This window comes from Chionomys nivalis, chromosome 17, assembly GCF_950005125.1.
Source record: "Chionomys nivalis chromosome 17, mChiNiv1.1, whole genome shotgun sequence".
In the NCBI taxonomy this organism is placed as follows: Eukaryota; Metazoa; Chordata; class Mammalia; order Rodentia; family Cricetidae; genus Chionomys; species Chionomys nivalis.
In genome coordinates this window covers 38085710-38225545 of record NC_080102.1, presented here as the reverse complement: position 1 = coordinate 38225545, position 139836 = coordinate 38085710, and the positions used below count along the sequence as shown (strand labels likewise).

The window sequence follows — 139836 nt, the reverse complement described above, 5'->3', positions numbered from 1 at the left end:
GGAGACACATACAGAGGCTCCGCACTTCTGGTACTTCCCAGGTGAATGTAATGAAAATGAGGAAATCCCCAGGCTTCGGGGAAAGGGGAACTGGGAAGAAGAAGGGCCTGTGGGACAACTGAGGGTAAATGGAGCAGAGGTGGGGAGAGCACCAGGCTCTGCATGTAGTAGAGAACAAGTGTGTGTGTGTGTGTGTGTGTGTGTGTGTGTGTGTGTGTCTGTGTCTGTGTGTGTGTCTGTGTGTGTGTGTCTGTGTGTGTGTCTGTGTGCGTGTCTGTGTCTGTGTGTGTGTCTGTCTGTGTGTGTGTCTGTGTCTGTGTGTCTGTGTCTGTGTGTCTGTGTGTGTGTGTCTGTGTGTCTGTGTGTGTGTGTGTCTGTGTCTGTGTGTCTGTGTGCATGCACTCATATATGGGACCTGGTTCAAGTGAAGCACCAGCTCATATCCGTCTTTGGGCACTGCCCCATTGTCCGAGGGGGACCTGCTGCCTCAGAGGCCGTCAGTCCTATCTCTCCACATGATAATGCTTTAGGCCAAAGAGACCTAAGGAAAGGGAACAGTCCCAAACACCACACATCAGGGCCTCTCATTTGGATTCTCGTCACTTGATATCAGCAAATTCCTGGGCAGCTCTCAGACTACCCACCCTTCTGCAGTCTCAGAGTAAAGAAAAATAGACCTGTAATATGAATGTGACCCAACCCTCAGCCAGGCAATGAGACAGGACCCCAGGACAATGAGGATGTCACCCTGCCCATAACTACAGCCCGCCTGTGCAGTCACCTAAAGACCCAGGATGGACCAGCAGATGGCACTGACCTGGAGCCTGCTCTACATGGCCCTGCTGGCTCTCTGCTGGAAGCCTGGTGTGACAGAGGCACAAGGTAAGTCTGAAGGCCCGTTCCCTTTTCACCCCTCTTTTTAGTTGAGTCTGCTAGGAACCACACCCACCATATCCCCAGCGGCCCCCAGACCCCCAGCAGCTCCATCCACTGTATACAGCTCTGTCTTTCTTTCTCTCTTGTACCCTCCCTTTTCTCCCTCAGGACTTCCCTGGGTCCCTCTCTTCCCTATTCTTCATCTTTCTGCTCATCCTTGCCTGGTCCTGGGGCATCCAGCCCAATGGTATCCCTCTGCACCTACATTGCTCAATGTTGCCTCCAAAGCCCAGCCTCCAGTGAGCCAGCATCTTCTCTGCCCCTCCCCAGACTCCTACATCTCTGAGGACTTCAGATCCCCTAACCCTTCCTTCTGAGGCTCTGACCTAAGGCCCTCTCCTCATAGTAGGTCTAGCCCTCGTCTCTACTCAGAGGCCCTGTGGAATAGTCTAGAGTCTTCTGAGGCTGGAAGACTGTCCTCAGTGCCCCTTAGACCTCCTCTGTGACAATGTGGAAGTCATATTCCCTTTACCAAGCCCAGGTTCAGAAGTCAAGACTCAGATGATCAGGACCCTGGATAGGGAGGTGACAGCTACATGTCAGGCCCTGCTGTGTCTGTCCTGCCAAGTGACACCACAGAGAACAGAGCCAACCTGGGCGATGCTCTCAGTGAGGCCGGTGCAGCACAGGACACACAGTCACAGCTGAGAATCCGCTGGCATCTCATGTTCCTGGAGAAGAGGAATGTCCGCAACACAGCCCACCAGGCTCAGGGCCCTCCATCTATCTGCCCTCCTGGGTGGGCCTCAGCAGGAAGCTGGAGGTGCTCATGCTTAAAAGAGTTGTGGGATTCAGGGCCTCGTGGTGCACACATTTAACCCAGCACTCAGGAGACACAGGCAGGAGGATCTTCGTGAGTTCGAGGCCAGCCTGGTCTACATAGCAAGTTTTAGGACCATCCAGTTACACAGAAAGACCCTGCCCCCAAAATAAAAACAAAACAAAAAGCAAGCAAGCAAGCAAACAAACAAACAAAAAAGACAGTTGTGGGGATAGGGGACACCTGGAGGCGAGACTGTGACTCTCCTGCTTCTCCTTGTCAGACACCATCCCTCTGCAGACTCTAAGGTGCTACAATGACTACACCAGTCGCATCATCTGTAGCTGGGCCGACCTGGAGGATGCCCAGGGCCTCATTAACATGACCCTCTATCGCAAGCCGGGAAAGTGAGTACCACTGGGTCCACTGGTAATGAAGCCCAAGGACCTTGCTGCCACCAACAGCCCTCTTGCCCCTGTATCACCAATGATGTGCTCCCATCATCTCCAGTCACCTTATGTATGTGCCACCCAACACCTGTAGTGGTGTCTGCAGCACCAAGCCTCTCCTGCCCTGAACTCCTGTCCCCCTCTCTCCTCTGCTCCTACCACAGCCTCCTCTAAGGGGCTCAGTCCCTCATGCCTTTCCCATATTTCTTGTCTGAATGTACTCCCCTAGGTTGTGGCTGTCTCCAAGGAATCCAAACTGTACCTATCAGAAATACCCCAAGTCAAACGGCCAAGCCTGGGCCCTCATCTCCCAACCCTCCCAGGATGACCTTGTAGTTCATCTCCACTTGCCTCCCAGCCGCCACCCTCACCATTTCTAGTCCAATGCTAAAAGCCAAACTCTTCTCTTGCCTTCATCTTCACACCTCACTTCAGTTACTGGGAGGAACTGGTAGCGTGGCTAATGACTGAAAGGTTTTGCTTAAAATGTCTTCTAGCTCCTTCCCTGCTTCTCAGTGAACACTATTGAGTTTGTCTCTCAAGGAGGCGCAGGTCTGACCAGCTCAGACATCACCACCATCCAAACTACTTACAATCACCAGGACGGTGCCATGTTTTTATCCTGTCACTCTGTCTGTCCATCCTAAGTCCTTCCCTCACTCAGTAAATCCTTCGAATCTGCACTAAAACAAGTCCCCACTTCCCTCACTCATAAATTTCTGCATGCACACTATTAACAAACACACAGGGAAACCTGCATTCCTTGTGGCAGGACTCACGACTGTGTAGCCTGCAGCATGAAAGTCCATACTCAAGGGCAATTTGTTAGGTCTGGAAAGAACCGACAGACAATTGTTCAAACTAAAGATCCAGGGAAGGAGTTGTCAGATGCTTTGACATCACAAGTGTGGGACTTCTTTCTATAAGGACATGGGGAGAGGGCACTATTGGTCTCAGTTGGGCTCTAGGACAGTTAGCAAGCAGTCATAAGTTTCAGCATGATCTGAGTTTTAGACACACGTACTATGATGATGTAAAAGTGATTGGGTCATTGGCTGTCCTGGGTGCTGCCCATCCAAAGAGATATTACAAATCTGTAAGGTTTTTGTGTGTTTTGTACATGTGTTTCTCTGTCTGTCTCTGTTTCTCTCTCTCTCTCTCTCTCTCTCTCTCTCTCTGTGTGTGTGTGTGTGTGTGTGTGTGTTGTTCACTACCAGACACTTACCTTGGATCAATGCAGGCATGAAGACAGCGCTAATGAATGTTCACTGACAGGGACTATCCAGTGTCCTGCAGCCTCAGTGATGACCTAGTCTGGTCAGAGTGCCCGTCTGCCCACCGTTGTGTGCCCAGAAGATGTGTCATCGCCTACACAGGCTTCAGTATGACAGATGAAGACTACTACTCATTCCAACCAGATCGGGATGTGGGCATCCAGCTCGTCGTCCCATTGGCCCAGCATGGTGAGCAGCGGGGGTCCTGCCTAGGCAGGGGGTGCAAGAGTGGACAGGTTCCCGGAGGAGGGTTGGAGTGAGTGTCTCCCAGGTTGAGGGACCCTGACCTGGGGTTAGAACAGATGTGATATGACCACTCTGCCCGAGGTTCCCCCTGTCCTGGCTGCTTCAACTGCTTACCAAGCCTCAAACTCTCCTCTGTAGGAACAATGACTGTGACTCCTGTAGGACTTTCAGGTGACAGAGTCACTTTCAGGTGACTCTGGTGTTCCTTGTCTTGCCTCATGGCTGCAACACCTTGCTCTATGAATGAGGCTCCCAGACCCTCAGAAACCCCAAAGTGCCAGTGCTGGGCAGCAGGGATGGCCGTGACAGGTCACACTGCCATGCATTGTCCATGCATCTGATTCAGAGCCAGGCTCCTCACCACCCCCTCGGGACTAAGAGTGTTATGCATAGGGTCCACAGGACCTATGCTGTAGCATGGTCTTAGGTAGAGCCAGTGATCATCTGTGAGGTTTTCTTGAGAACTATAGCAAACATGTCGCCAGCATTTCAGACTAAAGGAGAAACTGAGGTTTGTATGGTTACTCTAAACCTGAGCAGGGTCTTGGGGGACACCGTGGGTCCTGTTTGCCCTCCAATATGGCTAGGTTGAGGCCTGTTGTCAAGTAAGTGCCTCTGGTATTTGAGAGAGTTCCTGCTCTGGGGGGCTTAGAGCTTAGGCTGAGGGTTTAGGAGACACAAAAGAGCAAGCTGCCACATTCAGGGAACAGAAGGCAAAAAGGGGGCGCTGACAATCAGGAAGGACTTCCCAGGAGGAACTTTGCCATGAGTCCTTGGTTTGGACAGAGCACACATTCAGAAGAATTCTTAGTCAGGAAACCACGTGTGCAAAGGCAGATCGCTGTGGCAGGTCTGGAGAGAGGGTGGCATGCTGGAAAACTTGGCCATGGTCATTGTCTACAAGGAACTTCAAGTTCTAAAGGCTGAACAATGACAGGGAGAACATGAGGAACAGGCAGCTGCAGCTCAAGCCCTTAAATAGGGAATGGGATGGGAAAAAGCTAACTTGCTCTGGTGTGAAAAGGCAGGGATAGGAGGTATACTAAACTTTGGCGAGACAAGAAGAGGGACATGGGTTCTGTCTGGGGACAGGAGTCCAAGAAAGTCACCTGGGGAGATGACACTTACACTGGGCAATGACAACAGGAGGCCCCTGAGCTGTGAGAGGGTGGGGAACAGAAGAGAGAGCAGAGGTGGCTCTCAGCGCCCTCTGCTGGAATGAAGGCCCAGTGCACAGCAGAGCAGGAGGAGGCCCCATTTAATTGAATGTTCAGGCCCTGGAAGGCACAATTGCTGTCAAATCTAGTCCCCAAGTTTTCAGGTCCCAGGCCTGAAGCTGCAGAGTAAGGGTCCTGAAGCTCTTTCTCGTGACCATCCGCTGATGGTGTGAGCACTGAACCTGGGCCCAAGTGGTACTCAGAAGGCCAGGCTGCCCTCAGGTGCTCAGCATGCAACCATAGAAACTCTCTGCTTCCTCCCCTACAGTGCAGCCCCCACCTCCTAAGGACATCCGCATCAGTCCCTCTGGGGATCACTTCCTGCTGAAGTGGAACTGGACCCTGGGAGATGCCCAGGACCCCTGGCTGTCACAGGAGGACATAGAGTTTGAGGTGGCTTACAAGAGGCTTCAGGACGCCTGGGAGGTAGGTCCCTGAGTCATCTGTGCCCAGCCTGGTGGGATGGCTGAGAAGGCTACTTCTTCAGCTCCTCTCTCCACAGGATGCTCCCAGACTCAACACCAGTGACTTGTGGGTCTCCCTGGCATCAAAGCTGTTTCTACCCAGCAATATTTATGTGGCCCGTGTGCGCACTCGGCTGTCCCCAGGCTCAAGTTTGTCTGGAAGGCCCAGCAGATGGAGCCCTGGGGTGCAATGGAACTCCCAGCCAGGTAATGGGGCCTGTGGGGAGTGCTCCTCATAGGAGCCCAGACACTGGAGATTTAGTCTACACCCGAGGCTCCAGCATCTGCCCAACGTTGCCATCGGCACATCCCACCAGCCCCCTGTCCCCAGTCCTCTATCTGGTCACTCCATTTCACACACCCTTAGCTTTATGGCCCCAACTGTGTCCTGTAATGGCAGAGACAGTCATGACGGCAACAGCAGCAGCAGCATAGGTCCTTGTGTTAACAATGCTGGACTGTAGGTAGGGTCACCTGTGTCCCTGTGTTCATGCTAACACTCAACATTCAAAACTGGTCCCCTCTTCCAAGATGGGGCAGAGGTATCTGGGTCTGTCCAGGCTGGGGGCACACAGAAGGCAGGCCAGGGCAGAGTTAGGCTGAGGTCCACAGCCAGGTCTCTATGAGTCACCTAGTGTCCCAACCTAGGGAATGAATGAGGGTGCAGTGGCTGAGGGGCAATGTGTTCCCACAGGGGACAAAGCCCAGCCTCAGAACCTGCAGTGCTTCTTCGATGGCATCCAGTCCCTCAGCTGCTCCTGGGAGGTGTGGAACCAGGTGGCCAGCTCTGTTTCCTTTGGGCTCTTTTACCGCCCCAGTCCGGCTGCTCCGTGAGTGTCGCCTCTCCATGCTGCCCCGAATCTTGCTATCCCCAGAGCTGTACCTCTCTGAGGTCTTAGCCTGACTCCCCTCCCCTGACCCTGTTCTCAGCTCTATTTTGCTTCCCCAGGGAGAAGGAATGCTCCCCGGTGGTGGAGGAGCTGCAGGACAGCCTCTGCTCCCGCTACCACTGCAATCTAACCGTGTCCAACCCCAGCGCACACAGCCAGTACGCAGTCTCTGTTAAGCTGCGGAAACAAGGGAAGTTCATCAAGAGCTCTGATCACAGTGAGTTTGCCATGCTCTGCATGGGTTCCCAGGGCTATAAGGCTATTGGGTCCATTGTATATCCCAAAAAAATATAGGAACGACTTCGGCACCTTTGTGTCTGTCACTTCCAAAGATTTTCAGACCAGTGAGTCACGGTGACACAATGAATACTCTGGAGTTAGAAATGTGTCTCATTAGGTAAGAGTGATTGATGAACAAGCATGAGGACCTGAGTTCAAATCCCAGCACCCACATAAAAGTTAGAGTGTGCTCATATGCACCTGGTAAGAGATGGGAGGATAGTTGGGGCTTTTTGGCTACTAACATGGATCCAGGGTCAGTGAGAGAATCTGTTTTGAGGGAATAGCACACAGAGAAAAGACAAAAAAGGCTCTCTATGACTTCTGTACGCCTATGTATAGGCACCCACACCCACACGTAGGCTTATGCAGCAGAGAAAGGGAAAGGCAGAGACAGAAAGAGACAGAGAGATGGGGAGAGAGAGGAACCAGGGATGTCACATCCCACTTGTACCTCATCTGCTCTGAGATGACACTCGTCACTACTCGAGAGTACCACTTGAAACTGCTCCTTCCTCCCCTTCTCCTTCACTCAACCACACACTTGCCCCTCCCTGGGACCGCCATCCTTAACTCTCCTCTCCTTCTGAGGCTTCCAGTCTTCTCCTCCAACTAATGTTCTCACTCCCAAACTCTGCTCTAGGTTTTACTTTGGTGCCAGGGAAGGAGTGTGTGCCAGCAGATGGCTTCCTTATAGATCCATGTCACACCTTCCCGGCACATGGCAAAGACCGTGAAACAAGGAAGGCTTTTCATCCTTCCAGTAATGCGTGCCACCTTCGGCAGACAATCTCTTACCACCTGAGTTCACACCCAACAGTTTCTCTTGCTGTCTACCTTCCAGGAAAAAGGATTCCTCTTGCTCAAGAGAGCCCTCCATGTGTTATCGTCATCCACGTTACTTCTGCTAAATTTCTCTAAAGTCTTCTGATGGGGAGAGAGAAGCCCAGAGTGACTGAGGGGCTTCATTTGAGTTTCCCAGCTCTCTGAGAATGTGCATCAGGGCTACATGAGAAAGCCTGAACACATAGTTATGTCTCAGCTTGTGGTCTGCTGGTCAAGTGTTCAGGGCTGTCTTTCATATTGGACTCAGTGTGGTGGGAAGACGGTCATCTGAGTATATCTGAAGGCTAATTCAGCTGGTGTGTGCCTGTATGGGAGGGACTTTTAGAATAACAAGGACTTACTAGCCCATCCTGGCTTCAGGCAACTCCCAGGGTTACTGAAGCAGCAGAGGGGAGTGGCTGACATAGGACAGTGGAGACACAAGCTCTTTACTGCTCAGTTTTTATATGTTCTCAATCAGGGGCTCAGTTTCCCCGTGTGTAAAATGGGGGAAGTTAGAGCACCTCGCAGGGCAAGTGGGAGAGCAGATAAATGGATTTCCCACAAAGTGCATGTGTTGCCTAGGAACTCAAACAGTCCATGTACCTAGACAAGGAGTCAGAGGTTGCTGAATTTTCCCCCTGTAATCTAACACTAGCAGAAGCACCAGGCTTTGGGCTACCTCATCACTGTGGCTTACCTCAGCCACTCCCCCAGGGACCAAGGAGGGACATTGCAGTTTGGTAATGTTGGGTGTTCATCTTAGAAACTTTTCTATTGTTGTGACATGACATCATAACCAAGGCACTACATAAAAGAGAGTGTTTCCTTTGGGTTAATGGTTTCAGAGGTCAAAGTTCATGATGGCAGAGCAGGGCGAGCTGGCACCAGGGGCAGAACCTGGAGCAGCACCTTCAGCACACCTTGTTTGTTTGGATGGTTGGTTAATTTTTCAAGACAGGGTTCCTCTGTGGAGCCCTAGCTATCAAGAACCTAGTTTTGTAGTCCAGGCTGGCCTCCAAATCAAGTAAATCTGTCTGCCTCTGTGTCCCCAGTGCTGGAACTAGAAGCGTGCACCACCATACATACATCTTAAACCAAAAGCTAGTGGCAGAGTGCACATCAAAGTCCTCCCACCCAGTGACACACCTGCTCCATCAAGGCTACACCTCCTAATCCTTCCCAAAGAGTTCCACCAACTGAAGACCAAGTATCCAAATATATGAGCCTATGGGGGCACATTCTCATTCAAACCCCACAGTGATGGAGGAGTTATTTATATTTAATAAAGAAACTGTCTTAGCCCATTTGATAGGCCAAACCTTAGGTGGGTGGAGTAAACAGAAGAGAATGCTGGGAGAAAAAAGCTGAGTCAGGAGTGGCCATGATTCTCCCACTCCAGACAGACGCAGGTTAAGATCTTCCCTGGTAAGCCAGCTCGTTGTGCTACACAGAATATTAGAAATGGGTTAGATCAATATGTAAGAGCTAGCCAATAAGAGGCTGGAACTAATGGGCCAGACAGTGATTAAAAAAATACAGTTTCCGTGTAATTATTTTGGGGCATAAGATAGCCATGTGGGCGGCTGGGTGCTGGGGACGCAGCCCTGCTGCTCATATTACAACACCACAGAGTTCTAAGGAGTCAAAATGACAGGGGATTGGGGAGATAGGTTCAGGAAGAGAGTAGCTAGGACCAGTTTGGTTATGGGGAACACACCATTGGAGAGAGGACACCTTGACATTCTCTGAAATTATCCCCCTGCAGTCCAGATGCATCCTCCCAGCCTCAAAGTGACCAAGGATGGAGACAGCTACAACCTGCGCTGGGAAACTAAGAAACTCTTGTATTCTCACATCCAACACAAATTCCAGGTCCAGTACAAGAAGAAGCTGGACAGCTGGGAGGTGAGGACCAGGACCCAGGGTTAGTGGGGGACAGGGAAGCAAGGAAAGAGAGGACACCAAAGGGACCTTTATTTCCTGGAGTCTACCACGACCTTAGTACCCACATGGTCAAAAGGCAAGAGTCGCATTTCTTGATGAAGGGTTCTGGCTCAGAGATGTGACATGACAGGTCCCATGACCAGCACTGCCCTTGAGCTGAGGAGGCAGAGACAGAGAGGGGCAGTAGATGTGCCTAGAATGAAGGTTTCAGTGATCACTAGGCCTGGGTGTATTTCCTCCCCGGAACCAGATCAGCCAATGTTGTTTGTAGCTGTTGAGGGCCAAGCTGGTGTTTCGGGTAGGTCCTGCCAAGCACACGTGCCATATGCAGAGCCTGGTACCTGCATGCAGAGTGGGGCTCCACGGACCCCAAAGCAAGACTTCTCAGAAAGGGAACAGGGGAACTGAGATGTAAGAGTGGGTCACCCCCACCTCCACCACCATCACCACCTCCTCCTCCACCACTACCTCCTCCTCCTCCCCCACCTCCACCACCACCTCCTCCTCCACCACCACTTCCACCTCCTCCTCCTCCACCACCTCCTCCTCCTCCCCCACCTCCACCACCACCTCCTCCTCCTCCCCCACCTCCACCACCACCTCCTCCTCCACCACCACCTCCACCACCACCTCCACCACCTTCACCACCACCATCACCACCTCCTCCTCCTCCACCACCACCACTTCCTCCACCTCCACCTCCTCCACCACCACCTCCTCCTCCACCACCTCCTCCTCCACCACCACCTCCACCACCTTCACCATCACCATCACCACCACCTCCTTCACCACCACCTTCACCACCACCATCACCACCACCATCACCACCACCTTCACCACCACCACCTCCACCACCACCACCTTCACCACCACCTTCACCACCACCTTCACCACCACCACCTTCACCACCACCTTCACCACCACTATCACCATCACCACCTCCACCACCACCACCACCATCACCATCACCACCTCCACCACCACCACCTCCACCACCACACTGTCTCATGGCCTAGGACCTGTACCAGTAAGATAATCCTGGGTCAGACAGATTTTAGGCCAAGGCAGCATACCAGATAAATTGGAGGTAAAGAGAGTCTGGGCTAGGAGAGTTGGCACCTGGGGCCCCCACAGTGGCTGGTCACAGTAGGCTCTGAACTGGGGTCCTGATCTGGACTAGAACTTCAACATACCTGTCATTGCAGGACAGCAAGACAGAGATCCTAGATCATGCCCATAGCATGTCCCTGCCACGGCTGGTGCCCTCCACTTCATACTCGGCCAGGGTGAGAGTCAAGCCCCTCCCTGAATACTATGGGATCTGGAGTGAGTGGAGTGAGGAGTGCACCTGGACCACCGACTGGGGTATGTCTCTTGGCCACCACACTCCTGGGACAGCCCCACTGCACAGGGCAAGGGAGGCCCCATTCTACCCTGGCCTCCCTCCTCCGTGACTGTCCCTGGGAAATGACAGCTGGTATATTGTACACTGAGAGTGGGGACTTGGGAGAGGAGTGGATCTGTCTCACTGTCCTCCTTCCTTTCCATTGGGGCTTAGACATCTTGGTTTCATTAGACTTTGTGGTAGCCATGATTAGTCAATCTGAGTTCTCGTTCCCATATCTGCAAAGCTATACTATCCATAGACCTACATGAGTGCCTAGTTTGGGAAGTTGGTGGGACCCATAGGTCCTGCCCATTTTCCTTCCCTTGACATTTGCAGTCAACCCTCACTCTCCCCATGGTGACCACCTGTGCAAAGCAAGATCCACAGAAGTTAGAGACTGGGAAGTGGCAGTGGTAGAGAGCATTCCTCATAGAGGACTTGTTGAAGGGGGAGTCGTGGGCTGACCGCCAGTTAGGCAGGAGGAGGATTGGAGTCATGGACTCAGGAGATAGACAGGAGAGACTTACAGAGCCCAGGTCAAGAAGGCTAGTGTCCTGACAGAAGGGACCCCTTTCTGGCCTACTTTCCATCTCCTCTGAAGCTCCCTGATCCCAGAGTTCATGCTCTGAGCTGCCTCCTTAAGAAAGTCTCCCCAGTTGGCCAGGCTCAGTCAGTCCCCTCTGGGTACTTCTGCTGCTGCTGAGGACAGAACTTCCCCACATTGAATACTGAGTTCAGACCCAAGGATTCTTCCCAAAATATCCAGCCTTCCTCACAGAGGCCTGGGAACCCTAGCTCCTCCCTTAGCCTGCATCCTGTGCCTCCCACCTAATGCTCCTTCTCCTTCTCATTGAACAAGTGATGCCCACATGGGGGATTGTCCTCATCCTGATCGTCCTCGTCCTGCTCCTGCTCCTGGCCCTCCGCTTTGGCTGTGCCTATGGGTGCAGGTAAGGGCAGTCTGTGCACAGAGGCAAGTGGGCACTGGGCCCCAGGGTCGTAGGGATGACACAGCCTGGCACTGTATGATTTCCACGCTGACACTCATCACCTGGCTTCAGTTTTCCCTCTATACCTGGGCACAGGAGTAGTTGACCCAGAGATCCCTGAAACCTTAATTGACACATCTTCCTGCTGTCTTCCAGGCTGTACAGAAAGTGGAAGGAGAAAATCCCCAACCCCAGCAAGAGCCTGCTGTTCCAGGTAGGAAGGCAGAGATGCTGTTCATCCCTGTCCCAATGCTGTCACAGTGGAGAAGGGTAGGAGATCCAGGAGGCGGGGCTAGCAGGAGGTGGATCTCTGAACTCCTTGGGTATCCTAAGGAACAGGAGTGCACAGATTACCTAGCACTGTTTGGTGCTACAGACAGAACCGAGAGCATTCCCTTGCAGAGGAAGCTCAGAAGGAGCTGCTCCTCCTGGGGATAGGGATGGAGCTGAGGGCCTCCAGGAAGGGACTTGAACCTAGCATAAGATGTTTCTGAGCTGGTGGAGAGCCAACTGCATCAAGGGTGCCTTCAGGTCACCGAGATAGGGGTCTAAGGAATGGAAAGTCATGGCTGCCAGCATCTCATGACACAATGGTCATGGACAGAAGAACCATGGAAGATGAAGCTGTGGTGAACAGTATGACCTGCTCCCTTCATGAGCTTCACATCTGAGGGAAATGACCATCCCCTGGATGCCTCTCTCTTTCTTGCTGTCAGAGGTCTGAGCTGAGCCTCACCATGGGGACACTCTTTCCATGTCTGAAGCTCATGGAAGACATCATACACAGATGCAATGCTCCACTGTCCCCTCCTTCCTGAGGTGCCACATTCACAGAAACAAATGCCCTTCCCCTTCTAGGATGGAGGAAAAGGACTCTGGTCTCCTAGCAGCACAGCAGCCTTTGCCACCAAGAACCTTACCCTCCAGGGGCCACAGAGAAACTTTTTCGCTGAGCTACAGGGGTGAGTGGTTCATTCAGACCCTTGGGTAGCCTGTGGGAGGATAGGCCTCCACTGTGCACACCAGCATAGCCTGGGGGTCTCTGAAGTGAATGTAGGGGATGACACCCACTGTAGCAAGTGCCACTCCAGGTAGACATGAGGAAGATCTTCCTCCTTCCCAAGTTAGGATGAGAGAGAGGGACCAGAGGTGGCATCCTTAAGTGGGAATCCTCTCCCTGCCAGGATGGCTATATAAGCCATGCCCTGCAGTGGCTTCGTGGGTGGCAAAAAGTGCATACCTGAGGGGTTCAACTTGTGCAATGAGGCTAAAGCCCTCCTGTTGGGGTGAATCAGTGGCCCTGTGGGTAGAAGGATGGAAGGCATCCATGGTACCCAAGAAGATATAAGTCCTACCCTGAACATAGTGGGCTGTGAGGAGCAGAAGCTAAGAGCAAAGTCTAGAGGAGGAATGTGAACTGAGCCCTGGGTACATGATCCTTTGGACACTAACATAAGCCCATGTTATTTGCTGGGTCTCACCACCACCACTTCTTCGTGCTCACTATGAGGTCTGGAGGGGTCAGGACCTCTGAAAAGGACGCCTGGCTGGGTATACATGATGTATCTAGGTTCCTTGTCTCTACCCTCACTGTTCCCACAGGATGTCACGTTCACATACGGTGGACAATGAAGTGTCACCTCTCACCATAGAGGTTCCTAAAATTGTTCAAGATTTACCATCTGGGCCTGACCCAACTCCAGTCACCTCATCAGAACCCATGGAACAGCTTTCCGATGGCCAGCGAGACCCACCAACCCATTTTGGCAAACCCGAGAGCCAGAAACCCAACTTTGACTTTAACGGTCCCTACCTGGGGCCTCCTAAAACTCACTCCCTGACTAATCTCCAAGGCCAACTGGTACCCCCAGAGATAAGTGGCAGTCTGAAGCCAGAACTGCCACACTCCCTGGAGTACCTGTGCCTGCCTCCCGGGGGACAAGTACAGCTGGTACCACTGTCCCAGGTGATGGGCAAGGGCCAGGCTGTGGATGCCGAGCATGAGTCTAGCCTGAAGACCACAGAGAGCCCTTCCATGGAACAGAGGGATAGCCCTTCATTAGACCTGAGGGTGGAGGAACAGGAGCCAAAGGACAATGCAGTGACTCTGTCCTTAAACTCTGGAGACACTGAGGACCCCGTGGTGACCTCTGGTTATGTCACTCCTGCAGATCTGGTGCTCACCCTGCCCACAGGGCCCCCGTCTACCTCTCTGGGCCCCTCTCTAGGGTTGCCCTCAGCTCAGGGTCCTAGTCTTTGCCTCACGCTGCCTGGGGTTCCTCCTGGAAACCCAGCTCTTCCACCCCCAGAACTTGATGACTATGTGGAGCTCCCTCCAAGCATAAGTCAGCCCCCCAAGATCCCTCTGGGAAATCCTGTCCCTTCTGTGCCAAGCAGCCCCGTAGGAAGCCCAGGAGAGCACAGAGAGGAGGTAGCCCCAATATCCCCACACCCCGAAGGCCTCCTTGTTCTTCAGCAGGTGGGTGACTACTGCTTTCTCCCTGGCGTGGTGCCTGGTTCCCTCTCACCACATAGCAAACCACCTTCTCCAGGCCTGTGTCCGGAGATGGTGGTCCTAGACCAGGATCTGTCTGTCAAAAAGCCTTCCTGCCAGCCCATGCCCCAGGTGCCAGCCATTCAGTTTTTCAAGTCCCTGAAGCATCAGGACTACCTGTCACTGCCCCCTTGGGACAGCAGCCAGCCTGGGAAGGTATGCTGAGTCCATGCCCTCCCAACCTCACCAGCAGCCCTGCTCCTCAGCCTGCGGATCTCAACCTGACATCTCCAAAGAACCCCAGAGGCTTCTTCCACAAGATGCACAGTCTTCTCTGCTCTCAGCCCTGACCTTAAGCAATACCCATCCCCCCTCTCTGTCTCTCTCTGTCTCTCTGTCTCTGTCTCTCTGTCTCTGTCTCTCTGTCTCTGTCTCTCTGTCTCTGTCTCTCTCTGTCTCTGTCTCTGTCTCTCTCTCTCTCTCTCTGTCTCTGTCTTTCTCTCCTGTTTCCTGGCTTTTATAGGATCTCCTTTCCTTTCCTTCCAATTTGTTGGAGTAGAGATGGGAACAGAGAGGCCTCTGAGGGTGAGGCCTGCATGGTCTGTTTAGGGTTTAAGGACTGCTATGGGTTGCTTGCCCCCTCAGGCACCAATAATGCAGCATGGTTCTGGTTCAGAGCAGGAGGTGGGTGGCTCAAGTGGATACCTTGGGGGTCAGACATGGAAAACAGGCAGGCTCATGTCACTCCAAGAATTGGTGTGGTTCTCTATGACAATCTGAGGCTCCTGGGAGCCCTGAGGTTCTTTCAGAGGGGACTGGGAACCCCCGTTATGTAGAGAAGTCGCTGATGTGGACAGTGCCGCCTAGTGGTCACAGCTGTGGCCAGGATGGAGGGATGAAAAGCAATGGGGAAGAATGGGCATTGAGAACCCCTGGTGCCAACTGCAGGAAAGCCAGGGTACGGATCCCTCGAAGGTGAAAAACATGGTGATCACACAGGACAGCACATCCAAAGACAGTCTGGACATCCGGGCTGCTCTCCCTCTGGAATGCTTGCATACCTGCTACCTGCGACTCTCACTGACCACAGATGTGGCCATGCTGTGGGATTGTGGTACTGGGAAATTGCAAGCTTGTCGACCCTCAGGGCACAATGGCATTACATCGTCCCATTCTCACTTACATCATTTGCTCCAGGTCTGTTCGCACATAGCTCTTGTATACGTCTTGAGTATCGGCTGTTTTTGTTGTTGCCGCAGAGGAGCTGAGTCCATGAACGATTTTGCCCCTCATACTGATATCTTTTTCAGATGAGACTGTTACAGCTCTCTCCATGACCCTTTGTGGGACAGACCCATCTCCGATAAATGTGCTCTGTCCTAGTTTTGTGCAGGAGGCACAATGATGCCCTAAGCATGTCTGCATTGCTGTGACACAGACTGCCGAGCTGAACCCCTATTTGGAGCCATATTTGCAGCAACCTTTGCAGCAAACGTGCATGTGCCTTCATTTATATTCTTTCTGGTTCTTTCTGTGTCTCAAGCCTTGCACGGGAGGTTTTGTGTCTTCTAGAACCCACACTCACACTGCAGAGGTCTGTCTTTGTATGTCCCGAGGACCTGGAGCCGGGGCACATCGTGTCGCTTCTTCACCCACCTGCTCTCCATCCCCGAATCTGAAAGGCCCTTCCGTGACTCATCAAGTCCTCAGGTGGACCTGGTCTGTCTCAGCATCTTATCTTGTGGCCTCACTCCCTAAATGACAGCCATGACTCCGCATGTTTGATTTTGACCCATGGCAGGCAGAGCAAGTGTTCCTTGGTCCCTGTTTATTGCAGCAATGAAAACCACTAACATCTTAAATGTGTTTCAGTGGCAATGTTCACAGTAGCTCTCAATACCTTCTAAAGCAGACCCTCTAGGGAAACAAGCAAGAAAGACTTTCATGTATTAAGACATTGACTCAAAATATTTTGCATTAAGAGTTATTGTAATAAAAATTTGTAGCATACCACACAAAGGTCTGTGTGTATTTTGTGTGTGTGTGTGTGTGTGTGTGTATTTTGTGTGTGTGTGTATGTGTTAGGGGAAAGGACACTTTGGACCTCTAGTGTATTGACAAGAAGACACTTTCATAGGGTGGGACATTCGGTCTTTGAGACATGGCAGTTAATTCCGTGACAGTTTCATCAAGCATAGAGTGGCATGGGGACAGGATAATGACGAGAGATCTGGCTATAGCCCACAGGGTAAGAAGCAGACAAGCTTCTGAGAAAAATCTCCATGGGAAGAAGGGAGAGGAGTTGAACATGAGCGTAAAAGATCAAAGACATGCTGGCACTTCCAAGTCACCTGGAACTCCATTTTAACTGGGGGGTCTCACACTCGCTCTCTGTTTACAAGCATGGAAAGCTAAGACCGACTGAACTGTCCATGGGAAGAGCTGAGAACAAAAGTCAGTTGATTCTTAACAGACCCGCTCAAGTGACTCCTGGAGTCACCACCTCTGTCAAGCCTGGTTTTGTACTGAGGTGGGGAAGTCAGAGCGGGAGCTGGCCCAGGTGGTTTGCACAGGTGTGAGACCAGGCAGAGAACAGGCAGGGCCAGGAGGCAGAGGTTCTGGTAGGCCAGATCTCTGAGAACATGGGGACATGATGTGGGAAATGGGGTTGTAGGAAACAGGTGGGGTGAGATGATGGTGACTTCACTGGGTACTGGTCAGAGGGTTGAGGGCTAGGAAGTTCCAACAGACATGGGCTGAAGATGGTAGAGAAAGGCTGAATGGCCATCATAATTAAAGAGTCATCATAAATCAGTAAGGACCCATAGAAAAATAAAAACATTGATCAAAAGTTTATCCTCACTATTAACAAGCTATATGAGAATTAAAATTGGACATGGTTTTTATTCGAAAGACTGGTAAATATTATGGGAGAAAATATTGATATCTAGAACTGGGAAAGGCATAAGATATAATAGCCTTATAATACTTTTTAAGTGGACTTTATGTTTTATAGTGGTTTTGTGTTCATTGCAAAATTTAGATCCATAGAGAACCCGTGGTCCCTCCTAGCCTCCCCAACACCAGCAGCCTGTATGAGAGTTATCTCAGTCCCCTTGAGCTGCTGTAACCAAAAATTAAATTTAAAAAATTGAGGAGCAGTAGAGTTGTTTATTGTGAATCTGGCGACAGGGAAATCCACAATAAGAGGCCATTGGAAGCTGGGCGGTGGTGACCAGTGCTCAGGAGGCAAAGGCAGGCAAGTCTCTGTGAGTTCAAGGCCAGCCTGGGCTACAGAGCAAGTTCCAGGACAGGCTCCAAAGCTACACAGAGAAAAAAACCCTGTCTCAAAAAAATAAAAATAAGAATAATAAAACAATAAATAAATAGACATTGGAGCCAAATGTGGCAGCCAGTGCTGCAATCTCAGTACTCAGGAGGCTGAGACAGGAGACTTGCCAAGAGTTTGAGGCCAGCCTGTGCTACATCGTGACTTCAAGACCAATCAGAACTACATAATGAATTTCATGTAAGCCTGGACTACAGAGCAAGATCCTACCTGCAGAAATACAGAATAGACATGTGAGACTCGGTTCCTGGCTAAAGCCACTTCCTCACAGGCCCTTCTCACTGCTTCCTCTTGTGGCAGAAAGGGTCAGGGAACCTCTTCGGGTCTCCTTTGTAAGGGCACCAATCTCTGCTGACGCTGACAGGGTTGAACGACTTTGTGAGCTCCTCATACCTGCCAAGGACATGCTCTGATGCCACCATGAGTTTTAGCAACAGTCTGCTCTGGGAGGCCGTAAATTCTAAGGCATGGCAACAGTAACATATTTGACAAGATTGAATCCATACATCACTGCCTCCCGGTGACAGAGGTTGACTTGGGAGTGTACACTTGGCATTTCACATTCTCTGGACTTGGACCCATGCCCCCCCCCCCACTACTGTGTCACACAGCTGGCACACAATAGGCAGGATCTGTTCTCTACTAGTTCAGCCCTCCTCCAGCTACTGCACCTTTAGATTCCCAGTCTCGCGTTCTCAGAACGGAAACACTAGGGATTCTGGAACTGCTGTCTTCGGACCAGTATCATCGGCGTCAGTGGGGATGATACACTAACAACTGTAGTGTCTCGAAAACCAAATATCCTGGCCTATAAAATCTGTCTTCTTAACAATGCACTTAGGGGCCCGAAATGTCCTCTCCCCTAACCTCCCCCCCCCCCGCCACGCCATTGTGTGACGTGTTACAAATATTTTATTACAATGTTCCCTCTTAATGCAAGGTATTTTTGAATCAATTGCTTGGTACAGGGAGATCGTTCTTGTTTGTTTCCCTAGAGGGTCTGCTTTAGAAGGTGTTGAGAGCTACTGTGAACATTGGATTGTGACTGCCCACAAAGGTGCGTCATCCCCTACTCAACCCACTGACAAGACAGTCTCCTCAGACACACCTGAAATCAAGTTTCCTAGATATTCCCAGTCCTGCCATGTTGACACCATCCATCCACTAAGGACAAAGATGGTTCTCAATATCCCCAGAGAGTGATGGGGGATCCCACCTGTGCACACCCACCAGCTGCAGGTGCCTTCTGAGCACAATGGCTGCATCTTCTCTCCTGCCTGCTAAGTCTGGCTCAAGAGCAACCTCACTGAGGAATGAGTCAGGCCTCTAAGGAAACGGGTGTGGGAAAACCTCTGCCACCTGGAGGAAGCCTCAGAACGGAATGGTCTGTCTCACAACTGCTTCCCTGTGAACATCTCGACAGACTGCATCCTCCCGTGCTTGGGGAGTGGAGAGGATTGTAAGTGACTTCAAGGACTTGGGCCCTTCTGGTTTTGAACTTGAACTCTGGTGTAGGGAAGATGTCCACTAAAAACCAAAGGCGTGGTGAAAATGAAGATAGGAAAGAGAATGCTAAAGGCATTTTTTTAAAATTTATTTATTATGTATACAACATTCCTTCCATGTATGCTTGCAGGCCAGAAGAGGGCAGCAGACCTCATTACAGATGGCTGTGAGCCACCATGTGGTTGCTGGGAATTGAACTCAGGACCTCTGGAAGAGCAGTCAGTGCTCTTAACCTCTGAGCCATCTCTCCAGCCCCCTAAAGGCATTTTTAAAACCATGTGTGGGCCCAGAGAGATGGTGTGGGGGTTAAGGAGTGCTTCCTGCTCTTGAAGGGGACCCACGTTTAGCTCCCACAACCACATCCAGTGACAGACAACTGCATGTAACTCCAGCTCCAAAGGTCTGACCTTCTTTTGACCTCCAGAGGCGCCAGCATTCACATGCACAAACCCACACTCACACACATATACACAGACACAGATACATACAAGCAAATGTTTTAGGTTAAGATGGTTTTTACAATTGCGTGTGTGCTCTGTTTTCTACAATAAAATATGTTGTTTGTAATCAGATTTTTATTTATTTGTTCTTTGAAACGGAGTCTCACTATACAGCCCTGGCTGTCCTGGAACTCACTGTGCAGTAGACCAGACTGGCCTTGAACTCACAGAGATTGGCCTGTGCGCCTCCCAAGTGCTAAGGTCAAAGATTACAAGTCACTATTCCTGGCTTGTAATCAGATTTTTAAAAGAAAGTTATTAAGCACACCTGTGATCCCAGCACTCGGGAGGCAGAAGCAGGTCGATTTCTGTGAGTTCGAGGCCAACCTGGTGGTCTACCGTTAGTTCCAGGACAAGCAGAGCTGTTACACAGAGAAACCTTATCTTGGGGTGGAGGTGTGCGGGGGGCGGGGAGAGAAAACATTGGTAGCTGAACGGATCGGATATTCTTCTCACGGACGGTTGCTTTGGGGAATCTCGAACTTTCAGGAAAAGAGAGGGTTCCAGAACACTGCATCCCCTTTACTGAGAAGCCAGTTTCCACCCACGAAGGTTTGAGCGGAGTGGTGCTGCCACCTAGAGGACGGCACCCCGAATTACTTCAACTCTGCGGAGTTAGCACCACCAGCTGCAAGCAATTGTCTGAAGCCTTGGAGTTTGAAGGCTCGGACTGGTAATCAAGACAAGAAAGAGCAACGCAGAATGAGTTGAGTTGGCTGTGGGTGCATCTGTGCCGAGCTTGGCTCCAAATGGGAATGCGGACCTCTAGTTCAAACATTGCCAAGAACTGCAAAACCTGAGCATTAAGCCTAGTGTGGGCAGATCTGAAGGTGGTGCGTTCTCTCACCCTGATTGCGCATAGTTAAAGATAGAACTCCATGTACTAAACCGCCCTTCTAACCACTGCACTTGACTAAAGAGGAAAGGTCGGGCTAGTGAAATGGCTTGGTGTGCAAGACACTCACCATGCAGGTCTGACAACCTGAGTTTCAAGATTCATGGTAGGAGAGCATTCACTCCCAAGAGTTGTACCCTGGCCTCCACAGGTGTGGCATGTTGTGTGTGCCGTGATACATGCTACCTGTCCTCATACACACAATAATAAACTCAGTTATATTAAGCCTGGCGTGGGCCCTTCTGAACATGAAGCCCTATGTGACCATGTAAGTACACACCAACAGAGCTGTCCTTCCTTGCACACTTATACTTTGGTGTAGGTCAGCAATGCTTCTCTCTATGTAAATGTCCAGATGTGTACAGGTATCTGTATAATTGTATACCCATGCTGCTGTGCACTGGTCTGTGCAAACACGTGTCTGTTTAGCAGCTTAGGTGATAACGCGTATGTCCACAGTGTGCGTGATGAAAAGAGCAGGTTTCAGTGCCCTGGAACACGGATCCTACATCTCTGACTGGGACAGCTGGGGAACAGCAAGACACAGAACCGCCTTTATCTGCACTCAGACAAGTGAGACTGTGGCATGGCCTCTAGCAGAATAAGGGTGTGTCTCCCAGCAAGCTCAGCTCCCATTACTCAGCCAGAGACAGACACACGAGCTGCTGGGGGATCAGCCTCTTGCTCTGGCGAACACCAGGCACAGGCCCCTGATGTCTTTCCCACCAACAGACAAGGGTTCCTGGTGAATTTTTCTCCCTCCGTCCCCCTCAGCTGGGTGAGCACCAGCTGCGGCTCAGCAGGCCACTCTCAAGACCTCAGAGCCACTCCTTTGTCATAGAACCAACGAGAACAGAATCACAGCTCCATGGCACCAGTGAATACAGGTGGCCTGGTCACATTTGTCACTGCAGTCCCTGCTCTCTCCCTCTAGAGCCCCACTCATCCTGTCAAAGATCCAGCCAATCAGAAGGGGACTCACTTCCTCCCTTTGGTCAGTAATACTGAATCAAAGAGCCAGGAAGTCACTGATTTTGTTCTGTCTCAATGGATCAATGGGTTTATCATGCTGAAGTCCCATGGCACAAGAATGATCTTGGCAGCTTGACTGGATCTAGAGTCACCATGGAAACAAACCTATGGGCATGTCTGTGAGAGATTATCTCGATTAGGTTTATCCCTGTGTAAAGAGCCACCCCAAATATGGGTGGTGCCATCCTATAGGCTGGGCTTCTGGGCTAAATAAAAGGAGACAGTGCACTGAGCATCAGCCCTCCTCTTTCCCTGCTTCCTGACTGTGGACGCACCGTGAACGCCACTGTGCTGCCAGGCCTTTCTGGTCATGCCTGACTGTGTCCCCTGGAACTGTGAGTCCACGTAAACCCTTCCTCTCATGTTGTCATTGTCAAACATTTTGCCCAAGCATCCAGACAAGTCGCTAACACAGTTCCTCTGACAGCTAAGGAATAAAGATTAGAGAGCAGTCACACTGCCAATCAGGGTGATGGGGTCTCCCTCTGCCTCATTCCCCCCAAAACAACAAAGGCACCTGAAGTCATCTGGGGGAGCCACGGATTCTCATGCTTTCCCATCTCCCTGCCTGTACTTGCAAGGGAGATCGCTTTCTTTAGCCCTTTTCTGTCTGGGAAGTCACCCCCTCTTGGTTCATTGGAACTATTTTATAAAATGAAATGCTGTCTGGTTCTAGAATTTTTAAAAAGCCAATTAGCATATTTAAATCCTGTCACGTTGCCCCCTGACAGTAATTGCTGTGCAAAATCTGCTCTCTCCTAAGAACTCACTTGCAGGTGGCTGGAGAGATGACTCAGAAGTTAAGAGCACTGGCTGCTCTTCCAGAGGTCCTGAGTTCAATTCCCAGCAACCACATGGTGGCTCCCAACCATCTGTAATAAGATCTGGTGTCCTCTTCTGTACTGCAGGACACATGAAGGAAGAAACCTATATACATAGTAAATAAAAATCTTTTTTAAAAAAACAACTCACTTGCAGCTCTTTGGCGCCCTCTACCTTCCATATTCCAGGGTGCTCCACAGAGCCCCATTGCCACCCAGGCATCCACACTGTCCCCATTGGGATGCTGAGTAGAACTGCCAGCATCAGAGAAGTGGCCCCTAAGAGCAGCTCCCATCCAGCCCTCCTAGTGGACGGCTGGGAGGTGTGCAGGTCCTGACTGCTTCCTGAGCCCCTCTGAGAGCTGGACAACACATCCTATCAGCTGTCCTCCCTCCGCCACTCCCCTCCCCACCAGCAACTCTGGAGACTGGCTAAACCCTTCATAGGAACCCTAGCCCCAGAGTCAGCTTGGAAGTGACCCGCCTTGGAGACTGTCCTCTGAGGCTGGTCTCAACTGGCTCTGGCCCCAGAAGCTAATCTGGAAAGGGGACTGTTTGCTCCCTTGCTTGTCTGATTCCTCTTTCGGGTATGGACAGAAGAGACTGTGAATGCTGGCTCAGCAGACTTATTCAGGGGCATTTCGTGTCCTTTGATGATGCCCACCATTATATCTGTGGTGTGTATAGAGGGCAGGGGGGTCTGCAGGAACCCACAGAATAGAGAGACCTCTTCATACTTGGAGACGTTAGAAGGGGCTGACTTCTGAGCGTAAAGCGGAGTGGGTCTCTGATTCTAGCAGATTGGTGAAGATGTTAAAAGCCATAATTTTAGAAGTTGTCTCTGTCATCCCACCCTACCTTAGAGCTGCTGGCTGCTAGCAGTCCAGGGGCATAGGGAGGGCACGAGATAGAACATAAGACATTGCTGATCCTCCACTCCCCAGGGCAGCCTCAGCAATCTACCAACTCCATGGTCAGCCTGCTGATGAAGGAGGGGTCAGGAGTAGACAATGAGTCTCCTGAAGACAAGGCTCTGTTCACAGCCATCCGGAGGTGCAATTTCAGACCCCATAGATGCCGGTCATCCCTTCCCTCGGCTTCTCTGCTTCTCCTGAAGCCTTTCTTCTTTTTTTCTTTTTTCCTTCCTTCCTTCCTTCCTTCCTTCCTTCCTTCCTTCCTTCCTTCCTTCTTTTCTTTCTTCTTTCTTGAATTCAAGAGCAATAGCATGTGGAAAACACAGAGGCTGCTATGCACTTCTCCATGACCTGCTCTGATTGGTCATTGCTCAACCCTTGCAGTGGAGGTTCCTGTGACCCCTTGACTGTCCTATGTACAGGAACCTGAGTTCTGTTGAGCCCCAGCCCTGGTCCAGCTCCACTCCCTACTCTCCAATAGTTGTTAGGAAAAACTAAAAGGTCACCAAGAAATAACACAAGGAAGTCCAGAGACCTGGATTCCAAACCAGGTACCTCCTCCCCCCCATCCCACATATCTGCACCTCTGGACCTCAGCAGTCCATGTCTCTCTATGTGTGTGTCTCAGTTTCCCCATTTGTTCATAGAGTATTTTTTACAACTTCCACCCTTTCCCCTTTTGTCTCTTAATGACTTTCCCATCATGGTCCATGATGCCCTGTATGCCTGGCACCCTAGCCATTGTCACTCTGGACAATTTTCCTTGTGGCCCAGCCTGGTTCTGACCCAAATCTCACCAAGCACATCTGCAGTGTCTCCTCTGTCAGCGGCTCGGAAGGATCTCTGGCACTTCCTTATCGAGACCAATTTAAGGACCCACCACAAACAAGAAGATCTCCATGTGAACTTCCTCCTCCGCACTCTGGACCAACATTCTAGAAGCCTCCTCCATGCCCAGCCTGAATTCCTGAGGAAACCACAGTTTGCACTTCAGTGGAGTGGGGTAGCTTGCTGGGCAAGGCATGGGCTTCAAGTTAGGCCACCTGGCTTGAATCCCAGCTCCAGTGCGTATTGTGTGTTAAAGGATAAAATTACATCCATTCAATTTTAAAATCTTAATGATCTTTGTATTTGCTCTTTCTTTTTTGTTTGTTTTGTCTTTTTTAATGACAGGGCCTTTGGACTTTTGATCCTCTTGCCTCCAAGTGCTGGGATTATAGACAGACACCTCCACAGACAGCTTTAAGATGTTTAGCACCGATTATATAACCACACTTCATTCCATCGAGCAGAACAAGTGTTCTGATGAGTGGACAGAACCAGCTGGGTTCATAGACCCAAAACAGCTTAGTAGGGAGGTCAAAACAAAATAAAAGCAGAGCGGTCCTCTCAAGATCTTTTTCATAAGGGGGGGATGGGAGAGAGAATAGCAAGGAAGTGCCTGGTGAGTACCAAGATGCCCCAGATTGCCTTTGCCGCAGACTGAGACAGAGTGACTGCATGTATGGGTGATCCTGCCGGGACCAGTGCAAGAATCTGGTCCCTAACAGTGGCTTTCTGTGATGTCTATCCAGTAGTGATCACAAAATTGATATGGAAGAAGGAACTGTACCATTACCAGAAACGTGGAGAGCCGAGAGGATGTGCCAACCCGGGCTGAGGTGACCTGAGATAAAAGGCAGGATACCAGCCAGCCGTGTCCTCTATGAGGAAATCCTCCAGGGCCTCTCTTGGTACATGGACATGACACAAATTATGATAATGACTTTGAATAACTTTTCACAACACTAATCAATGCCACCTGGTCCTTGTGCATGACACCAATCTCTATGAATTCCATCACACAGGGTGCTCACACAGAGAACCAAGAGTGCCGTCAGAAACAGCATCAGTGAGACCACCAAGGCCTCCTTTAGAATTGAAAAAAAAAAAAACTACTGTGTTTTATTTAGTGTATCAACACTACAGCTTTGCTCTCTCTGGAAAATAATAAGCCTGGCTCTTCTTCCTGTCTGGAGATGGAATCTTTAACTGAGATAGAGTCACAGGGAGTGTCACATTTGTTCCTTTAGGCCAGGATGGAAATCACTCGCTTGCTTTACAACAGCTCGGGACACTGTGCTGTCAGCCACCTTCCTTCAGAAGGCGCTCTGCCAGCCACCTCTCTCGTCAGATTGGCTCTGAAAGTGCTGAGCTAAATGCAGCGTGAAGGTGAATCCATACGTTGCTCTCCGATGCTCTCCGTTCTCCCTCCCTACTCATACAAGCACCCCCTTGAGCCGTCTCGGCCTTTGGATGGTGACCTTATTGGTGTATTCCGCCTTGTGGGACACATCCTACGGGTTGTCATTTGGTGTCATGGCACAAGGTGACCCGGTTCCGTGATGATGTGTGTAGAGGGGGTTTATTCCTTCCCACTGCCCTGGATCAGCCCGTTTACCCTCTGTCCAGCTGAAGGGCATTTGGGTGGTTGTCTTATGAATCAATGCCGTGGTGAGTACGTGGGGTGCTTCCCTCTGCGTGTGAACGGCTCAAAATCCCATGCAGAAATGGAATTTTGAGGCTGGGAGACAAAATTTCAGTTCTGCTAAATGTGCCCTTGTTCTTTGCTCATCTGTGAAGGTTAATCTTGTCTACCTGGTGGGGTTTGGGATGACCCCAGAAACCAATGTCTGGGCACGTCTGTGAGGGAGTATCTAGAGGGGATTAACTGAAGGAAGAGACCCGCCCTAATGTGGGCAGCGCATTCCATGGCCTGAGGTCCCAGACTGAGAACTTAAGCACCGGGGTTCAGAATTCTTGCTTCCTATGGCCGAAGTGTGACCAGCTGCCTCTCTCCTCCTGCCATGTCTCCCCTGCATGACACGCTGTCACCCTGGAACTGTGAGCCACATAAACCCTTACGTTTTGTCAGGTCTTTTGCTCGGCGACGAGACACCATGCTCTCCTCTACCCCTGCTTTTCGATTTATCTCATTTGATAAGCTGATTACTTTCCCCTGAATCTCAGATAACTCAGAATAATGAGCATGCCTTCACTTTTCTTTCCCGTGTTGTTTCTTCCGTCTTTAAAGACCCTGTATGTTTTGGCCAGATCATGAGTTCCTGGAGGGAGGGGCTGGGTGGACAGGGCCTCTTCAGGTACATGCTGTCTGCTGTCCCTTTCTCTCCTCCATGGAGCCCTTCTCTAAGCTTTATGAGCCACATCCATCTTCCCAAACATCCCTTGCTAGGGATTTATACTCAGCATGACATCCTGAATGCTGTGCCCCTTCTGGTCCAGCCCAGTGCACCGATGGGTTATATGTAGAACTAGCCAGGAAGAAGCCTGAGCCATCAGCCAAACGATTATAATATTAAGCCTTTGAATGATGATTTTAAAAGCAGCTTTGGGGACCAGCAGGTGGGAGAGACACTGGTCCAGCACGACCCGGTGAAACAGAGAAAAGTATCTGGCTGCATCAGCCTCTGCTACGACGTCTCCCATTTGACCATAAACCTCACCCCATCCCTTCTGCAGCTGTCACCACATTCCCCTCCATGACCCCACGTGGGTCTGCCTGGATGCACTTACGGATTCATCTCTGCCCAACAGACAGTTGCCATGGCTTACCTACCTGGTTAGGATGGATGTTCAGTCCACGTTGGTCAAGTGAGCAAATGAACTTCAGAGCCAGCTTGGTATAAATTGTCTGCAGAGTATGATGCCCTGAGGATAAGGACTACATTGTATATTGCTGTCCTCAATGGCACCTAACAGGAGTATGTCCATGGTGCCCGACACATTTGGTGATGTTGCAGTATGATTATCTGATGGAGATGAAGTACCCTTGGAGATGAGGATATGTTTTGGTTGGTAGAGTGCTTGCCTCAAATGCACAAATTGCCTGCCCACAATGCCAACACCAGGAGGTAAAAGCAAGTCTGGGACATGAGAGCATATCTAAGAGCAAGAGGAGGAGGAGAAAAGGAGGAAGAAAGGAGGAGGAGAAAAGAGGGAAAAAAAGAGGAAGAAAATATTTATTGTTATTGGTGGCAGTGGTTGCTGGGTTTTGGTCCCAGCGTTATCAGTATAGCCTTGCGTAATTTCCTTGGCTTCTCCACACCTTCCTCCTCTCTTTCTTGAAGAAATAACACTGAGGAAAGGCATTACAGAATGAGACTGTGTGTGGAAAGCCTGTGTCCTGAGCACATAATAACAATTCCTTAAAGATGGGGTCCGACTTTCCCAGCACCAAAGACAGACCTTGCAGGAACTAGGTACCCCAGAAAGAGGTTGAGCTGACCCTCGCGCCTTGCACACATTTAGCTCAGTAAATGTGGGGTGACGTTGGGTGTGCTTCCCTGAACTGTACCGCCTTCCAGGAGGCCTGACAACACTTTCCTGGTTTGAAGGGACTGAGGATGGAAGAGAGGAGCCCACAGTATGCCCCTTCTACCAGTGACCTTGACGTTCCTTTTGCTTTGGGTTTTCCCAAAGTGGGGTGCCTTACATGATAGATGTCCACTTTGGTAGTCTTCAAGGTGCCTCAATGTACAGTAGTATCTATGGTGTCTTCTCTCACAGCCTGACCTTGACCATGTGCTCTTGAACCAAGGCCATGGGGACATTAACCACCCAATGTAACACTAAACTATTGCACACTGTATAGGTCCTTCTTGGATCTTACATAGACACCAGTCACTATGCCTTAGAGAAGTCCAAGAAAATATGGAAAGTCCCCATAGAGAGAAGACAGGCAGAAATGACTGTGGTACCCACCTCAAGTGTGCTATCCAGCCACTTGTATCTAGACCAGTGGTTCTCAACCTTCCTAATGCTGCAACCCTTTAACACAGTTCCTCATGTTGTGGTGACCTCAACCATAAAATTTTCATTACTACTTCATAACTGTAATTTTGCTACAGTTATGAATTTTATAAATATTTGTATTTTCCAACAGTCTTAGGCAACCCCTGTGAAAGGGTCATTTGACAGTCCCCTACAAAGGGGTCACAATCCATATATTGAGAACCGCTGATCTAGACCATCTGGAGTATGTGTTTTAGCTTTGGTGCTGTAGTGTACATCTCACCATGGTACCCATCCTACCTGCAGTATTCATCACAGTACTGGTACACATCCAAGCTGTGGTATTTATCTCAGCTATGTTAACCATCTTTTTTTGGGTGGGGGGAGTTGAGACAGGATTTCTCTGTAGCTTTAGAGCCTGTCCAAGCCTGTCCTGGAAAGCTCTAGTAGACTAAGCTGGCCTTAAACTTGCAGAGATCCACCTGCCTCTTTCTCCCAAGTGCTGTGATTAAAGGTGTGTTAACCATCTTTATTGATATATTCATATTTAATAATTGAAGTAATCAGCCAAGCTGTGGTACCCATCCCAGTTACAATGCTCCTCTCAGCTGTGGAACTCTTCCCAACTATATAGTATTATACCATGTATGGTACCATCCCAGATGAAGTACCCATCCCATCCAGAGTATCCTTTCCATCTCCAGTACCCTTCCCAACAGTGGTATCATCTCAGATATGGTACCCATCCCACACTATCCTTTCCATCTGTGGTACCCTTCCAGATGTGGTACAGCCCATCCCATTCATAGCATCCTTTCTATCTGCAGTACCCTTCCCAACTGTGGTACCATCTCAGATGTGGTACTCATTCCATCCAGAGTATCCTTTCTATCTGCAGTACCCTTCCCAACTGTGGTACCATCTCAGATGTGGTACTCATTCCATCCAGAGTATCCTTTCTATCTGCAGTATCCTTTCCAACTGTGGTACCATCTCAGATGTGGCACCCATCAAGCTGTGACAATCAACTCAACAGTAGTACCCATCCCTACCGTGGTCCAGAACTGGGTGACTTCTGCGAGGTCCAGGAAGACTTAGACTGTCCTGAGGTGTCCGCAATTCCTCTGGTTCTCCAGAGTCTGTCAGGGTCATCTATGTGGCTTCCCGGCTCTTCATTCAGAATGTTGGGAATAACAAATGCTCTGCTGCATGCCCAGCTCAGAAAAGTGTTTACCAGGCAACATCTCACGCCTGGCCTTTGTTGTCTGTCTATCTCACTGGCCCGAACTGAGCCATGTGCCCATTTCTGAACCAATCACTCTGTACATAAGGGAGACCCATCAGATCTGCTCCTAGGTTAGATGACATGGCCATTCCACTGAAGTCTGCAGGTTCATGGGAGAGGAATAAAGACCTAGAGACAGTTGAAATTGGCCAGGGGCCACACGAAGGGTATAACCTAGCAATTTCCAGTAGAGGACCTGTTACCAGTTGAGCACCCTAGCTCAACTCTCCCAATTCTTCCTGAGGTCACAGAGGAAGCCATGAAGAGGGGGTCTCGGAAACCTAGCTGCTCAGAGTGTTTATCCTCCTCAGTTGTTCCTCCAACCCCATACATGGGTCCCCATCCCAGCGCAAAGAGAAGCAGCATGCAGGGGCAGGGCTCAGACCTGGGCCTGCCTTTCTTTATTGATAGAACTCTCCGCGAGCTTCCTTCCAATGTCCTTTCAACTACTTGCCCTTGGATCTGCCCTTTTCTCCGTATTTCTCTTCCAGTGCCTTCTGCAAGTTCATATTCATGGCATTTTTCCGGTGCCACCGTCCTGCAGGGATGAGGGGAGGGACCATTACAGGGGCCAGCAGCTTCCAGGAGGTCCAGGCCCACTCAGTGTCTTGTCACCCCAGCCCCAGGCCCCTGCCTCCTGCTCTGCACCTTGCAGACACTCACCCTGTCCAGGGAGGAGAGGACCGCCCCGCAGCCCGGCTTCCACTTACCTAGCTCGTCCGTCTTCCTGCCGTGCCAATGTTCTACATCTCTCACTGATTTCTCAATCACCTCTGGCGTGTAGGAAGCCTTCATGAGGCTCTTTGTCTCCTGGGGTGGCCCTGTAGACACCGTGGAGAAATCCCCGAGTCATTGAATGTACGGCATCCTATGCTGTATCTCAGTGTCAGTTTGCATGGAAGAGAGGGGAGTGAGAGGGTTTAACATGCCTCAGTGTTAAACTCTCTGAGTTTTGGATTATTTACCTACCCTAGGGGATACGGTCTTCTTTCAAGATTGGGAAGATTACGCTCGTCTTTTTTATTGTTTGTTTTTATTTTATGTGCATTGGTGTTTTGCCTGTATGCATGTCTGTGTAAGGGTGCCAGATTTCGGAGTTACGGTTATGAGCCGCCATGTGGGTGTTGGGGGCTGAACTCCCGTCCTCTGGAAGAACAGCTAGTGCTCTTAACCGCTGAACCATCTCATCTCTCCAGCCCATTTAAGCCCATCGCTTCCCACAGAGTCTCAGGACAGGGATAAAAGTAGATATATTGTCAAGCTCTAGCATGAATAGCCTTTAGCCCAGTTCCCGGGAGAATCCTTGTTCCCATCTGAACACACCAGAATAGTCCACTGTTTGCATGTTCATTGATGGTGTGGGTTCCTCGGCTCCCCCAAGAATCACCCTTTAGTTGAGCCTGTAGCTCTCCGGGATTTCTCTAGCTCAAAACTCCAAAATTTCCAAATTCCTCCCACAAGCTGGTCTCAGAATCCCGTTCTCAGGTTTAGTCAAAGCACGGAGCTCACATCTCTGGCACGAGTCACAGTGTCAACCAGTTTCTGGTCACTGTGCAAATGCCTGAGCCAAAGAACTGAAGGAAGCGAAGGGGTATTTTAGCCCGTGGTTCAAGGGTTTGGGAAGAGGGGAGCTCACATCATGGTAGCCAGGAAACAAGGAAGGTGCCACCCACATCCTGGGTAGACTTTCACCTTACCTCCACTCTCCTCTACCCTCCACCCACACCCCTCCACCCACAGCCCTCCACCCACATTCCTCAACCCTCCACCCACACTCCTCCACCCTCCATCCACAACCTTCCACCCACACCCCTCAACCCTCCACCCCTCCACCCTCCACTCTCCACCCACACCCCTCCACCCTCCACCCACATCCCTCAACCCTCCACCCCTCCACCCTCCACCCATACCCCTCCACCCTCCACCCACACCCCTCAACCCTCCACCCCTCCACCCTCCACCCACACCCCTCAACCCTCCACCCCTCCACTCTCCACCCACATCCCTCCACCCTGCACCCATACCCCTCCACCCTCCACCCACACCCCTCAACCCTCCACCCCTCCACCCTCCACCCACACCCCTCAACCCTTCACCCACACTTCTCCACCCTCCACCCCACACCCCTCCACTCTCCACCCCACACCCTGACACACACACTTAGTTTATATTTCTGGAAACTGCCTTCCAGACACACCGAGAGGCCAGCTTACTAATCTTCTAGACCTCAGTCCAATCAGTGTGACCACCAAGAGCAACACCTACCACACTAGGTCAGAGTTCCACACTGAGCCACACCCCCAACCTGCTGCGAGTGAAGATATCCAAGGAGCTAAGGATAATTCCAAACTGTTCCCTCCCGGGAACGCCCTCACTGAATCAGTCCTCCTAGGAAGCAGCTGAGACAACAGATCTATGGATTGATTGACTCCTGCTCACTGCTGGGGCACAGACTGACGCAGAGTGTTCAAAGTCACACAGCTGCAAAGTTAAAGAGCCCGGCCAGGGCAGCTCAACCTTTTGACTTTAAAACAGGCGGGCATTGCACGGAGAGAGAGAGGTGGGGAGAGAGAGAGGCAGGAAATTAATGACAGCCTTCGGTCGGCCTGAGAAGGCAGAGGACCTCTCTCACGCCTCCCGATGAGGATGTGTCTGCGATGCACCCTAAAATGTCAAAAATAACTAGAAAATGAAAACACCAAAAAAGAAAAAAAAATCTGACTGGGGAAAATAAGAAGAAAGCTTATTTTCTTAAAAGAAAAAGAAAAAAAAAACAAATAGAAAACACAAAGAAAGCATGGATTGACCCAAATTCACCAGCAACAGAAATAAAAACTGTTCTGGAGAACAGATTGCCAGGGTAAATAATTCCAGACCTGTATTATTTAAAGCATATATTTTAAAAAAGACCCAAGGAGAGGATAAATATGAAAGGCTAGAAAAAGATACATCAGACAAAATGTCAGCTGAGTACAAGCTGGCCCGGCTACAGCCATACCAGACAAAACAGCCTGTAAGTCAACAGCAGTAGGAGACACAAAAATAACGGGGGCTGGCACTATAGCTCAGCAGGTAGAGGCGCTTGCCACAAAGTCCATAACCTGACCGAGTTCAATCCCTGGCACTCATATGGTGAAAGCAGAGCTCAGACTCTTGCAAATTGCCCTCTGACCTCTACAGGCATGGCACAGTATGTGTGTGAGTCCCCTACCCCTTCTTACATGCACATTAAAAATAAAATCTTTTAAAAATTTATATAAATAACTATGTGAGTTAGCATCATGATTCTAAGCTTGCTTCATTGCGAGTATCTGAAGAGACATAGCAAGATCAAGAGAGAAATTGATGAACCTGTTACCATCAGGAAGGATTTAGAGGTTCACCTTTCACTAATTAATAGATCAAGCGAAGAGTAGTATTAAAGAATGACAGGGGGGCTGGAGAGATGGCTCAGTGGTTAAGAGCATTGCCTGCTCTTCCAAAGGTCCTGAGTTCAATTCCCGGCAACCACATGGTGGCTCACAACCATCTGTAATGAGGTCTGGTGCCCTCTTCTGGCCTACAGGCATATACACAAACTATTGTATACATAATAAATAAATAAATATTTATAAAAAAAAAAAAAAAGAATGACAGGATTCATGGAGAATCATTAACAGGCCTCTCCCTCTAGGCAAACACAAAGCCTCGAACCAAAAGACCAGCCGAAAGCTCCTGAGATCTGCAAATGCAGTTGTGGGCTGGTCTGTAAAGCAGCTCCCAGCAACATCCACAGACCCGCAAAGTTCCTGCAGGCTGCATTCTCTGACGATGATGCCGCCAAGCTAGAAATCACTCTGGAAAGCAAACTTGCAGGCTTAGGGTTTACAGTTGGCAAGGCTTACGTAACAGTGAGTTAGAGGTTTGGTCAAAGCCCCCAGTCCTGATGGCAACCAGGATCAAAGCGGCAACATGACAGTCCCTGGACAGAACTTGAAGGCAGGCCCTAGCATCATTTAAAAGGATTGCTTTGGCTTTTTAGATTCCCCGAGGCAGAGATGAAACCCTCTTCTCACCTCTCAGAATAAATCTAACTAGATGGGATTAGGGTTTGCTTTGGGAGCTCGTGCATTGCCTCAGAGTCTGGAGGACGGCCATAACAGAATAAAAATCTTCAGACTGAAATGAATCAGAGCCACGTGGGCCAGCTGTGTCTCCAGTGCGGAGAACCCCATGCTTCTGTATAGCAACCCGAGGCTGTAGAGAGATGTGCAACCCCAAGACCCCCAGGCTTGCAGAGGGTGGGTGCGCAGGCACCAATGGGAGAAGCACCAAGAACATCCCCAAACATCAGACTCCAGGGCAGGGGCGTGAGGTCACAGCAAAACTCACCACTGTGTTTGGTTTCAAACCCCTGCCACACCTCAGCCCGCAATAGCAAAGTCAAAGACTGCAGGACTTCGGGGGGCCTGCCCCCCTCTCCTCTTCATGAATCCTGGACCTGAGGGCTGAAGCAGTTGCCAGTCCAAGCCAAAGCCAAACCTAGACTCTGGTACTTTCCCCTGCTCTGGAGCCTCCATCTGTGGTAGCTACACAATTCCAGTTCACCTTGTGAGGGTGTGTGTGTGTGTGTGTGTGTGTGTGTGCACGCCCCTCCATGCTGCATAGCAAAAGTTATTCTGGAGACAGAACCTAGGGCCTCAAACATGCTGAGCAAATGCTTTGCCACTTGGCTACATCCCCAGCCCCAGGAAATATCATTTTAAATAGTTATCTTCTACAATAGGACGGTAATTTATGCCCCAAGCACTTGAGAAGCTGAGGTTAGGAGGGTCACCCTGAGTTCCGGGCCAGCCTGGGCTACATAGTGAGATTCTCACTCAGAACAAAAACAAAGAAAAAGAAATCCATTTGCGATAAGTGGCAAAATGAGATTTTCTTACCCCAAATTACAAAATACTGAAGGAAGATTTAAATGGAAGAATCTGTTTAGCACACTGATAAATTGGAAAATGAATTAGTACCACACTGACAATTGCCCCTGTGATGTGGGAGAGTCTTCTGTTTTGTGTTACTTTCATTGGTTAATAAAGAAACTGCCTTGGCCCTTTTGATAGGACAGAAAATTAGGTAGGCGGAGTAGACCGAACAGAATGCTGGGAGAAAGAAGCCGAGTCAGTCAGTCGCCATAACTCTCCTCTCCGAGATGGATGCAGGTTAAAAATATTCCCGGTAAGACACCACCTCGTGGTGCTACACTCATTAGAAATGGGTTAATCAAGATGTGAAAGCTAGCCAGTAAGAGGCTAGATGGGCCAAGCAGTGTTTAAAAGAATACAATTTCTGTGTAATTATTTTGGGTAAAGCTAGCAGGTGGCCGGGAGCCCTCCCGGGCGGCGGGAAATGGCCCACAGCTCCTACTACACCCCTGAATTGATTAACCGAGTCAATGTGCTCCAATCAAAAACCCAAAGAGCATTTTCCTGGAAATTGTCTAATTGATCCTCAAACAATCCTCACAATGAAGGGCCCAGAAACCCTCCAGAGCTGCCTGATTGCGGCTCTAAGTATATCCTGGCTTCCCAATATCACTACTGTAACACATTCCCCTACACCCAGTACCTTAGTGGGAGTGCTGGGGGCAAGAAGGTGTGTGTTCCCAGATACCTTACAATATTTCAGTGACCACAGTGGCATACTAGATGGGTGGCCAGATAGGAGAACCAATAGTCTAGGAATAGTAGGTAAAGATGCGCTAATTTGTTTATGCTGTGGAATATTTATTTCATCATGCAAAGATGTGTTGCATTTGTTTAACTACTGTACCTGTCTAAAACACCTGACTGTCTAATAAAGAGTTCAACAGCCAATAGCGAGGCAGAAAAGAGAAATAGGCAGGGACGCTAGACAGAATAAACAGAAGAGGGAGGAGCAGAAATGGAGAATAAGAGAATGATGTGGGGGAGGGGGCAGCTACACATCCAGCCACAAAATAAGAAGGAAAGAAAGAAAGGTATATATAATAGAAAAAGGTAAAATCCCAGAAACAAAAGGTAGACAGGATAATGTAAGAAAAGCTGGCTAAAACTAAACCAAGTGAAGGCCAGGCATTTGTAAGTGAGAATAAGTCTCCGTGTATTTATTTGAGAGCTGGGTACGGTCACCATAAGAGTAAAGAAAATTCAGCTACACCAGAGCTTTTTGCATGTGGAAACCTGAAGGCAGACATCTGGGGGGCGGGGCGGAGGAGGTGGGAAGGATGGGACTCTTGGAGAGATAAATACTCTACACAAAAGAATTAGAAAGGAATCCTTCTCACTGCCTACAGAAGTGGATTTGATGTGGATTAAGGGTTTAAAGCAAGCCTGAGAAAGCAGAAAGGATTAGATCCATGACTCAGCATAGCCTGTGCTCCCTTTCGCTCCTGCAGGAAGGCTCCTGTCTCCACAGCCAAGCAGCTTTCTTCAGACTGCTCAGGTAAACTGCTTTGAAATCAGCCCTAATCCTGCTCTCACACCCAAGTCCATTCCTTAGCCTGCTCTGCCTGATCTACTACCCCACCCATACACGAATGCCCAGGCTCCTGTGCCTAGGGCTGTGTGACCTGAGCCCTTCTGAGCTGTCACATGGCACACAGAGCCATCCAGATGTGCAGTGCACCAGCCTGGCAACTGGACCTGAAATGTCTTTCAAAGGCCAATGTTGAACGCTTAATGCCCAGTTTGGCACTAATAGCAGAAACCAAGGTAGGGCCTACTGGGAGACTTCAGGTCGCTGGGCAAGGGAGGAGGATCCCCAATGGGATAATGGGACCTGCCTTTTTTCCCTTTGTTTTCACTTGTCAGTCATGAGGTGAAGAGCTTTGCTCCATCACACACACCCTGCCATGCTGTTGTGCCTCACCACAGCCCCAAAAGGACAAGAAGCCAACTGATGGCAGCCTAGGTGACCTCCAAATGCCAACTGATCGTAGCCTAGGTGACCTCCGAAGACATAAACCATGAGAAAGATATCCTCTGTTTTTAGTTTAAGGGTTTTATTCTTGTCATCAAGACTAACCTGGAACTCACTAGGTAGTCTAGGCTGTCCTCAAACTCACAATAATCCCCCTGCCTCTGCCTCCTGAGTGCTAGGATTACAGACATGTACCACCACTAGTTAACCCTTTAATAAGTTGAGCATCTTGGGCATTCCTGTTACAATAACAAAAGGCTAATGAGCATACCAAGCCACCATCGTGGGTCCTCCTCCTGGACATTTATAGTCCTTCCTCACTGCTGTCCCCGTGTCTGCCCTACCAGGTCCCACAGCTCCCCGTGTCCTCCTCCACACGGCATTGGAGCTATCCTTCATTCAAGTTGAGTGAGCCCATTCCTCTGCCTCCCGTACTAGCTTAGTCTCCTACTCTACCTTGGAAAAGACTAATATCCATGACCCAGACTGCTTCCTATCTGGCTTCTCTATTCTGCCTCAATACAGCATACCTCACCACTGCCATCCACAAATGCCAAGGTGAATCCCCGTGGTGGGGCCTTGACATTGATACTGGCGGTCACGTGCTTAGAGTGCTGCGGGTCAAAACCCTCATTCTGGTGCCAGTCTCCCGGTACAGGCTACTCCCACCTAGTTGTAAGATACCATTTGTATGCCAGTCACCTTCAGGAAAACCCAACAATGGCCCCTTGTGAGCCTAGCTTTGCAAGCTGGCAGGAGCTGGTTCCTGCTCACCCTTGGCACACTTCCTCTGCCTAGGCTGGGTGAGGGGAACACAGACTCTTAAGAACAGTATTCTTTCATGCTCATGGTCACATTTTATAACATTGTAGGTAAAAACTTTTGGGTGACCAGTGTCAATGAGAAAAGGCAGAATTCCGGGCTCCAAAAGAGAGGGCAATTTGATCTGATCTGGCCTTCCTCCCCCTGCACCATCTCTTCCTCAAGCTCAAAGAAAAACCCAGAGAGGCTTCCAATGTGTGTCTGGTTCCTTGGGTGACAGGGACCCATGCCAGGGGAGAGAGGCCTGCCAGACCCTAGGAGCACTGGAGACAGCGGGAGGGAGGAGGGCCTATGAAAGTGAGCCCTTGACAGGGAAGCTGAGCAGAAAGGGTGTAGCGAGAAGCCCTGCATGCTCACTGTGTACCCCATCTCAGCAACTGAGGAAAGCCTGGGAATCCTCTTAGCCCTAGGAACCGTCCTTGTGAGTCCTACTTCTCTTCACACGACAGATCTTGAGCACTTGGCTGCAAGCCCAGCCATGACATAAAGTTCATGGCGCCCCAGAGCCAAACAGGATTAGACAGGCCAAATTATCCTTCTAGAAATGGCACCCCTCCAATTCACCTGTCTTTTCCTCCAGGTGATGCCACCACTAGGTTCCGGGGAAGACAAATGAATGGCCTGTTGCCCCAACCCCTGTACTGGAATCCTGCCCGTGGCAATAAGGGCCACTCTGGTTATCAACCTGGTTGCATAGGGAGGGCTCCTTGCTCATAGTCATCCCCAGCTAGGGAGTGGCCAACTGACCTTTAAACCCAAGAAAGCTGATATTGTCACTGTCACCAAAGGTGTCAGGTCAGGGGTACCTGGGCCTCCCCTTTGTAGGCTAGGGAACCACAGGTGTCCAGTGTGGGGGCCTCACTGCCAAGTGGGCTGCATCACCTGCAGTGAAGACACACCGGCCAGGGTCTAGCTGGTCCTGGATTCCTGTAGGGCATGCCAGCATGAAGGATGCCTTAGGTGCTTCTAAACTGAGTATCTGTGGAGCTATGCATTGGGGCCTTAAGGTCCAGGTAGGGTGGACACCCCAAAGGCCTTCTGCGCCCAATGTTCTCTGGACCGCGCATGCTCACGGTCCCACCCTGGCCTTTGTAATCTGACCTTGAAACAAGTTGGACCGCATGTGGTAGCCCAGGTCGTAGTAATCTGCGAAGATGGAGGAGATTTGCGCAGGGCTCTGGGTCCTGCTGGGCCATGAGCTTGACCTCTTCTGGCCCTCAAAGATTTCACCAATGGCCTTTCGAGCCTGAAGGAGGAGGCAAAGGAAAGAGACAAATGATGGGAAGGTAAGGACATGCCAGCTCCCCGCTCCCCTGCCTTCCCCACTGCAGGCTTAATCCCCAGGGCAAGCTCTGCACGCCCCCCATCCATTTCCTCCTCCCAGGCTTAAGTGATTCTACACATATCTCTTACTGTGTACACACACCATCAGGCAATGATTCTACACATATTGAGCTCTTACTGTGTACACCATCAGGCAGTGATTTTACACATATTGAGCTCTTACTGTGTACACCATCAGGTAGTGATTCTACACATATTGAACTCTTACTGTATACACCATCAGGCAGTGATTCTACACATATTGAACTCTTACTGTATACACCATCAGGAAGAGGGTCTTCATAGGGTGAGCCTGTCTCCGCCATTTTAGAAATGAGGAAACAGGACTTTAAAAGAGGAAACAGGACTTTAAAAGGCCAGACTTCCCCAGTTTACACAGCTTGCGGCTTACTATCAAGGCATCCCACAAGCCAAACTTCTTAGTTTACACTGAGACCAACTTCTTCCTCATATCAAGAAAGAAACTGAGGCCTAAAGGGACGAGTCTGGGCCTATGGGTCAGGAAACCTGACTATGAGCCCATTCTGACATAGAGCAGCTCTTGACTTCAGCAGGTCTTGGAACCTCTCTGGACCTCGGTTTCTCTGCTTGTAAAATCTGGGTGGAAGGCAAACCTGAGAGCCTGAAAGGAGCTTTTAGCTCAGACATTTGCCACTTCTATGGCACCGGGGACCTGTGTCCTGGAAGCTGCGGTGGACAGGCAAACAGTGGCTAAACAGAAATGGTGTCTTCCCAAGGCCAAGAGTGAACACAGCCATCTCCACTGGAACAAGTCTCTCCAAGTAAAAAGCACATTTAAGGCCATGACCCACCCCAGAGTGTCTGAAGGGTGGAGTTGTTATACCTTGAAATGACAAAAGAGGGCAAACCCAGGAGGGCCTTGACCCCATGTCTTTTATTGCACGGATCTACTGGCCTTGTGGCTCTGAGCAGATCACACACAATGCCTCTCCTGGTCCCAGCTACTCTCTGTTTAAAAGGAAGCAATAAGCTCTGCCCTGCTGACCACAGACTGCAGTTGTTGAAATGGTGACCTTAAAATAGGACTCAATACGAACAAAGAACGGGAGCTTATCCTTTGACTAAAACTGGCAGGTGAATCTAGTCTCAATTTTCAATTGATAAGTAATGGCTGTCTAGAATAATAGAGCAGGTGGGAAAGAGTGCCAGGATTGATTACTCATGCCTGCCATGAATAGGGCTAGACTTGTGGTATGCCTGCCATGGATTCATCAGCCTGAACGGTTTGGGTGCTTCATTCTGCAGATCTAGTACCTGAAGGCCAGAGACAGAAAGCAATTTAAGAAGAGTCACCTGGCCTGAGGAAATAGAGCCACTGGGGAAATAAGAGTCACAGGAATAGAGCCACAGAAATAGAGCCATGGTCCAAACCTGGGCCTATACTTGTTGGTCCCCTTAGGAGATGTGTTCAGATTGAAAATGTCTAACGCAAACAACAGATTTGTAATTGTAACGTCCGTAGCAGCCAGGGTTCTAGAATAGGCTCTAGATCCTCATCCACATGACTGGGTAGATGTGGCTGCCTTGCTTAGCTCCTCTTGCCTTGGACTTCGTGTGAAATGGAGGTAATACCTCTTGCCTCATAGTCGTCACGCACAAAGGCTTGAGACAGCACACGGCGCCTAATGCGTAGCAGGTCTCAGTAAACACCACTTCCTAACAGTTTAGGGACCGGTTCCAGGAATGGAATCTGAACTCACGAAGTCTCCATGCAACCCTCTCCCGCCGTCAGTCTCCCAGGTCCCTGCTCTTTACCTGTTCCTCAGAGATCAGATGGTCCACCACCTTGTTCCCAAACTTGTGGCGAATGTTCTCAGGAATGGCGCTGTCCTTCTGGCTCAGGGACACTGTCCGCTCTGGGGTCTCCCTGGATTCTCTCGAGTTGGATCTAGATGCCCCCTTCTTCAGATCCTCGGGCTGTGAGCCCATGGTCAGAGAAGTCCTGCTGGCAGGAGTTGGTGGCAGAGGCGGGACCTCCAGGTGGCCCTGGCCCAGGGGACTGCCTCGAGGGCTCTGGGAGAGCCCTGGCTGGTGCTTGAATGTGGAGCCCTCCAAGTTGCTATGGGCAGCTCTCCGGGAGTCCATGTCCTGCTGGCCCTCCTTGTTGTCTGGGTGGGTCCTTGTCAAAGTAGTTGTACCTGAGCAGGTGGGATGGGGGCGCGGGGAGAGACAGGAAGCCACAAGACAGGTGTGAGAAGCAGAAGCAGGAAAGGTGACAGAGAGGTCAGCGGAAGGAAAGCAGACAAAAGCCAGAGAGCCAGAGGCAGACAAGGGCATGGAGACAGAGAAAGGTCAGTGAGCAGACCTCCACACGACAGGGTTGACCCCATAGAGCTATGACCGTAGGGGCTGTGACCCAGGCCTGTCCAGCCTTAATTAGGCCTAAAAGCATGGCCTTTAAACAAGAGATCCGGCCTCTCTGTGCCTTGGTGTCCCCTGGCTCACTTTGGTAAGTTCCCTTTCTCACTGTGAACCCCAAGAAACCATTATATGAATCCAATAAGCATGGGGGTGGCAGAGGTGACTCTTGGCTTGGCCAAATTTCAGGACTGCAAAGTGCCAGAATGGGGTCCCAGCCTTGGTCTTTGCTCCCCAACACCTCCTCTGCCTTCTGTCCTAACCACCTCCCAGGATCTCAGGGACACTAATGGCTCCCTCTCTTATTTCCACTTGTATCACTTCAAAACTCCTGATGCCAGAAAGACTGCTAGCCTCATCCCGTGGACCTCCACTCCTGTCATCCCTGGCTCAGACAAGGGACTGCTGCCGCCCTCCCTGCACACCCCGAGACACCCCATCTCTCAGCCTCCCCCAGACTGGTCTACTCCATGCTGAGGCAGTCCCCCCCTTTTTTTGAAGTTTTTAACTTTTATTTTTATGTACACAGGTGTTCTGCCTGCATGTACATGTATGTTTACGCACCACATGCATACAGTGGGAGGCCTGAAGAAAGCGTTGGGTTCTCAGGTACTGGAGTCACAAACAGTTGTGAGCCACCATGCAGGTACTGGGAATCGAACCTGGGTCTTCTAGATGAGCAGCTATGGCTCTTAACTGCTGAGCCATCTCTCCACCACCCACCACTCCCCTTTCTTGAAAGTAAATCAGACCCTTTCTTCAAGTGTGTGTGTGTGTGTGTGTGTGTGTGCGCGCGCGGGCATGCACACACACGTACACACTCATGCACACATGCATGCACATGCACCCGCAAACACTTCCAAGCTGGTGGAGCCAGTTCTCTGCTCAACACCCAACACTGTCCACAGTCCACCCTCACAGCCCTGGGTTTTTCCTTTCTACCTCACTGTGAGTTCCACGACACCTTTCTCCTCCTAGATAAGGGGAGAGGATCTCACAGGTGAAGTCCACGTAGTGGGTCAGTCTCGGGCCTTGAACAATACCCCAAAGTGCCCAGAACATTGGAACCCTTTAGTAAGGGAGAATAAGTGACTGGCTGTAGTGTCAGACCACAAGAAACACCAGCACCTCGTCCAGGCCAAGAACCCGTCTTCTCTCATTCCCACTGCAAACCATGTGACAGCTGATGGCTCTGAATGGGGTTAACCAGGAGTGTTCTCTCTAAGTGATGTGTTCTAAGTGGCGGTGTGTCTGCCGGTACACCCGCTGTAGGCAAGTCCTCATGCCCCTCCCAGCCTGCCCCCATCCTCAGCCCCAGGAGCCAGCGGGAAATGTTTGGGTAGCTTCACCCTAAGTATTCTTGAAGAGTCTTTCAAGTCTACAACAGACAGCTTGTTTTGCTTTTGTGTATAAATGAAATCTGACTTCACGCTGCACTCTAACCGACTGTTTAAAAAGCCTCTCTGCACTACAGGGACCCAGTCCACTCCACAGAGAGGGAGGGCACGGCCCTTCCTTCTTCACACACCCTGGCTGCTACCCTACTGTTTGGCGGTAGGGCAGGCTGGTGCAAACATCAGACTTCACTGCTGTGACTCTCTTGCCCTGTTGTGAACCCCTCTTCTCCCCCAGGGAGAGGGCACAGAGAAAACTGGGCACTCTCTCCCCCTTTCTTCCAGCTTCCTCCTGCCTTTCTTGCTCCACTCTTTGTCCCTACCCCTTTATTACCCACAAAAGGCAAAGGGAGAAACTGTCTCCTGGAGCCAGATGGCCCTCCCAACCCCCTTCTGGGTTCTGAACAAAGCAGCAGGCAGCCAGGAGGTGGAACCTCCGGAGACAACTAAGGCTGCCAGAGTAGGAATCTAGGTGGAACACACAGCATGATACACAGAGACACAGCACCTGCTTGGTGGCTGAAGCTTCAACTGTCCCTAGGAAGACAAAGCCAATGCAGGGGTGAACTCCACCCACACCCCTCCCTGACCCAAGGTTCAGGGATGCTATGTCTCCAGCCTGCCCTCCTGGTTGCCTCATCTGCTGAGCCATTATGAAGTAACAATAACAACCTAGCTAGTCTTCTGCCACCCTTCAGGGTTAGTAGCACTTCAGACTTGGCTGTGTCCTGTGTTCTTGGACTCAGCAGAAATCCTTTTGTCCACTGTGTGACTTCCTACTATGTGTCTGGCAGTGAACCAGGCTCTGGAAAGGCAAGTGGAAAAAGAGCCAGCAAGTTTCTGAGCTCTAAGAGCAGAGTATTTGGATGGATGGGATGGATGGATGGATGGATGGATGGATGGATGGATGGATGGGATGGAATGGGTGGATGGATGGATGGATGGGATGGATGGATGGATGGATGGATGGGATGGAATGGGTGGATGGATGGATGGATGGGATGGATGGATGGATGGATGGGATGGAATGGGTGGATGGATGGATGGAATGGGTGGATGGATGGATGGATGGATGGATGGAATGGGTGGATGGATGAATGGGATGGATGGATGGATGGATGGATGGATGGTGTGGTAGTATGAATGTAATCGGCCTCTATAAACTCATAGGGAGTGACACTATGTAAGGAGTGGTTTTATTGAAGTCAGTACAGGCTTATTGGAGAAAGTGTGTTTCTGTGGAGGTGGACTTTGAGGTATCCTATGCTCAAGCTACACCCAGTGACATAGTTCACTCTCTGTTGCCTAAGCATGAATATGTAGAACTCTCAGGTCCTTCCCCAGCACCATGTCTGCATGCTTGCTGCCATGCCTTGCCATGAGGATAACTGAGTAAATCTCTGAAACTGTATACTATACCAACTAAATGTTTTCCTTTATAAGAGTTGTCGTGGGGCTGGAGAAATGGCTCAGCAGATAAGAGCACTGGGTACTCTTTCAGACATCTTGAGTTCAATTCCCAGCAACCACATTGTGGCTCACAGCCATCTATAGAGGGATTTGATATCCTCTTCCAGCATAAATGTGTACATGCAGACAGAGTATTCGATCAATCAATCAATCAATCAATCTCTAGGGACTGGAGAGACAGTGCAGCAGTTAAGAGCACTGGCTGTTCTCCCAGAGGATCCAGATTCAATTCCCAGCACCCACATGCACCTCTCAACTGTCTATAACTCCAGTTCCAGGTGATTGAAATCCTCACACACAAATGCACATAAAATAAAATTTTTTTAAAAAAGTTGCCATGATCATAGTGTCTTTACACAGCAATAAGAAATCCTGACTAAGACAGACGGAATGGATGGATGGATGGATGGATGGATGGATGGATGATTGATAGATGTGTGCATCTGACCTTTCTAAAATCTCGTTGCACCTCTGATCATTATCAGGTGGACAGAGTAAGCAAGCCCAGCTTTGTTTACTACCATGACCAAGGAAGGACCATGAGCAGAATTTTCTAACTCTGGCCTTTTTATCAAAATACCCATCATACTCACTGGAAAATACAGACTCTGGAGTCAGACTGCTCCAGGAAAGGCCCAGAACTCAAGGATTTAAAAATCTACCGAAATGACTGGGGTCACTGGGAAGCTTGAGGCAACTGAAGCTCCCAGTGCTCTCCCCCCATCCCTTACCCCCACACTCCCCCACTCCCCCCAACTCCACGCCCCCGCCCGTGTAATCACCATCTCCGGCTACCCTGGAGGAGCCTTCCCAGCACTGACCTGGCTCTGCAACACTTACATAAGACTCCTTTCCCCTTCCAGGCTGGCATCTTTGTCCCCAGTACCCAGAGCATAGATGCACATCCTCTCTGCCACCAACCCAGCCCATACGTTATCCTATGCTGGGCTCAGTCAGGCCTGATGTCCCCCAACCCTGACCAATGTTCTCAACAATTCTATCCTTCAGATGCATAAGAGTGGCTGCCAAGCTCTTCAGCAACCACATCTTAACCCCAAGAGATTGAAGACCCCGATCACATTACGTCAGTTTCCAGGCCTGGTCCTAAGCTCTTCCCTCTAGTTTTCTTCTGGTCTTAGAGTGTCCTGGGTCAGTTAGGCCATTCCATCTGGAGACCTCAGCAAGACTAAAGAAGACGAGGAAGGGAGTCCTCCACCCCCTCCCCCCACCCCAAGAAACCTGTCTTTGCCGGTAGTGTTCCCATCCTACCTGGCTTCTGGCCCAGCTCCATGGACTCTGGCTCTGAGACCCGCAATTTCTGAGCTTGACCCTGTAGACAAAGCAGAACACACTGAATGGTTTCAGGTGACATTTTCCATAAAGGATGACAGCTGAGAACTAATCGGAGAGGCCCCAGAGGTCCAGCCAGCCCTGAACAATCTCCCCATGCAGCAGCTGTCCTTGCTGTTTCAGCATCCAGCTCAGCTCAGGCCCCAGAACCACTTGCCAGTCACCAGATGCTCCGGCTAGCCAGGGCCACCACCTGGGCTTGCGTGGTCTTTCTCACATAACCGTGTCACTGGGATTCTCTTACTCTCTCCTGATCTCCTCCCACATCTTCCTCCTCTCCCACCAGCTCCAGGAGGCCCTGGCTGTGGGACCACTGTCTCAGTCCCCCCTCTGCCATTTATTTAAAACTGTCACATGGTTCTTCATGGATGGTCGGGTGAAGGATCTGTGATCCTGAGTTGCCTCTGTTCCTTCTGCATAGCCTCTGCATATCATAGCTTAAAACAGGCATCTTGGGGTGAGGGGAGCATGAAACCCAGGGATTCATGAATGCCTGGTTGAGCCTCACCCCAAGTTCATTTTACACATTAGCTGTTCACTGAAGGAGAGGGAAGTCCGCTAGGAGATCCTGGACCCAAGACCATCAGCCCTGCAATCTTTTTCTTGTTTATATTCCCTTATTTTGAGCACATGTTGAGTCGTCCCCCACGTTTCTACAAATGTAGTAATGTCAGTAATGAAGCCTGGCCTGACCTGATAGCTTCTTTAAACTCAGGGAAGGACAGAACAGAAGCAGCGAGAGCTGGAAGAGTGTGCTGGCTTCATTCCCCTCACTGTGATAAGACACCCTGACAAAAGCAATTGGGGAAAGAGGGTTTCGTTTAGCCCACAACACCAGCTACAGTCCATCCCAGCAGGAAAGAGTTGCGGTGGTAGGAACTTAAAACACCTACTCACATCCCACTCACAGTCCAGAGCAGAGAGAATGGAATGCTTGTGAGCATACTACTTGGCTGGCTCACTTTCTCCACTGTTATATAGCCCAGGACCCAAGCCTGGGGAATGGTGACGCCCACAGTGGGTTGTGTCCTCTCACATCAGTGAATGCAATCAAGACAATCTCCTACAGAAGTGCCCACAGGCCAACCTGAGCTAAAGAACCTCTCAGTGAGATTCTCTGCCCAGGTGATTCTAAAATTAACCATCAAAGGGATCCCCAAGAGCTGAATCAGAGAGACTCTATGTGTGTGTCTCCCCCCCATATATGTGTGAGTGCATATGAGTGTCTCGTAGGTGTGTGTGTGTGTATGTGTGTGTAACTGTCACCCAGCAAGCTGATTTGCTGGTAACCTCAAATCAGGTAGGAACCAGATCAATTTTATTCCCTTAAAAATTGTTAGTCAAAACTCCCTATTAATTTTGACTAAATTCTGTGGGGTCAAGGCTTAGAATGCATGAGGCCCTAGGCCAATTCTCTGCACCACAAAATAAAAATTAACATGTGATAATTGTGCCTTTTCTGATGTGACTCCCCCTAGGTTCACAGGCTGGCCAGTCCTCGAGTACAGACTGGACCTAGTGGCTTGTTTCTTGATCAAAATGACGTGATGAATCCTGGCTTAGATCCATGACATTTGCCTTCCTCTCCCTGACTTCCTTTAGTTGACTTGCTCCGACTCCCCATGCATGAACCCGACCCATGCAGAAGCCATGTGGAGGGGACTGCAGCAGTCTCTGGCCAGCAGTTCCTGAGAAGCACAGGCCACAGCTCCCAGTGTCCTCAAAGAACCAAGTGAGCCCTGTCCCTGGAAGACCTCAACTCGACAGTGGAGCCTCCTCCACCTGACCCACTGTGCAGCCGGCCATGGTCATCAGTGGCCCTGGCGCCCTTGCTGTATCCTCTCCCTTTTCAGACCTACGCTCTAAATTAATTTCCTGAACTAATTCCAAGAAGTAGCCAGGAAACTGGCTGACTGGAATACGCTTTCCTCAGACAAGGGGATGCCATCCCTGAGGAGAAGCCCCTGCTTCTGGTGCATGACTTGGGTTCCTGGGCAGAGCTTTCTAAATGCCAGCAGGATCTGGATCTCATGCCAACACCATCCTCTTCCCTGAAAGATGGTTCTCGATACATTCCATGTCTGACTTCTTACAGGCCACTCAATAAACCCACATTCTTCCTCAACACATATATTGGGCACAAATTTTTCCACATTGGACCTTCTTAATTTGAGTCTTTGTGAAGCATAACTTGGTACCTCTGAAAACTTAAGTAACAAAAAAACAGATAAAAACCCCTGGGACTTTTAAAAATTTGAAGCCACTGTGCTCTCTTTATGTAATGGTGGCAATATCTCACCAACACACATTTTGATACCAAATTGGGGTACTGCCAGGGTAAACAAATGAGATTATTGAGGGGAATGTTTGAACCAAGCAATAAGTACCCCTCTACTGGCTGGAGGAAGTTGGGATATGTGGTAGGAAAATCCTCCATTGCGTTAAGTCCCAGATGAACAGGAGTAAGAAGTGGATGCTGCTGTCAAGGGCACACTGGGCAGAGAGGTACCATCAGCAGGATTTAGAGGAAGAAGTTCCTTGATATACAGTAGCAGAAACCTGGGCACTGTTGCTTGGGGTGACATGGAAGGAAAGCGGCAAAGCATTTGACAGACAAACCAGCCACACCTGGACTTGGAACAGCATGTTCCTTCCTGCTCCTTGTAGGGAACGACCATTAAACACAAGGGAGCCCAGCTTCCAGGCTTTGAAAGTTCTCATACTTGGGCAAGCAAGATGTCTTAACAGGAAAAGGTGCTTGCCAACAAACGTGATGGCCTAAGTACAATCCCTGGAACCCACATGGTGGGAGAAGTGAACTAACTCCCACAAGTTGTCCTCTGACTTCTACATGTGCACCTTAGTGCACACACACGACACGTGTAAGTGTGTGTGAGGGGGTACACAATAAATAAGATACAATGAAAGTATCCTTTCCATGTGCCAACTAAGATGTACAACTAAGAAATGGTTCTGTGCATTGGCACAGGAGACCACTTCCTAAATATAACCCCAGTAGCACAGACACTGAGAGGAACAGTTAATAAATGGGACCTCCTGAAACTGAAAAGCTTCTGTAAAGCAAAGGACACAGTCAACAAGACAAAACGGCAGCCTACAGAATGGGAAAAGATCTTCAATAACCCCACATCGGACAGGGGGCTGATCTTCAAAATATACAAAGAACTCAAGAAATTGGTCATCAAAAGAACACATAATCCAATAAAAAAAAAAAGTGGGATATATACCTAAACAGAAAACTTTCAACAGAGAAATCTAAAATGGCTGAAAGACACTTAAGTAAATGCTCAACATCCTTAGCTATCAGAGAAATGCAAATCAAAACAACTCTGAGATTCCATCTTATACCTGTGAGAATGACCAAGATCAAAAACACTGATGACAACTTACGCTGGAGTGGTTGTGGGAACACATCTGCGTTGCTGGTGGGAGTGCAAACTGGTACAACCCCTTTGGATATCAGTATAGTGATTTCTCAGAACATTAGAAAACAACCTTCCTCAAGAGTCAGCAATACCACTTTTGAGTATATACCCAAAGGATGCTCAATTGTATCACAAGGACATGTGCTCAACTATGTTCACAGCAGCTTTGTTTGTCATAGCCAGAACCTGGAAACAACCTTAATGCCCCTCGACCAAAGAATGGATAAGAAATTGTGGTACATTTACACAATGGAGTACTACACAGCAGAAAAAATGACATCTTGAAATTTGTGGGCAAATGGATGGAGTGAGATAACCCAGTCCCAGAAAGACAAATATCATATATATTCACTCATAAGTGGCTTTTAGACATAAAGCAAAGAAAACCAGCCTACAATTTACAATTCCAGAGAACCTAGACAACAAAGAAAACCCTAAGAGAGACATACATGGATCTAATCTACCTAAGAAATAGAAAAAGACAAGATCTCCTGAGTAAATTGGGAGCATGGGGACCATGGGAGAGAGTAGAAGAGGAGGGGAAAGTAAGGGAGCGGAGAAAAATATATAGCTCAATAAAAACTATTTTTTTAAAAAAGAAAATGATTCTAGGGAATAGGGACCTAGTGCAGTGGATAACATGCTTGCTGCAAGCATGAGGGCCTGAGTTCATGGCCAGCACCCATGTAAAACACCAGGCGTGGTGGCACATGGCTGCAATCCCAGAAATGGGGAGGTGGAGATAGGAAGAGCCTTGAGGATCTCTGGTCAGGCAACCTAAACTCCTTGGTGAGATACCAGCCAGATAAAAAAAAGGAAGAAGGAAAAAAAAGATGGGTGGTTCCTGAGGAAAGACTCCTTGAGGCTGACCTCTGGTCTCCTCATAGATACATAGATATGCGTGCATATATACGCGTACAAGTGTGCACATGCTCACATGAACATGCACACATGTGCCTACACATAAGAAAAGGCTCTGAGTACTCAGGAGAAGGCCAGCGGTGGGGTGTACAACCTGTTAACATCATGGGAAGATAAGGAGACCATAACATTTTTCAGCCACACAGAGGACTCTTTTAACAGTGGTTCTCAACCCGTGGGTCACGACCCCTTTGGGGGCCAAATGACCCTTTCACAGAGGTCTCCTAAGACCATCCTGCATATCAGATATTTACATTATGATTCATAACAGTAGCAAAATTACAATTATGAAGTAGCAACAAAACAATTTTATGACTGGGGTCCCTACAACTGTATCAAAGGGTCGTAGCATTCGGAAGGTTGAGAACCACTGTATGGGAATGAAGGTAACACCTCATAGAGGCTATTCAGGAAGATTCCTCAGATAAACAAACACGACCTCTGTCCAGAGTGACTCACAGGCTGTACCATGAGTTACCAAACTGTCAGCAAAGCTCTGTCAGCTGGACGTGCAAGGGATGCAGAGTGTATGGACCGAGCAGACACCATGGACCGCAATTTTAAGACATCGCTCAGCCTGGACGTGAGTTCACAGTACAGGACATCGAGTGAAGAGCTGTTTCCTGCCTTGGAACCCATTCAAGGGTCATTCAATGTCTGTCTGTGGGACTCAGCACCACTGGGGACCCAAACATTGTGTGTCTCCTCCATCCTCGTTTCCGAACAGGAATGCCTGCAGGATTCCCCATGCCTGGGACTTCCTGGCAGCTGGTGACTTCAGGAAGACCCCTGGTGGTGGACTCTGTGAGGAACCCCACCAAAGACCTATCCATGCCTGAACTGAATTGGCCCATCCTCTAGTTCTCTGTCATCTCCCCTCATCAGGTGAGCAGGCAGAGATCTCAAGGGGGTGCGTGTGTGATCCCTGTGAGAGGGACACATGTCTGTGGGGACCAGCTGGAAGGCCCCCAGTGAAACTCTGCTTCCCAGTGTTGTTCATGCCCTGTAAGGCAGACAGGACCTCATTTGGTCAAGTCAGCAGACTGAGGTGTGACAGACAGAATGGATGTCTTGCCTTTGTTCAGATGCTCTCTCAGGCTTGCTTTCTGGACTCTGTTGAAGGCCAATGACCATATTCTATGTGCATTTCTATAGGCATCATGTGGAGAGGTGAGCTATGGAGAGCTCATTCTTCTCTGTGAGAGGACTTGGAAAAGGATCCTGGAAACCAAAATCTCAGCCCACACCATGACTGCAGTCTGGGAGAGAAACTGAGACAGGACCCAACCCAACTGTGTCCATGTACCCAATCCACTGTGAGGCTATCAACACCAGCACTGTGAGCTGCCAAATGCTGGGGTGATTTGTTACACAGCAAGAGCTGACTGCTACAATTCATATTAGCACTCTGGGGTGGTTTGAATAAGAATAGCCCCCATAGGTTCATATATTGGAATGTTTGGTCATTAGGGAGTGGCTCTACTTGATAGAGATTAGGAGGGTGGGCTTTGGGGTTTCAGAAACCCAAGCCAGGTGCTCTCTCTCTCTCTCTCTCTCTCTCTCTGTCTCTCTCTCTCTCTCTCTCTCTCTCTCTCTCTCTCTCTCTCTCTCCCTCTCTCTCCTGCCTGCAGCTCCAGATAAAGAACTCTCAGCTACTCTCCAGCACCATGCCTGCCTGTCTAGTGCCATGTTTCCTGTCACGATGACAATGCACTAAACCTCTGAACTGTAAGCCAGTCCCCAATTAAATGCTTTCCTTTGTAAGAGTTGCCATGGTCATGGTGTCTCTTCAAAGCAATAGAGCAGTGACTAAGACAGAAGTAGGCACCAGGGAGTGGGGTGTTGTGGTGTCAGACCTGACCTAGCTGCTTGCTGATGGAATGTGGACTTTGGAAGTTGGACTGGAAAAGCAGTTGAATGCTTTAAGTAGGACTTAACGGCCGTACTATCAAAGCACGCAAGGCAGTGGCGCTGAGCAAAAGCAATGCAGATCGTGACAGTTTAGGAGTGTTAATGAATGACCTCGAGGTTGTTCTTGTGATATTTTGGCAAAGACGGTGGCTGCTTATTGCCCTTGTCTGAAAAGTCTGCCTGAGGCTAAATTGAAGAGTTTTGGATTAATGGTGCTGGCAGAGATTTCAAAACGGCCTAGTTCTGACCATGGGTCATGGTTATTAGTGGCCAATCTTATATAGATCTACAGTGAAAAGGAGAAAGCTGAGCAAGGTAAAATAGAAAATGTACAGACTGAGGAGAAAAGGGGCACCAGGAAGTGGAATAAAACTAAGTTCTGTGCTTAAAGAGATAAACAGATTGAAGAAAAGCCTGGTGTTGAATGTAACAGAGAGAGTGGTGACCTCAGGGCCAAAAGCCACCCAGCTAAGCTTCCAACTTGCGAAAATAAATTTAGGGATGGGCATGGTGGCACACCTTTCATTCCAGCACTTGGGAAGTAGAGGCAGAAGGATCTCTGAGTTCGAGGCCAGCCTGGTCTACAGAGTGAGTTCTAGGACAGCCAAGGTTAGACAGTGAAGGAAACCATCAAAACCAGAAAGGTGATGTAGATGGAATGGAACAAGCCGGCCCTGACCCAGCCCCAGCAAGCAACTTTCCAGCTTTGGTGCTGACTTTAGAGTCAAGGATACAAGAAACGGGTTATAGAATCTCCCTCTATGGTTAAGGAAAGCCACTGAGGTCAGACGTATGTCAGGGGTGTCCCTGCATGGAGGCCCAGAGAGGCCATTGCTTGAACTGGTAGGGGTGAAGCCTGGATTGCCTTGGAGACTCCAAGATGTTGGAGATGCCAGAGCTGTGGGATACCTGCCAAGGAAGGCTGCTAACAGGGAGTGGAAACAGTCCAAGAGAGAGAAGTGTGTTGCAACCCACAAAGCGGAAGGCAGTTGGAGATCTGAAGAGCATTTGACATCAGACACGGAGATCCAGAGCTTGGAGTTTGCCCAGGTGGTTTTTGTTCTTGCTTTGGTCCAGTGTTTCCTCACTATGCTCCCTTTTCTTCCTTCTGGAAGGGTAATGTGTATCCTGTTCACATGTTTGAAGTATGTGATTTGCTTTTTTATTTTGATTTTTACGGGAGTTACAGTTAAGAGAGTGCCGTGAGTCTCTGAAGAGACATGGAACTGTATTGAGACTGTGATAGACTAAAGAGACGTTGGACTAAATGCATTTTTGCATCATGCTATGACTATAAGCCTTTGGGGGCTGGGGAGTGGAATGTGGTGGTTTGAGTAGGAATGATCACTAAGACTCATATATTTGAATTCGTGGCTCTACTTGACAGAGATTAGGAGGTGTGGCCTTGTTGGAGGAAGTGTGTCACTGGAGTGGGTTTTGGGATTTCAGAAGCTCAGACCAGTCCCAGTTTCTCTGTCTCTCCCTGCTGCCTGTGGATCTGGATGTAGAACTCTCAGCTCCTCTCCAATACATTTCTGCCTGTGTGCCACCGTGCTTCCTGACATGATGACAATGGACTAAGCCTCTGAACTAAGCCAGCCCATGGTTTCTTTAAAAGAGTTGTCACGGTCATGGTGTCTCTTCACAGCAACAGAACAGTGACTAAGACACACTCCCGGAGCCAGAAAATTGGTGTGTCTTCATAAGGACCTACAGTGATGTTCAGAGTCTCTGTGAACTTACTCTCTGTCATGAAGGAGAAGATGGGGGTCAGAGAAGAAGTAGGATCAGGGGCGGGACTAAATAGGAAAGAGAGTGTCTAACATGCAATAGGCCTTGTGATCCATCTTGAAGTCAAGTGAAGTTCAAGTCTGTGCTTTTGGATTAGCTTTCCGATCATAGCTGGTCCCCCAGCCGCAATCACAACCTGACATACCCCCCCATAGCTACCCCTGGCCCCAGAAGTACAAGCAGTCAGAGCAGCCTTTGCTGGCTGACATAGAAGGTGGGGTCAAAACTAGTAACTGACCTGGAGAGGAAGGTCCTGAGAGGCACTGACCAAGGAGGGGGAGAAGATGCGTGTCGTGCAGCTGCAGCCTGGGCACCTGGCACTCACAAGCAGGTCTGAGTGGGGAAAAGGAAAATGAAACTCCAGTTGGTGGTGGAGCCCCGGCCACCTCACAGGTCCCTCTGCCTCACCTCCCCAGGTGAACCACTCCAGAGGGTCAGACAGAGTAACACTGATACCCTAGAGGACCAGTGGGTTACCAAGGAGCAGACTTCCAAGCTGTTCATTGGAGTTGCCATGGTGACGCTGCACACTGGCCTTTGTTACCTCAGAGGCAGATAAGCTCACCCTTGAGGGGCCAAGACCAAGTGTGTTACTTCCTGATACATCCTCTCAGAAATGTCCACTGAGCAGCCACCAAGGCCGGGTTCAAAGGGCTCAGACTAAGTACAAAGAGCAAGGAAATGGTAGACCATGTGACCAAGTCTGTCTGGAAAGAGGGGCTATTTGAGCTGGATCTTGCAGCATGCACAGGAGCTCACTGGTTTAGAAGAGACGGACGGTGAGAGCGGTGAAGGTGTTCAGGATCCCAAATGTGTGTGGTTCAAAGTGAAGGATTCTCCCCATCTGAGCTGGATGTGGGGAGTCAGGGAACAAAATTAAAATGAAGGTCCTCTCTGCCTTTAACTTCAGGGCTGGCTGCAGATGAGCTCAAGAAAGAGATTTCTACATAGTGATGTGGAGGCAGAACCATGGCTGTGGACAGGAGCTCTGCCCACCAGCAGGTACAGAGGAGGTGGGCCTTCTAAGTGATCTCACTGAGAGACAGGGACACCGAGATAAATCCGGGATCCTAGGGGCCCACTACTTATTAGATGCTGTTTTTCTTTCAGTTATGAGGCCCAGGCTGGTCTTAAATTTATAACAGTTTTACCCTTGGGCTCCAGTGTGCCGGATAACAGGTACATGCCACCTCAGGTGGGCCACTTGTGCCACATTCTCTAGGGATCCTGCAGATCCAGACAGAGCCGGCCCACCCACAAACCTCTCATTTAGTACACATTACTGGCCCAGGTTGCAGGAGTAGGGGGTCTAAGAACAGCCACCTGGCATCTCAGAGAGGCTACAGGAGGAAGGTTGGCTAGAGTTGGTGGGGCTCATCCTGAGGTTCCCTTGGGCACAATGATGCAGGCAGACATAGCTGATGGTGGGACACTGCTGTGTGCTCTGCTGGATAGAGAGGCATAGGGTCCTGTCGGCTTTCTCGGCCCCTCACTGTGTGCGTTCCCATACACAGTTTTATCACAGCCAGTGAGGAAAATAAATGACATCAGTCTTGTACTGTGTGCTCCTGGGGGCAACTCCCTATTCACTTTGCCCTGCTTGTTGGCTATAAACAAGTCTCTCTCTCTCTCTCTCTCTCTCTCTCTCTCTCTCTCTCTCTCTCTCTCTCTCACACACACACACACACACACACACACACACGCACACACAAGGAAGAAGGTCCCACAGGACAGGAAGGCAGACACCACAGAAAGCCTCATCGGACTCTGCGAGTCAGATCTCCTTAGAGGTTTCCCTCACCTCCATAGCCACAGGTCCTGGTAAACCAGATGATGTTACCTCTCTGATCAGAACCTTCCAGAAGTAGAAACAGAAGTAGTCCTCTTGACCTGCAAATCTCTCCCTTCCACTCTGCCCATGCTCCCCATCCACGGCCGAGCTGAGCACAGCAGCCCCAAGCCCTTCATATTAGCTGTCCCTTCAAAGCCGCCTCCCTTCCCAGACTCCTTCGGGGCCTGTTGCAGGACTCCTGCTCACTTCCAACACTCATGACAGCTGCTTTGACATTGCACTGACAGAGCAGTTGGATTGGGAGGAGCAGGAGAGGGTCACTTGTCCTTCATCCTTGGGGATGCTTGGGTCCATCTAAGTTCTGAGAGGGGGAACTGGCATGGAAGGGGAAGGTGACAGAGAGGAGGGGGTGGAACCCAGGGCCAGGGCACAGACATACTTCTGAGAAAAGGCACTTTATTCCAGTGTGATGGAAGGAAGGCACTCACAGCAATTCTAAAACCCATCAATCTCCATTGCCTAAGAGGTGTGAACCCGGGGCAGGTCACACTGGCCTCACTGAAGGGAACTGGCTGAATTTGGTGTGCAGAAAAGGGGGCTGCGCACACTCAGGCCTTCCCACTCTTCCCCTGGGACACACGGGTCTCCGGGGGTGCCCTGCGGAACCACTCCGACCAGGAGCCATCATAAACAGCCACGTCAGGCTTGCCACAAAGATAGGCAGCCAGTGCAACATGGCAGGCCGTGACCCCCTTGCGACATGTGGCGATGAGGGGCTGGGAGAGGTCCACTTTTTTGTCCTGGAAAATGGCCCGCAGCTCCTCTGGGCTCTTCTCAAAGCCGTCTTTAGTCAGGAAGTTCATGAAGGGCATGTTGACTGAGCCACGGATGTGACCTGAATCCAGTCCTTGAGTAGAAATAGAAGACGTGAGTTAGAGGAGGCGTGGGAATGGGAAGTAGAGGACCTGGGGCCACACCAATAAAAGTGATATCTTTGCTATCTTAGCAACTCGGTTTCTCGCCTGTTCTGCTTGTTTTCAACACTCAAGCTGTAAGAGCCAGGACTGCAGACCCTGCCCCGCAACCTATCTTGATGGCTGTCCCAAGCCATCTCTGCGTGAGAGGGCATCCGCATGCATTGCAGGCCCTACATCTGCATGCACCACAGGTCCTACATCCGCATGCATCGCAGGCCCTTCATCCGTATGCATTACAGGCCCTACACCCGCATGCATTACAGGCCCTACACCCGCATGCATTGCAGGCCCTACATCTGCATGCACCACAGGCCCTACATCCGCATGCACCACAGGCCCTACATCTGCATGCACCGCAGGCCCTACATCCGCATGCACCACAGGCCCTACATCCACATGCACCGCAGGCCCTTTTTCTAACTTTTCCCTTAACTTATGCGAATTGCCTCTGCTCTCTATACCTCAGGTTTTCTCACCTGTGAAATGGGCTCGGCAGTACACATCTGTCTCCTGTGATTACTAGATAGAGCAGGAGGGATGAATTCACATAGAAGCTACACCCTGTGCTAACTGCCAAGGACGTGGTGGTAAGAAACTGTCTGGCCCTCCTGAGCAACAGTTTGCAGGAGTATGAAAGCTGACTGGCTTTGTGACTCAGTAAATAAATCCACCTGTAAAGCTATTTTACAGGTAAAAACGCTGAGGTGTGCTGACATAAAATGACTCGGCTAAAGACACAAAGAAAAACAGGCAGGCCAAGGGCCACGGCCCAGTCTTGGTGCTGCTGTGAGGCACGTAGTTGTGAGAAGAGAAGGGACCTGGTACCAGACACGTGTTCAGATCCTAGCTCTACCACTTACTACTCTGGTGACATTAAGTAAGTACTGTCACCTCTCTGCACCTCAGTTTCTCTCTAGGGAGTGAATGCCCCTGGGTGAGGATAAATGGACAAAGACAAATATTGAGCCAGGTGTGGTGGTGCACACCTTTAATCTCAGCACTCGGGAGACAGAGACAGAGGCAGGGGGATCTTTTTACGTTTGAGGCCAACCTGGTCTACAGAGCAAGTTCCAGGACAGCCAGGACTGTTACACAGAGAAACCCTGTTTCAAAAAACAAACAAACAAACAAACAAAAAAGGCCAATATTGAACCCTAGTGATGCCTGCCCCCGTGTTGTGGTTCCCAATGCTGTGCTTCTCCTACGTACAGGGGTTGAGCCATCCCTTCCACACACCTCAGAAGCTTAAGAGAGAGCAGGGCAGAGGAGGGGCAGGTCAGGGTCTGTTCTAGAACACAACCAGCATGAGTGGTGGGTATGCATGGTAACACACATCTGCAATCACTGCATGCTGGAGGCTGAGGCAGGAGTTTGAAGCTAGCCTGATCTATATAGTGAGTTACAGATCAGTCTGGGCTATAGAGTGAGACCTTGTTTGCAAAACACCAAATCAATAAAAGGGGAAGGCCATCTTGCAAACAACAAAGATGGGCCACTGGCTGTTAGCACCCAAAGGACCCATGCCTTATCAGTCCCTGCATGCCCCACCATATCTCTCTTCCCTGTGCGCCCTGCACCCCTCCACAGACAACACTGAGAGTAAGGCCCATGCTAGAACTGCCTCCATCTCTTCAGGTTCCCCAAATCCCCACCACCTTCAAACTTGGACCACGGGGCAAGACAGAGACAGCATGGTGGGAAGCGGAGGACAGGGCTTTGATTGCTATGACAAAGTCACATCCCAGCACTGAGCAGCATCAGACAGACAGGAAGGCTTGTCCCCTAGGCCTCAGTCTCCCCTCCTGGACGTAAAAGGCTCCGGTGAACTCTGAGCACTGTGTGTACATGTTGGTCAATGAAACAATGTGGGAATCCTCTCACGCCAAAGAAGATTCTAGAATCACTAGCCCAAACAGTCCTCTGACTGAACACATGTCCCTGCTCGCAAAGGGCAGTGACCTCTAGAGATGTCTTCCTGCTGTGACCTGAAACCAGCTGTGTGTAACCCTGTCAGTGAGGAGCAGTCGGCCTATGGACATCAACGGTCAGGTTACAGTAGTTTCCCACAGTCGCTGGGGAGCAAGAGTATTTGCACTCGGGCCTCTGAGTGCTCTTCTTGTCTGTGACATGCCAGCTTTATTGTTTTCTTGAGTCTATAAAGGGGGCCTTGTCTGAGTAAGAATGAAGCCAGGGATGCTGGGAAGCCTTGGCTCCAGCCTGAGGAGGTAGCAGTGGCTACCTCTGCCAGAAAGGCTCAGGACCCATTTGGGGTTTTGATGTTGTTTTGTTTTGTTTTGCTTAGGGGGGGGGGGCAGCTAAAGGAGTGTATCCCTGTGAACTGCGCATGGAGGTGAGAGGACCACCCAGGCTAATGTTCCCCATTGGCCCGTCCCCCTGGAATTTACTGTTTTAGCGAGGCCAGATGAAGTGAGCTCCAGAGATCTGTCTGTCTCTGCCTCCCCAGTGCTAGGGCAAGCAGAGTCACCAAGGTGGGCTCAGGGGATCTAACCCAGGTCCTTACACTCCCAAGGCAAGGACTTTACTCATTGAGCCCTCTCTCCAGCCTCTGCCTAGGGACTTTAAAGGCACAGAAGACACAGTCCAGGGAACCCACAGGCGGGGCCAGAGAACTCTGGAACACTGCCAACGGGAGGAAGGGGCCGCCTGTCATCTCCCACCCCTGTTCAGTGGCATGCTTGCAGCCTCCCCTCCCCACAGTGAGTCTGCCAGTGTTCAGGCAGCTTGTGACAACCAGTACCCCCAAAGCGGGTTCTCCACAGAACTGTATCTCCCTCATTCCTCACAAAGCTGAAGAGACTTTCCTCCTAGCTCTAATGAGAGTCAAAGGTTCAGAGAGAGGCAATAACGTCCCCAGGGACACACAGCAGCGGCACATGAATTCAAGTAGGACTCCAAAGCCTATGTTTTTCTGAGCTCCCCTGGAAAGGAAGGCTGAGGGAGGGGAATTACTGAGATAACTTCTTGTGTTCCTCAATTGCCTAAAAGTCTAGGAATTTGTGTTCCAGCTTTGGCTGAGGAGACTGAAGTCAGTAGGCACATTAAGATCCCATAGGCCACAGATAGGCATGGTTGTTAGAGGTCAGGAAAACCTGTTTGGACCTTTCTTCGCTCTCCCTGCCCCCTCTTGTGTTTGCTCAGGCTCACCCCACCCTCCACAACAACTGTAGACAAGCCTCACTTTGGTGCCTGTAACCCTGAGTGGAATGGGGCCAGGCCCTCAGCAAGCCTACTGAGGATGCCAGAAGTGACTGCATCTGGGAGACTACAAACCAAAATGCTTAGTGTGGACCAACACCTCGCCCTCCTCATCCACGCCCATACCCGCACCTACTACTTGTTTTGCTTCACTCCCTTCAGAAACACTCAGAGTCAAGGCTTCCCCAACCCCCATGTTTTATACCTGGACTTCTGAACCCACGGGAAACTCACTGAACCCATCCCAAGCAGCAGACCATGACCTTGACAGTGTATACTTGTGTCCAGCAAACCCTCTAACAGAATGGGGCAAGTGGCCCATTCTCTTCTTGTCTAGATGACCATGGACTTTGCTCTGTGCCTTCCCCTCCAAAGAGCCCCTTCACCGGCTTGCCACGTGGAACAAAAGGCATGTGCATGTGGCGGGGCTGGGGACCTCTGCTTGTTTATGATTGCGAAACGTAAGGTCAAGCCGGGCTGAGTACCCTCCACACCAGAGCACCCGAGTTGGAATGAGAACCCAGGCTCCCTGGCGCTCCAGGGCAATCAGAAGAGATAGGAAGTGATGGAGAACAGAGGCTCTATAGAGTTCAACTGGGCCATCTCCCCTCTCCAAGCCTCGGTTTTCCTCATCTACAAAACGGTGGGAACGTTACACTTGGGTCTTGTGGCACTCATTTATCAGCTTGCTTCTCAGCCCGCTGGGAAAGATCCACAGTCAGCTTCCCCCTCCTTCCCCCAGCACAAGTTCCAAGAAAGAAAAAAAAAACTGTGAGTCAAGACCAGGAGGGGCTGCAGGCATTCCATGTCCAGGGGTCTCCAGAAAAGATTGAATGAGCATGAATCTTTCTCTCCCGACCTTTTTTCCAGAGCAAAGCAGGCGGGGATATCAAAGGCCTAAAGAGAGCAGGACTGAGGAGCTCTGGCCATAACTGGATGTGTGGCCTTGACCTGCTCCTGCCTGTGTGCCTCAGCCTCCCTCTGTCCAGTGGGTGAAGGTTTAGTATTAAGACTGTAAAAACAGTGTTGCAGACTTCAGCTGGCAAAAAGGAAGAAACATTTTGCAACAGGTTAGGCAAAATGTTACCCCGAGTTAAGTCATGCCCCGCAGGACTAAGAAAACTAAGAAAAGAGGTTGCTGGCTACCTGTCCTGAGCTCGGGAAAAGCAAGACCTGGCAGTTGCCTATGCTTAGAAGCCTCTAGAAAGCAGCATTTCCTTTTCTGAGGCTTTTTCTGTCTTCTGAGCTGTGCAGACTCCTTCAGCACCCCTCCCCCCCACACACACACACTCACACAAAAGGGGGATCCAAAGGCCATCTCTCTGGGAATACCTGGCACAAGAGGCTCCCCTGAACCCTACAAAGTGGTGGTGGGACTGAATGGGTTTATGTCTGGGTTTAGAGCCCTGGTTTAAAACAAATTAGTACTGGGTTCAATACCTGGCTCTGCCATTTAACTGACCAAGTAGCAATATCCTGGCAGCTTGTCTTCCCCGCCCAAGTTAGGGGTATTTCACCATAACAGTATCCCTGGCACATGCAAGGAGCTACTGTAACAGCTCCACAGATAGGCTGCAGCTGCTTGTTGAGGTATTAACAAAACTGCTTTCAAAACATTAGTCAGGGTACCAGAAGAGCTCAGGGAGGTTCCTGATGGTGTTTGAAAGGGTTTCTGAGATCTAGAGGGTGTGCATGCATTTGTAGACTTCTATACCATCCTGCAAATGTTTGCTGAGGGTAGGATGTCCTTTGGTACATGTGGTGCATGTGGGAGAGTTGGTTCCTAGAAGTGGGCATGAGTGGACAGGCCACCAGTCACCTCTATTGATGCAGGTAGCTTGTTAGCATGGGGCTATGGGCACACTGGGCCCTCACATATCAGAGCTGCAAAAGCCTTCAAGGTTGGCTGTCCTCTTCCATTTTGCAGATAGAAAGGCAAGTCTACATGGAAGGGTTGAGGGTCCCAGCTATTCTGATTCCCCATCCTCCTGTTGACAATCCTCCCCAAAGGCCACAGGGACACCTACCTACTATATCGGGCTCCGGTTCTGTACCCAGGTACCGTCCTTGGGCCCGAGAGTCCACCAGCTGGAACCTTTTAGACTGGAGGTTCTCCAGGACCTGCTCATAGGTCTTGAGCAGGGAGCGGTCCAGTGTGGCTTTGAAAACTGCTGGCTCTGGCCGTGAGGGCTCAGATGTCACCGGGTGGCCCTCCTTCAGCCAGTTCCGGAAACCACCATTGAGCACTGATACCGTGCGGTGGCCAAACACACGGAACATCCACCATACTCTGGGTGCATAGAAGCTGCCCAGGTCGTCTCCATCGTACACCACCACGTGTGTATCGTTGCTGATTCCCAGCCTTCCCACGTAGTCCCCAAAGTGGGCCTCACTGGGCAGCATCATCTCATAAGGCGAAGCCGTGTCCCGGCATTCCTCTATATCAAAGAAGGACGCGCCAGGCACATGGCGTTCTTGGTACTCTTTGCGGGCCTGGCGGGTCCCGGGAGAGTACCATGACGCGTCCAGCACCCGAAGGCCGGGTCCCAGGCTGCCAGACCGAATGGACTCAGCCAGCCATTTGGTGGAGACCAGCGCCCGGTAGAGCACTTGATGAACCATAGTGTCAGCTCTGTGTGTCACCTGGCGCGGGTGGGAACTGGGAAAGAGGCTTGCAGAGAACTGAATACGGTGGGCGGAGACCGGGAGGCGGAGCTGTTGTCCCCACAACACTTTCCCAGCGTGCAACGGTAACTACACCCAGAGCTAGACTGGGGCGACTGTGGGATAGGGTTGCACTTGCCCTAGGAAAAGCCTGCTCCGCCCCTCCCACTGTCCCAGCGCCCTCCCAGTCCGGTCCCAAGGAGAGCTCGTGGGCGTGGCCAAGAGCTTCTGCGCGCTCTTATGGCAACAGCTGCTAGGAGGGGTTGGCTCAGGACCCTGTCTGCAAGAATTGGAAGAACACAGGTAATAGGTAGGGAAGGTGGCCCTTGGGATTCGAGTCCCTTCTCCAGGGCGAATTGACCACTCGTCAGCCATTCTGTTTCTGTTCACAGCAGCCTGAGTTCTCTGGCTTCTAAAATGCCCAAGTCCGGTGAAGAGGTTCCAAGCACCCTGCCCTGCTTTCTCCACCAGGACCCTCCCCTGGGCCATAAGTAGCCCAGCTGGCGGCCCCATCCTGGGCGGCCCGCTGCATTCACTCGTCCTGGAAGCTGTGCAGAAACTCGCTCTTACGCTCCGAAGAAGCCGGCGGGTTCAAACCCGGAGCCGGGAGTGTCCCAAGTGGCCCGAACCATTACGCCGCTCCCATGAGGGGAGACTTACAGTGCAGACAGTTGGGACATCGAGCAGCCTTTGTGCCTTCGCACTGGGACTCTGCTTAACCCTTCTGGTGTAAATTTTTCATAGCCATAGTGACTATTGGAGGTTGGGGTGACACTGGGGCAGTGCACAACCCGGCTGCGTGGAGCGTGCGTCCCCCGCAGCCTGGGGGAATGGAAGGTGCAGCCAGCAGCGGCTCAGAGTGGCTAAGGCAGTGGGCCGTGCCCAAGTCTCCTCCCTTTGGCTGGTCGCAGGTTGGTGGCGGAAGGAGGGGACCTCTGAGGGCGCGGGGAGGGGATGACATGGCGGAGTTGGGAACCCAGGAGCTCGGAATCTTACTATCTGCTGCCCAACACGCCTTATTTGCTTTTCTATGCGGGAGGGTGCTTTTCGGAGGTGCATAGCGTGGTACCATGCGGGAGTGGAGGAGGGGACAGTCTCTGAGAGTTTCCAGGGCGCCCCTAATTTGCCTTAAGTGGGGGGCTATCCACGGCTGCTTGTGACCGCCTGTAAACTGGGGTGGGGTAAGACTCAGTGGGTAGCAGTGGCTGGCGGGGGGTTGGGATGGGATGACCTGGGGCGTCCTGAGAAAGTAGGAACGTTCGAGAGAAACAACAAAATCATTCAGAGGGGCTGTGGTGAGAAGATCCAGTGTCCCCTAAGAGGAGAAAGTAGCAGAACACAGTCGAATGAAATTAAACTTTTCCCGGGCCCACCTGTGGTGGCACGCCCTTAACGATCCTGCGGGACAGGGCTGAAACTTCTCCCCTAGATTCAGGAGGTGCCAGGTCGCCTGGTGGAGTAGTGACTAAGTTCAGACTTGAAGCCCACAGTGGTGGGAGCTACCTTGGTTTACCTGCTTGTCCTTGAAGCTTTATGCGTTTTTATTAATTGCCTTGGGCTTCAATTTTTACCACTTAGTTATAAATTTATATAAATGCCAATTGGCAAAATATCTGGAAATAGAGCATGGCTCTTGCAAAATGGCTGGACAACACTTCAATAGGCCTTTCTGTTCCCCTTGAATGCTTTCTTGGACTCCCCTCCCCCCTTTTTTGAGCACTGATCCTGCCCTGAAATACTGTCACAGTGCATGTTGCAAATATTGAAAAACTGTGTAGCATTTTCCCAGTGTCCCTTGAGCCTTGCTTGAGCTTGACAGTGGAGAAGAGAATGTGCCAGGAGGGTCCAGGTGGGAAGATGCTCTAGTGTGGTGGCATTTCATTTTTATTTTAACAAATAAAGCTTGCCTGAAGTTCAGAGAGTAAAACAGTCACACTGGCCAGCCTTACAGACCAGGCCGCAATAACACACACCTTTAAATCCCAGTAGCCATACTAGTTTGTCATAGAAACCAGGTGGTGCATGCCTTTAACCCCAGAATTAGAGAGGATTGTAAGACGAGTGTAGATGGATGGAACAGACCACTAAAAGCTGGGCCAGAAAGTCTCCTTGAGCATAAGAAATGAAAAAATTGGACCCTTCACTTTAGATTGTCTGAGTACCTTCATGGTGTGTTATATAGGTTCACACTAACCCTAGGATGGCCTGGCGCAGCCCTGCGTAGGAATTCTGGCCCACCCAGCACAAAGGAACCTAGTCTCTCTGATTTCTGCCCCTCAGGGACACCCTTTAGCTTAGCCTCTCTGACCCTCTTTCTGCCACCTGGGGTCCTTTGTGAGAATTGTCAATAAAACGGAGAGGCAGGGTCATATGACCTCAGACCTCTAAAGTCCCAGTCCCTGAAAGGTTTAAGAATTAATCTGGCCAGGCGATGGTAGCACATGCCTTTAATCCCAGTACTTGGGAGGCAGAGGCAGGCGGATCTCTGTGAGTTCGAGACCAGCCTGGTCTACAAGAGCTAGTTCCAGGACAGGCTCCAAAACCACAGAGAAACCCTGTCTCGAAAAAACCAAAAAAAAAAAAAAAAAAAAAAAAAGAATTAGTCTGCAGCTGTAGATCCAAGAGCCACTTGTGAGAGTAAAGGAAGAAATAACGGTTGCCACTCCACTGCCCTAAGTGATCAATCAAAGAAACTGTATATAAGGTATATGGTGGCCCTTCTATATTTTTCTGTTTTGTTTTGTTTTGTTTTTTGAGACAGGATTTTTCTGTGTAACCTTAACTGTCCTGGAACTCACTTTGTTTGTGGCCCAGGCTGGCCTTGAGCTCACAAAGACTTGCCTGCCTCTGCCTCCCGAGTGCTGGGATTAAAGGCATGCGCCACCACCGTCCGGCTTCTATACTCATTTTTAAATCTCATGGGTGGGTTTTGGAGTCTGGCATGGTGGTGTATGCTTGCAATTTCCCTTATCTGGAAACCAAGGCAGGAGGGGGATGATTTCGAGTTCCAGGATAGTTTAGGATACAGAGTGAGACCTTGGAGGGGGCAGGCACAGTGCTGGGAAGATAGCTCCAATGGATTAAGTGCTTGCCTTGCAAGTACAAGGCCCCAGAGCCTATATAAACAGCACAAGGCATGTTGCATGCCTGTAATCCCAGCTCTGGGGAAGGTGAGACAGGTAGAGTCCTGGGACTTGGTGACCAGCCAGCCAAGGTGAGTCCCAGGCCATAGAAAGACACCATCTCAAAAATGAAATGAAATAAAATGACTGTTGTCTGCGAACCCATCCAACCTCTGAGAATGTCCTCTTCCCTGCACAGCACATACATACACACACAAGTCTGAAGCTCCAGTAGAAGACCCATGACCCAGGAACACCCACATGAACAGCTTGTAGGCATTTGTGCCTGCTTTGGAGGGCTCTCTGACTTCCAAACCAGAGTTGGAGAAGAAAATTCCCAAGTATGATGGGGCTGTAGTTCACAGAGGGATTGTTCTACCAGCCTTGGCCTCCTTGCCCTCTGCGCACACACCCTCCTGCACCCCTATCAGCATATCTAGTTGCATCCCAAACACTGGTATCGGTCCTTAGCGGGAGTCCATGTCTACCTCCTTATGCCAATCCCTAAGTCAAAATATGTCTCTGCTTCCTCCAGGAAGTCCTTCCATCCTCTCCCTCCCAGCGAGGCTGAGGTGGAGACCATCCCTGGTGCTCACAGCTCACACTCCACTCCAGAATCCCTCACATCGTTGCCTGAGCTGCTCTGGGGCTACCAAAGCAAAGGGTCCTCAGTGCCCCCAGCATAGGGTCTAGGCTGGTGATCCAAACCTCCCTCCCCTGCCCCCATGAGTGCACTGATTTCTGTTGTTTGCCTTTTACTTTTTTGTTCTGCTTTTTGAGATAGTCTTGCTGAGTAGCCCAGGTTGGTCTGGAACTTACTATGTAGACTAGGTTGGCCCTGAACTCTAGTCCTCCTACCTCAGTCTCCTGAGTACTGGTATTATAGAAGGTACAGCTGCCACACCAGGTGACACAAAGCACAGCTAGGAGCCTCAGTGGCTTTCAGGAAAAGGTGACAGTACCGGAATTCTTAACACTGATCCTCCAACAGTTTGGGGAGAGGCTGCTGTGCCAAGTGTTGTAATATCTGCGGATTAAATGGCACTGGGCTAAGGGTTAGTTCTGGTTATTGTTCCTATTGGACTCCTAGCACCGCTCAACGAATGAGTGAATTTGATTGGCTGTGAAGCTGGGCTACATCTTAGAGAAGGGCTGAAACTTCGGTCTTGTTTGCTTTACTTAAAGGCCAATTGGACCTGCCCCTGGCCCTACCCTACCCACCCTGCATGCTGGGCTAGGAATAGAGAGTGAGGGGCGCACACCACCTTTCCCTGGCGCCCCATGGTCATAATGTCATTTGGAGCTGTGTGTTATTAAAGGTTTGACAGGGTAGTCACTAAGTGATAAAGCCTAATCCTGACTTCAACTTTCTGCATTCCTGGACTCTGCTCTGCCGGTGCTGAGGCTCCACCTCCGCCGATTAGCACACATGCCTCTGACAGCAGACCAGTCTCTCGATTCTGTTATCTCCCCTGTCTTGCAGGCCCACAATTCGAGCATCTCGGAGGCCATGGCCACCCCGCAGCTTTTCCGAGCGTTCGTGTCTGCTCAGTGGGTGGCGGAGGCTCTGAAGTCCCCGCGCGCCTCGCAGTCGCTGAAGTTACTGGACGCATCCTGGTACCTGCCCAAGCTGGGCCGCAACGCGCGACTCGAGTTCGAGGAGCGCCACATCCCCGGCGCCTCCTTCTTTGACATCGATCATTGCAGCGACCATACGTCGCCGTATGATCACATGCTGCCTAGCGCCGCGCACTTCGCAGACTACGCGGGAAGCCTGGGCGTGGGCTCCACCACGCACGTCGTGATCTACGATGGCAGCGACCAGGGCCTCTACTCTGCTCCGCGGGTCTGGTGGATGTTCCGCGTCTTCGGCCACCGCTCCGTGTCGCTGCTGGATGGCGGCTTCCGCCACTGGCTGAGCCAGAACCTGCCAGTCAGCTCTGGCAAGAGTCACCCAGAGCCCGCGGAGTTCCACGCACAACTAGATCCCTCCTTCATCAAGACTCACGAGAATATCCTGGAGAACCTGGAGGCCCGACGCTTCCAGGTGGTGGACGCCCGCGCAGCTGGCCGGTTCCGGGGCACCGAGCCAGAACCCCGAGATGGTAACACTCTGGGGAAACCGGCGGAGCAGGGCGTGGGGACAGGCTGATGTGCAACCCTACACTGTCTAGCCTTGTGCTGGCCTTTCAAAGCATACAAAGTTGGGGAGAAGGTTTGGTTGCTGGGCGCCTCACCCTGAGCGTCTTGCTTCTTTCTTAGAGTGGAGGCCACCACATTACCTCATAATTTTGGAACTCTGGGCAAAGGCTGACCACCTTGAGAATCCAGGGCGCCCCGTATGAGAGTGACAGCCCAAATAACTGTTGTGGCATGCTTGTGGGTGGCCACCGCAAACTAGTAGGAAGAAGCCCCCTCCTAGTTTAGAAAGGACCCAAGCTTGGGCCTGATGAGGTCTGGACTGCAGCTCATGAGTTGATAGGGAAGCAGGATGTCTCCAACTGCCACCAGGGTTGCTAAGAGATTCTGAGAGGGAAAGAAGTTGTGTCGCCCAAATTGAGTGGTTAGTGCCTCAGGAGAGGGTGAAGCCTATGACCTGGACTTCTCCAGGAAAAGCCCTGTGTGGTGTGGGAAGGGATCCCACAAAGCAGACAGGGCTATAGCCATGCTGGTGTGAGCCTCTTAAAACTCTGAGGAGATATGTACCTGTAGCTTTCAGTACCTGTAGACACCATGTCCCTGCCCCGCCTTTTTTTTTCTTTTTTGTTTTTGTTTTTTGTTTTTGTGTTTTTGAGACAGGGTTTCTCTGTGTAACAGTGCTAGCTGTCCTGGAACTCACTTTGTAGACCAGGCTGGCCTTGAACTCACTACGATCCACCTGCTTCTGCCTCCTGAGTGCTGGGATTAAAGGCTCCACATCCCTGGGTTTAAACAACCTCAGACAACAATTTTTCTTTTGTCTGTACGGAGAGTGTGCTGTTCCTTTCCCCGTCATTATTACTGCATGACACAGTGTAGCTACATAGCGTTTACAAACACTAAGATAAAACGGATATTGAAGTAATCTAGAGATGGCTGCAGGGGCTCGTGGCTGTAATCCCAACATGTGGAGGCTGAGGCAAGTGAATCATGAGTTTGAGGCCAGCCTGGACTACATAGTGATTCCCAGATCAGCCTGGACTACAGAGTGAGACTCTGTTTCAAAAATTAGGGGTGGGAGAGAAAGTTACCTAGAGATGTTTTCAATGTTAGGCAGGTGTGTGCAGATTACATGACAGGATGCCATTCATATGATTTGGTAATCTAGGTGTCCAGGAACCCGTTCTCCTGCAGCCATGGAGCAATGCATGCACTGCCATTGTGCAGGTGAGGGAAGTAGCTCTGGATGGCTGGCTGCCTTGCCAGAGTCTCAGGAAAGAGCCCCCTCTGGATTCAGGCTCCTTGAATAACTTAACCACAGCAAGCAATCAGCAATTCCCCTACCATTTCTCCCCAGCCTGCTAGGGTGCAGGAGCCAACCATGGCCCTGGAAGCTCTCCTATGCCCTCTCTGCTGTACTTTTCAAGTGCCCAGGCTCACGGTGCAGCATGACAATCAATACCTAGCCCTGAGTCCATGTCCCAGAGGTGTTTGGTGACTTCAGAGCCTCCTGTCACCTAGAGTCCTGCAGAACCATACTGCTGTGCTGTGCTCCAAGCCTCGGAGACTGTGGATGTACCCCACCCGTTTTGAACCTACTCAGACAGCAATTTCTAGTGAGGGTGCCACCAAACTCAACCCAAGGGGAAGAGCTGGTACAGGGTTGGGTTCAGAGCCCTGTCTCTGCTGATACTTTCTGTGTAGAACCTGGCAAGTCACCTAGCTCCTCTGGATGGTGGCCTTTGAATGTGTATCATGAGAGCAGTAAGTAGGAGGGGCCATAATGGTGATGTCATGGTGTAAAAGAGCAAGCATATCTAAATGGTCCAGCTCAGGTGTTCACACTGCACTCACGAGGTGGAGAGTGGCGTCATTAGCATGGACCTCTCGGCTCAGGCTCCTTCAGGGGTGTTTATGGTGTCCCACCATCACAATTACTCCCTGGGAATGGGAGGGAGTGCTGAGAACTAGCAGGCTAGTTAACATGGCCCAGATGCCAGGCAGGAAGACTGGTTAGCCTGTATTTAAAGCATCCCCATTTCTACTCCACAGCCCCAGACCTGGCCAACCACACCTGCAATTTGCTCCTCAGTCTAGCATGGCAGGGTGCATGTTTTGCTGGGTAAAGCTGAATGTTTGAGGAAGCCCTGACTTGTCTTATCTGTAACATCCTGACTCGGTAGCTTGCTCCTCACAAGGCTTTGGGATGGGCTGCATGGCATGACTTTTAGGAGGCCCACTTCATTGAGTATTACCAGCCTACCAAATCTTCTCAAAGCTCAGGAGTGCCATCTCCCGCTCTCCTCTGAGGATAGAGACCCATGTGGACCAGCAGCTCGCACAAAGACCTGTCCCTTCTTGTACAGCCTCATTTCAGAATCCAGATGGCCCAGCTGTGAGGTTCCATTACAGTGGGTATTTCAGCCCTCCTGTGAAAATGGGACATTGGTAACTTCTGACTAAAAGAAAGATAGAGACAAAATGCACATTGGAGCTCTCAGGACTTCAGAGCCAGGGGTAAAGTGACACTCCTATTTAGTCCACACTTCTCTGACTTTGCTGGAGTCCTCATCCATCAGACTGCTTTTTTTTTTTTTTCAATCTCATGTAGCCCAGGTTGGCTTGCTATGTAACTTAGAATGACCTTAAATTTCTGGTCCTTCTGCCTTCACTCCCCCAAGTGCTGGGATTATGGGCAAGCATCACTAGAATTGGGTTTTGAGGTGCTGAGCGTGAAACCCAAGTCTTCATGCATGCTAGGCAGCCCCTCTACTAGCTGAGCCACATCCCCAGTGTCAAGACCGAATTCTTCTAAGAATGAAATCTGATTTCCCCTGTGGCCAGACCAGAGCCCTAAGTCTTCTCCCAGGCACACTGAGGCATTCCTCCCTGTTGTCTGAGCCTGGGCTGCCATGATGTTTTGTGCCTATTCCAGGGTTTCTGGGTTCTTCCTGCCTTTTGTGCTCTCAGTCCCACTGTCAGACCCCCTAAGCAGATGACGTCAGCTCATCCTGGGAGAAGGCTCCACCTTTCCTAGGCACTGAGGCCTGTTCCCTGGCTGCACAGGCCCTGGGGTGGGTATCACTCTCCACCCACTGCTAGCTAGAGCACACTACTCTGTGTGCCCTATTCTCCTAGGGTAAGGGCGACAGTTATTTCTTTCCCATAGACTTTGGGTGGCACTAAAGGAGAAGATGATGCTGGGGCGGGGCGGGGGGAGCCCAGGCACTGTCCTGCACAAAGCAAGCATTCAGCCATGTCAGCTGTTTTGATGGCTATTGCTATTTATATGCTATAGCCCTAGGGCATTTTTGTCATGCTAGCAATTATCTGGTTATTGCCTGCCTGCCCTATACACGGCCTCTAGGCCCCCATGTGTATTGCTCTGCTGCCCACAGGTTCACAGTCAGGAAGTCCAGGGTCTTCTGTGGTCTTCTGCAGAGGTTCTGGTGCAATCTAGTTCCAGGAGTCAAACTCTCGCCAGCAAATAGCCGAGTGTATCAGCTTTGGATGTTACTTAGCTGTGTAGTGTGGGTACCTAGCACTGGTGGTTGGGATAAGATCAGACATTGTAGACACATTTGGCATTCTGCTGTGGTGGGAGGCTTGATGCCACAAATGCCAGCCACACTAGACATCATTCATACTGCCCTTCCATGCGTTCCTCTGTGCAGGCATCGAACCTGGCCATATCCCTGGCTCAGTAAACATCCCGTTCACTGAATTCCTGACCAAGGAGGGGCTAGAGAAGAGCCCAGAGGAGATCCGACGCCTGTTCCAGGAGAAGAATGTAGACCTGTCCAAGCCCTTGGTAGCCACATGTGGCTCCGGTGTCACCGCCTGCCATATAGCCCTGGGGGCCTTCCTGTGTGGCAAACCCGATGTGCCTGTCTATGATGGCTCCTGGGTAGAGTGGTACATGCGTGCCAGCCCTGAGCATATCATCTCCGAGGGCCGAGGGAAGACCCAGTGAAGCCAGGCAGGACACGGTACGGCTCAGGTGACATCTGACCATCATGGTGCCAGCCTGGTGGCTCCTACTCTGCTTTGCCAAGAGTCCTTCCTCAGACAACTCAGGAGGTGTTTGGGGTGACATCCAAGAGACCAGGAATTCCAGTGACTCATAGGCACCCAGTTGGAAGTAGCAAAGCAGGAGGCAGTAAGAGGGTACCCAGGGGAGGGAGGGAGGCCAGACAGTAGAACAGCCTGCATGGTGCTCAGCTGGGCCCCTCCCCAGCTTATCTCGCTGTTGGAAAATAAAACGCCAAGCACAAAACTGGTGTGGCTGTGAGAATGTCTCGGTTTCATGAGGAGCAGGGGATTCCTGAACACCCAGCAGAGGTTGTTTTGGTTCCTCCCAGTCTGGAGGAACCATTGTTGCCTTCAAGTGATGCTGGGGTCCCAGAGACCCTGTTCCCTGTCATCTGTAATCCCAGAGTCCTCCTCTGCCTTCTGGGTTCTTCATTTGCATGTTATTTGCACGTGTAGGAATGTGCATGTGTGTCGAGATGAGAGGACTTTCTCTGCTGTTCCTCAAACACCATCCACCTTGTTTCTCGAGACAGGGTTTCTCATTGGTCAAGAACTCACCAAGTAGGCTAGCCTGGCCTGCCAGGGATCCGCCTGCCTCTATCCCTACGGTGCTGGTGTGGCGAGCGCACAGCACCGTGGCAAGCACACACCACCACACCTGACTTATTTTTTTTGTTTTTTGGGTTTTTTTTTTTTGTTTGTTTGTTTTGAGTCAGGGTTTCTCTGTGATTTTGGAGCCTGTCCTGGAACTAGCTCTTGTAGACCAGGCTGGTCTCGAACTCACAGAGATCTGCCTGCCTCTGCCTCCCGAGTGCTGGGATTAAAGGCGTGCGCCACCACCGCCCGGCACCTGACTTGTTTTACATGGGATCTGAGGACTGAACGCAAGTCTGTCAGCACTGCGCTGGTTGACCTGTCTCCACAGCCCTGCCCTGGATATCAGGTAAAGTTAGCTGTGACTTGTCTGGGATCCCACAAGGAGCCTCCTCACACAAGTCCTTTGAGGAGAAAGACGGGCCCACAGCTTAGGAAGCTGTTCCAACCTTGCCAGAGTATTCTGAAAAGGGGCTGAGTCTAGGAGGAGAATCGGGGGCAAACTCAAAACCGTTCTCTGAACTCATGGTATGAAAGTTTTTAATGTTATAAAAAAAATGTCTTAATGGAGCCAGTGAGATGACTCGGAGGATAAAGGTTTGCCACAACACCTCATGATACCTAAATTTAATCCCTGGGACTCACAAGGTGAGAGGAGAGAAACAGCTCCTGAGAAGGATCCTTTGACCTCCGCATGAGTACTGTGGCAAGTGCGCATGCGTGTGTACGCATGCGCCACACACAGAGTCCTCTGACCTCCACGTAGGTGCTATGGCATGTGCATATATATATATATATATATATATATATATATATATATATATATATATATATATATATATATATATATATGGTCCTCTGACCTCCATGAGGTCACACACCACACACACACACACACACACACAAATACACACACGCAAGCACCAACTAATAAATGTGATGAACTCTTGCTATGGGTGGACTCAGGGCTTCGAGCCTTTCTGCTCCAGGGAACTAGCCTCACCATTGTCCCGGAATAGGGGTTCCATGTGCTACTGCTTGTATTTATCCTCTGGCAGCGTTGAACATGGGTATCTAGGAAACTCCCCTTGATCTGTTCAGACCTGGGTTATCTTTCCCTGATTTTTCTGCCCCCTTCTGGCAGTGCATAGAATTGAACCCAGGGCCTCCGTCAATGTAGTATTGAGACAAGCTCGGCCCACGTCTTTCCCTGAATGCTCCCCAGAGGCAAGCACCATGTGGGTTGTTACTAGGACCTTGGAAGTAGCATTGTATGTTTTATCTTCTGGGAATAAACTGGAACAAAGCAGTACCTAACGATGTGCTTCCAGCAGAACTGGACCCAGGTCCGGCACCCTGACTCTGAATTTCCTCTCCCTTCAACTCTCGGAAATCCACAAGACAGGGAGAAGTCAGTAGCAGGGCCTCTAGCTACCACCAGCAAGAGCGCTGTAGAAAGCCCCGCCCCCCTGGAGCCCGGTCCCCTGTTCTATGAAGCTGTTATAATATGCAGAAGCGATTCAGGAGCTTGGTGCTAGACACAGTAAACACCAAGCACTAGTGTTTTGTTTATTTCCTTATTTTGTATTTTTCCTTTTTTACATTCTCTCTCTCTCTCTCTCTCTCTCTCTCTCTCTCTCTCTGTGTGTGTGTGTGTGTGTATGTGTGTGTGTGAGCTCTTGAGCTCAAAGGACAACTTTTGGAACTCAGGTCTCTTCCATCACGTGGGTCCCTGGGATCGATCTCAGGTCACCTGACTTGCCCGCAAGCACTTTTATCCTGTGAGACATCTTGCAAGCCCCAATACTGTTATTTTTAGAGTACTTTTAGCAGTTAGGCATGTTAAGTTTTCTCTGACATTAGTAGAGAGAAAATAACAAATATAAGAATTATATCCTTGCTTCAAGAGCTTTCAAACTTAGAGAAGAAATCGAAGCTTTCTATCATTTTCCAGAGAGTAGAGAACACTGTGAAATGATCTGTTATAACAGGCGACATTTATGAAAAGAAAACAAACTCCAGGAGGTGGAGTGATTTGCCTCATGTGCAAAGCCTACCTGGAGACTTTCTATCCAGAGCAGAAGTCTCTTTAGGGCATCTTGCTTGCAGTGTTTTCTGGATTTGGAGACCAAGAGAACAGAAACATGTGTGCTCCATGGAACATGATAAAGAGCTCCCAAGGTTCTGGGGAAGGTTTGAGTGATGGATTTCAACCAGAGACCACAACTCCAGAAAAGAAACAATGGCTGACCCAGCTGAGGCTTTTCTGTCCTGGAAAAATCCATGATGATAGGAACAGATTCTGACGAAACCTGAACTCAGCCAGGCTTTCCAGCGATGACCCAGGGCTTCCCACTAGGCTGTACGCCAGAATAACTGACTGCTCTCTGCAGGGCCTGCACCAGTTTGCATGTGCCCTGCCCTTCCTCTCCTCACTCTGTGAGGGTCTGGGAAGAAACTTGCAAAGCCAGCAATGACCAGAAGTTTGTCTACTTGACAAATATTTGTGGAGCACCCCGCTGCACTGAAGCCTTTCCCAGCCCTAACTAACCAGCTGCATCACAATATTCCAGTTCTCTGGACCACTGTGCTAAAGGTCATAGTCCAAAGCACCCATCAACCTGAGGACAGTGTCGCGGGCCTGGCCCCCTGGAGTTGGCCCTGCCCAAGACCTCTCCTCCTGGACCTCAGACTTTCTTCTGAAATGGAAGCAAGAGTCCTTCCAGACACAGGGGGGGGCTTGGCACCCACTGGAAGCTCCATAGCCAGTGAGCACAGGGGAAGGTGGAGTCACCAGGGGAAAGGAGCAAGCTCTCAAGGTACCTGGAAATGTCACCATTTTAAGAATAAAGCCGGCAGTGGTAGCGCACATCTTTAATCCCAGCACTTGGGAGGCAGAGGCAGGCTGATCTCTGAGTTCAAGGCCAGCCTGGGCTACAGAGTGAGTTCCAGGATAGCCAGAATTATACAGAGAAGCTTTGTCTCAATAAAATAAATAAATAAATAAATAAATAAATAAATAAATAAATAGATGAATGAATCGATGAATGAATCAATCAATCAATCAATGGAAAGAATATATCTTTAACACATTTCCCTGACTGGGGTGAGATGTACCCCAACCCCCAAGGCTTTGTTTGATATTTTTGGTGCATGGTGCTGCCTTCAGAGGCTGGGTCTTATACTGATCCCATACTATGGTCACAGGGGAATGCTCTTTGCTGAGTTTAGAAGGGAAAAACCATTTACTGCAGTTTATAATGAAGAAAAAAGAAGGTTAGGAAACGAAAAAAAGCAGAGGAAGGGAAGGAGGGGGAGATGAGAAATAAAGGTAATGAAGTATTGACATTTTTATTTGGGGGGATGTAACTGTGCGACATTTCTTTAAACCTGAAGATAGAATCTTTTTGTTTTTGTCTTGTGGGGTTTTTGTTTGTTTGTTTGTTTGTTTTTATCAGCTTTTTTGATTCTGTCTCCACTGGAGCTGATAACTGGACTCACATTCTGAAAACAAAGTACAAAGACCACCTAAAGCTGTTATCCCAAGGGAAGTGGGTAAGGATTCATCTTGGAAGTCCAGCACAGAGACAGACAAGGCCCCAGAACAGCCAGAGGACAGATAGACTTCACAGGCTGCCGCTGTGGCCTGGTGCACCTGAGAGCCTTCCGTCTCTGAGTGAAGGGGCTTCCTGCAGACCTCTGCAGAGCCCTGTGTCCTGGGTACAGCAGGCTCGAAGATGGGGTTTGGTGAGGTTCAGAAAAGCAGGCAGACCATATAAGTCGGAAGATGTGCTGAGCAGAGTGCATACTGTCCACAGGTTTTCCTGGGGCTAGCTAAGGAAATGATGGCGAGATGGACCCTCCAGGGGAGCTTTGTACTAGCGCTAGGCATTGGGTCAATCCCCAGACTCTGTTATAGCCTTGCTCCTCGTGCGATATCCACGGACCAATCAGAGAAGGCACTACCCGAGAAGGGCCTTGCACTGTGAACCATTCCCAGCAGTGAGGGCTCCAAAGAATGCCCACCACGAACACCAGAAAACACAACAAAAACTAGCCAGCTAGTCATATATTCTGGTCACAAGAAAGTCCCCCGAGAAGAAGGGCTCCGGGGGTAGGGAAGCCTCTCACTTCCTTTCTTCTGCTTGTATCCTCAGCTGACAGCAGGAATTGACTCTATACACAGTGTCACAGGCGAGTTGCTGAGGCGAGGGGAGGGGGAGGCGGAGGCGGGGGGGGGGAGGGGGGGGAGCAGGAAAGAACCGGACCTTCCCTCTGGGTCCTTCCAGGACAGCAGACGGCTGCAGCTTCCAGTTGGACTGGGATTAAAGTGATCACTCACCGTGTACCTGACTGGGGTGGCCAGTGCTGGGGCCCGGAGGTGGGGGGATACACAGTGTGACGTTGAGAATAGACTGATAACAAGTCGCAAGACTGCCTCGTTCTAGGAGCCAAGCTTTTGAAATCCCAACCACAACAGCGAATCAAGCAGTAGGGCAGGCTACAGAGGAGTCTGACGAGCGCCCCCTGCTGACTGAAGGGAGCAGCTCCCAGACCCAGACCTAGGCCCAGGTGGTCCCCGGGTGCCCAGCGGCTGCAACATCACCAGGTATGTCTCTGCAAAATGTGAGCAGGCACCTCTTTCTCCTGGAACTCGCCACGTAGACCAGGCTGGCCTTGAACTCACCTTCTGTCTCTGCCTCCTGAGTGCTGGGATTAAAGGCATGGACCACTGTGCCTGGCCTCAGACTGCCTTTTCACAACACAAGTGAGTTGAGAAGGCACCCCATTGAGTGGAAGGCAGTTATAGGCCCTTCCTGTGAACTCAAGGGGAGGGTGGAGAACTCACCTAGATAATTAATTTATTTTTTGAGAAATTCATTTATTTTTGAGGTGGTCTCAGTAGCCCACCTTCCCTCACCTCCCAAGTAAGAGGATTACAGATGTGCCCCAACCCTGGGTTTCCTCTGAAACCAAACCCCCACCCTTGAGACAAGCTTGGTGAGCATCTGCTAAAATTCTAGAACATCCTAGGTAAGACCATGAAGCCTGCTGCTCAGTAGGAACAGTTCCTGCGGCTAGATGTGTGCTCTCTGACCCACTCTGTCCCATTGTCTCCTCGGGTGACCTAACCAGGTGTTGACTTCCAGGCAGTGCCCACACAAGGATAAGCAGCAGAGCCCGCCCTCAGGCAGGGGTGGAATTGATGTGAGGAACCAAACAAGGACTTGAAGCTAATTGCGCTATTCTGACATTCTGTACTTGGAGGTGAGGAGAACGGAATGAGTGACATCCTCGTCATAGAACTGCCGGCAGAGATGACACAAGCCTCTCCGATGCTAGGTGCTGCTCAAAGGAGAAGATTCAAAACAGGGCCACCCACGAACGGTGTGCTCAGACGAGAGCCCAGAGGGTGTGCTGAGTCCCCATCAAAGAGTGACTTAAGGATCACTTTAGGCCAAGAGGCTTAGCCTGTAATAGCAGCCACTCTGCCCTGGAGAATTTAGGGATGGCCTCTCTTCCTGCCTTCCTTTCCCTTCTCAGCAGGGAGTGGTTGGTAGGCTAGTTCATGCACCCCTAGTGAGGCAGTCTTTGGCTCAAGCACCACTCTTGACAGAATAGCTGGCTGGGTTCACAAAAGCCGGTACTTTCTGGCCTCTGTGTAAGTGGCACGGAGGGCTCACAGCTCTAGGCCTTGCATGCTGACTGACTGCTTCCTCACAGGTGGGAAATAAGGTTGAGAGAGGGCATGGGGCCTTTAGAAGCCATCCAGCTGCTGAGCTACAAAGCTGGGCTGCTGGTTGGCATCCTTGTCTGGGAGTCTGTGCCACTGCACCTCCACTCTTGTCTGCCTCACTTTCCTGCTAATTCAGGACCCATGGAAAAGCTTCAGATGAGCCCGCAGGGGGCAGTGGAACCAGCTAGCAAGGTTAAGGTTAAAGGTTAGACTCTTCTGAGACTTAGCCACTATCCCAGAAAGTGTTTTAGACACTTTGTTTAGGAATGTTTGGTGTCTCCCAGTATCTTCCAAGGAAGGTTGAGATAAGCGTGCAAAAGACCCCAAGCAAATAAACCGCAAAGAACTGACAATGCAGGATTACAAACACTCTTAAATCCACCTTCCCTGAGCCAAGCAATCCCTCCTGGAAGACCACCAGGGGCCAGCTCTGACATCTTCATCTCCAGCTTTCAATCTTGACACACAGTAGGTGCTCAGTGAACCCAGTGACACACGAGAGTCATTTGGGGAGAAGGGCTAAGGGCCTTTCCACTTAGGATCCGGTGAAGGCCCTCCTAGTACACCTTGTTTTCCCACCTGAAACAGGCCAGACAGAAACCCAGACAGATGCAGGACAGAATGCAGTGGCAAGTGTTGGCTGTCCAGGAGCCTTGGATCTTGCTACCTGGTTCTGGCTGTGACCCTCATTGGTGAGGGTGTCTCTTCAGCTGGGTTGTGGTTTGGATATGAAGTGTCCCCTCCCAGTTCTTATATGAAGACTTAGTCCTCAGCTGGTGGCACTATCGAGGATGAAGCCACTAGCTTTATCAATGGATTCACCCACTGATGAATTCCTAGCTGAGGGGGCTCATCAGAGGTAGGGCCTAGCTAGAGGAAGTGGGTCACTGTGGGCATGCCTTGGAATAGTAGATCTTATTCCTGTTTTCTGGAGTGTTTTCTCTCTCTCTCCTCCTTCTTCTTTATTGTCATGAGGTGAGCATACCCTACATTTAATCCCCAGTACTGCACCCCCCCATGACCCTAACACGTTAGTAAACCATGGAAACTATGAACAAAACAGTAACTCTTACTTCTTTTAAGTTATTTTACTCAGATTATTATTTTTTAAATATTTATTTATTATGTATATAATATTCTTTCTGTATGTCTGCAGGCCAGAAGAGGGCACCAGACGTCATTACAGATGGTTGTGAGCCACCATGTGGTTGCCAGGAATTGAACACAGGACCTTTGGAAGAGCAGGCAATGCTCTTAACCACTGAGCCATCTCTCCAGCCCTACTCGGATTATTTTATCCCAGTAAAAAACATTGACACAGGGGGAGAATTTAGGTGTCTGTTTAAGGGGTTCTGTGTCCAAAGAGAGAGAGACCCTGAAAGAGGGAAAATTGGAGGCCAGCCTTCCTCTTTATTGGGCCTCAAGGTACTGGCCCAGCCATCGCCTGACACCTCCAGGATTGGAGACAAATGGGACAATGCCCAGACCTGTGCTGGGCTCAGGTTGCTCTGCTTGGACCAACTGTGTGGACTGTGATCTCTTCACCTGCAGTATGGCCTTAAAACTGCCACTGCAGGGTTGCCATAGGATCCATGGGGGCTGGAAGGGTGGTATGGCTTCTGAGTTGGTGAGACTAAACTCTGAGGCTGGTTCTGCTCTCTACAGCCCCTTCCAACACGGGTCTCTGAGCCTCATTTTACCTACTGTAAGATAGGTGTGGAGAAGTAGGATCTGTGTCTTAGAGTCCCAGAATGATGACAACCCCATGTGTGGCTACCACCTGAACGAGGACAAGCCCCCAGTGAACAGTACCTGCTGCTTTGGTGACTGTTGTCATCACCATTGTGACAGAATGCCCGGAGCGTGGTCTTGAGAACACAGTGGATGATTACTTGTCTTTGCTGAATGCTTTTGGTGTCTACGGTCAGGCACCTATAAAAGGGCCCTGGCTGGAGGAGGACCTGCTCCCCGTCCATACCAAGGGTTTGCTCCACTCACCTCCCCAGGGATAGTGAGTTTTAGCTGTCAACTTGAAGCAGCCTAGAATTACCTGTGGAGAGGGTTGATAAAGAATTGCCTAAATCAGGTTGGCCTGTGGGCATGTCTGTAGGAGACTGTCTTGATTGCATTCAATGAAGAGGGAAGACCTAGGCTGCTCTGGATGGCACCATTCCCTGTGTTTGGGTCCTGGACTGTCTAAGAGTAGAGAAAGTGAGCTGCACATGTATGTGCTCATTCTCTCTCTGCCCTTGCCTGTGGATGCGACGAGCTGCATCAAGTCCTGCCTCCTTGGTTCCCTACAACAAAGGGCTGTGTCCTGGAATTGTGAGCCAGTTTTCCTCCAGAGCTGGCTTTTGGCAGGATGTTGTATCACAGCAACAGAAAGTGAAACTAGGCCGTTCCCTGAGTCACGTCCAGTGTTTTGGTACTTTTGGTACCTGATGTGTTGTCCTGAAAGGGACACCCATCCTCGGGAGCAATGAGGAGAGGGGAACAGCAAGGGACAGTGTCGTTACAACAGCTTTCCCCATTCCCCCTTCCCATCGCAACAATCCTCTGGATCACAACGCCAGAGTGAGCAACCCAAAGCCCCACCCCTAGGCCTGTCCTCCTTTGCTGAGAGCCTTGGAGCCTCTTCAGTCCTGTGGCGCAGCCCACACTCCTCAAGGACTGGGAGAGGCAGCTGTGGAGGGGGTATCCACAGCTTCCCCTCCCCCATCTGTTTGTTTGTTTGTTTCGAGACAGGGTTTCTCTGTAGTTTTTGGTGCCTGTCCTGGAACTAGCTCTTGTAGACCAGGCTGGCCTCGAACTCACAGAGATCCACTCACCTCTGCTTCCCGAGTGCTGGGATTAAGGGCATGTGCCCCCACCACCCAGCTTCCCTTCCCCCATCTTGCAAACAAACCTGTGCAGGCTACCAGGTGCCTCACCACCAAGCTTCAGTTCTATCATATTTACGGAAGCAGGTGGCATCGGGGAAGTCAGTGCCCCTTCTGACTTAGCTCTGTCCTTGGTCCCACCTGATCCACCCCTCACCTCTCTCCATCTCTGCAGACTAGTGGCCGTTGTGACCAGCCCCACAAGCCCTACAAACCAGGGCTGTCTTCATATCCCCCTCATCTCCCTCATCCCTGCTGTCCAGGCTGACTCCAACTCAGAAAGGAGTTGATGCGGCTGCTTTGGCTTGCCCTCAGGGCGTGGGCAGCTGAGTGGTGCAGGAAGAGGCTGAGGAGGCTTGGGCTTAATGTGGGAGGCCTGGGTTGATCCTTGACAGCCCTTGGAAGAGCGGAGGAAACAGACTTTAGTATGGAAATGCACCGCTGTCCCTTTACTTCTGTAACCCCATCTGTACCACTGTTTTGGTGGTGCCAACCTGGCAGGGCTGCCGGGAGCTTGAATGACTAATATATATGTTCACATAGCTTTCTGGCACACAGAAATGTCCAGACAGCTCTAAATCCAACTACATGTCCTCAAAGAGTTTAGGAGGTAGAGGTGACTCATTGTCATCCCTGTGGTCCTCATATGGAACCAAAAGAAGTATTGCTGGTGTGGTTTAGCATGTCAGAGACCCTGGATTCCATCCCTAGAAACACATGCACGCTCATACGCACACGCGCACACACACATGCACCCACATCTACTAAAAAATAGGTATAGGTAAATATAGGAATCTCTGGAGGCAGAAAGTTCTTCTCAGGTCAGGCATTCCTGAATTGGGGCCCACGCACAAAGAACGAACGTGGGGAGTAGCCGATTTCACTCTTTCCCCAGGGTCCTAGCTTTCTGCAAACCAAGCAGTCTGACCAAAGGGAGAGTCCAAGTGTCCAGGCGCCAAGAAAGGTAATGTGGGGCGGGATCTGCTGTCCGAGCCGCACCAGAACAGGCGCAGCGCATCCCAGCCCTGGCTCCAGACTACAGCTCCCGGCATTCCCCGCGCCTGGTACCCGCCCGCAGCCAGCGGAGGGGAGGCTGCAGACACCGCGGCTGGCGATGAGGATGGAGGCCGGGGAGGCAGCGCCACCGGCGGGGGCGGGCAGCCGCGCCGGGGGCGGCTGGGGCAAGTGGGTGCGGCTGAACGTGGGGGGCACAGTGTTCCTGACCACCCGCCAGACGCTGTGCCGGGAGCAGAAGTCCTTCCTCAGCCGCCTGTGCCAAGGCGAAGAGCTGCAGTCGGATCGGGTGAGCCCACCGAGGGTGGCGTCTGGGTTCCGCGCTCCGGGGCTATCCGGCCTGCATGGCCCTCGCCCTCAGCCTGGGCGGTGTAGCTTTCATAGGATCCCCAAGGCGGGAAGCCCGGGCAGGAGGACGGGGAGGAAGCGGAGCCAAGAGGGAAAGCTGTGCCTATTGCCGTGGCAACGGGACAGCCAAGGCCAAGGCCATTTGGAGCCTTGGAGCGCTGTCCTGGATTCGGGACGCTCCCTTGCTGCGGGGCGGTGCTGGGGGACCGACAAGCCTGGCCTACTGCGCTGCCCTGGCAGACTCCAGCGTTAGGAGTTGATGCGGCTGCTTACCCCCGCCCTTGGGGTGTGGGTAGCTGAGGGGTGCAGGGAGCTGGGTGGAGGAGGCCTAGGGTGTCTTGGAGCTGGGCTTAATGTGGGGAAGAGCCCTGGTCTACCAGATACCACTTGTGGGCTCACCCTGCTCTCCTGCCAACTCCCCGAATGACCTGGAGGGAGTGGGGGTAGGACGGACTTCCCTGCTCTGACTTTGGCCTCCTCGTGCACAAGGCCTCTGGACTTGGCTTGTCAAAGTCCCCTGACCCCCATTGTGTGGCCCTCTCACACTGTGTCCTTGGGTGAGTCCCCTGCTTCCTGATCTTACTGATGCCAGCCCTGCCTCCCTGCGGGCTGCAAGTGTCCAATCAGAGAGCAGCTTCTTAGGAAACTTGCAAACATCTGGTGGATAGTAGGGTTAGCTCAGGGGGACAGCCTTCAAGAAGAAAACTTTCCCAAGAGGGAAATTCACTGAGTGCTGTGCTGAGCTAGGGCTTACCCAGAAGAAAGGTCACGCTCTACGCTCACACTTTAGCCCCTGATTATGGGGGAGAGAAGAGATGCCTCAAGAGCCCAAATGATTGACTCAAGGTCACACAGCCTAGAGAAGACAGAGGCAGGGTTGGAACCCAGCGCCTTGCTCTTCCATTTCATCCCCCTTCCTCTCTCCCTGCAGTCCTTTTCCCCAACCTTTGGTGAGTTGAGCTTATGTGTGGGACTGGGCTTGGGGCAGCTTACACCCCTCTCACTTCCTATGGTCATTTCCACAGGATGAGACAGGGGCCTACCTCATTGACCGAGACCCCACCTACTTCGGGCCCATACTGAACTTCCTCAGGCATGGCAAACTGGTGCTGGACAAGGACATGGCTGAGGAGGGTGAGTTGGTTCCTTGTGCTGGTCTGGGGCTCTCTGGAGCCAGGCAGAGCCTTCGGTGGGACGGCGGGTGGGGGTGGGGAACCATTCTTGTAGTCAGGGTGGCATCTACTTCCCCCCATTATTTTCTGCCTGTCCTGCAAGGGGGTCCCATTCTCCAGGTCTCTGCCAATCTGACAGACCCAAGCTATCATTGAGTGCTGTTCGGGAAGTGATGTGGAAATGGAAGAGGAGCCAGGGAGCCAGTGAGGCCCCAAGGTTTCTGCTGACTTTGGGAATGACCTTGCTCCCAAGCCTTCAGGAAGGCCTGGTGTGATGTTTCAGGCTGGATGGGAGAAGAGCTGGGGCCGCCTTTGCCTTTGTCTGTGTCTCCCAAGCAGGGTCTTGCCATCAGCCATTGGGTGGAGTTCCCAAAGCTGGCTGCTTCTGTAGCCCAGTGGCTCGTGGGGGAGTTGGGGTGCTGTTCCTGGTAGGGCTTCTGCCTTTCCCAGGCCTATGGAGGCTCATATCCTGGCCCAACTGACTTAGAAGCAGTGTAGAGAACAGGCCAGCGGCAGGGACTGTAGCCATCCTCACACCGGCTCTCCTCTGTACACTTGAGTGTCGCTCTGGATCAGGCCAGGCCAGTTTGGACATGTCCGTCTTCTCTGGGTCTCCACTAGTGCCTACAAAATGGACATCATGACCCACATTCGAAAGAGTGGTGTTGGTACTGCAGATGGGTCCTGTGAATCTGTGGGTGTTTTACACAGCCCTTGCTCTAGGCAGTGATCTTCTCTGGCTGACCCCAATCTGAAGATCCCCCTAAAGGACAGGGAGATCATACTCAGAGTTCACTGTAGGTAGCTCGCTCTGCTCAGCCTCCAGCTAGCTGCCTAGCAGTCCGAGGGGAAGAGATCACGTGGGTGGGGCCTGAGCTCAGGAGCAGGTCCCTCTGGGAGGCTCAGGCTCCAGCTACGTCACAGCCAACACCTGTTTACAGGTTCTCACCGTTCAAGGCTCTGCTGTTCTCACAACTTCACATGGGGGAGATCTGCAGAGATGGATTTCAGGAGGGAGCTTGCTGTGTGGCAGTGGAAATGTTAGTTAACCTCTCTGTGTCTACAGAGTCTAGAGGTAGTTGCACCTACCACACTAGGCAGTGGGAAGGTAGACGAGAGTGTCTCACAGCCTGAGGCACACAGCTTAGGGTTGGATGCCTGTCGCGGTTTCTCTCAGCCAGGGCCTGGGAGATTTCTGTCACTCAGGCAGTGGTCCTTGCTGACTGTCCCTTTGGGCAGGTATGGGCTGAGCACCAATAGAGATCAGAATGACCCCTGGTCCAGTTCCAGCTGCTGTAAGGAAGTCCCAGAGGCTCGGGGCCTATGACAACAGCTGCTGATCCCTCCCACTTGATAGGCTGGGATTCAGGGTCAGTGTGTTAGCCTGGAGGCCTGACCCTTTCCCCTGCTGCCAGCTGCCCACTGTGTGCTCTACGCAGGCAGAGGGAGTCATTGGGTGTCAGCCACCATTCAGAGAGCACTCACTTCCCTGGATTCCCGTCATCATGACCCCTCACCTCCCAACCAGAGTCCCTCCATCACATGGCAGTTCGGTTTCAGAGGTTCAGGATTGAGAGGATATAACAGTCTGTGATGGTCCCTGTCCCCAGAGAGCCCAGCAGCCCACATCTTGCAGGGACTTCCTGTAGTCCAGACTCCTGAGAGCTTTTTGCACTTCACTGAGTGGGAGGAGGGATGACTGACTTAATCTTAAAGATCAGTCTATAACACACAGACAGTGATACCTGCGTCCCTCACGTCCCAGGACCTCTGATGAATCCATCCACAAGAGCTTTATCAGCAGTTATGAGTGGTAGCTGGGAGTGCCCAAAAATTTACTTCTAGCAAGGGGTTCAGGGCTCTGAAAGTGGAGCATGCCTTGGCTCTGCGGCTTACAGGCCCCGTGACCTTGGAAACCTGTTTTTCTCTCAGCCTCAGTTTCCCCGGTTGTTCAGTGGACATAATGAAAGTATTCCCTTCTAGTTCTGACAAGTATCATAACGCAACAGGCCTGGTACTTCGCATGTGTTTGATGAATGAGGACACACAGTGGGTGGCCTAGGCCCTCACTGTAGTATTCTAGGACACAGTCCCAGCGAGCCTTCTCTCTTGATGCCCAAAGCGTTCAGAGTCACCAGGTAGTCCTGGATCACATGCTCACTGCAGTCCAGGAGATGGGGCTGGCTGAAGAGTAGCATCTCAGCCTCTTATGTGGGGACCAAGAGAAAAAAATGCTCCCTTTTGTTGGACTGAACCAGGTCTCATATAGCCCAGGCTGGCACAAACGTGTTAAGTAACGAAGGAGATCTGTGAACTTCTCATCCTCGTGCCCTGTCTCCCAACCGCTAGGATTACAAGTGTTCACCACCACTCATGGTTTGTGCAGTGCTGGGGATCAAACCTGGGCTTTGTACATGCTAGTCAGTCACTCTACCAATGGAGCAACTCCCTCCATCTGAAATGTTCCCTCTGACCCCTGAACTCCTAGACCCTGTCTAGGAATGTGACCAGAGCAGGAAGTGTGTCTTGGGGCATGGAGACAGTAGAGGTGACCAGCTGCTCTGTGTTCCAGGGGTCCTGGAGGAAGCTGAGTTCTACAACATCGGCCCCCTGATCCGAATCATCAAAGACAGGATGGAGGAGAAAGACTACACAGTGACCCAGGTTTGGAGAGAAGAACCAGGACCCGTGGAGGGAAAGGGGGGATGGTGAAGGGGAGGGGGAGGCCTTCCAGGCTGTTCGGCAAGCCCCATCCTGGATTATACTGCTAGGGTTCTGCCCCTGACTTGGCTACTGCTGTGTGTGACCAGGGGTTATCATGCCCTTCTTTGTTTTCCTCCGTGGAAAGAGATGCTCAAAGTTGCCTAGCTACCCTTGCTCACAGCGGATGCCAGTAGCAATACAATCACCCCCCCCCAACCCCACCCAAGGCTATACAGGATGAGTCTACCTCATGGAGTCAGGCAGTCCCCTGTAGGTACCCATGAGCTGGCATTTCAGAGCTCAGATTCCAGGCCTCTGGGGGACAGGATGAGACATCACCTCCCAACCACAGGGGCTGAAGAGGTGAGGGCTTGACTTGGCTGGTAACCTAGTCTCCTCAAATCCTTCCCAGCTTCCCTCTTGTATCGCCCATATTCCACACATGGCTCTCCCACACTTGAGCTGGTGACCCTGGGCAAGTAACTGAACCTCTCTGAGAGCCTCAGTATACAAGTCCAAAATGCCTAAGGGTCTCGGAAGGAGGAGTCCTGCAAGGGAAGCATCTGGCACACAGTAGATATTCAGACCATGGCTCCCTTCTCCCTGGTCTAACTTTCCTGCCTTCCACTTAGGATTATATAATGTGGGAAGAAGCAACTGGTGCCTGGTGCCCTTAGAGGTGCCCTCCATGTGACCCTTTGACCCACAGGTGCCACCCAAGCATGTGTACCGTGTGCTGCAGTGCCAGGAGGAGGAGCTCACGCAGATGGTTTCCACCATGTCTGATGGCTGGCGCTTCGAGCAGGTGGGCTGGGTACAAGGGACACCCTAAGCTTTGTCCTTCCTGCAGTCTCAGCCTCCAGTCCCTCCCCCTGCCCAAACCCAGAGTCTTCTTGAATGGAACTAAGCAAGACTAGAAAAGTGCCTGCTGGACACAGATGGACTGAGAAGGAGGCAAGGGACACTTGTCACTGGGCATCTGCACAGCAGCCGGTCTCTGGTCCTCAGGGGCAGCTCAGGTATAGGAGACCAGAACGCCAGAGTTGAATGGAATCCTTGCCGTACCCTGAGCCTGACCTCCAGGGCTCATGACAGTCAAGCACAGTGATTCCCTTTCCGGGAAGCCCCAGGTGGTGGCTTCCCAAGGTATGTGCCTCCGGGCCATATATGGCCCACCACAGGAGTCTCCTGTTATCAGCCACATGGCCATACTCCGCCTCTTGTGTTTCTAGAGCCATAGAGCCTCCCCCTTCATTAACTCAAGGTTCAGTCTGCCCTGAGATCAAGAGAAGAGATGAGCTAGTTCCCTATGCACCTAGCCCACCAGCCTCTTCCCACAGGGAGACTAGAACAGAAGGCTAGGATTCCAGGATAGCCATTGTGAGGAAGACCAACCAGCCAGCTAGGACGGGAGGGCCCCCTCTCTTCCAGCCCTGCATCCTGGGATGTGAGCTCATGGTATCCCCTTCCCAAGGCCTTTGTGAAGCTGAAAAGAGCCATCAGGAAAGGTTCTATCTTTGGGTAGGACTCCATCAGCACCAGTGCCCTATTAGGAGAGCCACATCGACACTCAAAAGGTGGAGGCAGGAAGTCAAGTTAGCCTCAACTGCATAGTGAGTCTGAGGCCCCGTCTCAGAAAGCCTAGAAATGGTGTGAGCAAATCTGTAAGACCCCAGAAAGGAAGTGGAGGGCTCCTGGGCTGGGCTTGCTAGTCTGGGTCCTCCAGTAGACTGCTATCTCTCTTGCCCTCTGCTGGCAAGGAGGGTAGTGAGTCCTACCCTTCCTCCAGCTGGTGAACATCGGTTCCTCCTACAACTACGGCAGCGAGGACCAGGCCGAGTTCCTGTGTGTGGTGTCCAAGGAACTCCATAGCTCCCCACATGGCCTAAGTTCCGAGTCTAGCCGTAAGACCAAGGTGAGTCCCTGCCCTGTGCGAAGACAGCACCTCTTCCCCATTCCGCTGCTCCGTCCTCCCTCCTGCTGCACCCACATAACACTCATGGTCATGGTCACAGCCAACGCCATCCATCCCATGCCACTACAGTCCAGTCAGCTCACACCCTTGGCCCAGGCTGGGAAGCAGTCAGGTAGCACTGTTGCAAGGGCACAGACAGGGCGGTGGGCTTGACACCTCTTATTCATGAGGCCACAGGGAAAGGTGTTGGAGCCCGAGGCAGAGCACGCTGAGCGAGGGGCCCAGGTGTGGCGCACTGCTTTGTCTCTCTTCTCACATCTTTGCTGTATTCTTTGTGAAGGGAGAAGTGGCTCATAAGCGCTCTGGAGATTCCACAGCGGAACTCCTGGCTTCCCAGCGACTGTCTAGTGTCAGCCTAGGTCAGGATGGGGAAGTCCCACAGTCCTACCCTTCCCCAGGCCTTTTGGGTAGCCTGGTGTCAGGAGCCCCATGGGCTCTGGCCTAGGCAGCAATCTCCCAAGTTGGCAGCCAGCCTTTGGGCCAGAATTGAGTAGGGTCCAGTACCCTTAGGCCTGCAGTAGGGCCCACACTATAGGCATGATCCAGGTTGGGAAGGTGGACGCTGTGCCCATGTGCAGGAGTCTTAGGAACTCTGGCTTCCCACCCAGTCCTGCTGTGATCCCTTACCACCCCTCCCCTCCCCCCATTGCCAGTGGCTGGCTCCTTCCTCTAAGAGTGCAGGATGCCCTACTGCTCTGCCTCCCTGTGTCACCAACCTGGCCCAGGCTGCCAGACACTGTTGCTGGCATCTAGATCTGGCTGGTGACTGCCCTGGGACAACCTTGGCTTCCTGCTCTGGATCCATCCTCCCAAAGTAAGGCCTTCCCAGGAGCCCAGTGGCTCCTCCTCCAGCCCTCCCCGTAGCTGGGTTCCATAACAGCAGCCTGGCTGATCCTCTGAGCATCCCCTCTGGGCTAGGGAAGCTGCTTTGACTGAAGCCCTCTTCTCTCAGAGGTCCCTTTCATCCCACCTGCCCCTCTGTCCTGAGGTCGGGGGTCCCTGCGGACAGTCGCCCGCAGCCCCGCCCCCTCGTCAGTGTCTCCACTCTCTCTTCCCTGATCGGTGGCGGGTGCGCAGAGCACGGACGAGCAGCTGGAGGAGCAGCGGCGGCAGGAGGTGGAGGAGGTGGAGGTGGCCCAGGTGCAGGTGGAGGCGGATGCCCAGGAGAAAGGTGCAGCCCGCCCCCAAGAGGACGATTGCTAATGACAGCCCGGGCCTCCCGCCCTCTCCCTGCTGGAGCAGCTGCCGCCGGGAACTGCGGGGGCGGGCCACCAGGGTTAGCTCAGCGCCTGGCGCCTCGCCCATAACCATCCCTCTCTCACTTTCTCTTGCAGCCCTGTCATCTCAGGATCCCGCTAACCTTTTCTCCCTCCCACCACCGCCTCCTCCTCCTCCGCTTCCTGCTGGAGGTCCTGCTTCATCTTCATCCACCTCCTCTTCCTCCTGGATCTCATCTGCACCCTGCCTCTTCCCTCTCTGCCCCTGCCCAGGTTTCCTCTCCGCCTGCTCCCGTCTCCACCCTGGGGCTGCCCTAGTCCCAGTCTCCCGTGCCCTCTCCCCGGGCCCCCTGGCCCTGCATCCCCAAGCATCCTGCCTGCCGCCTTCTGTGCCCCTTTCGGCCCCTTCTGCCTCCTGGCCTGGGGAGGAGGGGCGTAGCCGCATCTGCTCTATGTCCTCCAACCCAGCAGGGCACCTCTGAGGCTGGCCTTGGCCACAGGCCCCACTCTTCCCGCTTGCCTCCTCACGTTTCCTCCTTGCAGGTCCCTGTCTGCACCCTCCCAGACCCAAGCCTGAGCTTGCTGTGAGAGCTCCTCGGCCCCGCGCCCGCCCCCAGAGCTGCTGCCCCTGGTTTGTAGCCTGGCAGAGCTGGAGGGAGGGGCGGAAGCAAGGAGGGTGCTCATATCTTGTCCTTGGACTTGAGCCAAGCTTTTGGCTGGCTGATTCTTTCCACCCACCAAACTCTCTCAACTTATCTGGGCTTGGGGTGAGACCCTGAGAGCTGAAAAAGTCCACAAGTGGAGACTCTTGTACCTGCCTGCCTATAGTCAGTCAGCACTGAAGCCAGGCCAGGGGAGGGGAAGACTAGCCATGTGCCTCTGCCCCATCACGCATGTCTAGAAGCTCGTGCAACACTGCATGTGGGTACTGTGTCCCCTAGTTCTGTGGAGTGGGTTGCCAGGCCACATGTGGTGGCCCTTGACTGATGATCTGGCAAGAGCCTGCCAAGGATTGGAGCGTGGCAAGAAAAGACTTGATCTCTAACTGGGTGACCATAGCCCCCAGTCAAGCTGATCTCCCTGTGTGACCTTGGGCAAGTCACTGCCTCTCTTTGGGCCACAGTTGGATTCTAAGATGGGGCGAACAGCTGCTTCCAGTGGCCCCCTTTTGCCTGGGAAAGCAGTGATCTGCCCCTCCTATCCCTGTCCCCTCACCAGGCTGCCACCACCAGCCCAAGACTGGCAGTTTCTCCCCTCCTCGGTCCTGACTCCGCCTCCTTTGGGCCTCAGCCCCACCCCTCCTCTAGAGCCAGCCTGGGACTCACTTGCCTTTCTCTCTCCCTCCCTCCCCCACTCTCCTCAACTTTCCTGTCCTGGCATCACCCTGTCCTCACCCCACCCTGATTTTCTGACCCCCTCTCCTCTTCCTTCTGTCCCTCTCCTCTCTTATTTTCTAGCTATTACAAGCCAGAGGCACCCGGATGTGAGCCCCCAGATCACCTCCAGGGACTTGGGGTTCCGATCTGAAATCCTTTATTTTTGTACCACGGGGTGGGCCCCCGGCCCGAGGAGGAAGACTTGCCCTCTCCCTTGTCACTGCTGCCTGCATCTGCCGGGCTGGGACCCAATCCTGCCTTCTGGCCCAGGCCTTGGGCCCTCTGGGACCTTGGAAGGCTTGAGGTGGGCCCTGGGGTCTCCAGGCAGAGTCACCTGCCCATGGCCAAAGTGTGGCACTGCCCACCCATATCTCCCAGGTCCTTTTGTCCCCTCGCCTGGGTCCCCTTGCTGCATGGCAGATACACTCTCTCCCAGCCCAGTCATACCACCTCCTGCAGCCTCCATGGCACCCCTCCTCCTCCCACCTACCTCACAGGGGTGTTGTGAGGACCCGGGAGGAATGGGGTTCCTAAGTGTCTGGGGTTGCAGTCCTTACCTTCTGGGGGGAGGGGCTCTGGCCTAGCCCCCAAGTGGGTCATTATAGCTTCAGATACTGGTGGGGACAGTGTGAGGACTTAGCCAAGCAGGAAGGAAGCTACAGACTTGGCATCACCTTGTCTGCCCCTCCCCCATACCACCATGCCTTTGGCAGCAGAGTGCGCTGGGTCTTTGAGGCTGCCCAGGAACTTGTGGTGGGGGAGGGGACAGGTGTGAAAGGGGCTGAGCTGCCCCTCTGTGTCTTGACCCCCTGGGATGGGCACACATCTGTCAGCTGTGTCCCACTCACCCTGAAATAAACCTGAACAAACAGGCCGGCCTGGCTGCTTCCCTCTTTCTCTGGGCCACTTTTGGGGACAGGGCTTAAACTCTCAGGTGTGGTAGACCCACTTTTCCTGAACCCCTGCCGTTGTCAAGTCCTGTACCCAGGAGTCAGAGTTGAGGCTCTCTGCTCTGTCCTGCAGTAGCCTAAGCTCTGGGCCATCCCTCCACTTCTGCTGGATCACCTTGCCCTCTTGCCTGCGCATCCTACTCCCTTTGTGAAGCTGGGCCACCAGCTTCTGACTGTCCCTACACTCAGGTCAGGGGCCAGGGCACCCTCCTGTCAGCTCACAGCTCGGAAAACATCACCTCAGCCCAGCCGACGTGCAGTCCCTAAAGGTGAGCCCACTTTTCCTGCCAGCTCTTCAGGAGCCAGCTAGAGGCTTGTTGAAAGATGTGGTCCTCCTTCCCCACCTGTCTTAATTTTAATAGAGAATAGGTGGGACCCCTATTTTAACCCCCTAGGGCTAGGAATTGGGAGAGGGCTGCCATATGACCCTTTTGTGACAGAGGCCCTCGCTATCTGCCTGGCCCCTTCCCTTCGTAGCAGGCTCCAGTGTCTCCCGCAGCTTCATGGTTGGCCCCACCCCTTTGCCTTCATGCCTGTCAGTTCCAGATCTCTATGCATGTGCCACTTGTCACTACTGCCTCCAAGGGGCGCCCCTGTGCCCTAAATCTTCCAGCTCACCTCCATGGCTTGCTCCAGTCATCTCTGTCCTCTCCCTGGACTTCATCGCCAGTCACCTGCCTCCTGCTCCCCCAACATGGTGTGGGTGCTGCTTGTAAGATGTGAAGCAACTCTGCTTTCCAGCCTGCCGTGGCTCCCATAGCCCCCGGGTCAAATCCTCCACTCATTCTCGGGTCTCACCTCCCTGCAGCCCCCCCCCACGCTTCAGTGCTCCCCCTTTTCTCCTCTGTTCTGGCCATATCTAGGGCTATATACCCTTGGCCCTTTCCTTTCCTCCAGAAAACCTTTACCTGCCTTTGAGTCCCCTCCCACTGTTCTCCGCAGTGGCCTCTAGACATGTCACAAGGGGTTGATCCAGCAGCAGGTCTGTTCCAGTGACAGGCATAAGACGTGTGAGGTCATTCAGAGAGCATCATCGGGGCTTGGTCAAGTGCTTTATTTTCAGAACAGATGGAGGTCCTCCAGTGAATGGCAGGGAGGGCCCCGGAGCAGACCAAGCTGCAGCAGACACCTGCGGCTAGCGCTGCCCCATAGTTTGGCTTATAGTGTGGCCCACTTGGCAGTCTCAAGGGCTCTGAGGGTTTTTGCTTGATAGAGGCACCTTCTTCCCACCCATCCACAGTACACAGGGGCCTCACAGGCTGGAATCTGCTCTCTGAGTCAGTTCCCTCCAAGTGGGGAAGGAATCTTACTTTCCTACAGACTGGGAGCCAGAATCACTGACACCAGACCCCACCCCAAAACAATGGTAGAAGGAGGAAAGAGGGGGAACAGCTAGAAGGAGAAAGGGCTAGAGGTGAAGCCAACAGAGGCTGGTCCCTGGATCTCAGGCGATATCCTGACCCCCAGCTGGCATGCCTTCTCTGTGCTGTCACTGGGGTAGGCCTGAGGGAACAGGCCTCAGCCGGACCCCTCGCCCCAGAATACTTGTGCCCTGGCTGGGTGGGTGCCCTGAACTTGGGCTGGAGGCAGGTCCAGCTCTGTAGACCAGCTCCTCAGGTCAGCACCTGCTGAATCCAGTTGATCACACGTGTGACACGGGTGTAGACGCCAAAGAAGTTGGGTCGGCCACAGCCCAGGCCCCAGCTCACCAGCCCTGCCAGGAACCAGCGGCCACTGGGCTCCCTGCACACCAGCGGGCCCCCAGAGTCACCCTGAAAGAGGAGTGGAGAGACATGACTGCCTCAGGGGAGGTCCCCCCCTTCAGTCCTTCCCTGTATGACCCAGGCCCAAGGTTTCAGGATATCAAGGAGCAGAGCCAAAGACCCTTCCACCCCAAGGGTCTGCTATGTGCCTGTGCAGCCATGGGCAGCCCCCTCCCTCTCTGAAGGCCTCAGGCTCCTCGTCTGTAAAGTGGGTACAGTCATCTTCCCCCACGGCCCAGACCCCGCAGATCATTACCTGGCAGGCATCCTTCTTGCCCTTGCGGTAGCCAGCACAGAGCATGCGCGGGGTCACCTGGTAGCGATAGGCTTCACTGCACAAGTCTTGAGGGACCAGCTGCACATCCACCTTCTGCAGGGTGCTGCTACTGGGACCTGCAGGGAGGGCGGCAGCAAATGGAAGGGGCTGGGAATCTGCTCCCGCTGCGGCCGTCCTGACCTCGCGGGAGCCCTTCCCACTCTGTCCTGTCACTGCTGGCTCCTCTGCATGGCTTGTGATGGCCGAGCCCTCACCTCTGACCCCTGAAAAGCCTGTTAGGACATGCCCCCTTCTTCCTTCCTCTCAAGGGCATCCAGGCTGGGGCAGACTCCCTCTGTTCTATTGTAGCCCCAGGGGGATGCTATCAATTATATGTATGAGCCTCTCATTGGACTCAACTCCTTAGTGGCCCTTGCTGTCCAGCCCAGATCTTGTCCCGGAGAACTATGGGATAGTAATCCACCCATCCAGTTCTGGGCCAGACACTGGGGTTTTGATTCTAAGATGTAGGTGGGGAGGCTCCTCCTGAATCCTGTGGTGGCCTTCAAGGCACATCTGCTCCAAGGCCCTCCTGTAGCCACACCTGCCTCCCCTCCAGCTGGGAACTGCTAACATCCTCAGGTCTTTCTCGCTGACACCACCAACACCTGGTTGCCAGGAACGGCTCAGTCAGTCCAGGCTCAGTGGAGACCCCCTCTTCCTGATGCTTTCCGGGCTATGCTGGGCAGGTGCCTCCTCCAGGCTATTTCCTGTTCCTGTCTTTGGTAGCTCACACCATAAGGTGTTCTCGTCTTCCTGCCCCATGTCTACCTCAATGCTTGACACATAGTAGGTGCTCATGTGTGAGCAGCCAAGCGAGGACCCCTTGCTTCGTCTCTGTCATCTTAGCCAAGTCCCCTCTCTGAGCTTCAGCGTCCCCCTCTTTAAGCTATCTCTGCAGAGGCCGGGGTGCAGCTGGGTGGTGGAGCAGCTGTCTTGGCACACGGGAGGCCCTTGTTCAATCCCCAGCACCATACCACAGCTGCCCCTCCTTCTGGGTGGTAAATCACCAGCAGCCAAGGTTGCAGTCGACTCTGCAGTTAAGCCTGCCAAACCTGTGTTTGCAGAACGGGGAGGGGAGAGCCTCTAAAGATGGTACCTCCTGTCCATTAAGGCCAGGAGGGGAGAAGACCCTTTCTAGCAGCAGAAGCAGAAAACTCTGGGCCCTAGAGAGAGGGCAGTCTTAGGTCTGAGTCCCTGCTTCAGATCCCTTGACTGGGTGGCTTTCAGTAACTAAGGACCCAGCCTCAGTTTTCTCATCAAGGTGGCGCACGCCTTTAATCCCAGCACTCAGGAGGCAGAGGCAGGCGGATCTCTGTGAGTTCGAGACCAGCCTGGTCTACAAGAGCTAGTTCCAGGACAGGCTCCAAAACCACAGAGAAACCCTGTCTCGAAAAACCAAAAAAAAAAAAAAAAAAGAAAAAGAAAATGGGACCAAAAATAAATAAATAAATAAAAAGAAAGAAAGAAAGAAAGAAAGAAAGAAAGAAAGAAAAAAAACGGGGCCATAATGCCCACCCCACCCCCCCCACCTCCCAAGACTGAGTGGCTTATATGACATTTTCCCGTCAATCCAGTCTGTAGTAATTAAGAGCCCATCTGACCCCCACCCTCCACCCCAAGGTTCATACAGCCAAGTTGGGGCATCCCTGCCTATCCCCTATGACTCCTACTTAAGTTCTTCAGTACCTTCCAAGGCAAAGGAGAGACCCATGGGCCATATTAGATTCTATCTTATAAAATCCAGTTCCATTGATCCCAACGTTGGAGGGCCTGGAGATGGGACCCTGACAGCCCTCCCCCAAGCCTGCACCTGACATCCCAGATCCCGCGGCCTGCCCCTGCTCACCGCCTTCTCGCAGGGCTCCCCAGCCCGTGATCCAGCAGTGCTGGCCTGGCTCGAAGAAGTGAGAGCGAGCAGGCAGGCAGACGGGCCGCACGGTGGCTGAGTACACCACAGGATGGTCCAGCTGCAGCAGGGCCACATCGTAGTCATGGCTGTCCTCCTCATGATACGGGTGCAGGAACAGGCGGCTCACCTTGAAGGACACCTCGCCTGGCCAGCGTGAGTTCTGCCGCATCTTGCCCAGGAACACAGTCCATAGCCTCGGGGAGGCCATGCTGGGTGGGAGGCAGGGGAAGGCATCATAGCCCAGCTGCTTTGTCTCCTGTCCAGAGACCGGGTTGGCAGCAGCCAGCTTTCCCCCTGTCTCCCTCTGTCTCCCTTCTCTCAAACCCCTGGCTGGTGTACAGTGCCGACTGAATACATGCCTGGGTTCTCCCATGAGCTCCACCCTCAGCCTCATCTCTCTGTAGCGAAGCCTGTCCTTCTCTAGGCCTCAGCCCTACCATCTGCGAAATAGGAACATTCTCTACTTCCATATTCTTAGGAGACTCTAATGAGACACATAAGAAGAACCCAGTGCCAGCCTGGGCTAGTGTTTCCCTGTTTGCAGCCCACTTTGCAGATTGGAAGCGGGTGAGGGGGTCAGTGGCATAACTTGTGAAGAAATTAGCAGAGAGGTAAGAAGAGCAGGTGGACGGGGCAGAGTGTGCCTGGGGAAGACCAACAGCCCCCCAGAAGCCAATGGAGGACACAAGAGAGTTGGCGTCTGTTCTAGGGACCTGAGGGGTTTGGGGTTCAAATCTGGTTAGGACTGGAAGAGGTTCAGCTCACCAGGGAAAGAGGTTTGGGGGCCAGTGAGATGTCCCTGAGAACTTCCCTGGTCCCACCCAGCACCCAGTAGGGGATATGGCTTGTGACCAGCTTGGGCAGTTGTCTCCTCTACGACCTCCCTAATGTCCAGCGCAGCCCCTGGCACATAGGAGGAGCACAGTTGTTGGGTCACTAGAATGAGTAGATGATTGTGGCATCAACTTAAAGCCAGAGGAGAGCACAGGAAGGTTGAACAACAAGCCTAGCATCACACAGCATGTTTGGGGCGGTGCCGGACCAGATCCCACATGTCATGGCAGCCAGTCAGGGGCTCTTCTCTACCTTTTCCTCTGTCTGCATACGGTCTGCACACACTGTACCTCCCGTGACCATCCCTCCACCCACCTCCAGGCCCTGTGTTATCCCTTCACCTGTCCTCCTGGAAACAGTGGGCTGCCGTTAAGACCCAGCGGTCAGCGATGAGAGCACCGCCACAGATGTGTCGACCCCGAATCTGGAGGCTGGCCTGCCATGGCCACTCACCCTCAGAGGACACAGACCCGCCCACAATGCGGCTGGAGGGGCCCTGGAGGCCACAGTCTAGGGGTGGGAGAGGGCCAGGGGTGGACAGAGAAGGAGGAGGGGAGGAAGAAAGACTAGTGAGAATGGAGACAGAAAACAAAGGAAAGTGATGGAGAGACGTGGGGGAAAGGAGAGATGTGCCCAGGAAGAGGAGATAGAGACAGATAGGCACAGAACAGGCACATGGTGCCACTCCCCTCCCGTGCCCCCCCTCCCCCCAGGATCCCTGCCCCCCCCAAGGCCTGGTCTTCATGCACAGCTGCAACGGGCAGGCTCACCGCAATGTCGCTCGTCTGAGCCGTCACTGCAGTCCAGCTGTCCGTCACACTCTGGGTTGGGCTTCTTCACACAGCTCCGGTCCTCACACTGGAAGGTGAATGTCCCACAGGGCACTCCTGGGATGGAGGGGACCAGGCAGGCCACCGAAGGTGGGTCTCTGAGCCCCGAGAGAGCCTTCCAAAGTGAGACCCGGAAAAAAATGGCACCAGGAGAGGCCAGGAGACTAGGGAGTGGCCTCAGTCACACCAAAGGGTTCCCCAGGTCTTCTCTAGGGTCTCCTCCCACCCCCATGCAGCCTGGTCCCATTGATAGTGAGGCTGTGTTCCCTCTCAGACTAGAGCTGCTTGACCTCACACTCCCATGATGGCCCTGAAAGCAAAACCATGCTTCTCCTATCACACTAGAGACCCAAGAGCAGGGCAACGTTTCCCCAGCAGTCAAAGACTCCCCCTCCTTGTTGTCATGAACATCCCAACCCCACCTGCTCTGTGCCTGTCCTCGCTTCCTTCCCTCCAGCCTGTTCAAATTCCATCTCTCTGCAGGGCCCAGCTAAAAGCTTACATCTAAGATGCCCATCTAAGATCCTTCCCACACTACCACACGGGGTGTCCCAAAGACTTTTGGTCACCTGTCACGTCTTCTTACTAAGAGGGAACCCATTGGAGCGTAGGTACCACATCACTGTTGTCTTATTTCTGCCCCCTCACTGCACCGGGCCCATCACTTGGTAGCCTGCTAGTGCTGGTTGGTTTGTCAGTTGGATGGGTGGGTGGATGGATGACCAGGTGGCTAGCAGACTGGCTGACTAGTGGAGGAAACAGTGGTCTCCTAGGGAGATAGTTGTGTATACACAGAGATGGTTGCCAGGTCAGTGGACCGATGGATGAGCATGCAGTTATGTGAAGTAGTGAATGGAAAGGGTGATCCAGAAGTCAAGATGGAAGGGAGGATGGATGGATGGGAGGATGGATGGATGGGTGGGTGGGTGGATGGATGGATGGATGGATGGATGGATGGATGGATATTACAGTCGGATAACGGGTGAGTGGATGACTGAATGGATGTTGGATAGTTGGGTGAATGGATGGATACACAGACCCCTGAGCGGACAGCTGATAATGCTGTCATAGGTACAGTGGGTTGATGGTATTTGAACAAGAAGACAGAGACCTCTGTAGTAGAAGGTGTTGCTGTGACCTCCCTTTGATCTCCTTGGAGACCCTGGGCAGGGTCCCCCTACCTTCTTGGCACAGCTCTTCATCACTGCCGTTGAGACAGTCAGGCTGCCGGTCGCACACTCGAGGCAGTGAGATGCACGTGCTGTCCTCTCGGCACTGGAACATGGCTCTGCAGACTGTGGGCACAGAGGACCAGACCGGGGCTTTACAGTGGCAGCAGATGCTCCCTGTATCATGTGTCCGCCATCACAAATCCTTCTGATAGCAATCCTGGCAAGCCCCATTTCATTGGTGGGGACAGACATGAATGATGTGTCTGAGGTCCCCAGACATTCAGGGTCAAATACGAAATGTCTTCCTCTGGTTCTCTCCTCCCAGAGTGAGAACACAAGGCAAGTGCGGAGCATGACAGCCCAGATACCATAGCGTTCTGATGCGTGGGTTGTGAGTCTAGGGGCAGAGACTGGCATCTCTCACAAGTATTCCCGAAAGCCCTGGAGACCACCAATTCCCGCCTCGTGCCAGAGTGATGAGGGCCCCATTCAAGGAGAAAGATACAGGATTCCTACCCTGGATCCCATTCCCCATCAGTCCCAGGCCCCAAACCATCCCTGCCTGGTCCTGCCTCCCCCCTCTTGGTTATTTTTCAGAAGACTAGCTAGGACAGATAACTGGCGTATTTGCCTGTGACAAAGGGAGAAATCTGAGCTGAGGGTCACAGCTTGTCCCAGACACTGCCTCAGGGGGTGGCTCTGAGGAGGCTACTTTCCCACACTGCCTCCTTGCTATCCTGACACAGTAAAAGAACCCCGGGTTCTTGGGTGCTCATAAGGGGGACTCATGGGGTAGAGTTAAATCAGTGCGAGGGGGAGGGGGAGAGGGACAGCAGCAGACTGCTCACCGCAGTTCCTCTCATCCAGGCCATTGGGGCAGTCCTTGATTCCATCACAGGCAGGGACACACAGTCCATTCACGGAGCAGAGGAACTCTCCAGGGCAGGCTAGAGACCCACGGGAAGCCATGGAAACAGAAGGGTACCATTAGGACACATGACATGAAGTATATGAATCTATATCCTCACACGTGATCAGGTACCCATATACCTGCTCCAGTACCTATGTCCATGGCCCATGCAAAACCACATCCATATGACACACACAAAGAAATACATGGAACTGTCTGCCCAGTGTGCACGCGCTCTTACATGCGGGTGTGCCAACATACACACACACACACAGACACACACACACACAGCACCCTCATTGTAGTCTAGCCTCATAAATGTTTGTGCACATCTGGGGATAGCAAAGGGGCAGGGTAGCCACCTCCCCCTCCCCCGCCGTACTCACGGTCTGACTGGTTGTACAAACTGTAGTACACTTGCACACCAGGGCCGGTAAGGGAGATCTGGGAGGTGAAGTTGATGGTGACACCAGCCGAGGCCACCATGGGGATCCTCTCCGCATATGGCTGGAGGGTGCGGAAGCCACACAGCCTAGGAGTGACCAGGGATGGCTCAGACACATGACTGGTTTCCCAGCCAAGAGAAGGAACAGTTGGGGTCCCTATACACAGACAGGATGAGGACCAGGCAGCCAGAAGCAGCCCCACCCACACCGGCTCTGTCTTGATTTTCCTCTGCTGACTGCCTGCTCAGTCCAAGTCATCTTCTCGAGAGGAGCTTGTTCATGTCACATCCCTGCTCAAAGACCTGCAGTGGCTCCTCCCCATTGCCTGTGGCATAAAATTCAGTGCAGATTCTAGCCCCAGTCACCCAGAAGCTCTGAGAATCTAGCAAGTCGGTGGCCTCCGAGTCTCTCTTTCCTTGTTCCATAAGGAAAACCATCATTCCTGCTGACTTTGGGGTCTACAAAAGGCTTCTGCAGAGGCGGAGGGCCTGCCTGGTCAGTGGGCTGGCCAACTCTCTGTAGACTGCTGCCCCTCACCTCCCCACCAAACACAGGGGCTTGGCCTTCTTGTTTACAGACAGTTGACCAGCCCACTGACCAGGTAGGCAGGCTTCCTTAGCCCACAGACAGATGACTGAGGAGCAATACAAGGTAGAACAAGAATTCAGGCCCCTCCAACCGAGCTCCCTGCAGGAGGCGCTCTGGAGACCAAGCCCCCAAACCCCTGACCTTCACCATCAGGTTCCTGGTCAGACTCTGGCTTCAGGTGCCTGTGTGGCCTCACACCCGCTCATAGTTCTCAGAGTGCAGTCCAGAGACCTCAGGAGGCCTAAAAGGCATCCTAAACGCCATCGCTCTAAGGCTGCTTAGCCCTTCTTCCCCCAATCTCTCGCCTCACCCAGCAGAATTCTCCAGACAGGTGATTCGTACCCCATAACCGATGTCAGAGAGGGGTGTGAGGGTGCCAGACCTGGACTATTAAACCAGTCATTAAATCTTCAAAAGATTTGGAGGTTCTATATTTGTGCCACTAAATGTTGGGGTGCTCCATCATTTCAAGGCAAATTAAGGGGTCCTGAGAAGGAGCTCACAACACAGCTGCTTCGTCACAGAAAGGATCACCACCAGGGGGTGCTGGGAGCAAGCCTGGCCTTTTGTGCCACTGCGCCCCCCTTTTGTTTTCAAGCTAAGGAAACATCGGTTCTTGTGGACGAAAAGATAGAATCCTACATTATTATCCTGAGAGGACGGCCCTGGGAAGTGGGCTGTGCATTTGGGAAACGTGATTTTTCAAAAACGTTATTTACATTAAAGCACACATTTTAAAGGAATCGCAGTAGTTTCCCCTCACGCATGGGGAGACATTCAGACCCCCATGAACACCAGAAATTCCAGGCAGTGCCAACTACCTGTACTGTGCTCTCCCTATACTCACGTCAAAGTTAAGTCTCTCTTTGTAAATTAGGTTCTGAAAGAGAGTGGTAACTAATGAAACAGGTTTGCTTCTGAATTTTCCGCTTAAGTATTTCCGATCACAGATTACTATGAGTAACAAAGAGGGAACTGATGAAGCACACATTTCTGAACTTCTCAGGTTTAACTCCTGACTCAGGCATTTAACCTGCATCAGCAAGGTTGCTGGCCAGACAGTCAGAGCCCAGGCGCTCTAAACAAGATGAGTACCACCAGGGGGCGTCCTGGAGCAAGCCCAGACCCAGGCTAAGGGAAATCCCCACTGTGTCTTGAGGGGGTTATTTATATAAACTTGTGTTTTAGTTATGATAACATAGTTATTACAGACTGCTATACTTAGAAAGGGCCCCAGGATGTTGACAGGGCGACTTGGAGCACCCCTGAACAAATGTAAGATTCAGGCATGTGGCACTGTTCCCATGCATGGTCCTCTGAGATTCCCGCCCTCCATTCCTCCTGTCCACCAGGCCCTCTCACCTCTGCAGCCAAGTGCTAGAGTCAGAAGGTGCTGGGGCCCCGTGTGGCCTGCCTTGCTGTCTCACCCCTCTGAGTTTGGGGAGAATCTTTCCCTTGGGGCTTACTTAGCCAGATGCTCGATCTGGCATATCAGCAGCTCCCCACAGAGGGGTTGGAGAGATGCTGGGTGGATAGGCAGAAGCATGGGGAAGAGGAAAGGAGGGAGGAGGGTCTGGGCCTCACATGGCACATGCCTTCTAAGAACAAGGGACAAGCTGAAGGAAGAAAGGCAGAGAGACAGCACTGAGGAAGGGACAGTGGCTGGCTCTGTGGTGGCCAGGACATTTGACTAGCACTGCAGAGCTCAGTTTGATGTAACTTTGTCACCTGACAAGCTGTGTGACTTTGGGAGCAGCAAACTCCAGGCCTCAGTGTGTATGGTGGTGGCACTGTAATCAGGCAACAGCCATCCCCTGCCCCCACCTCCTTGCAGGTATTTCCAAGAAGACCTGGAAAAATGGTTTTCGGGAAAGTGACACCTGACACAAGGTGACAGCACATGGCACTGGCCACAGGGCCTTAGGGATGCAGAAGGGCCACCTAGAGCCAGGCAAAGCCACAGGGGGGCTACCATGGGTCTTATCTCATAGCTGGAAGCTAGCAGAAAGGGTCAGGCAGGTCACAGGAGAGTGACATCACAGGAGAGGAAGTAAGGGCAGATTCCTGGAAGGGGGGAAGCCGTCACTGCGGTAGCACCCAGCAAGGAGGTTCTGCGAAACCTAGCAGCCAGCAGCCGGATCTTACAAGGACAAAATTCTCCACCACCTACAGGCCACGGGAGGATCCTGCCAGGGCATAAGGAAGAGCTGGGTGAAAACGGTGGATGGGGTGGGGGCCAAGAGTGACCAGCCAGTGGGAGGGCCCCCTTGGCACCTGGGGGCAGGGGCTGAGTCGCCTTTCAACTGTACCCCTCAATGACTGGGCCAAAGGACCTAGTCTCCCTCTCCCTCCTCCACGTCTCAGGCCCCAGCTACCCACACAGCAGATTTTCCAAGACACACTCTTCAGAGAATTTCCCAGCAATGACATATCATTATCAGCCCACAGTAACCAGAGACCAAGGCCCCAGGCCTCCATTGTGTTGCTCCCATCATGCCTTGTCTTCCGCCAGGCATGACCTAGGACCAGGAGATCGGTCTCCGCTGGGGGGACCCTTCATCCCAAGTGAGGGGCTGAGATGAGGTGGGACTTTTCCAGCCATTCTCAGAGGAACTGGCGAGAGCAACAAGATGGCCTCCTGTCCCACCAACAGGCGGGTGCCCTGGCTAGGAATGGCTCTCCTGAGAGATAGCACGCCATAGGCTGCTTGGAGCCTTTGTAGGGACACATCACACAAGAGTGAGCACTCTCGCAGGTGTGCATGCACATATGGACAGATACAGCTGGCAGTCATGCCCCAGGGGCCCCAGCTGCCTGAGCTCAGTGATGATGTCACAAGCCACAGGGGCTTTTGGCAAATGACTCAGCCTCTGGGTCCTAGGCAACAGTCCTGAAGTTTACAGCTGGAAACCCGGTTTGGAGGAAGGACATTTTGTAAAGTGACAGGGTCAGGGGCTGTACTTGATGAATGCATTCATTTACTCATGAATTAACAAACAGATAAAGGACGCTGTCATGCAAGGCAGTTTGGCCCTGACTCATCACGTAACCCCATTTGCCATGGCATGACTCAGCAGAAAGCCAAACTGATTCTGATGCCATGTTCTTAGACTTCAAGCTTCATAGCCATGAGCTGAACAAACCTCTATTCTTTATAAACCACCCTGCCTTGGGGATTTGGTTATAGTCACAGAAAACAGGTAGAGACATGATCTCAGCATGCCATCCTTGCTAGATTGTGGGGTGCACATAACCCCTTTTCAGGCCTGCCTGGAACAGAGTAAGGACCAGTTAACAATCATGGTTGGTATGTTCTTCGTCTACCATCATATTGAGTCTTCAGCAAAAGGGGTTCTATGTCTCACACCCTCTGTTTTGTAGAAAGGTCCTCCCATTTGCCACAGCAGGTCTGTGGAGGTCAAAGAACAACTTTTGGGAGTCGGGTCTTTTCTTCTACCATATTGGTTCTGGGGATTGAACCCAGGGGGCGGGGCAGCTAGCACCTTTACCCACTGGGCCTACTTCCAGGCCCTTTCTTTTTTATGATTGTTATTGGAGATTACTGGGGTGAAGCCCAGGGATTGCTACATGCTAGGTGAGCACTCCATCCTCAGAGCCCATCCAAGCCTCAGCATACTGAGATGAGATCCTGAGGCAGGGAGAGGTAAGTGCCCAAGAAGGAAGCACGGGAGCCAGGCTTGGAGGACCAGTCTTCCTACCTGGAGCTGGTGACCACTGGGAGTGGCCTTACTGTGACCCATCTGGGTGACTCCAGAGAAACCGGTGCCTATGTTGAGCACTGAGCTCCAGGGTTCACAGCACTTGGCACAGGACCAGCCTCAACTAATAGGATAGCCAGGGGCACAGGGTGCAAGAGGGTGCCAAGCCCAAGGCTGTCCCCTCTCCTTCTGGATTCTCAGAGATAGAGACATGACTCAGGGAGGGGTCGTGACTGAAAACACAGCGCCTTCCATCACGGAACTCCAATGCCAGGGTTACCTAGGCTCTGACAAACAAGCAAGAGACCAGCTACTCTCAGTGTGGTCTGGTGGCTGAGGGAGCTCTGTGAAAGGGAAGGGAAGCCATGGCAGCACCCTCCTCCAGGTGGTGGGAGACACCTCTGTTCCCTAGATGTCACAGGCTTATGTCACAGTGAGCCTGTCACCCCAACAGCATGGGCCCACATCAAGCCTGGGCATCTTAACCTCCTTTCTGTCACCATCCTGAGGAATTGGGAAAATCAAGCATTGCCACCCTATCTAGAATAAGAACAACCAACAGGCAAACAGGACCTAGTAATGTCCTCGGTTCCTGGCCCTGGGGGACTGTCCATCCTCACCCTCCTGGCCAACTCCAACCCTCCCCCCACACACCTCACGCCTCAGCTCCCTCTGTCCCCTGCAAGCTCCAAGAGGATGTTCTTAGCTTGAGATTTCCTTGCAAGGAAGCCAAGGGTAGGAACAGGGAACAGGGCGAACACTGCAGGGAACACAAGTGCCCAGGGCCACCCAGAGAACGACTGTCCCTGTGGAAACCAAGAGCACCAAAGACTCTACAGTCCTCTGGCCGTAGGGGGTGGGGGAAGGCTAGCAGTGCCTGTGTGCTCTCAGGCACCCTGCACTCCCCCCCCACACACACAGTTGGCAGATCTCTATTGACTCTAACTGGGATCGCTGTATAAGACACCTGTCTGAGACCTGCAGGGCATCTAGAGAAGCTGGGCTGGAGTGGGGGTGGTCAAGACAGTGGGGACAGTCAGAACAGTAGGCTCGCCCAGCCTCAGCCTCCACTCACTCTCCTATCTCCCAGGCCAGGCAGGGTAAGGGGGCTTGAGGTCCCTGTGAGAGAGGGGGAGGGGAGAAGATTACCTCCTGTTCTGGATCACCCACTGGCCTTGGGTACACAACAGGTTGTATTTCTGCCTCCTCAGTGCATAAGCATCAAACCAGAGCGCCAAGCCGTAGTCCAGAGAGGGTACCTGAGAAAGAAGGACAGGTCATCTCGTATATCATAGGGTATGGCCAAGTTGGGGCACCAATTCCCTCAGATAAACAAGCTACAACCACCACCATTCCAGCAGGCTTTGTACTTAGCCCGTGAGCCCTTGGGCAGGACAGAATGTCACCACCTCCCATCCCAGCTGCTGAAGCCCAGTGGATTGCTCTGGGCAGAGGGAAGGCTCCAGGTGGGGTGGAACTCACCGTGAGATGCCAAGAGCAGTGGGTTCTGGGTGAGTAGTAGCTGGGGTAATAGGGTGTGTGGAGGAAGCCCTGTAGATCCAGCCGGCCCTCCAGTGTCAGGTTCACCTTGCAGTCTGGGTCCAAGAACAAGTATCAGGCTGGGTCCTTTGACCCTCCAGGGACCTCACTGCACCCCACTGCCTCTAACAGCAAAGCCTGGAGCCAAGCATGACTATGTAAGTGTGCCTCAGTTTCCTCATCTACAAAATGGGGAGAAGAGTGCTCGCCCAGTAGTGAGCAGGTGCAAGGGGCATAGCGCATTCTATCTGCTGACCGGGTTGATCTTGCCGAGTGACCTGAGCAGTGCACTTAATAGCTTCACAGCATGTGAAATATGCTCACAGCAGACCTCATGGTGCAGCTGTGGAGGGTACTGCACTTAACAGCTTAACAGCATGCGAAATATGCTCACAGCAGGACTCACGGTGCAGCTGTGGAGGGTACTGCATTTAACAGCTTAACAGCATGCGAAATATGCTCACAGCAGGCCTCACAGTGCAGCTGTGGAAGGTAGGCTGCTCCTCTGCAAAGAGGTTTGGAGGGGCTGAGGGCATAACTCCATGCTAGAGCATTTGCTTAAAATGTGTCAAGGCTCTAGGGTCCATCCCAGCACCACACACACAGACACACACACACACCACACATATATACACACAGACCACACACACATATCACACAGACACACACACACCACACATATATACACACAGACCACACATATCACACAGACACACACACACCATGCATATATACACACAGACCACACACACATATCACACAGACACAGACACACCACACAGACCACACACACACATACAAACACACAGAGAGAGATGAAATTTAGACAAGAGGAGGTAGGGCTGGTTGAGTCAAACAGATAGAGGCTCAGGACTCAGGGGGTGGAACCTCGGGTTCTCTAGTCACTTCTCCCTGGACTATAGACTGTAGTGTCTGGGAACCCAAAGAGAATACCAGTTGTTAGAGCCTGCAGGGTCCAGGAGTGTGAGAAGAAACAGACAGACACGGCAGGGAAATAAACGCAGCTATAAATAGCAAGGGGCCCTAAAGAGGCCCCAGCCCTAGCTTAGGTAGAGTCCTCAAGTTTAGCTCTGCTAACCCAGAGGACAGGGTGGTGTGGGACGGGAAAAGAGAGGCAGAAAGAGGGCAGATGAGGCTATGGAAGAGCCAAGGAGAACACCTGGGGGTGCTGTGCCAGGACACCTTTGCCAGGGCCCAGTCTCAAACTTGCTAAAAATGAAGTTAGCCTTAGGAGGAGTGTAAGGGGAAAGGAGAGGAGAGGAGAGTGAAGACTTCCGCACTCATTCCATTGCTAACAGGAAAGGTATAAGGCATGGCACCAGAGACTAGGGCCCGTGTCCATGCCCCCCTCTGTCCCTGGGAACCCTCACCCTGGAAGGCCACAGACTTCACTGAGAGCATGAAGGGGTCATAGTAGCTGTGCAGGCCTTTCTTCCACACCACTGCCATGATGGAGCCTGACGCCAGCACCTCCATCACCGGTTCCTGGCGGCTGCACCCATAGACCCTGATAGGACAGAGAAGAGTGCAAGATGGTGTGACCAAGAGACACGGGAATGACACCACCTGTTCCCCAGCACAAAGTAAGTCCTCAGCAAACAACAGCACAACTCAGCACTGCCTGCCCACTTCCTGAAGAGCCTTCTGCCCACCCTGGAGGAGAAGGTCACAATGCTCACATTTCTTGGATATTCTCTACCTGGCACAGATGGTGAGATATGGGGGTCTCACAATCTCGCCAAATGGTGAGCAATGGTCTACACCCATTTTACAGATCGGAAAAACTGAAGTTCAAAAGGGCAAAATCCCTGTCTTGAGGCACACAGCTAAGGTGCAGCAGAGCGGTGGTTGAAATACCAGGCTGCTGCCAGATTCTAGAACGTTCTAATAAGCCATGTGTCTTCACAAAGTGGACCCTCTGGATCACCTACAACAACTGCTTAGTTACATTCTGGATAGGGAAACAAACTCTGAGAAGGGACCACTGCTTGGCGCACACCCTCTGGCTTCCTCTTCCACTGCCCCCCACAGCAGCCATATGGGCCTGAGGCAGCAGCACCTGATCCAAGCATACAGAGTGTGACCTTTGACCCCGGGTCTCCCTCAGCCGTTCATGGACTCACGAAGTGATGAGTCTCTTCTCCAGGGGCCCGGCTGCATCATACATGGCCACCCGGTCTCTGCAATCCACCTGGGTCCACTCGAGCCGCACTTTGAGCATGAGATCCTCAGGCCCCTGCAGGTGCCACAGGCAGCTAGAGGCCTGCTGGTCAGGCCCCCTCAACCGGAGGACCTGGCCTGGCTTCACGTAGCTGTAGCGGTAACAGCCTGAGGTGGAGAGGGATAGAGCCCTTAGCCAGGAAGAGAGACTGGGAATGGCCCCAGAGGCTTCCCCAGCCATGGTAAGAGGGCAGGGAGGGGAGGGGCCGGGTCAGGCTTGGGCGCTCACCTTCCTTTCCCCTGTAGCTTCTCTGTTCAGCGCCCCCCCCCCCCACTCATACATTCACTCATTTATTCGACAAACACCCTGAGCCCTGTGTGGCGGAATGAATGCTAGATACAAAAAGCACAGAAGATGCAGGCCTTGGACCCAGCCCAAGGTGCAGGGATAGCAAGGAGGGTCATAACACAAGCGGAGAGGCCGGAAGGGAACTTTGCAGAACCTTATCATGGATCAGGTCTTGCAAGAGAACAAGGAAGACACAGAGGCCAGCCCGGATCACATCAGGACCGGCACTACTCTGTCCTGTGGCCTTAGGGAGCCATAGAAAGCTAAGCAGGGTTAGGCTCTACAGGCTGGCATGGATTCCCCCTGGAGTGACAATGAGCAGGCTGTACGCTGAGGATGGTGGTCCACACTCACAGGAATGCCACAGGCTGAGGACAGCACACACTGGGGTACTCCGCACGGAGCCAGAAGTGCCTTAAGCGGTGACTAAAAACGGTGACTGATCTTGTGGCCGTGAGGAGAGAAAGGGAGAGGGGAAAGCTCTGTGGCTTGTTGCCCCCCAGCTGTCCCCACTGGAGGCTCAGCCCCAGCCAACCTCACAGCCACCGGTACTTCGCACCTCCCCTTGCATCTCAACCCACAGACCCCACACCCCAGGATATCCTCCCCCGTTAAATTCAACCTAATTTAATATGTTCCGTTTCCTTATTAAGTATAATGAATTAAATGCGCTTAGAAAATGTAATTTACTTAAATCTCATTTCATCCATGAGCTCGGACGCCATGCCAGAGCCAGCAACACTGTGTCTCTGGAGCACACAGGAAGCCTGGCCCTAAGCTTCATGAAGCAAGGAGGCCAGGCACTCTGCCAGCAGCAGGTCTGGGGCATCTGGAACTGAACCTGAGGTGGCGGGAGGCAGTCGGGTGTCCCTAAAAATCACCCTGGCGTTGACATGCCTCAGCTGTGTGACTCTTGAGTTCTGGCATACAGAAACAGTCATAATCCATGGCCTGTCAAAGGCCAGGAAGGGTCTGAGGTTACAACCTGTCACTCAGCCCCTTCTGCCCTGGCTACCCAGACACCAGTGGGGCACAGTGCCTGGGCACAGGGGCTGCCCAGGCATTTGCTTGGAGTAGGGAGAGACTTCTCTACTATCTGGCCTCTCATAGGTGTCTTCTCATGGTCTGAGAGGCCATGTCTCCTCTGACCAAAGTGTTCTTCCCCTTTAGACCCAACTCCCAGCTCCCCAAGCTCACGCTTGACACTGGGCCTCTAGGAAGACTTTGGATGCTGGGTCAAGAGCTGCTACCTCCTTCTTCCCTGGATTCCGTTATCTGGCTCCGTCCTCTGCCTTGCTGCTCAGTCCACCTCCATCCCCTGCACAGAATTGTTCTTTCCCTTATAGCCTGTTGGGTCTGGCGCTGAAGCCTAGCTTGTGATACTGTGTGTGTGTGTCTGTCTCCCTGTGGGGATGAGAACTCTTCCCCGAAGTTGTGTGTTGGAGGGGATCAGTCACCCACGTAAGCCATAGTGCAAACAGGGGCCTGGCATGGAGGATTCAGTCTACTAGAAAGGTTCCAGAAGGCTGGGTGTGGTTCTGACCTCGTGACTGGCATGCATGGTCGCTGGGTTCAATCCCAACACTGAAAAAAAAAAGAGGGTTCTCATCCACCCTTTTTCCTCTGTGTCCTGGAGGGCAGGGGGTCTGCTGGGTACTCACGTAAGCAACAAGCACAGCTCCACCGCCAGAAATGCATCAGAGCAGACATGGCATAGACCATGGCCTGCATGCTGACATGGAGGATACCACAGGACTGGCTTCGGACGCTGGCTGTGGTTAGCACTTGCTGCCGAGACCCAGAACCATCGATCCTGGGCCACCCAGGGTGATCAAGCTGACACTGACACCTTGCTGACCATGACCTTTCAAAGGAGCCCCATAAAGCAGATAAGAGGAGGGTAGTGGCGTATTTGGGGTGTTATTTTCGTTTTGACAGGATCTTGTTATTGTAGCTCAGGCTAATCTCAAAGTCCCATGACCCCGCCTCATTCTCCTTAGTTCTGTGATCAACACATGTGCCACCCCACTCAGCTGCGTGATGCTACAAAAGCCATCTCCTGGGGTGAGAGATAAAGCCACACAGGGGGAAATAAAGCAGAAAGAGGGTTGTGCCAAGAGCTTTCCCGACCACACACAAAGCTCTCAATGTGGCACCCCTGGGTCCTGAGGGGCCAAGGTCAGACTTTTTTTTATATTAACACTAAGACCCCTGTTTTTTCTGTCTCCTGGAGAACATAGCAGGAGAGCACCTTAACCCTGTGACCCGTGATGTCACAGCAGACCAAATACAAACACCCACAGAGCAGCCATTACTGACACCAATGGACAGATGTCACAAGACCGTTCTTCAAAGCAAATTGGTTTTAGGGAAAACTTCCACTTCTTATAAACGTATTTTGTTGATATGAATGGGCTTGTTGTTATTTTAAAAATAAAGTCCAGTGTGGTGGCCCACACCTGAAATCCCAGCACCCAGAAGACTAGGGCAGGAGGATTGAGAGTTTGGGGTCTGTCTGTGCTACATAGAGAATCCTTTCCTTAAAAATAAAAGTTAAGCCTGTGCAGTGGCAAACACCTTTAACCCTAGCACTCAGAAGGCAAAAAGCAGGAGTATCTCTGTAAGTTCAAGGGCAGCCTGGTCTACATAGCAAGTTTCAGGACATCCAGAATTCTACAGAGAGACACTGTCTAAAATAAATGTATAATAAATCAATAAAAATTTAAGTTTTACTGTTCAACCGATCAACAGATGACTTCTCAGTGTTTCAGTTTCAATTGGTAAATATGGCTACAACTTGTGGGAATGAGTTCCTCAAAGTCCTCAGCAACTCCTGGGGGACCAAGGAGTCCTGAGGGGCATTGCCCTAGGTCAGACAGGAAAGAGATGATAGAAATGTCAAAGGCTTTGCAACTTAAGAGGTAAAATTGGGGTTGCTATGGGAAAGCTTCTAGAACAAGTAAGAAAACATGTTTGCACAAGATCTTTCCCCATCATTTACAAGTATGAAATTACTGTTAGCTTATAGACCCTCCGGGCACATGGCACAGCGGACTGCAACTGCAGCTCGCTCACCTGTGCCCAAGCCCCCTCGAGCAAGCAGGAGTGAGGATTGGCCCAGATTCATTGTGACTTCTGGAGACAGGCTCCTGAGGGCTGTGTGCTAAGGAAGAAGCTGCTAAGCCACAAGTGATCTTGGCTCGCTGGAAAAGTCACTCCAAGGTCAGAGCATCACTGCTGGTGAGACAGCAGCCAATTTGTATCTACTGCAGTGTCACTGCGGATTGACTTGCACAGATGACAGATGGATGGATAGGTGTGCTTAGACAGAAGATAGTTGTACACATAGATGATAGATACACAGAGAGGGGATAAATACACAGATAAAGGTAGGTGACGAGTAGGGGGATGATAGATATCATGGATAGCTAGATGATAGGCACATAGAACAATGATAGATAGACAGATGATAGGTAGATAGAAGATAGACAGACAGACAGATAGACAGATGATAGATAGGTAGACAAATGATAGATGGATAGATAGATATATAGATAGATAGATAGATAGATAGATAGATAGATAGATAGATAGATAGACAGACAGACAGACAGACAGATAGATAGATAGACAGACAGATGATAGATAGGTAGATAGACAAATGATAGATAGATAGATAGATAGATAGATAGATAGATAGATAGATAGACAGATGATAGATAGATTAGATAGTGTCTGGCCAGCAGGGCAGAAGGAAAGGAGTCAGAACAGGAGTAACTAGGATTTTAAGCTGTCTTCCTCACTGAGAGGAGTTGGCACTCACTCCTACTTCAGCTCTGGGTGGAAGTGGGCTCTCAACCTTTGTAATGCTGCGACTTTTTAATACAGGTTCCTCATGTTGTGGTGACTCCCAACCATGACATTATCTTTGCTGCTACTTCATAGCTGTAATTTTTTGCTATTGTTATGAATCGTAATGTAAACATCTGATATGCAATCCCATGTAACTCAGAGGGGTCGTGACCCACAGGTTGAGAACCACTGCGGGCTTGTGTTCAGAGTCACAGGGTGCACTAGCCTTCCTCAGTCCATAGACTATATCAGTCCATAGACTACAGTGTGCACAGTACCCCCAGCATTGCACAACAGGGTGTTCCGGCTGGCACCTGGCTTCTCAGGGCTCAGCAAGAAGCCAGTGGGGCCTCTGGGAGAAAAGCAAAGTAATACTGGGCAGAGAGAGGAGCGCAGGTTAGCCCTGCTGAGGAGAGAAGGATAAAGATAGAGTTCTTGAATAAGCCAGAACTATCCTCTCTGACAGATCAGTTTAAATGCTGAGTGACTGAGGGACCGAGCATGGATTGGCAAGACTGTATCTTCAGTAGGAAAAAGGGTGGGCAGGCAGGCTGAGTTGAGTGCCAGGCAGCAGGCATAGGTTTCCCCATGACTGACCTACAGCTTCCTTCACTCTTGCATCCAAGACACAGGCACACGAGCACACCTCTACCTGGACCTCCACCCCTCAGCCTTGCTCAGAGCCCTCGCCCAGGCCCACCGTGACCTCCCCCAGTGTCCCTAGTTCAGGGCTCTCTGCCCCCACATTGGAAGCCTTGGGACCCCCAACAATTGACCAGACAAGAAACCCTCGGATTCAAAAGGAAAGAGGCCAAAGCAAGGACACAGCAGCGTACCCAGCATGGAATTCAGTACGGCTATGTCGTTCACACTGGCTTCTGTCAAAAGGAAACGAACACACAAATAAACAAGGGCAAAGCCAAATAAACAGAACGCTGAAAATAAAAACAGGGAAGAGGAGCCAAGCCAGGCTCGTCCAAGGCCAGCCCCCCATACCACCTGCCCCCGCCCTCTGTCCTGGCTCCAGGGTCACAGGGGGTCACCTAAGTATCCCCCCCCAGGAGGGGATAGCCTCCCCCAGCCCTGCTGGTCTAATCACACCAGGGTTCCCATCCCGGTACTGACCCAGAATCACCAGGCTTTCGGGGTCCACCTCATATTCGGTCCTATAGGAAGCCAGGGCCGAGCTGTTGGACAGCAGCTCCCCCACCAGGAGCTCACGCACCACCTCAGGGCTCAGTGTCAGTCGCTGGTACTCAGGGATGTCAAGGATAAACCAGAAGAAGCAGGTGAGGGATCCCTCCCTATGCAGACAGAGGTGAAAGGGACCTGCAGCCTCATCCCTGTGCAGCTCTCCACTCAAGGGAACAACTGAGACTCAAACCCACTGGGCACCTGCTAGGCTTTCTTCTCATTCTCTCCCATAGGAGGAGAGATTGAGTCTCAAGAGGGTCATAGACCGTTTGGTAAGTGGTAGAACCAGATATGACCAGGCAAGCCAAGTCCTAAACTTGTGTTCTCAAGCATACTTCCAACGTAGGCCCACCTACATGAGACATCCCCAGTCCTGGTATGGTGTTAACCACGTCACAACACGCCACCCTCTGTAGATAAGACCAAGTCCAATAAAGGGGAACCACATGCAGGAGGCTACGGTCTCTCTCTGTGCCTCAGTTTCCCCATGTTCTTGTTTTCTTTATTTTGGAGTTTTGAGGAAAAGTATGATTAGGACATTGTGTCAGAAGCCTATAGGATCCAGCCCTCCCTGCCCTTAGAGCTGAGCCTCTCACCGGGGGGCCATTTAGGCTGGGACGACTCACCCAAAGGAGTAGATGGAGCTGGAGTTATAGTAAGCATCCAGACGGGTGCTGGCAATCAGCTCTTTGAGCTGTGAGAAGGGAGACAGGTCCCGGTTACCCCCCGTGGTGGCATGGATGCTGGCTTCCTAAGCCCCTTCCTTGTCATGTGCTCTTTCCAGCCTGACATGGAAGCCTTGGCTGAGGGCTTGCCACCAACACAAGCCAGGGTAAGCCAGGCACAGCCCTCTCATCTTGTCCCCCACCACACCTCATCCTACCCCACAACCTCCCCTTGCTACAGTCTCATTTACATCCTGCAAAGCCCCAGTCCACTTTTGGGTCCTCTCTCCTTCTCCCAGTGACCTCTGGTATAGCCAACCCACTGTGGGAGTCCCGCTAGCCTGCTGTTAATGAGCGAGGCAGAGCCAAGGGCAATGAAAGCGCTACCAATAGCCCTGTACACCTGGTACCCAGTATGAAGAGCCCTGCAGCTGTCCCCTCTCTCACACAGCTGAGGGGTGCATCCAGCATTTCTACCTGCCCCCCTGAAATACAGTCCTGTGCCCAGCTGAGAGGGAAAGGGGCTAGTAGCCCACTGTCCAATGTCCGATGGCCATTGCACTGTATGAGGGGGCAGAGCCCTGGCAATACGAGCTGCACAGTCTCAATGTCCCTGCTGTACTCCTGGCAAGAGGCAAAATCAAGATTTCTTTCCAGTCAGTTGAATCCTGGGCATGACCATGCCACCTCCAGCACAGCCCCTTCCCATGGTGCCCGGGACAGGGTCTACCCCAGTAAGCACTCTCTGCAAAATGATGGACAAACTCACCAGACTCACCTTCCCACATTCCCCCGCCGGGTACTGCCTTCCCGCCCCTCCTTACCATCTTCTGGGCTTTGGCAGTTTCACTGCGGAAAGCACTGGACTCTCGTCGGGCCAGGTCCTGGGAGAAATGGCGGTTGAGCACCCGGAGGCTGCCAGAGTACACCTGGCTAATGGTTACTTCTGTCTTGTACCCTGGGCAGAAAGGAATGGGTTACCAAGGAAGCATGTCCGAAAGTCCCTTGCCTCTCTCACCTGTCACTCAAACCCTCAGCATGTCCCTGGAGTCTTGTGCTTCCAAGGCAGCACTGTTAGCACTCTGCTCTGTACCCCCATCCACCAAGTAATCCAGGGATCCCCAAAGTGCATCTAAGCATCCGCTGTGTTGGTCAGTCTGGAAATGGGAAGAGGGATAAGGAGAGGGAGCGGCTGCATGGACAAAAGGGATGCCTGCAAGGACATGGACACGGGGAAGTGGGAATTGTAGGCACTGGGGAGAGCTGTGTTCTGCACAGTTGGGGTCTGAGGGGATTCTTGAACATCCAGATGGAGCGATAGCAACAGTGATAGCAGGCACCGTGAGGACAGACCTGAGCCGGGACAAGCAAATGTGGAAGTCACCAGGGATAAAGGACATTTGACCACTAAGGATGCCAAAGAAAACTAGGTGGAGACCAAAAGGAGAATTTTCCTGGGGAGAGGATGCTGGACAAGTGAGAGCTGAAGGCAAGGGCATGGGCATGGCAAGAAAGACTGCATGCTCCTGGCCCAATACAACGAAGACCACCTGGATCCAAGATTCAAGGATGGCCATGATAGAGGCTAAACGACCTGGGGCTGGGGTGGAGCAAGATCTGGCTCTACCGGGCCTATGAGAGCAGACATTCACTGGAGGTCTCCACACTACTTAGTGCCTTCTCAGAATATTGCATTGAGAGATGAAGCTCAAAGGAGATGCGGAGGATGAAAGGGTCCCAGTGTGTGAGTAAGATGGATGGGATTGAATCCGGTTTTAGACGGGGAGGGTGGGAGGCAGAGCCCACATCATAGGAGGGCTGGTGTCTGGTGTCTTGAGACCTCTTTTCTGAGAGGCTTTTTTCTCAGGGAGCAAGAGAGAATGAGGTCAATTTGGAGCTGTAAAACGACTGAGAGAGGAAGGGGTTCAGCTATTAGATCCCACAGAGCCTCAGGAAGCCGGGCACCTCCCAGACACAGTCATACTGCTCTTTGTCCAGTCATCTGCCCCACTTCGCGCTGGCCCATCATCCCTCCAAGATGGGTGTGGCATGCCTCCCGCTTTTCTCCTCACTCAGTGCTGGCCTGGGTAGGGGGAGTTATCCTAACAGCTCCCTCAGGGGGTTCTTCTACTTTGAACGTTTTATGGGGGTGGCATTTTCTAATTGCTCTTGCCTGGCACCCTGGGTCTTCAGCCCCAGGTAGAACCCCATTGGGGCACAGGAGGAAGGGTTAGAAAGATGATTGCCAGGTGAGTATCTAGCTCTTCATTCCTGAAAACAAGTTACCCAGTAACTTACTGAGACAGCCCTCTGGCCTCAGAATTTGGGGTGCTGGCTTCCTGCTGGTGGTGAAGGGCCCTTTGCCTGTATTACTCAGCTCTGAGAAGAACCAATGAGTCATCATAAGACAGTCCCTGTTTGACATGGGGACTGTGATGATAGTTTTGTGACAACTTGACACAAGCTAGAGTCATTTGGAAAGAGGGAACGTCAATTGAGAAAATGTTCTCGGCCTGGCGGTGGTGGCGCACGTCTTTAATCCCAGCACTTGGGAGGCAGAGGCAGGCGGATGTCTGTGAGTTTGAAGCCAGTCTAGTTTACAGAGAGAGTTCCAGGACAGCCAGGGCTACACAGTGGAACTCTGTCTCAGGAAAAGAGATAGAGACAGAGAGAGAAGAAAAAAATGTAGGAAGGAAGGAAGAAAAGAAGGAAGCAAGGAAGTTCTAAAATAACTCTTAGGCAAGCCTGTGGGACATTTTCTTAATTAGTGATTGATGTGGGAGGACCCAGCTTACTATGAGAGGTAACACCCTGCACCAGTGGCCCTGTGTGCTATAAGAAAGTGGGCTGATTAAGTCATGGGAAGCAAGCCAGTAAGCAATGTTCCTCCATAGCTTCTGTTTCAGTTCTGGCTTCCAGGTTCCTACCCTTACATTCCCGGTGATGGAGAGCTACCTGGAAGCATTAGATGAAATTAACCCTCTCCTCCCTACGTTGCTTTTGGGCATGGTGTTTTGTCACGGCAATAGAAACCCTAAGGTAGGGATCTTCAACATGGCATCTTTCTCTCAGCTGAGCTGGACTCTAGACAGTGGATCTGTCTCCCTAGAGCTGTTACAAGTGAGTATAGCCTCCCAGGTCCTGTTGATGGATCTGAAATTTTACTGGTATGCGCAAAAGAATTCCATCTAAATGTTTAACGGAAAGCCTCTAATCATGTAAATAAGCTGAACTGTCTTTTCTGGGGTTTCTAGCATCCTAGGCCATAACAGGCATGTAATAATTGTATTTGACACCATAGTGGAATCATGAGAACAGAAGCCATCACCAGAGCCTAGCACAAAGTCCTGTGCCTGGCACTGGATGGATGGATGGATGGATGGATGGATGGATGGATGGATGGATAATAGATAGATGGATTGATGGGTGGGTGACAGATGGACAGATGGATGGATGTTTGGATTATGAATGGATGAAAGGACTTATGGATGAATGCTTGACAGGTGGCAGATGAATGGTTGAATGGTTAGATGGTTGAGATGCTGATGGATAGAGGCTGGATTGATGGATAAGTGAATGAGTGGATGGTGGGTAGACGAATGGTTGATGAATGGGTGACAGATGGTTGGATGGTTGGATGGATAATGGAGAAGTAGATGGATGGATGATTGAATGGATAAATGGATGAGTGGATGGTCAATGGATTGATGTATGATGATGGATTGTTGGATGAAATGGAAGGCAGAGGGACAGATTGATGGATGGATAAATTAATGAATGGATGTTGGTTGGATGGGTGGGTGGATGGGTGGATGATGCTTGGACAGATAAATCTTCTACATCATATGGGGAACATTTTCACAGGTACAGACTAATCTTATCATTCCACTTCCTTCTATGACCAAGAGCTGGAGGTGAGCTATCTCCCACCCGCATCCAACACTCAGGAACACCAAGCTATGAATGCATGGACAGAAGGGTTTCTCTGGACCCAGAGCATGGCCAGATGCTCCTGTGGCTCCATGGACCGCTTGAGGGCTATGATATCAGGTCCAAAGAGGCAAAGTCAGATACGAGAAAGAGGTTCCCAAGCCTGGGTGCTGTCTAGTGGTCCCCTTGGTTCTCCATGCTTAGCCCTGGAGATGCAGAGGTGACGAAGCTGTAGTCCTCTCCCCAGAGGAGCACCTTGGGCTCAAATGAGCAGAGGCATTAATTGGTACCAGGTCCCGTGGGTACCTCTGGGCCTCCTGCAGCAGAGCACGTGGCTTTGAGCCCAAGGGATAATCCTGGAGTGCTGTAGGCAAAGAATGGGGTGTGCACATACCCTGGCTTGTTCCGACCCAAGAACTGGGTGCTAAAGAGTCCACCCTCCCCAGCTGAAGGAATCAGGGAGCAGACTAAGACATGGGACTTACCAAGGTCCAGCAGAATTCCCACCTTGAGGAACTCAAGGAGAACAGCACCACAGAACCTGGAATTCTGGCCCAGCCTACTGTATACACACACACAGAGCGCTGGCAGTCTTTCCTACATCCACCCTGAACCCTCCCAGGGTACCACTCCAACTGGGCCCTCACTTTCTATTACCTAGGAAATACCAAAGCATGACTCCTGCTGAGGCCAAAGCAGCCAAGATCAACAGTAGTGGCATGAAGCGGGCGTAGTCTCGGGCTTTTCTCTTGGTGTTTTTGGGGTTCTTGAACATCTCCTCTGGATCAGCAGCTCCCTCGCCATCACCTCCATCGCCCTGCCCACCAGCTGCTTGGGGGACCTCAGCGGTGGGCATCCTGGTAGAACAAGGAAGCTGGAAACATCTTGGCATCTGCAAGGGAGCCTTTGCTGAGACCCAGTGGTGCCCAGAAGCAAGGCAGCACTCCTGCCCTTTGCACGGAAGGGCAGGGACTTTGGAAGTGGGGACTGAGAGTGACTACTGAGCAGCTTACAGGGAGCAGAGGTGGTCTCAGGGGGACATGCCAGAAGGCAGGCGACAGGGCTAGATGGTTTGACTCCCTGTGGGTTCTAAGGTAAGGCTCACAAACAGATGGGAGCCATGAATACAGACTTCTGCCACTTTCTCAGTGGCTTCCCTTCCATGTGGGGGCATGTTTTTCCTTCCTTGGAGTGTCTAACGCCCCAATCGACATATGCACCCCAGTCCCCAGACACTCTGAACCATCCCTGTCCTCCACCCAGACCTGTTGCCCTGCAAGGTTCGGGGGCCTTTGCTCTCCTCATCTCAAAAATCTCCTGGGACTGAGGAAGACCACAGAAGTTCATGATCATCTCATTCCTTCGGGAGACATTTTACATATCACTTTATTTAATCCACAGATTGCCCAGGATATGAACAACTGTCCCCATGTGTTCTTCTCCAGCCAGCCCTCCCCATGTAAGCCTCTTGGGACTTTGAACCCATTGGACCGGTGAAGAAAGTAAGACCCATGTGTCTTGGAAATAACTCAAGCCAGGATTAGCCTAGCCTCATTTTCCTGGTGTATTTGAATGACTGGGACTAACACAAATGAAAACAAATTGAAGCTCAGAGAGGCTAAGCCCCTGGCTAAAATCACACAGCAGCAGCTGAGTGTCCCCCCCCCCCCCCCAGTCTGGCTATCTCCTCTAATTATCAAGTCATAGTCAAATGACAATGGGAGGTCACCCTTCCTAGTTCCTTCTGTTGCTCTATCTTAGATACTCCGAAGAAAACTTTGGACACAGAAGGGCAGTACCCCCCCCCAGGGCTCCAACACAGATACACACATACACACACACACACCACAGCAAGGATTCCAGTTCACTGGGTTGTTGTTTTCTCTCCTTGTGATGCCATCTCCTATAGATGTCACTGTGACCACAAAGTGCACCCTCAGAACATGTGTTGGTAGGAGGAGTCACCTGGACTCTTGGAACGGTCTTCTAGCTAGGCTGCCTGCTTCCTGTCCCCTTCTCTGACACATCCTCCACATTGTCACCAGAAACTCTCCTGCCCTCTGCCCTCATCCACCTGCTGTAAATCCCCCCATGACTCCCAGTGCCAGGGCATCCAAGCCTGCTCTCCCTTCCTCCCCTCCCTCCCTCCCTCCCTCCCTCCCTCCCTCCCTCCCTCCCTCCCTCCCTCCCTCTCTCGCGCTCTCCTTTTCTTTGTTTCTTTTTGGTTTTTTGAGACAGGGTTTCTCTGTATAATTTTGGAGTTTGTCCTAGACCTTGCTCTGTAGACCAGGCTGGCCTCGAACTCACAGAGATCCATGTGCCCCTGCTTCCGAGCGCTGGGATTACAGATGTGCGACACCACTGCCTGACATGCCCATTCTCTCTTGTCATAGGCGTCACCCTTCATTCAAGACCTTGCCATGAGACCTTATGCTAGTGAAGCCACTAAGAGTGGAAATCCTTCTTATGTACTGTCTTGCAATGGGTTCAAGCGTTCAGGGTCCTTGGTGAGTTAAGTCACTCACCTCCTGGCACCCTGGGTTAAAACCAACAAACATACCTGGCTTTGGGTCTTGTTTCTCTCCATCTCCCCTTTTAAAATAAGATCTGGGGCTGGGGAGATGGCTCACTGAATAGAATGCTTACTGGGCAAGTGTGAGGACCCAATTTCAGATCCCCAGAACCCACATAAAAACTGGATGCAATAGCAGGCATCTGTAATTGCACACTCTTACAGCAAGATGCAGCATGGAGACAGACAGGTGAACCCTGCTAAAAACTGGATGCAATAGTGGACATCGGTAGTCACAGAGCTGCTATAGCAAGATGGGACCTAGGATAGGTGAACCCTCAGAAACTTGTGAGCCGGGTAACACAAACAAGATCCTATCCCAAACACGGTAGGAGGTGAGGACTTTTTCTTTAACTAGCACACGTATGTTGCAGCATGCATGCACTGTGTCCATACCCAAAGACACACACACTTTCATACACACAAAAGCAAACCAGACAAAAAGCAGAACCTTGAGGTGTGCTCGATAGGGTGCATCCACAATCCTAGGCCTTAGGAATCTGAGTCTGAGGCAGGAGGATCCTCTGTTCCAGACTCTGGGATTGCTTGTTCTAAACAAGCCAACCAGCAAACAAACAAACAGGCAGCCTTTGCCCTTGTTCACCTCTGGAGCCCAGCTCAGGGTGTTTCCTTCAAATGAATAATGGGTGCCGGGGTGTTGTGGTGGAGCAGCTTATGGGAAGCAGGGCCTGGGGGGTTAGAACCAAAAAGGATGCCGATTCACCTCAACCCCCTCAACTGGGTGACAGGTTGAGTCCCCCCATTTTGTTAGAGCTCTTAGAGAGCCAAAATCTCTGCTGGGCATGGAGTTGGGGTTTATAGTGACTACGGAGCCTCTGGCTCCATCTTCTATACCCACTATAAGGAGGGCCATACCGCTGCTTTTACTATTAGACATGGCTCTCATTGTTCTGAGGTCCAGCCTACCATAAAAATATGTGACTCTACCTTCCCATTACACTAAGAACCCACAGCTTTGCTGTGTAGCCCAGGCTAGCCTTCACCTCATTCCCCTGAGTGTGGCCTCCATCCAGTTCTTTCCATCCTTTTCTGGCATTCCCTTGGCTCATCCTAGCTCCTCTCTCCTCTCTACCTCATATAGGCCATTTCATCTGTTTCTGCCAGACCCACGGTCACTATAATGACCAGTCACAACCACCGCCATCACCATGAGCCCAGCTTGCAAGCCACACATAGCTCCAGCTACCTAGAGCACAGTCCCAAAAGGACTCCACATGTCTTCCTCTGCTTCTCCTCCTTTGACTGAAGACACACAGCCTGCTGACTCCCACCCCAAGGCCTTTCTGTTTGCCACCTCCCGTCAGGAACGTTTTCCTTCAGTTTGCCTCATGGCCCATACAACTCCTCTGAGCCTTTCCTGCCCCTTTCCCAGTGGACATTTTCTTTGTGGCATTTCTGGAGTCCTACCCTCATGATATGCCTATAAGTCTTCTGTCTGCCCAACAACTGCACAAACACAAGGCTTTCTCCATCGCCACTGTGTGTCCTGCTCCCTTGCAGAGCCTGGTATGGAGTGGGCCTTCACTTGCTGTCCAATGAATGAATGTAAGACCCCAGGTCCTTCCCACCTACCCTAAAGGTGCCACACTCCCCAGTGGCTGACCCATCTCCCACCTCATCACCACTTTCCCTCTTCCTTCTTGGCATGGGTCTTCTCTTGATTATAAACTTGAATAACAAGGACAATAGTAAACTTTTTGGACCGAGTGCCAGTCACCAGCCTGGGGCATGGCGTTAGTTGGATTGTAAGCCCTGTGAATCCTTGTTGCTGACAAGCAAGTGTCCCCTTTCCCAGTGTTCCTCTTCTCTAAGCTCCCTCCTGACCCACCAACTCTGAAGTAACCTCTCTACACTCAGTGGAGACGGCAACTTCCTGCTAGAAGCTTTCACAGAGTGTCCGTGGAGGGGTGGTGACCCCATCAGTGCAATGGACCAGGCGGGTGTGCTCTCTGTCTGATCCGTGACACGCAGCCCCTGGAAGGGGGGCAATGTTCTCCCCTGGTAGAGCATCTGCAAGACCCAGCCCCTGCTCTGTACCCGCTCCCACCCTCCTGACAGTGGAGCATCCTTGTCCGCCTTCTGCAGGCTGGGTTCACTGGGGCAGGGCCACTAGGTAGCACAGGGCAGACCTGGATTCAAGCGCAGTGTGAGAGATCTGCCCAGCCACAGGCTGAATGGTGGCACACAGGCCCCATTCCACCTCTCGCAGCCTCGGCGGCTTGCTATATGGTCTGTTCAGTGTAATCAGAAGTACCAGCAGATGAACTCCCTAGGACTGAGCAGAGGGGCCCAGCTGGGACTCTGACTCAGGAACATGGGACGTACATGTTGGCACCTGGAGGAAACCCTGCTGTGAATGGCTGAAGCTAGGGACCTGAGTGTGGGCCACGGGAGGGGACTGTTGGGAATTCCTGCCACACACTTAAGTCCACGCACGCCTACCCCACCGATGCATAGAGACTGAGATACCCTGAGTAAAGCATATCTACCTGTTCATTATACAGGCCCCTAGGTGTACACCCTGGCCACACACACACACACACACACACACACACACACACACACATGCTCCAGCCTGAGACAAGGGTCCTATGTGTAGATCATACAGCCCCGGGTCTGCCTTGCTCTCTGGAAAGCCCAGGGTATGAAGCTGTAAGTGGAATGAGAAATAAAGCAACTAGTCCCATAAACTAGGCCTCTCTTGTCTCAGGGCACCTGGATCTCAGGCCACCCAGTCCCTGGAAGCCCTCTGGCACCCTACACCTTACACCCAGATCGGTTCACTCCACCTATAATCCCCCAGTTGCAGCTTGGTGCACCCCGTGGTCTCTGCTCCAGCTCACTGTGACCGATGAGGCCCTCCAAGTCCAGCTCAGAGCAACTCAGGCCCCTCAGAGCTCCAGGAAACCAGGCCTGACTCTGAGAAGTGATGTTTCACAAGGCTGTTCATAGATCCTGGTCCCCTGTTCAGAGGCCCCTGCTTACCTTCAAGAGCGGAAGGCAGATGCAAGGCCTGCAAACAGGCCTGGAAGCCTCTGTTTATCCAGGCCAAGGTCTTTCCACCCCCAACTGACCAGCCTAGGCTGGATCAATGGCCTGGAGCCATGGCTTGGGTGTCTGGCCCTTGTCCCCTGTGGCCTGTGGCCCCAAGCTCCATGGGCCTCCAGTCAGGTCCAGGGCAACAACGTAACTGAACACAGGTAAACAGGCAGGAGGCAGGAGGTAAGCAGTGCCCGCCTACCCAGCCCCGCCCTGCCCCATGGGTACCCAGGGAGCAGGCAGGCAGAAGCAGGAGACCTGAGCTCTCCCCCGGGGCCTGTTGCTTGGTGACATTCCTGCCTTGTTACAGCCCCTAGTCCCCCAAGAGCATGAGTGGGAACAGATTCTGCTGGGGGATTGCAGAGGCCCAGTCAGGTGAGAACAGGGGCTCACACATCCTACATTAGCCTGAAAGGCCTGGGTTCATACCTTATGGAGACAGAGGAGAGAAGTGATATACGTAGCGGGGGTGGGGGTTGGGGGAGAGGTTGACACTCTCTTCCATTGACCTAGGAATTATCTGTTCTACGAAGCCCTGTTGCCGAAAGCAGTGCCCACTGTGGTCCTTGGACATGGCTAGAGTCAGTACGAGCTGAGATGGGCTCATACGTAATATACACCCCAGATTTCCCAGATCCCAAGTGAGGAAAAAAATTGTCAGTTATCTCATTGATCATTTGGATAATGGTTGTAGATTGAAATGTTGGCTTGGCTGTTCTCTTGGGTTAGACGAAATGCGCGACAATGAATCCTGCTGCTTCTTTGCATTTTGATGCACCTCTAGGAAACGGAAGCTGCGTGTGAGCCTCATGGAAGAATTCTGCAGAACAGCGCTGCCACAGAGCGGGCGGATCTCACCCAAACATTTCCTCAAATCACATGATACAAGCCAGGGTTTCCTGCAGAGAGTTCTATGTGTATCTGAGGTTGGGAAGTCAGGCTGGTTAAAATCCAAGTCTCCCCCTCTGCTGTTATCATGGTGTGTCACCTCTCCAGGTGGCCATCTCAGGCTTGACAAAGCTGAGTTGTTGAGGGTAGAAAGATGTGAGGTGGACCCTAGTGCAATATGTCCATATAAAAAGGGGGCTTGGAGACTGTGTGTGTGTGTGTGTGTGTGTGTTGCAAGTAAAGGCAGAGACAAGGTCAGATGTTGTCTCTACATCAAGGACACCACAGGTCGACAACTATTGGATTTTGGGGAAAGGCCTAAAGTAGATTCTCCTCCAGCTCCAGGAGGCAGCAGCCCACTGGCTTGCAGCCTGAATCAATTGCAAGGCACGCTTTTCCAATGTCAAGAGCCTGTGCTGTCTCAACACCTCAGCAGACTCATCCAGACTTAACAAACCAGGATTGGGCATATGCTGTCCAATTGGCTAAATGGGTTTCCAGCCCCTTTCAAGTGCATACATGCAGCAGGGTGCCCCTCCCCAGCGCACGCATGCAGCAGGGTGCCCCTCCCCAGCGCACGCATGCAGCAGGGTGCCCCTCCCCAGCGCACGCATGCAGCAGGGTGCCCCTCCCCAGCGCACGCATGCAGCAGGGTGCCTCTCCCCAGCGCACACATGCAGCAGGGTGCCTCATCCTATGGCCAATGTGAAATAGGATGTCCCCTCCAAGGGCCCATATGCAGTTGGGTTCCCCCTCCACATACAATAGAGGCTCCTCTCCCAGGTCTGAATGTGTCAGGGGATGCATCCCCCCCAGGAGCCACACATGGCAGAGCACATATGTAGCAGGTTGTAATTACTGTCCATAAAAGGGATGATGAGCCAGGCGGTGGTGGCACATGCCTTTAATCTCAGCACTCTGGAGGCAGAGGCAGGCGGATCTCTGTAAGTTCGAGACCAGCCTAGTCTACAAGAGCTAGTTTCAGGACAGGCTCCAAAGCTACAGAGAAACCCTGTCTCAAAAAACAAAAAAACAAACAACAAACAAACAAAAAAGATGACGATCTGAGATAACCTTTTTTTTTTTCAATCAGGAGCCTTCCTGCAATGGGATGATGTAAGCTGGGACAGTCCCTCAAGGACATAGCAGGAAGTGGGAGAGTTGGTCTCGTTGGGGCCCCCATTTCCCTAGGGTACTGCGGAGGAGGGAGAACACTGAATTACTGTTAAGACGCTGTTGATAAGATTCCATGGTAAGCATCCTTTGTAAGGCTTTGTTTCCTGTAAGCTAAGATTTGGGGTACAAGGTCATTTAATTCCAAGACTGACAGATGTTGGCTGCTTCTCTGAGGCCCTGGCCATCTTGAGCAAAGGACTCCCAGGTAAGCAGCCAGCTGGACTGGTCTCATGCCAGCAAGGTAAACACTCCCGGACACCTTGAGGAAGCTACCTGGCAGTCACAGCTGCTTGTGAACGGAGGGTAACGCCAGCCCCAGAAGGCACTGTTTTGGCTATGGCTGGGCCGAACAGTTTGTGCAGGACTTGGTGAACTCCAGATGACCCTGCAGCCATTTCACCCAGGCCAGAGGGCTAACATTTTGGTGCAGCAGAAAGCCTGTGATCAGTACCAAGAAAGTCCTTTGTTCTTTCTGTGTGGCCTCTGGTTTTGTAACAGTTAATTCAATAAGAAACTTCTTTGGAAGTCTATTTTTGAGCCTTATCAGTTAATAGAATCGGCTGGGAACATGAAGAGGACACCGGGACAGCAGCCACAAAGGCATTAGCTGAGGGACAGCCGAGCAAGCAACAGCCATGGCAAGAGCAGCCAGAGGAGAGCTGAGGCGTTCTAGAGAAGGGTTGGGGCAGAAATGACAGGGAACAGGGGCCGCGGAGTCCATGAGGAATGTCAAGAGCTGAAGATGAGAAACTGCAAGTCCTGATCATTGGGCAAGTTCAAGGGAGCTGCCCAGGATATGGACAGACATCTTACTGCAGCCCAGTTGTCATGGCTGAGAAACCTCGCACTCTGGGCTATAACATCATTACGGCAGGGTGGAGGGTCCCGGCACCTGAGGCCTGTAAAAGACCAGTAACAGAAAACGGTGCCACCTGCTGCTTTCTGTCGCCATTCAGTGTTGCTGAAAGCTAAGGGTTACAATAGCTTCCAAGTGCCAGGATAGTTAAAGCCCAGAGTAATAAGCCTCAAACCTGAGTGTCGAGTTCCCAAAGCCTAGAGCCATAGGTCTCTCGCACTCAGGGCCCGCAACTATAAGTCTCTAGGTCCGTCAGTCTAGTATGTAAGTCTTGAGCACTCCAGGGCCCAAAACAGCCAGTACCATGAACGTCTTACCTACCCATGATTCCTCTCTGGGTAGAGCAAAGGGAGCACACCCAGATGACAGGTAACATCTTCACTTACACGTGCCTACATTTCCTAATAGGATCTCATTCACAGTTTCTGCATAGGTACACTCTGTTGGCAGACATATCCATACTTTGGGTTGTTAGAGACCCCATACTCTGAAGTGGGCAGGGAGAAGACTCCTTAGTGAGCTGAGCCTTTCTAGAACCCTCTGTGGTGAAGGTAGGAGAGGGATCCAGGGCTCTGGCCAGACACCATCTGGGAAGATGGAGCTGAGACACAGGGCTGTGAAGAATGGCTTAGAATAACAGTAACAAGTTCTCTCTCCGGTCTAAAGGCCAGAAGTCTCCCCTAGGGCCACTGCAGGCCCAGGGTAGGGGCATATCCCTACTGTCTCTTCCTGGTTCTGGCGGCTGCAGAACTTGGTACACAGACCTCAGGCAGGGAGTTCAGAATGTCCAAAGGGATCAGGGTTCAAAAGTCAACATTTCTTTTTGTTGATCTTTAAAAGCTGCAGCCAAGTCCTGGGCGGTGGTGACACATGCCCCTTTAATCTCAACACTCAGGAGGCACAGGCAGGCGGATCTACACAGCCTGGTCTACACAGTGAGTTCTTGGATGGTCAGGACTACACAGAGAAACCATGTCAATAAATAAATAAATAAAATCTGCAGCCAGAGCCATGCTAAAGACCATTCAGCCCCAGGCTTGGGTCCTTCTTCTAGGTGGTCTGGTCAAGGTCATCAACACTCATAATCTCCAAGAAGGCCCCACCTTCTATTAGCCACGTGCCCTCTTCTGTTCCCGCAATTGTTTCTTCCATAGAAGCGGCACAATAACCCGAAGCCAGTTGGTGATGGGAAGACCTCGGAACAGTGCCAGCACGTTCTAAGTGGCTGCTACACCTCAGTCAGCATGCTGAGCCCTAGTGTTGTCTCCTCTCTCCGGTCTCCATCAGCATCCACATGTGAGGTCCCAGCTGCGCAAGCATCACTATCACAGTGAGGGAATTTTCTTTCCAGTCAGCTGACTCTGCTCCTGGCGACTTGCTCTGTCCCATGCCAGAGCAGATGTCAAGAGCCATCAGGCAGGGACACTCACCCAATCGCTGGAGTCCACCACCACCACCAACGTTGTCTCCTGGCAACCCAGCTCCTTTGAATCTCACCACTTAAAGGTCAGACTCTCACGGCAGGAGCTCAGTAACCCCACTGATAAATAACGGTGTGGTAAGTTGGCCTCATGTGGGCCCCCAAACACAGCCTTTGTCTCTAATTGCCCTGGACATGGAATGTTGAGCAGGGAGAAATATGGGAGGACTGTTTTAGAAAATAGGGAGGGGGCTGATGAAGGCGGGGCCTTCATCTCCTTCTCAGGCAGTAGACCAGCCTTCCGGGGCACCAGAAATATAGAAGATAAACAGAATCTCCTTTCTTCCTCCCTCACTCCACATCATAGACAAGAAAACTGAGAGTCTAAGAGGCCTGGTGGGACAATCCTGACAGGGACACAATGGCCCTGAGTAAGGCTGGTGGCAGCTAAGATGACAGACCTGGGGGGAGGAAGAGATGGCCTCAGCTTTAGTGTTTGTCATACCTCCTAGGAATAACTCCATGGTCAGGATACTTGGGGCAGACATACAAAGAAGTAAGAGCCTGGGAAGAGCCACCAGAGCCCCTGTGGGCTGCAAGGCAGACAAGAACCCCAGCAGCAAGCAGCAAGTTGGGGGCTTCACACTCACCATCCCCGGAACACCTCGTCACAGTTCTATCTTCTAAGTACATCACATGCTTTATACTCCTGACAGCCCTGGGGTCGCCAGGATAAGGAAACAGAAGCACAGAGAAGCTTTGGTACCCATCTAAGGTCACAGCTGGCAGGTGGCAGAGCCAGAACATTGCACAGGCTACCCAGCTCCAGAAGGCTAGGTCCATTCTTTCTCCAGCCATTGAGGGCTGCAGCGGTAGGTAGCTGCGGTCTTCCTTTCCTTTGTCATCCTGCATCCGCCTTGCACATCACCAGCCTTCAAATAGGCGTGTTGAATGCACAGATGGACAGCTTTGTTATTTCTGTCCATCAAGTGCTTTCAAGTCTCACTGAGCTTGAGTTGAACGCCCTCGAAGCCCCCCCCCCAACATCTTCCCTCCTGCTTGAGCAGTCTGCTTCCTTGATGAGACCTTGAGCCATGTGTGGGAACAGTCTCATGAGTGTTGACAACTTGTCTGCACCCTCTATGGTCACTCCTTCCTCACGAGGCTGAGGTCTCTGCAGACACGCCAGCCCCAGGTACAGCACCTACAACTGCATGCCTATGGCCATGCCCACATGAGGCCAGCACCTACTGCATACATATTGCATGAGGCCAGGTACGCAGAGGGGTGGAGAAGCTGGCCTCTCCACCAGCTGCTCTCTCTTCAGCACCCTGGTTTCCTGGAATCAAGGGTGCCAGGAGGCACCCTGTGCCCCGGGTCTCAAGCAGGCCCACTTCCTGCTTTGCTTTCTCAAGGTCCCCAGTGGGTGTGTCACGTCCCTGGGGTGGGAAAATGTCAGCAGAGGGGCTGTCCCAGGGCTGACAAGGGGTCAGACTCAGAGCCTCTAGTGAACTTAAGTTTCATCCACACCCTCCCCTCTCACTAAACTCACTGTGGCAGGGCATGTGGCAGTGTCCCGTTGGGTCGCAGACACCGTCACTCTTGCCTCAGGTTCTTGCCAGATGTCCTGAGACACTCGTTGGTACCTGCTTTAAAGAGCGTTGACAATCTGGGCCTGTGGCAGTGTCACGGATCACCCCGGTTCATACCCTTTCTCTACAGTGTTCTAGCTGTGTGACCCAGAGGGAGCTATCAGATCACCCTGAGTTCAGACCTCATCTGTAAAAAGGGACGAAAACAACAACATCAGCACCACAGGACACAGAAGTGAGGCTGGAGCACATCAACAACACAATGCTTAGAGCAGAGTCTCCAGACGAATCCCCTCGACTCAAGAGGAGGCACTCAGAGGGCCTTCCAGAAACGGGAATTCTCAATGGAGCTCTGAGGGATCCGTAGGAGTCTGTGAGTGGATTGCTTGAGTATAGGGCTGTTTTCAGCCTCAGAGATCAGCACGTGACAATGGAAATCAGTTATGTTCCTGTTTGTCTCGGTTTCCTCATCTGCAAAATGGGAACCAAGACCCACCTCTCAAAGCCATGAGAAGCAAAATGTTTCTTTGGTGGGAGCAGAAAGAACTGACTGGTTTGCATTTATTTATTTATTTATTTATTTATTTATTCAATCAAATTTATTTATTCATTCAAATTTATTTGTTTATTTTGGAACAGGGTCTTGTCCTGTAGTTCAGACTGACCTGGAACTCACTATAAGAACCGGGCCACCTTCAAACCTGAGAGCCCCCTGCCTCTGAACCCCTGCGCTAGGGCTCAGGATTGAGCCGCAGTACCTGCCTCTAACAAGCTTTGGTGTCTTGGTTTTGCTTTCGCTTTCCTGGGGTTTCCTCTGCTGAGCATCACAATGAGGAAGGCAGGGTGGGATTTTTGTCTTCGACTTGAACAAACTATTCCTACCATAATTCACCTGAAAACTTGGGCTCTGGAAGTTGCATAGATCAGAGATGCAACCTGGGAAATGAAGGTACAGACCAGGCTAACAAGAACACAGGAGAGGCCTGGAGCTCCTCCCCTCCTCCCCTTCCCTGAGCCCCTAGGTGCTCCCAGCTGCTTCCTGTTCCCCACTCTGCACCCAAGGCTCTCCAGAGCCTGGGTGCGGGTACCTGCTCTCCAGCTGGTGCCTTTCCCCTGAAATCTGACCCTGGGAATCCTGGCACCCCCTTGCCTGCACTACTCTGCCAGCTGCTCCCTCCTGGCCCCTCACCCAAGATCTCCCTAGGACACGCAGTGGCGCTGGCTCATGGTCCCATCTCCACCTGGCATATGGTGGCTCCTTTCTCCACACCATGCCAGCACGGGTCTCTCACCAGATACGGGAACAGCTGGGCTTCTGGGCCCCTTGTGCCTTCATTGCCCTCTCAGTTTTCAGGGCTGCATCACCTCAGCATCTTCTCTCCCTGCTCAGAGAGTCAGCCAGGGAAAGTGAAGAGCTCACTTCATAAAAGGAAACAGGCAGTGTAACCCAGACATGTCACTAGGTGCGAGCTCTCATCATTTGGGCCTGCCCCAGAAACAGACCTGCAGAATCTAAAAGCTGCATGCAGCCTCTGGTGGAAGGAAGGCTGTGATTAAGTATTAATGTCTGCCATGCACAGGTGTAATTGGTTAGCAGTGTCTGCCCTGTATAGATGTGATTGATTAGAAATATCTGCCACGTATAGGTGCAATTGACTGGCAGTGTCTGCCATGCATAAGTATAATCAATATAGGTGCAATTGATTAGCAATGTCTGTCATGCATAAGTATAATCAATATAGGTGCAATTGATTAGCAATGTCTGCCATGCATAAGAATAATCAATTAGGAACGTCTGTCACATAAGCAGCTTCATGAATGCTAGAGATTGTCGACTATTGTTTGTCAAGACACTGCAAAAGTCCTGATAGTTGAAAAGTAATTATTAAGATAGCCAGACACACAGACACAGACACACACACACACACAGAGAGAGACAGAGAGAGTCAGATAGATAAATGGATGATAGATCTATCCATGATCCATTGGAACACTTGCCCAAGGCTGGATGTGAGAAGCTGGTGCATATTTGTACACAGAGACCTGATTCCTATCAATGACAAAGCTGTTCTCAACATCCACACTTTGTTCACAGTTTTCCCTGTGTCTCCAGCAGCATCCGGGTTGAGATGACAGACTTCAACAGCAATGAAATAAATGCCATCCCTTTCCTCTTTCTCTTGCAATGCCAGGGATGGAACCAGCAAGGCAGTTCTCTGCCACTAGGCTCCACACCCAGATCAGATCCACACATTATGCAGTTTTATGGTACCTGCTTTTTACAATCGCCTTTTATTTATAAGAAGATTTTCCCAGCCATAGAAGTGATATGTTTAAAAAAATCTTAAATAAATGTGATAAAGCAAACAAACAAAATGAATGTGTTTTAAAACATCTCAGGAATTCATTGCAAAGATGCCGCACACAGATCATTAAAAGAGGAAGAACCAAATCCTCCCTCCCTAGACCTTTTCAGACAGTGGAAATAAGTTCTATTTCTGTGTGGGAGCTAAAGCAAGAGAATTCCAAAGGTTGACGTTTGCTTGGGATACGCAGTCAATGGTGTGGGTGCAAGCGCGGGTCTGATTTATCGTTGAGACAGGAGGATGGCCATACACAGCATCCTGTGGCAGGAGGGGATGTGTGGAGTCTCACACAGAAGCAGCAGGACGTCTGACCCCTGGCAGGCAGGAAAACTCTTGCATGAGAACTGAACACCTTCTGCATTGGCTCATCTCTTCTTGCTAAGCTTAGGGGCCTTGTATGAGGGGCCAGAACATCCAATTGAGAGATAATCTGATTGGTTAGATCAGGCCCAACCTCTGTGACAGACCTTCTGTGCCCAGGCTGCCCATCAACCTGTGATCTGGCCAGTCAGCCAATGCATAGTGAGCAGGAACCATGAGGCAGGCACTGTGGGTAGGGCATCCACTAGCTAGGTCTGTGTTTCCGCTTCCCTCAGCAGGTGGGATCTGATCACCATGGTGCCATCAACCCTGGGACAGTGACAGACACTGAGGCTCTGTGCTGGAGGAGCTCCCTGTAGAGAACAATGTCCTCCTTTGAGGGTGAGATGGTACATCCAGGTGTGACATCCTTGCCTGGACCGCTGGAACCTGGGGCTCGCAGTCCAGTAGGCTCCCTTGCAAACTGGTGAGGTGGGCATGGAAAGATCCAGAAGCCACTGCTGTGTGGTAACTGTGTCCATGCTGAGCTTATCACTGGGAAGTCAGGCAATAGCTCCGAAGAAAGGAAGATGGGTCAGGAGCTGTCCGCATCATCTCCTTCTAGTACAAACTGGGGAAATTTGAATTCCTTAAGAAGAAGCACCGCCCTTAGAAGCACGGCCTTACAGGTGAAGATGAAGGATGTTTGTCACCTAAGTGAGGCACAACAAATAATACTTGAATAGGTGTGAGTCAAAGGGGGACTCCAGGAGACCCCACGGGATTCTTGTGAGGTTTCCACAAAGGACCATGCTGACATACAATGCATGTTGTGTAAGCTTTTTGCAGGGAGGGAGATACGTGAACAAATATGTACTTTTCCCATAGATGGTGTCGAAGGCACAAATCCACTCAAGGCCAGCTTGGTGAACCACTTAGTCTTCTAGGCTTACGTACAGGAGGATAGGTGATTCCAAAACAGCTGTATCACAGAAAATCTAGACCCAGAATAGGTGATGATGTCCCCATAGTTACATCAAACCTTCCCCCTTGCAAATGCCAGCATCTTCCAAAAAACACAGGCACCAGGGGCAGAATTACCCATAGCTGGGGATGGGGTGCAGGAGAGTGGCTGTGATCTCCGGTGACAGTCTGATGGCCCTTCCCACCCCCTCCTTCTATGAGGGAATGTCAACAGTCAACAGGAGCTCTTAGTTTGGGTGGACACAGCTGCTATGACTAAGACAGTGACAACCACACTATATCCTGAGGATAGCTGTCCCACAGCAGCGCTGAAAGGGACAAAGTCACAGAAAGCTCAAGGATAGGAGAAGAACATGGGCACATTTGTATTGGGGGAAGCAGGTCCTGGCTGCCCTGTAAGCAGGAAGGAGTAAGGCAGGTCCAGGAAACTAGTGACCTCATGACTACACAGGGAGGTGGAGCTAACCAGCCCTCCCCACCTCAGATCCTGCCTGGCTGGACCATAGAGCAGCAAGTAGAGCTCAAACATGGATGACTAAGTGTTGGGGTGTGGATGACCAGGAACAGTTCTTAACTGGTCCCCCCTAAGCCTGACCTGACCTAGGCAGCTGGATCCCAAATCCTGGTCAACTGGCTATACCAGGTAGGCTGGATCTTGGGCCTGTAGTTCTTGAAGAGACAGATAGGCATCAGTGTTCAGAGGCAAGACAGAGGCCAGGGCCCTGTCCTGACCTTGCCCACAAGGGCTACCTTCGGGGACACCGGCTTGCTCCCCTGAACTATGAGCAGGCAGCCCCTCCCCGTCACCTCCCTGTACCAGCTCCAGAGGGCACTGCAAACCCATCAGGTCAGGGGATGGTAGCGGGGTACATCCCTCCTGCACGGAGAGGGGAGGCTTTTCTTCAAGAGCTGCTGCTCCCCCAAAGGCAGTGTTGGGGGAGCTCCGGCTGGGGGAGAAGAGCAACAAATCATCCCTGGGTGGGAAGTCACAGTAGTCGTCCTCGTCCCCAGCCAGAGGAAGCACAGATGGGAGGGGAGATCCCTGGGGCAGCCCTGGCCCATCGTCCTCCATGTCCTCTTCCACGCAGGGGTCATAGGTGAAGTACACCTGGCAGGATTCAATCTCCAAGGCATTGGGCAGATGGAAGAAGAAGTAGCCTTGGTTGGTGAAGCAGCTGGCCTGCGAGTGGCCGCTGGGCGAGGGTGAGGAGGCTGTGTCCTGCTGTAGCAGGAACAGCTGCATGGCTTTGCTGTCTCCGTCCAGCACCTCCAATGGAGAGATCTCAGGTGCAGGGCCACTGGGGCTGAAGGAGGATGAGGGGAAGGGCGAGGAGAGCCATTTCTGCCAGAGAAAGGGAGGAGAGTGAGTGGGTTGCTCTTCCTCCTACTCCACCACTGAACTCAACTCTTCTTTCTCCTTCCCTTCCTCCTGCTTTCCGTCCTCCAGAGGCATCCAGCCTCCACCCCACCCCTGACCTAGAAGCATCCCGGAGCCTTGCTATCTTGATGGACTTTCTGGACTTATCAGCCTAGGCCACATGCTAGATGAACACAGCCATAGTACTAGATATGCATGTGCGTGCACGTCCTCACACATGCACACACATACCTGTACTCACGCATGTGTGCGTGCACACACACACCACGCACACACACACACACCAAGAGTATTATAAAAAGACATCCTCAGTTCTGGGAGTCTCTCAGAGATTCTAGAAGGACCCTGCTCAGCCCTGATGAGGCACACAAGGTCAGGCCAGCAGGACTAGAACCCAGCCTAGACCTCTCTCCCATTCTCCTCAGGCCCCTTTGCCCCCCACAAGCTTCTCAATCATGGGAACACCAGTCAAGCTGGAGGGGGGAACCGTAGATTTCCCTCACCCCGTATCCACCCGTTGCTTCTCAAAGCTTCTAGCCTGAAGTATATAGACCTGGAGTGAGGTTGCTACTGTATGGGCCACACTTTGAAAACAAACCTAGGTTTTGTGATTCCAGGTGACCCAAGGACTTGTGTCACTGTGATGTCACTGGACCTGCCAGGGATCGCTCTGCCCACAGGGACAGAAGCCAAGGGGAGCCCCTGCAGCTCTCCAGCACCCACACTGTGCCTGGCAACATCCACTGGGCTGTACACTCATTAAGCCTAATTTTTTCCCCAATTGTACAAGTGAAGAAACTGAGACACTGGGAGGATCTATAACTTGCCCAACCGTACACAGCCTGGCATGGCAGAGCCAGAGTTCTAGTCAAGGCTGCGTGGCTTAGAAGGCTTCCATGCCAGAGCAGAGACAGAGCTGTGCCCATGAAAGAGACTGCTCACTTCAGCACCCTGTGTCCTCCCGCTGACAGCAAAGCCATTGTCACCTGATCACATCTCTGCCCTGCAGCCTATCCTTAGGCTGCCTATCAACACCCCCCACCCCTGCCCCCCAGGCTCCTACCTGAAGGTCTCCTCCATGCTGGGAGCTCAGCTGGGAGAAGAACTCAGAGGGGTCTGGGACGTGGCACTTGAGAACAGTCTTCAGCCTGGCCAGGAAAGAGAAGGAGGGGTGAAGGGCAAGGCCAGGGAAAGGTGAGGACAAGGAGGGGGTGGCATGGTGTCCTACCTCCAGCTCCCCAGCCCTGAGAGTAGGGGACGGGCCCCTCCCGCATCCAGTCATTTATTCAACAGTGTTGACAGAGAACACTGCACAGGGTACTGGGGACACAAGCGTGGGCAGCAAAGAAGGCCTCTCTACTCCCTAGGAGCTGGCACACTGGCAAGACAGACCTGAACCAAATGTGTAACAGGGTGGCTCACTCTGTGGACCCGGAACTGAGTACTAGCCAAAGATGGCCCTTGAGTGGGAGAGATCACACAGGCTGGAGAGGGGGGCAGGAGTGAGGCCTAGTGAGCACTCCCACGGATGGTGGTGCCCACCACACATTGTATAACAGCAGCTGGCCTTAGGGAGACAGTGATTGGAAGCTGAACTCTCCCTCATATTCTACTCGCTAAAATGCCCAGAACACGAGCGTATCTAACTGGAGCAAGGGGAGCCACTTTTTGATTGGCAGTTTATAGTGGAGGCCCTCGGCAATCCAGATAGATTATTGGTTAGGCGGGGGAATCTCTAAGGACAGTTAGGCAAGAGTGTGGCAGGGATGGAATGCATAGCAGGGGACCAAGAGCAATGGGAAAGATGCTCAGAGGCCCCTGTGACTTTAGGGAGGGCCAAGGGGTTCTCCCTGCTGTTCTACCTCCCCTTCACCTACCAGCTTCCACCTTTGGGGATGGGGCGCAGGGACAAGTTAGCTATTGGGGAGTGGACAGAGAGGCCAGGTGTGAGGAAGCAGGATTCAGCCCAACCCATCCTGGAAAGATGTGCGGTACAGAGACCCAGAGACGAGCTGGGAAGGGAATACTGGCCAAGGAACTTCCTTACCATGGGCCCAGGTACTGGCACTTGAACAAAACGTAGACACAGACCATGAAGCCAAAAAGACAACCAAGACCCAGGAGAAGTTGTCTGGGCCACATTAGGGGTAGATTCCAGGGATCTGTCCAGGGTGTAAGAAGTGGGAGGTGAGAGGTGGCCCCTCAGGAGGTTACCTGAATCCCAGATCCACGCCCCTCCCCCCAATTTTGCACCCTGACAGTATCTAGCCAGGTTTGCTTTTACTGGGGACTTGGTCCTCAGTCCTGCTTAAGTCCACCTGTCCAGAAAGGCAGACTGCACTTAAAAGCCATGGCCTAGTGGCATTCCCAGCAGAGCCCATGGATGTACTGCCTGACTCTCACCTCAGCCACTAAGGCTACCACTGAGAAGCACACCTAGAGCTTCTGTATCTCTTGAACGCAGCAAGTGACATGTTGAAGGATGGGCCCTCATGGGTCCCCCACTAGCGTGTAGCCCAGTCTCTGGTGAGTCTATGGGAGGTGCAGCCCCCACCTCTACAGCTCCCAGGGCACCCTGACCCCTGCCCAGCTCCCTCCACACTCCCCACTGTACCTGCTGGCCTTGTCCGGAAAGCCAGGGGCTGGCTCCAGGGGCTCCAGGTCCCCTGGACATCTCGATTGGCCCTGACCCGCACCTGGAGCTCATATGAGGTGCCAGGGGTAAGTGTCTCCAAGCAGATCCACTGTTGTCGCTGCTTGAGGCTTAGAAGGGGTGCATCCTAAGCAGAGATGGGTACCCACTCAGCAAGGTCTCCACTGGTCTCATCTCCCACAACCAGGTCAAGAGGCTAAGCAAGCAACCTCTCCTTGGCCCTCCCAAAAGCTCCCTGTTCCCCCAGCTGCTTTGACCCTGAATCCCAGGATCCCCAGGTAAGTATGGGAATGAGTGTGCAGGTGATGAGTCTCAGTCCACTGTCCTTTGGCTCCCTAACACCAGGGAATGTGCTGGATTTGGGATGTGGAAAACAGCTGCCGAGCCTCACAGGTTGCCTTGCCCTGGGGTCTACACAGATGTGGACCCAGATGCATCCTCAGGCTCTAAGAGTATGGGAGGAGCAGGGTGAAAGAGCCACACTACAGCATGTAGAAATGGACAAGGGCATGCACCAGAGGCAGGGGAATGGCTATGTCCTCACCTTCCAGCTGTGGTCCAGGGAACGTTTGCGGGCCTCAAATTCTAAATCACTATAAAGGTAGTGAGAGACCTGGGAGACCTCCCAGCTTATGTTGCATCTCTGGGTTTCAATGTGCAGGACTTGGAGTGAATGAGGGGCCCGCAGGAGAACTGCAGACAGAGAGGAGGGAACAGATATCATGGACCAATCAGTAAGATGCCAAGAACATTAGCCCAGTTTGCACCACACAACATCCCCAGCACCGACTCTTCCTCAGCAACTGCCCTGACTCTTCCTCTGCACCTGCTGTCCCTCCTCTGCACCTGCTGTCCCTCCTCTGCACCTGCTCCTTCTCTGCACCTGCTCCACCTCCTCTGCACCTGCTCTTCCCTACACCTGCTTCTCATCCACCTCTGCACCTGCTCTTCCCTACACCTGCTCTTCCTCTGCACCTGCTCTTCCTCTGCACCTGCTCTTCCTCTACACCTGCTCTTCCTCTGCACCTGCTTCTCATCCATCTCTGCACCTTCTCTTCCCTGCACCTGCTCTTCTTCTACACCTGCTTCTCCTCTTCTTCTGCCCCTGGTCTTCCTCTGCACCTGCTTCTCCTCCTCCTCTGCACCTGCTTTTTCTCTGCACCTGCTTCTCCTCAGTTTTGCAACCCTCCTCTTGTTAGTCCACCTACACCTGACAGAATGAGTCTATTTGGGATCTTCCTCCTTTTGTGCCCACCCGCTCCTGGGTTGCCTGAGTCAGGGTCTGGGATGTCTGATGAGCCTTTGGTTCCTGAGGCACTTTCCAGGATGACTAACCAGCTGTTGAGTGATTGGCGAGCAGCCTTGCCCTGCTTGAATACTAATCTGAGATCTGTACAGGAATCAGATCATGTACTTTATTTTATCCAAGTATCTATATTATTGGTGTATTTGTGTTCATATGAATACATTTATATAGTATAAAACATAAATGTAAGTAATTATAAATATATAACTTAATTGCATAGCATTTAATATAAATTTATATCTGTGTATTCCACAGGTATACTTATTAAATGCAAATATAAATCATAAACATGCCTGATTTATTTCTCAATTACACTATATGTATGCATTTATTCAATATATTTGTCTATTAATATTAGTGAGAGTGTTTTGGCACAAGTTTGGCAAGTGTTCTAGCCACACACCCAGCTTGTGTGGATTTTAAGTGTGATATTTACTTCATTTTTCCTGAACAAAACTGTTCTAAATCTGTAACTCTGAGATTCTGTTTACCCACAAAATGCAAGTCTTTTTCCCACGCCAAGGTGCTGAGCAGTTTATGCATCCTAGTTCACATTCCTTCCTATCATGAGGACCTCAATTCTCCCAATTTACAGAGAACAAAACTAAGGCCCAACATGTTCAATGACCTCTGCCAGCTGGACTGAGTCAAGATAAGGCTGCAATTTGGATTTTGCATGGATCTCCCCTGTACCCCTTCTTTTCTCTAGAGGCGGCCTCCAAGGTCACTCAGTCATTCAACAAGCCTTCTGCAAGCAAGCGCTGCCTGCTCGGGCCTGGAGTTGGGTGCTCAGAGAGGAGCTGCAGGGTCAGCAGAGAGTCTGCCCTCAGGGAGTTCCTGGACCAGCAAGGGAGACAGACTCACAACTAGGTGGGAGCTGAAGGGTGAATGGGGATCTTCCAGGCGGGGGTGGGGTATGGTGAAGAGGAGAGGGTTGGGATGGGAGTTCTCCAGGTAGGCGAGAGGGCAGGTTTGAGGAGGGCTCAGAGGCTGATGACTACCAGGAGAGATGGGACCCACAAACCCAGACTCTGTACTCACGGTTGTCAAAGGGACGGAAGCTGCATGTCTTCACCCTGCGCCAGTCGTGACTTTCCCGGCACACCACGTTTACATTGAGAATATCCACAGCGGTCAGACACTGGGACTACAAGGGAGGACCGGGAGAGGTGTGACTGCCAGAAGCCATTGAGAAGAAGGAGCCATGAGAATGTCTAGGCAAGGACATACGTCACCGCTACTAGCCTTCTAAGGCAGGGGACAGCAAATATTGTCTACAGCCAGTCAGGTTGCACAGGCCACATGGCCTCTGTCACAACTCAACTCTGCTATGGTCTCAGAAGAACTACAGAGACAGCAAATTAATTGCTATCAGGATCACATTCCAGTAATGCTTTATTTACAAACACAGGCAGCCGCTGGGTTTGGCATGGCAAGCATGTTCATCCACTAATCCCTGATATAAACAAAAGTAGGCCACCAGGGTTGAGAGGAAGTTCCCCATCACAAGAGGTATGCAAATAGCTCTGCTGCCAAAAGGTCATCCTCAGAGAAGGCAGAAATGGACCTAGGGAATAGCCTTAACCCCTGACTCTTCCAGAAGGAAACGGTTAGGTACTGAGTGTGTCCCAGGCAGCTACTGCTCAGCTCACATCTTGCTGATGTGCTCAGTGGTCCCTCCCCATGCTAGTCTAGAAGCCTGAGATAAGGGATGCTCAGACCACTCAGCTTAACAGCAGGAAGTAGGGTTTGCACGAGGCCATTACAGCCACAGCTTCCCAGAATGACCAGAGCACAGAAAATAAATGACGTGGTCCCCCAAGTAAGCCGTGCCACAGACTCCTGTGTAGACAGGAGGGCGCAGGAGAAGGCCCAGAGGTAGGCCGTGGTTTGGGACTATGCTCTGGGACTGGGTCGTGGTTTGCAGTCCAAACCTTGAGACCTAACTCCTCCGTCCTACCCAAACTTTGAACTTGGTCATCCAGAGTTCCCTGACCAACCAACCAGGAACTGCTTCCAACCCCTTCACTGAGGGCTCTGCCTGCGTCTCCCACAGCTGCTACCAGTTCCAGTTCACCCACTTAATAATAGCATGGCTTGGTTATTTTTGCTGCGGTTGTCCTGAAGGTATTGCCAGTACCAGGCTGCTGGGGACTTCTGTCCCCTC

General features: G+C 51.7%; 7 protein-coding genes across 14 annotated transcripts in view; 3 read left to right on the top strand and 4 right to left on the bottom strand.

Moving 5' to 3' along the window:
- The first annotated feature begins 717 nt into the window (after positions 1-717).
- On the top strand, positions 718-16162 carry Csf2rb (colony stimulating factor 2 receptor subunit beta). The gene is made up of 13 exons (XM_057792681.1): positions 718-882; positions 1980-2103; positions 3421-3608; positions 5151-5308; positions 5385-5553; positions 6041-6176; positions 6296-6453; positions 9109-9248; positions 10493-10652; positions 11534-11624; positions 11820-11877; positions 12522-12625; positions 13266-16162. The coding sequence occupies exons 1-13, from the start codon at positions 795-797 to the stop codon at positions 14380-14382; spliced, it is 2691 nt and encodes an 896-aa protein (XP_057648664.1). The 5' UTR covers positions 718-794; the 3' UTR covers positions 14383-16162.
- Positions 16163-29696: 13534 nt separating this feature from the next.
- On the bottom strand, positions 29697-44923 carry Cimip4 (ciliary microtubule inner protein 4). Its single transcript, XM_057792706.1, has 5 exons — positions 44862-44923; positions 40126-40508; positions 38107-38251; positions 29961-30071; positions 29697-29788 (listed from the first exon to the last, which is right to left on the bottom strand). The coding sequence occupies exons 1-5, from the start codon at positions 44881-44883 to the stop codon at positions 29697-29699; spliced, it is 753 nt and encodes a 250-aa protein (XP_057648689.1). The 5' UTR covers positions 44884-44923.
- A 10327-nt stretch (positions 44924-55250) lies between these two features.
- Positions 55251-61759, bottom strand: Tst (thiosulfate sulfurtransferase). Its single transcript, XM_057792347.1, has 2 exons — positions 61024-61759; positions 55251-55710 (listed from the first exon to the last, which is right to left on the bottom strand). The coding sequence occupies exons 1-2, from the start codon at positions 61616-61618 to the stop codon at positions 55412-55414; spliced, it is 894 nt and encodes a 297-aa protein (XP_057648330.1). The 5' UTR covers positions 61619-61759; the 3' UTR covers positions 55251-55411.
- A 134-nt stretch (positions 61760-61893) lies between these two features.
- Positions 61894-71606, top strand: Mpst (mercaptopyruvate sulfurtransferase). 2 transcript variants are annotated; one of them, XM_057792346.1, is made up of 3 exons: positions 61894-61963; positions 66266-66887; positions 70596-71606. In XM_057792346.1, exons 1-3 carry the CDS (start codon positions 61901-61903, stop codon positions 70892-70894), a joined length of 984 nt encoding a protein of 327 aa, XP_057648329.1. In that variant the 5' UTR covers positions 61894-61900; the 3' UTR covers positions 70895-71606. The 2 variants fall into 2 exon arrangements, with proteins under 2 accessions (XP_057648329.1, XP_057648328.1); XM_057792345.1 differs by lacking the exon at positions 61894-61963 and adding an exon at positions 62441-62571.
- Positions 71607-81177: 9571 nt separating this feature from the next.
- Positions 81178-90840, top strand: Kctd17 (potassium channel tetramerization domain containing 17). 6 transcript variants are annotated; one of them, XM_057792296.1, is made up of 9 exons: positions 81179-81466; positions 82551-82659; positions 85270-85361; positions 86110-86205; positions 87190-87315; positions 88453-88546; positions 88710-88784; positions 89136-89223; positions 90050-90840. In XM_057792296.1, the coding sequence occupies exons 1-9, from the start codon at positions 81278-81280 to the stop codon at positions 90117-90119; spliced, it is 939 nt and encodes a 312-aa protein (XP_057648279.1). In that variant the 5' UTR covers positions 81179-81277; the 3' UTR covers positions 90120-90840. The 6 variants fall into 6 exon arrangements, 5 of the variants coding, with proteins under 5 accessions (XP_057648280.1, XP_057648279.1, XP_057648283.1 ...); XR_009058480.1 differs by having other exon boundaries at positions 81180-81466; positions 88710-89223; positions 90050-90111; XM_057792300.1 differs by lacking the exons at positions 88710-88784; positions 89136-89223 and having other exon boundaries at positions 81180-81466.
- Positions 90841-92531: 1691 nt separating this feature from the next.
- Positions 92532-118010, bottom strand: Tmprss6 (transmembrane serine protease 6). Of its 2 annotated transcripts, none has more exons than XM_057792413.1 (17): positions 117776-118010; positions 114013-114146; positions 113150-113217; positions 112455-112633; positions 112166-112207; positions 107092-107296; positions 106339-106475; positions 104891-105003; positions 104558-104667; positions 99042-99187; positions 98594-98692; positions 97755-97868; positions 96514-96630; positions 96085-96253; positions 94847-95118; positions 92938-93074; positions 92532-92690 (listed from the first exon to the last, which is right to left on the bottom strand). In XM_057792413.1, the coding sequence occupies exons 1-17, from the start codon at positions 118008-118010 to the stop codon at positions 92532-92534; spliced, it is 2436 nt and encodes an 811-aa protein (XP_057648396.1). The 2 variants fall into 2 exon arrangements, with proteins under 2 accessions (XP_057648396.1, XP_057648395.1); XM_057792412.1 differs by having other exon boundaries at positions 92938-93061; positions 94771-95118; positions 117776-117974.
- A 12989-nt stretch (positions 118011-130999) lies between these two features.
- The window catches only part of Il2rb (interleukin 2 receptor subunit beta), a 12350-nt gene continuing 3513 nt past the window's right edge, over positions 131000-139836 (bottom strand). The window contains exons 4-9 of the mRNA XM_057792070.1: positions 138711-138816; positions 136908-137056; positions 136325-136490; positions 135758-135872; positions 134774-134858; positions 131000-133674 (exon numbers count right to left, since the gene is read on the bottom strand). Of these exons, the coding sequence (XP_057648053.1) occupies positions 132967-133674; positions 134774-134858; positions 135758-135872; positions 136325-136490; positions 136908-137056; positions 138711-138816 (1329 nt within the window). The 3' untranslated portion in view covers positions 131000-132966. The remainder of the gene's footprint in view (positions 133675-134773; positions 134859-135757; positions 135873-136324; positions 136491-136907; positions 137057-138710; positions 138817-139836) is intronic.

Coding starts and splice junctions, on each gene's coding strand:
- Cimip4 (XM_057792706.1), bottom strand. CDS start 44,883: ATGGAGCTGGGCCAGAAGCCAG. Junction 40,509..44,861: donor GGAGCTGGGCCAGAAGCCAG/GTAGGATGGGAA, acceptor CCACCTGCTCAG/GTACAACTACTTTGACAAGG. Junction 30,072..38,106: donor GCGGTCCAACTTGTTTCAAG/GTCAGATTACAA, acceptor CGGTGTCTACAG/GGCCACCCCAGGAGACAAAG.
- Tst (XM_057792347.1), bottom strand. CDS start 61,618: ATGGTTCATCAAGTGCTCTACCGGGCGCTGGTCTCCACCAAATGGCTG. Junction 55,711..61,023: donor ACCGGAGCCCGATATAGTAG/GTAGGTGTCCCT, acceptor TTTCTACTCAAG/GACTGGATTCAGGTCACATC.
- Mpst (XM_057792345.1), top strand. CDS start 62,491: ATGGAAGGTGCAGCCAGCAGCGGCTCAGAGTGGCTAAGGCAGTGGGCC. Junction 62,572..66,265: donor CTCCCTTTGGCTGGTCGCAG/GTTGGTGGCGGA, acceptor CCTGTCTTGCAG/GCCCACAATTCGAGCATCTC. Junction 66,888..70,595: donor CGAGCCAGAACCCCGAGATG/GTAACACTCTGG, acceptor TCCTCTGTGCAG/GCATCGAACCTGGCCATATC.
- Tmprss6 (XM_057792412.1), bottom strand. CDS start 117,974: ATGCCCACCGCTGAGGTCCCCCAAGCAGCTGGTGGGCAGGGCGATGGA. Junction 98,693..99,041: donor TTTGTACAACCAGTCAGACC/GTGAGTACGGCG, acceptor GTGGGTCTCTAG/CCTGCCCTGGAGAGTTCCTC. Junction 95,119..96,084: donor CACTGTTTCCAGGAGGACAG/GTGAAGGGATAA, acceptor CCTCCCACCCAG/CATGGCCTCCCCGAGGCTAT.
- Csf2rb (XM_057792681.1), top strand. CDS start 795: ATGGACCAGCAGATGGCACTGACCTGGAGCCTGCTCTACATGGCCCTG. Junction 2,104..3,420: donor CTCTATCGCAAGCCGGGAAA/GTGAGTACCACT, acceptor GTTCACTGACAG/GGACTATCCAGTGTCCTGCA. Junction 12,626..13,265: donor TTTTTCGCTGAGCTACAGGG/GTGAGTGGTTCA, acceptor CTGTTCCCACAG/GATGTCACGTTCACATACGG.
- Kctd17 (XM_057792300.1), top strand. CDS start 81,278: ATGAGGATGGAGGCCGGGGAGGCAGCGCCACCGGCGGGGGCGGGCAGC. Junction 82,660..85,269: donor CAAGGACATGGCTGAGGAGG/GTGAGTTGGTTC, acceptor TCTGTGTTCCAG/GGGTCCTGGAGGAAGCTGAG. Junction 87,316..88,452: donor AGTCTAGCCGTAAGACCAAG/GTGAGTCCCTGC, acceptor GCGGGTGCGCAG/AGCACGGACGAGCAGCTGGA.